General features: G+C 41.9%; 1 protein-coding gene and 1 pseudogene across 1 annotated transcript; one reads left to right on the top strand and one right to left on the bottom strand.

Annotated features, from left to right (window-relative positions):
* Nucleotides 1-24,837: 24,837 nt before the first annotated feature.
* On the top strand, nt 24,838-87,719 carry LOC135743858 (uncharacterized). The gene is made up of 21 exons (XM_065261719.2): nt 24,838-24,918; nt 33,489-33,543; nt 33,977-35,212; nt 36,581-38,110; nt 38,345-38,643; nt 39,996-40,057; nt 40,226-40,338; nt 47,528-47,590; nt 50,054-51,639; nt 53,665-55,236; nt 56,684-56,745; nt 56,918-57,030; nt 58,493-58,567; nt 60,725-60,919; nt 72,521-78,300; nt 85,124-85,188; nt 85,388-85,569; nt 85,677-85,789; nt 85,896-85,960; nt 86,165-86,352; nt 86,498-87,719. Exons 1-21 carry the CDS (start codon nt 24,838-24,840, stop codon nt 86,587-86,589), a joined length of 13,527 nt encoding a protein of 4,508 aa, XP_065117791.2. The 3' UTR covers nt 86,590-87,719.
* Nucleotides 87,720-89,074: 1,355 nt separating this feature from the next.
* Nucleotides 89,075-101,527, bottom strand: LOC141281581 (uncharacterized; annotated as a pseudogene).
* Nucleotides 101,528-144,179: the final 42,652 nt, after the last annotated feature.

The raw sequence follows: 144,179 nt of genomic DNA, 5'->3' as shown, positions 1-144,179 counted from the left end.
ACGTGGGGGCAAAAGACAAAACATTCACAAGACTAAGACTGAGGACACACTAAGACCAAACTTCACAGGACAGACTTGACTTGAATTGACTATGTCAAAGACACCAAACATCCAAAAGATACAAAACGATTCAGCACAGGACAAGAAACACTGGGGCCTTAAATAGGGAAAACTAAACAAGATAACGAGGGAAGTTCAGGTGCGGGGAGTTAACCAATAATGAATAACTAACAAGGAAACAAGGGGGCGGGGCCAGAGACAAGACACTGCAGCACACTACACAAAAGGCCATGTGCTACAACACAAAACATGGGTACCGCCACGATCCTGCCACATGACCATGAATAACTATGACAGACAGGCAGGATCATGACACCTCCTCCTCTTCTTCAGAGCACCAGATAAAGAATTTCACTTTAACAATAAGAATAATCGAAATAAATAATTCAACAAATAAGAAAACATGTCAATTATAGAGAGTGGGTCCTCTAATTTATCTGAAGGATTTTGTGAGATTCGGACCAGCTTGTAGAACCCTCTAACTGTATAGACCCCTTTACAGCTCACATGATCAAATAGCCTGCGCACGCATTTTGGCAATGGAAGTGGTGTTGTTCCCCAGTGGTTCTAACATGTTAGCAACTCAGAAAGTTTATTAAAACGGTTTCCCAGCATCAAAATGTCTGGTTGTTGCCTTTGGTTGCACTAATATACAGTGCTGGGCAAGCTACTTGGAAAATGTAGTGAGCTAAGCTACCAGTTACTTTAAATCAATTCAATTCAATTTTATTTATATAGCGCTTTTCACAAAAGTCAAATGTTTCAAAGCAGCTTTACATAAATAGAAACAGTGAAAAGCACAGAAAAACAACAGATAGCACAACAAAATACATGATAGCATGAGCAGTTAAATTTGCTGCGGCTATGACTCAATATTATAAGTGCACGTATTACTAAAGCAACGTATAGAAGAGGAAGCTAAGTAAAGCCCAAAAAGGCTGCCTCCCCGGGGTGAAAAACATTAAATGAAGCTTCACTACACTGAAGCTACCCCCCTGGGAAATGTAGCAAGCTAAGCTACATCAATAGTAGCTTGCTACATCCAAGCTACTTTTTTATTTTTAACCAGTTTTATTATGTTATTATTTATTCAGTTTCAATTTATCATTTTGGTAATTATAGGCTATACAAGCATAAGTAGGCCTAGGTACTTCACATTATGGGGCGGTTTGCTGGACAGGTCTTATCCCAGAATAAAATGCATCTTTGAGCTGCCTTAATTTAAAAACCCCTGGCCCTGACATATCTTAACACAGGGGTCTCCAAACGTGGTGCCCACGGGCAGCAGGTAGCCTGCACAGAGTCTGTGAGGTGCCTGCCAAAGCACACTATATTAATAGTTTCAATTGTAATATTTATTACATGTTTTTATATTAGCTTGGCTTGGTGACATAACCCAATCAGAGGTAGAGCACGAGTCTTCACAGAATGCGAGTGGTAATGTTTTGTATGAATGAAGGCTGCACAACTTGAAAAATATGGAACAAACGACGTCCTGTGTCGATTCAAAATGACGCGCTTATTCTCAAATTCAGGACGACTTCAGAAATGTTTGGAAAATTGTAGCTTGTGTGGAAGCTCACTCCTTGGTCAAAAAAAGAGCTTAGCTACTGAAAAGCTATTTGATTTAGAAAGCATCTAAGCTACCACCAAGCTACTGAAAAATGTAGTTAAACTACTAGCTTCGCTACTTATAGTGAAGCTACTGCCCAGCACTGCTAATATAATATACTAATATACGTATATATGTATCTGGCCACTTTATATTTGGCCATCTGCTAAAGTCTAAAGCTGTGTTGAAAAAGTTGATAAAGTCATTTTTTATAATAACTTTCTCTGTCTGTGTTGCTTCTCTGCTGATTCTTGCCATACTTCCGTTGCCAAAATGCATGCGCATACTCTGCCACGTCATCATTGTGTACAAACAGTAAAAGTGTCTATTTTCAACATAAGGAAGACGCAGTGGTAATAAAATGGAATTTATTAACAAAAGATAAACAAGAAAACTAAAACACTACTAAATGATACTAAAATACTAAAGAATAGAATCTAAAATGCAAAGAATAGAAAACTGAAGTTGAATTTATGGCAAAATGTTTTCTGTTTCTTATAAGATGAAAACCTTATTTCTATAAACCCAAATAATCAAAGAATTATCTAATAAAGAAATTAGTTTTGCAACATTTAGAAGCGTCTATGGTAAATAGTTACTAATAGAATAGACCAATGCCATGGTTTCATGAAAGATTTGGTTGTGTTATATTTACGTTCTGTGTGGTTATATGAGCAGTCCAGTGGTGGCCCATCAGCCACATTTCAGGCTTTTCTGTGCTACAATGGGAAAAGAGTCAGGTTCAGTGCTGTGAAAATGTTGATCTCCGGGAAGCACAAAGAGAATTCTAGCGATCTGGAACAGTCAGCACGATCCTGTAGTCGGTACAGAAGATCCTTAACAAATCTTAATTTCTCACTTTTAACTAGTGTCTTATTAGCTTACATATTAGCGGTTTATTAGTGCTTATAAAGGGCATATTAATGCCTTGTTCTGCATGACCATATTTTACATCCATTAACCCAATCCAATACCTAAACCTAACGTCTACAACAACTACCTTATTAGCTATTAATTAGCAGTAAATTGGGAGTTTACTAAGGCAAAAGTCATAATTAATAATCAATAAGTGTTCCCCATACTAAAGTGTTACCAATCTTTTTATGTAGGTTGAAGTAAAATGAAGTCAAACTGACATTTCCTGACAGCTGACAGTGTAAATCATTATTATAAGCTTATGGTTGTAATTCATGGTAAAGTTCAAAGACAGTTTAGGTTTTATTTACTTAATAGCAGATTGTTTAGATTTGCTGATTTTTAACAAAAACGTTATGGATTGCAGCTATAAGCAAAAGAAAAAGAAACATTTTAGTTTTGTAAATTAATTCATACATAGGCACACTTTATATCATTTATTAGCAAAAGTAATTTTAGACCATTTTTATTTTATTTAAGATCACACTTTAAGGACTGTTTTAAGATCCAATCATGGCTTTAAGAACAATAATGAGCTCAACTTGACTTAATTGTTTCTTCATAGTTTCTGTGTTTTATTTTGCAGCAATCTTTTATTTGTTATTTTCTACTGCCAGACTGCTTCTCCCTCAAGCTCTCAACAGTTTTTAACATCAGCTGTGACCTCAGAGCCTTCGCTTTTGACTGTTCAAACACCATCAAATCAAAATCAAGTCTCAGTTAGTAATATCTCTGAGACAACCAGTGGAGCATTAGACACACTAAGAACCACAGAATATTCTACAACATCTACTAAACAAGATGCTGGAACCAACAGAAGTGTCACTGTGATGTCATCAGCTGCCCCACCACAAACTGAAACATCATCAATTAACCCTTCACAAAATAAAACAATATTAACTACCCCATCACAAACTGAGACATCATCAGCTGCCCCATCACGAACTGAGACATCATCAGCTGCCCCATCACAAACTGAGACATCATCAGCTGCCCCATCACAAACTGAGACATCATCAGCTGCCCCATCACGAACTGAGACATCATCAGCTGCCCCATCACGAACTGAGACATCTTCAGCTGTCCCATCACGAACTGAGACATCATCAGCTTCCCCATCACAAACAAAGAATTCATCAGCTGCCCCATCACAAACTGAGACATCATCAGCTGCCCCATCACAAACTGAGACATCATCAGCTGCCCCATCACAAACTGAGACGACATCAGCTGCCCCATCACAAACTGAGACGACATCAGCTGCCCCATCACAAACTGAGACATCATCAGCTGCCCCATAACGAACTGAGACATCTTCAGCTGCCCCATCACGAACTGAGACATCATCAGCTGCCCCATCACAAACTGAGACATCATCAGCTGCCCCATCACAAACTGAGACGACATCAGCTGCCCCATCACAAACTGAGACGACATCAGCTGCCCCATCACAAACTGAGACATCATCAGCTGCCCCATAACGAACTGAGACATCTTCAGCTGCCCCATCACGAACTGAGACATCATCAGCTGCCTCATCACAAACTGAGACATCATCAGCTGCCCCATCACAAACTGAGACATCATCAAATGCCCCATCACAAACTGAGACATCATCAGCTGCCCCATCAAAAACTGAGACATCATCAGCTGCCCCATCAGAAACTGAGACATCATCAGCTGCCCCATCAAAAACTGAGACATCATCAGCTGCCCCATCAAAAACTGAGACATCATAAGCTGCCCCATCACAAACTGAGACTAACCCTAACCCTAACTTGCAGTGCGTGTGTTCACTATTCACTGGATGTGTTAAATGCAGAGGTCACATTCCAAGTATGGGTTACCATACATTGGCAAATACTCACTTCACTTCACATTCCAAATGACACTTTACGAGCACCACACAGTCGTTTCTTAAAGTAACACTATGTAGTTTTTCTACCTTTTAATAATGTCTCTAAAATTATTTCAGTGATAGAACAACTTTAAACTGGACAAATTGTACTGTTGCTGCAACCTGAGCAGCCTCCTAGCTTCTACAAGCACACTCTGAAAGTGGCGGTGGAGGGTAGAGCACACCGCCCCGCCCATCCCCCTGCCTGCAGAATAGTGTCTGATACCAGGCACTGTAGCGCTTTTCAACCACATGGGGGAGCTGTAAGTCATTTTTACATGGTAACTACATCGTGCTGCTTTAAACTTTGTCATTTCTTCCTCATAGTGTTTTTCAATCAGATTGCTTATCTTTGTTTTCTTTGGCACTGTCAGCTTTTTATCAAATGTTTCTATCATGAGAATAAAGTCCTCATCTTCTACTGTAGTGAGTGGTAACCCTGTTCTCCCAATCTATTTTGCTATAGCCTCCTCTTTTACTTGCTGTTCTCTGGCAGTGCTTTTGTACTTTGTAGTACGTAACAGTGCTTCTGCAATATTTTGATTGGATACTTTTGCCTTTTTTGTGCTTGGTGCACCGCCTTCATCAGGAGACTTCTGTAACTGTGAAATTAAAAAGGAAAAGAGTTTAAATAGGTTTATATTATTTATTCATTGCAATCACTTTATTTGCGCAAGTAAATATTAAAGCACTAAACGCAAATAAAAGAGTGAAAAAATTAAATATTTAATATGTTGGCAGCTAGGTGGATAAAAAAATGTAACACGATTTTATAAGGTATTCCTTTTTCTAACAATATTGTATGTTTAAATACCACAGCATTGCTAGATTAGTATGTATAATGATAGGATGTGAACAGTCACGTTTCACATAACTAATATAGAAATATTTTTTATATTGTCATCAAGTAGAACATTACGGAATATACCAAACATTAGCATTAATCAAATGTATGTAGCATAATTTTACGTATTCGTATTGTGCTCTCATCTAACTTGAAGAAGGGGCTATTTTACAGGACTTTTCAGTTCATAATATGTAATGCTACAACAATTGGTAAATTAAATTTTGTTTAGCTCAAAAACAAAAGCATATCACTGTGAATTTACCTTTGAGAAAATGTCTGGGTGGCTCGTCTGTAAATGCCTTTTCAAATTGGTTGTGTTCTTGCCACGAATGACCCTTCCGCATGCTTTATACTTTGTTTTGTGCCCACAAGTCTTCCCTTCTTTTTCTCCCAGCTGTGGACATTTTGTAGCTCTTCTAAACATCGTCTCTTCGAATGCCATCTTCCCGCCCGGGATTGAATACCTTCCCTCACGTCTCATTAAGTCAGGCTGTGATTGGTTCTCTTCTCATGCAGTCTAACCTGTTCCGTTTTTGCTGATTGGTTCTTTTGTTCATTCCTCACATCTCTCCCGTCTGCTGACTGGATTTTCGTCACAGTCTATTTTCGTCTTGTCCTTTACTCGTTGACAATGAAGGATCCTACCTTAGATCCTCACATGCAGAATGTTTTTATTATTGTGTTTTTTATCTTTAATCATTTATTTACATAATCATCATAATCATTTTATAATCATTCGTTTTATACATTTAATTATTGTATTTGATTGTTTAATATTATTTTATCATTATCAATGTCATTATTATCATTTCTATTATTACATTATTGTTTATTAATTCATTTATTCATTTTTGTTTTTATTCATTATTCATTTCTTTATTCATTCATTATTATATTTCTATATGTTATTATATCATTCATTCATTCATTCATTGTATTTCTATATTTTATATGTCTCTTGATGGTTAAGTTTCATAGAACTGTTCTGTCTGTGTGTAAACAAGATAGATAAAGAGAATGTTTATGGAAGCCCAAGGTCTAAGGGATGATGCAGCTGAGCAATTGTAATATAACAGTGCATGCTGTATTCCTGGGGTAGACGAGGTTTGAACATTGAGGCATATGCAACTGAAACTGCTGTCCATCAATAAAACTCTGTTCTATTTTTATCATCTACATTTACATTTACATTTAGTCATTTAGCAGACGCTTTTGTCCAAAGCGACTTACAAGTGAGGTAAACAATAGAAGCAATTATGGCAACATAAGAACAGCAATACATAAGTGCACTGGAAATAGTCTCATCAAGTCCAACACAATATACATAGCCAAGGGTTTGTTAGTAATTTTTTTTTAGATAAAGAGGAAGGTAAATAGAGAAAGAGATAAAGAGAAGGGTAACTAAAGAAAGATAGTAAATCTGTAATTAGGTGGAAGAGATGGGTTTTTAGCCGAGTCTTAAAGACAGCTACAGTGTCAGCTGATCGTGTCACGACCGGCAGATCATTCCACAGTTTGGGACAGTTTCTGAGAAGGTACGCGTTAGTGTTTTCTTCCCTTTTTGAGATGGTAACACAAGCCGTCGCTCGGTGGCAGAGCGCAGTGATCGAGAGGGTACATAAGGCTCTATAAGCAAGCGAAGGTAAGGGGGTGCTGACCCAGTGGTGGTTTTAAAGGCCAGGGGCCTCATTTATCAACATTGCGTAGAAAATGTTCTATTTTTGTACCTACGAATGAAATTTAGAATGTGCCTAAGTACAAAAAAATCGGGATTTATCAAACGTGCGGACGGTGTTCGTACGAACATCAGTAAGTAATCCTTGATGATAAATCTCACTTGTTCTTAAGCACAATGCTCGTGCCCGTTCATAGTCATTTGCATTCCGAAACGCCTCCAATGAACCATATATGGTGACAACACCTCCCGTTATATGTCACGTGGTTTTGCTTTTTCCCTCATCGCAATAATAACAAAGAGAGCGAAAAAGAGGAATTTTACAGACACAGAAATTGAGTTACTGGTGGATGAGGTTAAATCCTAATAACAGATCCTGTTTGGTTTACTTAGTGCGGGAGGAATGACTAACAAAAGAAAACAAATCTGCATGGGATGTTACCAGTGAGTTTAATTCCGTTGAATATGAGGAGAGAACACTTCCAGAAATAAAAAAGTGGTTTGACATTAAATTATCAGCAAAAAAACGCGTCACAGCACACCGACGTGAAACGAGTGCAACTGGAGGAGGACAGACAACTTTCCACCTTGGACAGCAGCATATATAATCAGCATCATTGGCGCGATCTTTGAAAACGCGCTACCGGCGGAATGGATTATTTGCCAAGTCTTCCAATAACGCAAGATAAGCCATTGCACTGTGTCAAGCATTTGTTGGAGACTTCATACAAATCACATGTAGAGCTTTTCCAGATACAGATACATATCACAAATAAATCATTATACTTATTTGCTGTTCCATACTGACATTAATCATTTTTAACACCTGCTTGTGGATAAAAAATAGACACTTCTTTACTCACTGGAACAGGGTCCTGTGTAATATCGCTATTCTACCACTAGATGCTCTGCGTACGCATACTCAGAGGTGTGCTTTGATAAATTCCACACTTTGCGTAAAACTGTTCCTACGCACACTTTACGCACACTTCTGTGCGTACGCACGTTTGATAAATGAGGCCCCAGGAGCAGAGCCTTAAATTTGATGCGGGCTGCTATAGGAAGCCAGTGTAACTTGACAAAGAGAGGAGTTACGTGCGCCCTCTTTGGCTCATTGAAGACCACTCTTGCTGCTGCGTTCTGAATCATCTGTAGGGGTTTGGTCGTGCAGGCTGGAAGTCCAATCTAAACCTCCGTCTCACGACTCTGTTTATGCTCTCCAGCAACGATTGATCAGCCTTGTATCTGACAGATACTTTAACAAAGTAAACTTATATTTTCTGACGTGATCTGGTGTCCGGGGCTGGATCGTTCTTTTTTTTTCTGTGGTGTGGAGTCCAGATCTAACAACAATAATGTCAATCAATTTAGTTATAGTTTTAGTCTCCATCAGTGACTTCTTTTTTAGTTTTTGTTTCGTTTTCGTCCGCAAAAATATATCTGTGACGAAATTAATGACGAAAATATTTAGTCAACGAAATTAACACTGGCTAGACGCATCTGCCAGCACTCAAGAATATCAGACATCTACTGACACCTCTTTAATTGCTAGATCTTCACTGTATGTTCTCACAACCATGAGAAATGAGTGACCCGTCCCCTAAACCTGTGACCACAACGCTGACTCAAGCACCCAGTAGCTTGACTTCTGGGATGTCCTCCTCGAAAAGTTCAACAGTGCTCAACAATATACAATCAGGACAATCTACCACCATAGACAATATCATATCCTCAATACCAACATATCTTAAAGACTCAACATCATCCAGCATCCCAATCACAGCTGAAAGTGTTGATAAACCTGTATAGTCAGAAAGGATTGTGTTTTTTACAAACAAGCCTGACGTACCAGTGATCAGAATCATCACAATTAATCATTCGCTGCTGTTTCAGGCCACCATTATTGCATAAAATTCAGGGCCATGAAATGCTTCTACAACAAAAAGATACAAAAGTTCTCATTGGCACAGTACAAAAGGTCCTAATATGTACCACATTTGAGGTTCAAAAGTGTACTTCCACCCCAGTAGGCCTTTTAAGACTGAAAAAAGTTAACCCTGGATTATTCTGAAGCCCAGGTTAACAGAATCCTGGGTTATTTGTTTCACACAAATAATTGTTTGTTATTTGTTTAAGGAGAGGTTAAGAGATAACCGTGGGTAAGCTGACGTTTCACACTGTGCATTCCTAAACCCTGGGATAACATTTTTATTTGCATATTTGTAGTGTCAACAGTCATGATTGGATAAAAAGCAATGTCAAACTGACTGAATTAAATTGGCACGCCGCCGCTTTAAATAACCGCTTGTGTCGCACTTTTGCATCAGTGACAAAAAAGGTCACAAAGTATATCTCTCTTGGTAAGTTTTAAGTCTCCTTGGATGTCATTTTTACTCTGATTCAGGTGTTTTCAGTACACAGATTGTGATATGAGGTATGTGCACTTTAGTTTCTGATTGGCTGTCCGTTGCTAAGCATTGAGTCATATCATTATAACCCTACTTTGTTTCACACTGCATGCGTTTGCCACCACAATGCGGGGTTAACCCTGCAAAGTGATGCTAACCCTGCTTCGGAGCAGGGTTTCATAACCCTGGGTTATTTTCAGGGACAACCCTGCTTCTAAATTACAAGTGTGAAACGATCATTAAAGCTCCACACTGTAAAAAATAAATTGTTGGCTCAATGAATTATTTTTTAGTAACTAGTTCCACAGAAATTTTACGTTCACTAAATTTCTGTCTCCAAAGTGTTACCTGGATTGTTGTTTGTTAGTTGGCCCAAACTTGACTCAAATATAAAAAAGTATGTTTGCTCAACTAGCTTTATAGTTTATTCAACTAAAATTTTTTAATCAGTTGAATCTTTAAAAACTTACAGCAAAGACTCTGTCAATTAAAATTTAAGTATTTACTCAATGTTTTATGTGTTACTTCAATTAATATTTATTATTTGGAATTTTTTTAATAAACTTTTAAAAATTATTTATCAAATAATTTATACTGGTGTTAACAAAATAATTAACTTCAGTCACATAAAAACAAAAGCTTTATTCACTTATCATACAGACTGAACATACAGAATTAAGTCTTCTCTAAATAGAAGGCATAAAACACTCCAAAAGCACTCCAAAGTCAGTCAGAACATCTGCAGGGTCATTTGGGAGAACTTCTTTCACCATGTATCCCTCTGGGCTGCCTCTCTCCACATCATCACCGCTCTGGTTTGATAAACAGAGGAATATAAATACACACACACACACACATACATAAATAAATACATGTTAAATATAATAAAGCTTGACGGTGAAAGACTTTATTCCCTAAAATTGCCAAATTTCCCTCAGACATCACACGTAATTGAATTAAACACTATTGGGCGATTTTCTCAGACAGGGCTTATCACTGACTAAAATACTGACATCTCTTAACATATGAGTGCTATTGTTTTGTCTCAAAATGCATGCCAGTATTGCATTTTATAAGATTTGTTTGTAAAAATGTCCAAATTATAATTAAGACCCTAAACCCTGTCCGGTAAACCAACCCTATATCCAGGCTATCTTAACTGAAATAGCTCCACTTTAACTCGGACACATAACATAACGGGCCCTATTTTAATGGTCTGAAACGCAAGTGCGAAGCGCAACGCGCAAGTGAGTTTGTGGGCGGATCTTGGGCGCTGTTGCTATTTTCCCGGCGTGAGAAATAACTCTTGCGCCGCACGCAAATCAATAAGGGGTTGGTCTGAAGTAGGTTCATTATTCATCGGTGTGGTTTGGGCGTAACGTCAAATAAACCAATCAGAACGCTAGCCAACATTCCCTTTAAACGCAAGGGCGCAAGTTCCATGGCGGGTTGCTATTATTATGACGGATTTACCAGGCGCACACCAGGAGCGGTTCACAGCCGAGGAGACCGACGTCCTTGTACAGGGGAATCCCAAGCTTGCCAGCATAAATCGGGCACGCCGTGTAACGGGAGGTGGATCTGCCTCAGGACCTGACGCCAGCAGAGGACATCGCTGCGTCCACCCTCACCGCTGAAAGGGTTTGGGGGCTTTGAAATCGGACCCAAGAAACGCAAGGAAGGTCCAACCCCAAAGTACTCTTACAAATCAAGTTCATATACATTAAAGCAACACTAAAGAGTTATTGCTCTTTGCTCCCCCTACAGGTTAGACGCGTAATTGTTCATTAGCACTGCCGTAAATACTGCAGCATAGCTGGCTCTGATTGGATTGTAGGTCTGCCGTAAAGCAAGTTTTTGTAGTTTTCACTCGAACTACAGGACCACTACCCGACGGTTGGAAACTTCTTTAGTGCGGTTTTGGCCGATAGAGGGCTGCAAAGCGAATGTGAAAGTGCCAGTCACCCTGTTTTGAGTGGATAACCCACTGAAACTTTTTTGGAAACGTTATTTTAAGGTAAAAAAAACTCTTTGGTGTTGCTTTAAGGTTTCTTATGAAAACATTTTAATTATTATTTACATAAAATAAACGTAATACAGCCACACAAAAAACTTATGAAAATATTTTAATCGTTATTTGCATGCAAATTTTTTAACGCAACCACACAATAAATAAAAACTATCACCACAATGCTCACCACTATGATTCCCCTTATCTCGTGTATTAATATTTTTAAGTGTAACAATTTATGATTTGCAAAAATAACTGTTGCATCTGTGTAGATTAGATGCAAAGTGTATGCGTGTTGAACACGCTATACATATGGTCAAGCATGCGCCCTTAAAATAGCATAATAAACAACGCGCAACGCGCCACTGACTTTAAAAAAAAAATTTCTGGTCAGTGGCACAATTGTTTTTTGAAACTGCAAAATAGCATCAGGGATGGTTTGCGCCGGAACACGCCTCCTTTTTTGCGCTGAACCGCCCAGGGAGCGCAAGTTCATTCCCTAGTTTGCCGACGTGCGTCTGTGGAGGGAAAAACCTGCTGTTCGCCGGTGCAAAATATGAATGATACATGCGTCACTGACAAAGTCAATTGCGCTGGGTGCAAGATAGGGCCCAACATAACATAACATACAGTAACATAACACACCTTTATATAACTTATATCTTTACAAAAACGTTGAGTATTTGCGTCTTTGCCAAATATATTAATCAGGGGCGTCGCTAGACCCCTTTTACTGGGGCACGTGCCCCAGTGTAAATCTTTTGTGCCCCTGTGTAAATCTCAAGTTTAAATTTTAGCAGTTAACTAGTGTTTTTCTTTACAAAGATAATCACGGCAAAACACATCTATATGCAATGTAGCTACGCAATTCACGTTTGAAAAAGCGACACAGCAGTCACACTAATGCGTGCACGCACCAATTCATGTCCGTGTCCACACACCACTTCATGTCCGTGCGCGTCTGTTTTGCCATGTGCAGCCGCATACAAAGTACAGGTGACGCCATGCAATTGAGTTGGTTTATAAAAACATGACAAGACTAAAGTAAGTTTCTAAATAATAATGATCTTATTTTCACCCGATCACTATTGGCGCATGTGATGGACATCAGAAATGTTTTGTGCAAAGCAGGGAAAGGGAAGCAAAAATGAGAGATGAGTTTAAGGGAGGTAAGAAAAACTACATCTTCACCCTGTCAGGTATCAAACATTAGAGAAAAAATCTCAGGAAAACCTGTCAATTGCATTGTTTAAATACAAAAACTGTGTTATAGGCCTTCTGTTCTGTATTTTTAGATATGAAATTATTATTTAGTTCACTAGCTCTGGGACATTACGTAAAGAGTAAGCAGTAACTAAGATAGATTTTTTTAGTAGCAGTCATAAAATGAAAAATATACTTAAAAATAAAAAATAAGTTATTAATCATTGTTATGTAAAATGCAAATGTACAAAAAAAAAAATTCTCTGCTGTCATTATTTCCAAACATTTTATGCCTCCAAACATGTTAATAATGTTAAGTAGATGAAGATGATACTTAAATATTTTTAAATACATGTTTGTCTTTCCCAGTACATGTTGCAATGTTGAAATAGTGGGTTAAGCAAAGAAATTTGTATTTTGCACACTGCAGGCTTTCAAGAAAAGAAAAAAAAATCATCACAAAAAAAAACATGGGGGGCCTGTGCCCCAATAGAGCTTTATGTCTAGCAACGCCCCTGATATTAATATATTGTAAAATTAACATTTATTTACAACCACTTACCTGACGTGAACTTGAGGAAACGCTGATGACTCGTGTCGTTGTGGGAAACAGTGAGTGATTCCGGCTGTTACGTGCGGATTGATCTCAGATGAAATGACCTGAGATCCAGATCCTTCCGAGGTAAGACATTTTAAATTCAAAACACACGTGCACAAACATACACACACACACACACACACACACACACACGCACGCACACACACACACACACACACACACACACACACACACACACACACACACGTGAGCGGGTCACGCGCATGCGCGCGCACATGGGTACACACACGGGTATATTTAGAAGTTTTATTTAAGATTGTTATGATATTGGGACTATTTCTCCACCCGCTCCTTCAGCTCTGAAGTTGAAATTCGCAGGCAGCCCAGTTAACAAATGTAAATGATACGAAACATCACTCAACAGCGATATCAATTAAGTGCAATTCTAAAATATGATTTTAAACATAACCCTTTCATTATTAAGTATGAGAAATTAAAATGAATTAAATCACGTTTAAACGCCACAGAGATATCAGAGCCAGCAGTCGATTTCTGTTGGGCTTGCTGAGGCGAGGCTGCGCTGGGCGGGGTGTGAGCGCTTGAGCGCCTGTCTTCTGGAGCTCATCTCCGTCCGAAAGTGTCCGAGCACATTTTTAAATAGACGCTATCATTATTAACCGACCGCATATTTGAACTTTAACTCATTCACCGCCATTGACGAGTTATCTCGTCAATTATGAGTTAATATTTAACTAATAAATATGCCTTTCTGGACGAATTTCAAAGTGAAAGTGTAATACCGCTTTTATCCACTAGATAAACCGAATTTATCAAAAACGGAAGTTAAAAAGATTTAATGATTTATTTTAACTGCCTTTCTGAGTCATTCTGAGTCTGATCTCTAACATAAATTCCTTTACAAAAACGCAATTTTTTAAGCTTTTTGCTCAAAATGTTGTATTTTTGAAGAGAAATATCCATATTTCAGTGGTTAAATTAAGTGGAAAAAGTAAATATATAATGAAACGTTTTTTCCCCATTTTGTTTGTTTGTTTGTTTATTGTTTGTTTGAAAGCAGAAGGTGTGTTCTATATTTGGATATAATTTGTATGTTTATATATTTATAGAAGATAATTTTTCCTGCAAGGAATTTTGTGAAACTTTTGTTAACTTTTCTCAAAAAGGCAGGCGGTGAATGAGTTAAGCACATACATTCACGCATGAACAACTCTTACAATTACATTTTGTGACCAAAAACAGTAATATTATGTCTTGTCTTGTCTCTGCATGTATACCTGTCTTTGGGTCTGTGTTTCAGGAGGAGACGATAGACTTAACTAATGTGCCTGCGGAGTACCACGACTTGAAGGGAGTGTTCAGTAAATCCAGGGCCGCTTCTCTACCTCCACACCGTCCCTATGACACTGCCATAGATTTACTGGCAGGTACGTCTCCGCCTAAAGGCAAACTTTACTCTCTTTCTGTTCCTGAGATGGAGGCCATGGAGAAATATTTTTCTGATTCTCTAGCACCGGGGTTCATTCGTCCTTCCTCTTCTCCAGCGGGGGCGGGGTTATTTTTTGTTGGTAAGAAGGATGGATCCTTGCGACCTTGCATTGATTACCGGGGGTTGAATAACATTACGGTAAAGAATACATATCCTTTGCTGTTAACTCTTTCCCCGCCAAGAGAAAACGCTTCCCCGCCAATGACGAGATTTTCCGTCTTTCCGCAATACCGCTATTATCCACCAGGTGGTTTTTAAACCGCAACTTTTTAAACCCGGAAGTATTGCCCTATGGCAAGCGGCTGCATGTCCGTGTCTGTTTTAAAGATCGCTCTGAATGGGATCTCTATGAAAAGTCCGTCACAAAAATTGAATTATCTCTGCTTTTTGCTCAAAATATGGTGTTTTTGCAAAAACCTACCCATATTCAAAAGCTGATTGCAAAAGAACCACTAAAGGTAGTGTAGCCCCTATCCTCCGCCCCTTTACACAAGACCAGAGTTTACGATAAGGACCTGGGTTCTTTTAATACTAAATGATCTTTTAATCCTGTCTTCTACTAATTAATTAGTCCTCCAGTGATTCACTTCAAAACTGCAAAAACACACACACTCACAAATCAACGTTTAAACACAGATATACTGTATTGAATGTCTTTTGAAATGAATAGTTTTTTTACTTGAAATTAAATATGAAATGGAATGAAATATGAATCAATATCAAAATCTGACAATGTAAATGAAATGTAAATAAACAAATAAAATAAATCAAACAAAATTCTGTGTGATTGTCTTTCTTTTAACTGCAACTAAACACTTTTTCACTGTATCACTGCAGGATTATCAATCTTAAATCACCGTAGTGGATTTAAGTCACAAAAGTTATCCACATAAACACCAAACAGACAGTTTAAAGCTTCAGTTACTCAAAGTTATACTTTACAAATGAACGTGTAACTCGTTTAACTTTCTGTAAGCCCAAATAACTCTTTACATCTTTAAACGTATCCAAAACACATTAGAATTAAAGAAAAGGAAAAGACCGGTCACCTTGTTATTAGTGCACTTGAATCTCTTTCACACGTGCACGCGCACACACATACACAGTAAACACATCCCACCCCGTTGCAGGCCTGATACGGAGCTTGAGTGCGTAGTGGCCGGGAAAACAAAACTGGCCCCTTCGCTCTGAAGAGCAAACAAAAAGACTTTTTGGTCGTTTACCTCAATCTGGAAGCTAGTGTGCGTTGAAACACATTCACGTTCATCACATTGAAATGGTCCTCAGTGTCACGTGCGTGCCGATGTCTCAGTGTGCAACAGGTTCAATGGCTGTTTAAGCACCAGATGCTCATAAAGTTACCAGACGATGCCCACTGACATCCCGATCCCGAGAAACGAAGGTCCGCGTAATTGTCATGAAAATCCGCTCGGTTAAAGCAGATAACAACAGCAGTTTCAGTCACAATAATACCATAAGTTATGCCGACGTGCACCGCGTTCAACTCTGACCGAGCCAAACATGCAGAGACTGCAAACTTACTTGAAACAGTACGAAGTAAAACGATCCACCTCCTCAATGTAGAAATACGAGCAGTACTTCTGTTTACAGCAAGATTCACGTTTTAAACACTCAAACAAATCACTATATATCACGTCTTTCCTCTCGGTCACTTTCTATCGTCTCTGCTCTCTTATCTCTCCAACTTTCTCTCAGCATCTCCCAAACAAAAACCCTCCCTTCCGACAATCTGATTGGCTCAAAAACATGTCAATCACTTTTTTGTCCAATGAACATCAAATGACAACCCAAACTGATGTTAGACACGTTTTTCTCATGTACAAATCAACCAAACTATAATATAGCAAAGTAAACAAAAACAATACATTTTAAACAAAATTCAGTTTCAAAATACATAGAAAATAAAACATTTTATAATACATTCACCCTCAGTAAATAAAGAAAATAACAAATTTATACATCAGGGTTACATTCTCCCCCTTCAAATGGTCTTCATGCCCCCATAAGACCAAACTTAAAACATATGCTCATACATATCAAGAGGGGACAGGTACACATTTACAACGTGTATGAAAGGAATCAACATGCCGGGTTTCGTAACTTATCCGAATGACAAGCCCACGATGTACTAAAGTAATAGGTCGATTTGTAGGTACTCCTGGCTCATCATAACTGAGTCGAATGACAGGTTCAACTTTGCGTCGGAGTCTGTAAGTATGCCCACTCTCTTCAGCTTTATCAGAATCATATGAAACAGGATGGTCTCCCCCTTCAGACTCCGACTCCACTGCTTCAGACACAACAGACTCAGCATTGTTCCCCACCAGTTCATCAGTTACAACAGGTGGTTCTTCTACATCACTCTGCTCACTAACAGACATGTTATCTTCCACTAACTCTACCGGATTGCTATCACCAGTTTTAGGCTCTTTTCTGAAGGAATCCAGTATCTCTTGGCAAATTTCTGAATCACCATAATACATTTCATCCTCAGAACTGGATAAGCTGGCTGAAAGATCTACAGATACATGAGGTAACTTAGCAGTCTCTGTTTTTGATGCTTTTCTGGATTCTCTCACTGCTCGCTCAGCCCTTGTCACAGGTTTACGAGAGACTTTTTCTTTCTCAACAGAATTGCCAAACCGAACAAACTCTCCGATCGGAAGCAAATGATCTCTGTGCAACGTTCTTTCTCGCCCAAACCCATCCTCGGGTTTCACACGATATACTGGCAAATTAGGCAATTGCTCCACTACAACGTGTGGAACGGAACTCCACCTATCTTGAAGTTTGTGTTTCCCTTTGAGTCCCAAATTTTTAACCAACACTCTGTCTCCTTTAGCTAAGACCTGATGCCGGACTCTACGGTCATAGTAAGTTTTGTTTTTCTGGTGGTTTCTCAAAGCTGCAGCGGAAGCTAGTTCATAGGCCTCCTGAAGATCAGCCTTCAACTTTTGAACATACTGTGTGTGAGTGGTATTTTCCTTCCCATAGGGAAAAAGTCCAAAACAAACATCAATGGGCAAACGAGCCTCTCGCCCAAACAACAAAAAATAGGGCGAGTAACCCGTTGCCTCATTGAAAGTGCAATTGTACGCGTGTACCAATGAGCTAACATATTGGCTCCACCTTTGTCTCTTTGCTGACTCCAGAGTGCCCAACATTGACAAAAGCGTCCTGTTGAAACGCTCTGGCTGTGGGTCACCCTGGGGATGGTAAGGCGTGGTCCTAGACTTTCGTATGCCTAGCATTCTGAGAAACTCTTGAATCAGTTGACACTCAAAATCTCGCCCCTGGTCAGAGTGTACCCGTGCAGGCAGACCATAGTGGACGAAAAAATTCTCAAACAGGACCTTTGCCACTGTTGTTGCTTTTTGATCACGAGTGGGATATGCCTGAGCGTAACGAGTATAATGGTCAGTAATTACCAACACATTTGCAAATCCCTTGCTGTCAGGCTCTATGGATAAAAAGTCTATACAGACTAAATCAAGGGGGCCACTACTGGTTAACTGATTCAACAGGGCAGCTTTCTGTGGGATAGTCTTACGGGTAATGTATCTACCACAGTTTTTCACATAGGACTCAATCTCACTACCCATTTTCGGCCAGTAAAACCTGTCCTTTATCAATTCAAGGGTCTTGTCAATACCTAAATGACCGGACTCATCATGAAGAGACCTTAGAACTGTCAGGCGATATTCTTCAGGCAAGACTAACTGTGTACATTCTTCACCCTTATCTGTCTGCGTTACTCGATACAAAACATCATCCAAAAGACGCAATTTTTGTTTCTGCCGCTGAAGTAGAGTAACAGCTGGGTTAGTGCCTTTCACCGTAGGCAGTACATTACCTGTCTCTAGTTCCCTCTTTACAACACCAATTACAGAGTCGTTATTCTGAGCCTCCTTTAAGTCAACCATAGATAAAAGTTCTAAGGCCTCACCACCTAACTGCACAGGACAAACGAATGCTGCAGGGAGGCCATCAGGAGGGACTCCTAACTGATCGGCTAACCTGTAAGGAGTACTGGAAGGGACATCAACTTGGGCAAGTTTGCATACCGCTTTAACACCAGAAGGGGAGATCTCAGCCCACTTAATGGGAGTCGTGTCATCATGTGGATTGCGAGACAATAAATATGCATCAGTGTTAATGCGACCTGGCTTATACTGAATGGTAAACTCATATGTGGCGAGAGCGGCCAACCATCGATGTCCAGTGGCGTTCAGTTTAGCACTGCTCAGTACGTAAGTGAGAGGATTGTTGTCTGTACGGACAGTAAACCTTGCCCCATACAAATAATCATGAAATTTATCGACAACAGCCCATTTAAGGGCAAGGAATTCAAGCTGATGGATGGTGTAACGCTGTTCTGTCTCACTCAACTTACGACTGGCGTATGCAACGGGGCGCAACCCGTCCGGGTTTTCTTGATTAAGAACCGCCCCAAGACCATTCATACTTGCATCCACATGCAAGACGTATGGCTTGGATGGATCTGCAAAGGCCAAAACTGGCGCGTGTGTCAGTCGGTAAATAATTTCGCTAAATGCTTCTGTACATTCAGGAGTCCAGCGGTCTCCAAACGGCTCCGACTCTTTAAAGTACCCCTGAATGCTGGCGGTCTTAGGTTTTGTTTTTCCCTTACCAGTGGGTGGAAACCCTTTAGTTAGGTCAGTGAGTGGTCGCACTACGGAAGAGTAACCTTTTATGAACCGGCGGTAGTAACCGCAAAAGCCGAGAAAAGACCGCAGTGATTTCAAGTCATACGGCTGCTTCCATTTTGCTACTGCCTCAATTTTTGCAGGGTCAGCCGCAATACCCTCTGCTGACACCATATGGCCAACATATTTGACCTCAGGCTGGCAAAATTGACATTTGTCAATAGAGACTTTAAGACCGCACTCTTCCAACCGATCGAGAACTTTGAGCAGACGCTCTTCATGCTGCTCTAATGTTCGTCCAAAGACAATGATATCATCAAGATAGACGATGGCTTCGAGGAGGTGCATGTCCCCAACGGCCCTTTCCATCAGCCGTTGGAAAGTAGCTGGGGCCCCAGTGATCCCTTGGGGCATGCGTTCGAATTGGAAAAACCCCAAAGGGCAGATGAACGCGGTTTTCTCTTTATCCTCCTCGGCCATCTCTATCTGATAATATCCGCTCCGGAGGTCCAGGACAGAAAACCATTGGCTACCAGCTAGGCAGTCCAATGCGTCATCTATCCTGGGGGTCGTATACTGGTCAGGTATCGTACGACTATTTAAAGTGCGGTAGTCCACACACATCCTCACATCACCATTCTTTTTTCGAGCAATGACGATGGGAGATGCATATGGGCTCCGCGACTCTTTAATGATTCCGGCAGTCATCAAATTTTTTAAATGCCGACGAACGTCTTCAACATCCGCAGGGGCGATACGACGTGAGCGCTCACGGAAAGGGGTGTCGTCCCTCAGCCTTATATGATGTTTGACCCCTTGTGCTAATCCCACATCAACCTCGGATAGCGAAAATACAAAAACACAGGGGAGTTACCAAAATCAAACGCTTCTGGATCAAGTAGTTGATGGTCTTTTGGTGCCTCACGCGCGTCTCTTACTGTGTCTGTAGCATAAACTCTGCCTAGCACTGTCCCGTTAGGTATAGACTTTTCCTTAAATGTGTCATTGCGTACCAAAACTCTGACTTGGCTTGTCTCCATGGCTGAAAAGGGAACCACTACAGGAGGAACTAAGACTCCAGCAGGAAGGACATCCTCTTCAGGACCCTCTACCAGATAAATATCTTTCTCCAGGGGAGACTGACAGTCGATGCGGCCAACTACACATTTCTCGGTCTGAGGAGGGAGTGTAAGAGGGCTATCTCCCACCCACTTCACCTCACCGACAGGCTTTTCTTCAAGAGCAGCAAGGTTACTTGTAGGGACTAACCTGTCTGTTACCCACTGAGGCTGTATCCGCATAACATGAGAGGTCTTGGGCCCTGTGCTACCAGTACAAATGTCAGCTAATCTCTGGAAAAAGCTGGCATTGGTACCAATAATCAACGGCGTTTGCTTAGGCCCTACTGGATCTGGACACACCAATGCAAGTACCGAAATCAACTCAGATGAGCCCATTAGCGCCTGTGGGAATTCCACATCCACGACAATATACCCCTGTAAGGGTAGCTGGATGAGCTCAAACCCCAGATAGCCAACCCATCAAGGTGATTTAATGGTACTTGGGGTAGGTGACTTAAGTACCATTTCTCAAAGACAATGGTCACCTGTGACCCGCTGTCTAACAAAGCCGAACAAGGCTGTCCATTAACCTTGACCTCAACTGTGGATGATGGCCCTACTAGACCAGCTGGTAGAAGACTAGGCTCAGGAACCTCAACTAGGCTTTTCTTGGAAAAACAATTACTCTTCTCTACATCAGTATCTTTCGGTGCTGAAGAGGGTTTTCTTTCTTTGGATTTGCGAAGTACTTGTAAAAGTTTCTGAATGACTAAAGCAGAATTTGTGGCATGCTCACATCTGTTGGCAATGTGGCCATCTCCACCACAATTGTAACAGAAAAAGCCATCACTGTTTTTACCTGCCGATCTTGACGGAGCAAATGAACCACGGCTCACCGGAAACTCTTGAGCACTCGGGCTACTCGCCCCCACACTAAGCACAGACAATTGTTTCTGTAGTTGTTCTACTTGAGCTTTTAGTGCTAGCACTTCTGCATTAAGCGGGTTATCTGAGGGCCTCACATCAGATTTGCTTTTAACCTCATCCCTTTCGGAGGGCCGTGACAGACCAGTGCTGCCCAGTTGGAGTCGTAACTCTTTAGCATCTACTTTCACATTGTCTCGATTTGACAGTGAGCCTTTCACTCTGTCTTTTACTGTCTTATCTTTCACACTGGCACCCAGCTTACGTCTAGCCGCTTCATTTTCTTCCTCTTCTCGAATCTCATTAAGAAGTTTAAGAAATGTGGGGGGGTTTTCTTTCCGTTCATGCAGCCGCAATTTCAAAAGCATCAGATCTGATTCAATCGCACCCCTTAACAACTGTTCTACTCGGGCTCGATCAGCTCTCTGAGGCATTAACCCTCCCCTTTTAATCACTAATGTTAGCGATTTTTCTTGTCTACGGAGAAAATCAGACAAGGCCTCTCCAGGCTCTTGTCGAAGCAAACGGAAAGCAAAATATAAGTCCTCACCTGACTCGGAGGTACTAAAAGCACTCTCTAAAGCCTCAATATACTCAAGTGCTGTAGCATCTGGGTTGTTGACTCTTACCGCTTTGATCACCTCTAAGGCTGGCCCTTTAAGGCTCTCCACAATGCGTTTGCGCTTCTCCTTGGTGGAGCAGTCTGTCTCAAAAATCATCAATCTAGCTTGCTCAAGCCAATTCTCACTATTCTCTTCACCTACTGGGGTAGGCTCGATACCTGAAAATATACGCAAGCGACGGTAGGCTTGACCATCGCTAGTAGGCTTAGTTTTCTCCAACAATTCCCCAATGGCACGAATAATTGTCTCAGGTGATGTAACATTTGAAGCCAAGGGGTTAATCAGACTCTGAAGGTCAGTGATGCTTTTGCCCTCCCTACTTAAGAACTGAGATAATTTGTCAGAAAAAGCATTCACATTAGGATCCTCATCTTTTACCACAACAATTTTCCAGGTGTCCCCAGAGGATGGCAACACCTCAGATGGCACCTGGGTGGGGCAGATTTTCTCTCTGCACTCACACAATACTAAAAATGTCCCAGGAACTGTGCCTTCTTTCGTTGCGCGAGCCCGCACTCGACCAAAGACTTTAACAGTTTGCACCGTGTCTTCGATAAACGCAACATCAGTGTCAGATGGCACACCGACAAGTAAAATAGCATGTTGGGGATCAATTTTCTCATTTGCGCACCAGCTGCGAAGTTCTTTTGAATGATCGTTCTCTGACATTTTGCTTTTACCTTTAGTTTAGAAGACAGGAAATCCCAGCGGAGCCTCCATTATGTAGCCCCTATCCTCCGCCCCTTTACACAAGACCAGAGTTTACGATAAGGACCTGGGTTCTTTTAATACTAAATGATCTTTTAATCCTGTCTTCTACTAATTAATTAGTCCTCCAGTGATTTACTTCAAAACTGCAAAAACACACACACTCACAAATCAACGTTTAAACACAGATATACTGTATTGAATGTCTTTTGAAATGAATAGTTTTTTTACTTGAAATTAAATATGAAATGGAATGAAATATGAATCAATATCAAAATCTGACAATGTAAATGAAATGTAAATAAACAAATAAAATAAATCAAACAAAATTCTGTGTGATTGTCTTTCTTTTAACTGCAACTAAACACTTTTTCACTGTATCACTGCAGGATTATCAATCTTAAATCACCGTAGTGGATTTAAGTCACAAAAGTTATCCACATAAACACCAAACAGACAGTTTAAAGCTTCAGTTACTCAAAGTTATACTTTACAAATGAACGTGTAACTCGTTTAACTTTCTGTAAGCCCAAATAACTCTTTACATCTTTAAACGTATCCAAAACACATTAGAATTAAAGAAAAGGAAAAGACCGGTCACCTTGTTATTAGTGCACTTGAATCTCTTTCACACGTGCACGCGCACACACATACACAGTAAACACATCCCACCCCGTTGCAGGCCTGATACGGAGCTTGAGTGCGTAGTGGCCGGGAAAACAAAACTGGCCCCTTCGCTCTGAAGAGCAAACAAAAAGACTTTTTGGTCGTTTACCTCAATCTGGAAGCTAGTGTGCGTTGAAACACATTCACGTTCATCACATTGAAATGGTCCTCAGTGTCACGTGCGTGCCGATGTCTCAGTGTGCAACAGGTTCAATGGCTGTTTAAGCACCAGATGCTCATAAAGTTACCAGACGATGCCCACTGACATCCCGATCCCGAGAAACGAAGGTCCGCGTAATTGTCATGAAAATCCGCTCGGTTAAAGCAGATAACAACAGCAGTTTCAGTCACAATAATACCGTAAGTTATGCCGACGTGCACCGCGTTCAACTCTGACCGAGCCAAACATGCAGAGACTGCAAACTTACTTGAAACAGTACGAAGTAAAACGATCCACCTCCTCAATGTAGAAATACGAGCAATACTTCTGTTTACAGCAAGATTCACGTTTTAAACACTCAAACAAATCACTATATATCACGTCTTTCCTCTCGGTCACTTTCTATCGTCTCTGCTCTCTTATCTCTCCAACTTTCTCTCAGCATCTCCCAAACAAAAACCCTCCCTTCCGACAATCTGATTGGCTCAAAAACATGTCAATCACTTTTTTGTCCAATGAACATCAAATGACAACCCAAACTGATGTTAGACACGTTTTTCTCATGTACAAATCAACCAAACTATAATATAGCAAAGTAAACAAAAACAATACATTTTAAACAAAATTCAGTTTCAAAATACATAGAAAATAAAACATTTTATAACACATTCACCCTCAGTAAATAAAGAAAATAACAAATTTATACATCAGGGTTACAGTAGGATGAAACGTTTTTTTTTTTTTTTGAAAGCAGAGGGTCTGTTCTTTCATTTGGTATATTGTATGTTTATATATTTAAAGAAGAACATTTTCTGGAAGGCATTAAACTTTGGTGAAAATCATGAAAAACGCTGGCGCTGGCTGGCAACTTTTTTTTTAAAACGTTGGCGGTGAAAGAGTTAATGTATTCAGCTTTCGAGAGGTTGCAAAGAGCATCCGTCTTCACAAAATTGGATTTACGTAATGCTTATAATTTGGTCCGCATAAGGAAGGGGGATGAATGGAAAACTGCATTTAACACCCCTAGAGGCCATTTTGAGTACTGCGTGATGCCTTTCGGATTATCTAACTCGCCAGCGGTTTTCCAAGCACTCGTTAATGACGTGTTGCGAGACATGGTTGATCAGTTTCTGTATGTCTACCTGGATGACATACTGATTTTTTCTACATCTCTCCAGGAACATGTGCAATACGTACGACGAGTGCTTCTCAGGTTGCTAGAGAATGGGCTTTTTATCAAGGCAGAGAAATGCGAATTTCATGCACAGTCTGTTTCCTTTTTAGGGCACATCATTTCGACTGAGGGTGTCCGTATGGATCCGGAGAAAGTTAAGGCTGTGGTGGATTGGCCATCTCCAGAGTCTCGCAAGAGTCTAAACCTGATGCTTTATCCCGTATTTTTGAGCGTTCCGATCGTGTTTCCACTCCCAAGCCCATTTTACCAGAGACTCTATTCATCTCCGCGCTCTCATGGGAGATCGAATCGAAGGTAACCAAAGCCTTAGAAGGGGTAACGCCCCCGGCCCGTTGCCCACCGAACCGGTTATTTGTGTCAGAGGGACTGAGATCAGAGGTACTTAAATGGAGTCATAATTCCAGTATAGCTTGCCATCCAGGGGTCGGACCAAATTTTTGGTTAAGCAACGATTTTGGTGGCCAGGGATGGCTCGCGACACGCACAATTTTGTGTTGGCTTGTTCGGTTTGTGCTGTGGGTAAGTCGTCTAATCGTCCTCCCGACGGGTTACTTAGACCGCTGCCTGTCCCTTCGAGACCCTGGTCCCATATTTCGCTCGATTTTATTACCGCCCTCCCACCCTCCCAGGGCAATACGGTGATTTTAACCGTAGTGGACCGATTCTCGAAGGCGGCTCATTTTATTCCCTTGCCCAAATTCCCTTCAGCCAAGGAGACAGCGGTCGCTATCGTGGACCACGTATTCCGGTTACATGGCCTCCCAACAGACGTGGTCTCCAACCACCTTTATTTCCAAGTCTGGAATCCGAGGTCGCGGTCCCCTCAGCACACGCTTTTGTCCAGAGGTGCCGTCGCACTTGGAGTAGAGCACGTGAGGCTATACTCCAAGCGAGACAGCGCACCAAGGCTTAAGCTGATCGCCACCGGTCGAAGCCTCCCGTTTACGTCGTGGGTCAAAAAGTGTGGCTTTCTACTCTGAATATTCCGATGCGTTCCGTCTTGAATAAGTTGACTCCCAAATTCATTGGCCTGTTCTCTGTTGCTAAAATCATTAATCCAGTAACAGTCCGCCTTAACCTACACCTTGTGTACAGACGAATTCATCCAGTTTTTGACATTTTCAAGATTAAACCCGTATTTAGATCTCGTCTTAATCCACCTGTCCCGCCCCCACCCGCCTCGTCTCATAGATGGGGAACCTACTTATTCGATCAACCGTATTCTGGACTCTAGACGGAGGGGACGGGGATTTCAGTACTTGGTGGATTGGGAAGGTTACGGTCCGGAGGAGAGAAGTTGGGTTCCTGCCCGGGACATATTGGATCACTCCCTTATTGATGAATTCCATCAACAGGTCAAGGTACCCGAGAATGTCAGGTGACGTCCTTGGGGGAGGGCGTACTGTCACTGTAGGATAAGTCTATCGTGACTTTCTGTGTTTTGTTTGTCTGTGTGACTGAAGCATGAGTGTGTGCGTGTCTGGTCACTGATTAACTGAGTGAGTGCAAGTGTGCGTGATTGCTTCGCTCCAGGGGCCTCATTTATAAAATGCTGCGTAAAAACCATCCTAAATTTGATCTTACGATCATTTAACAAAAATGTGTACGTGTGATTCATAAACCGAACGTACGCGCAGAAAACGCGTGTACCCCTTTCAAATCTATAAATCAGAAATGAACTTGAACTTGTGCGCGCAGCCGAGCAGTTTCAGATCTCCGCCTTGAAACGATGCGTAATTAATGTCAGACATATAAAAAGCGCTTGTCAATGTTTAAACCCAATTTCAAACAGCAAGAATGGCTTATATTTCCAAAAACCTGCAGCAATCAGACAAGCAACAGTGCGTACGTCTGCTCAGACCCTGACGTGGCGCTAAGCACTTTTCCACGTCAAAGACGGTTTTTATAAATATGGACTTTGCCGTGGATTTTCGCCTACGCACACTTTACGATCAAATCTGTGCGTACGCACGCTTTATAAATGAGGTCACAGCTGGCGGTGGTTACCCAGTCTGCATATATACTCACCAGTTCTCTCCTCTCACTGCCAGATGATTTCACTACAAGCCTGTTCAAGCCGCTCTGTCTTCGTGTGTTCCAGTCGTCTCGTCTTCGTGTGGATTTCTGCCTGTTTGTGTATCCGGTTCATCTCCGTCACACAATATTCACCCACGAGCACCGGGATCTGCCACCGTAGCCTTTGTCTGTCTTTGGACTGCTTATCATATTATCTGTTTCAGTGTTTCAATAAACTGTTACTTTATCCTGCATTTGCCTCCTACTTTACATATCTTGTCGTCACAATAGCTGTCATAAGTCCACATATTTACCTGATTTTTCTTAATTAGTTCAGTCAACACTAGCTGATAGTTGACTGAATTTGAAAATAACCATTCATTTAATGTTTTAAACACAGATTTATGTAGACTTAAAATAATATGTCCTCTGAACTAATCTCAAACAAGAAAATTTTTCCAAAATTCCCCAGATCATGTACCCATGGAAATTATGCGGAATTGTATTGGAAAAAATTACAGAAAACCTTCCGCCCCTTTGCAACCCTAGCATTGACATTTAAACAATGAATCAAAATTAGTTTGCAGATTTCTAAGTGAAAGGGTTCAATAACAGTATTAACAGTAATCATCAGTGGCGGCCGATGACTTCTTTTTCGAGGGCGCTTGATGCAAAGTCCATCACAACATGTAGCCCGGCATGTGTGGTTCCGTTTTTAAAATATGTGTTCTGCGCTTTGAGAGATCCTATGTGCATCACATGTCTTGTCAAAATAAGTGCATGCTGATTAAGAAAAGTATTCAAGTTATTACCAGTGGCGGCTCGTGACTGCTCATCCGAGGGGCGCAAATTCAAAATAAGTTTTCGGAGTGTCGTGTTGTTTGAGTTTTCAAAATATGTGTTTGTAGCGTCATGTAAACCACGTGCATCACGTGTTTTGTCAAAATAAGTGCCTGCTGCACACGCGTCAAAACCGGTTATGATAAAGAGATGCGTATTTTGAAAACACATATTTTGAAAACCCAAGCAACACATATGACACTTATGTCATATGACACTCCGAACACTTATTTTGAATTTGTGCCCCTTGGATGAGCAGTCACGAGCCGCCACTGGTAATAACTTGAATCCTTTTCTTAATCATGTGACTAATAATCAGCTGAAGAGTACGTAGAACTTCTGCTGATGAACGTCATGAAATCACCATCATCACCTCACTGAGCTCAGGAATGCTGAATGTTCCCTCGAGGCAAATGGGGGTTGCAAAACAGAAATACATTCCTAAATTTTCAAACTTACAAACCAGTCAAAACAAAAACATCTGTTTTGGATTGTGGAAAAGCCGCGATGTTAACCGGATGTTAACTTGCATTTACCTAACCCTACTTTCCACACCCAATTAAACTTGGGTTAAAAATGACATGCTTCTGCTTCAGCGTGTATGCGTTATGTCTGTATTCAAACAGGTTTTCAGATCATTCCCACACACAACCCCAGGTCCCTTGCAAGACCCATCAGCCCATGCAACATTGTCTTATATAGAGATATTTTAAGAATCATTTATATAGAAACAGAAATGTACCGTAAACAGATGGGAGGAGAAAGAGCGAGAAACATCAATCGGATCACACGTAACTAAGCAGTTCAAACAAACAAAATGAAATGTTTTCAATAATAGATTCAATTTATAAAAATGTTTTATCTTAAACTTTCACAATTAATTTTATTAAAGAATTGTCAGCTCTACCGCCATATTTTATTTGAATAATTATTGTTCTGTTTCACAGCATTTACAGTCAGTATGTCAACATCAGATCTTTTCTTATTTCAATGTATTGTGGAATTTTTATAAAAAACTAAATCCATACCGACTGGCTGACAATATTTACGTCACTAACTTTTCTAGAACAGAGATGATTGTAATGTAGGTAAGTACATAATATAAGGGAAAGATTTTACATTGGCCTAACTATAGAGCACCTACTTGTCTAACAAGTCAAACCACAGAAAAACAATAACATATTGAAAAGATAACACGGCTATTATAGGAACATGCTGTCAAAATCACACGCTTGATGGTAAAGTGTGATCATGCGTATATGACAGGACTCAGATAAGGTTCAAAATCAAATCATTTCTACAGAAAGTCGAAATACTTTCATACACACTGTTGCGTAAATTCATAACCAATCAATCAAATGCTGCATAAATGTTATTCCTTTACAAATTTGTTCTTTAGCAAATATACAGTATATGCACATAAAAAAACAGGCTTTTCTCATTTTCATCAAGACATCAAAATGTAAAATATAATGTACAAATCCATGGATAGTTACAACCCATTTCATTGGTTTTTACTTTGCATAAAAAATTAGGCTGTATTGTGTAGGGTAGTCAATCAAGTTAAGTGTGTTCCTTCTAAACTGCATGTTCATCAAGTCAAACATTGGTATGTTACCATACCACTTGTCAAGCTGATGATCCAATAATAATTTTGGGGCTTTTCATGAGCTCTGAACACAAAGCATGAAATAGGTGACATGTCACATGACTCCTAAACAGACCTGATAAATAAAGCTGAATGTGAGCAGTGCATAACTTAAAGTTTTGGGACTTAACATGCCCAGCAAAGCCTGCGCAGCATCTGAAAAAAGGGACTTAAACACAGAGAACAGGTAAGTTTACAAGCTAATGTTTCATTATTTCTTTTCATACTTCATGATAATTCAAGTAAAAAAAAAAAGATCAATTGTAAATTTTCTTCTGTAAGGAAAAATGTGATTGTTAAATGTAAAGATGTCAGCAATGTTAATGGCTTATCAATACATATATTTCTGGTTTGCTCTGTTAGATGCTGTAATTAAATTGAACTCGTTGCTTGGAAGATGTACTTTTCCAATGGCTTTTTGTTGTATATGCGCATGCTTTTAGAACTTCCCAATCCTTGGTGCTATGGAGTAGGAGAGGTTTTTAAATAATTTGGACCTATACTTGTTCTCAATTTTGTTATAATTTTTTTCCTTAAAGTTGCTGTCAAATGAACAGAATTAAAATTTCAAAAATTCTAAAAAGAACAACAACAAAAAAACTTGTATAAATAACATTTTAAGGTTAGGATAACTTCATGGTTGTCAAAATCATAATATTTGTATAATTGTTTTTGGTTGCGTTATCTATGACATGCATTGTGTAGTCAAAAATTGAAATTTTGACCATTTACTGCCCAAGGATCAGTGTGGTAATGTGGAGTTTCACATTAATAATAATGATTAAGTGAGTCTGGTTTACTTTAGTAATATTTACTCTTCATAATTATAGAAAGCGTAGTTTTTTTTACATTTATTTTGGTTCAATAATATATCGAGGGGGTCACAAATATCATGTTATATAATAAAAAACTGTTGAAAAAATATTTTGTCTCAAAAACTTTTTTATGATGACTCCGGCTCTAAGTCTTTAGAGTTTGCTTTAGGATAAATGGACCCTGTTTAACCTATTGCATTTTTCTCCACAATAATGAGAATGCATGAAAAAAAGCAGTTTGGTGTGTTTTTCATTCAGTGATTTGGTATAGAGTCAGTCATGAAATCGTGTGCAATAGTATCATTATCCAGTACAATACCAAATAAGATAACTTAACAATTTATGCACAGTCTCCATAAATGTCAAGCTAAGTGAACTGAAATCTGCACAATACAAATGTAAGATTTTGAGACTCAGTTTATTGAAAACACGTTATACAATATGCATTCAGAAAGTATTTAGACCCCCTTGCTTTGTTGCAGTCTGATATAACAATCGTTTAAATTCATTTATTCTCATTAATCAGAATTTTAGAAATGACTGTAAAGGTATTAAGATATCACATGTACATAAGTATTCCCATGCTTTAAAACAATGCACATTTAGCTCTGCTGCCTCCAATTTCTCCTGATCATTACTGAGATGCTTCTACATCTTTTTGCACTTGGAGTTCACCTATGGTAAATGATTGGAAATTACTGAAAAGGCACACACATCTCTCTATAAAAGAGCAGTCTAGACATGGGACAACGTTTCAGAAGGACAACCATCATGGCAGCCCTCCACTGTGCAAAACACATGAAAGCCCACTTTGAGTTTTCACAAAAACACGTAATAGGCCCTTCGCCTGTGGGGAAAAAGACTCTCTGGTCTGATGAATCCTGTTATGTCTATAGTAAACCAACACAGCCCATCACCGGCCCGGTAACATATCAACAGTCAAGCATGGTGAAGGCAGCATCATACTGTACATGTGTTTTTCAGCGACACGGACTGGGAGACTGGTCAGGGTTGAGGGAAAGCTAAATAGAGCAAATTCCAGAGATATCCTCATTGAAAATCTGTTTCACAGCCCTCATGACCTTCTGAGATGACCATGACTAAGCACACAGCAAAGACAACACCGGAGTTGAATCTCTTATGCTGTGTTCTACTCCAAATTTGTATACCCTTCTCTCACAAACTTAGTCTCTAGTCTCTTAGTCTGGATGACTGAGTGTCATTGCTGACGTTGTATGAGTGGCCATTACTGAAGGAACACTTGAAATTGGTTTAAATGAAACACACGATTCCCTTGATCACTTGGAGTCATTTAACCCTCAGAAACCTAATCAATCATCGATGATTGAAAACGGCACCTCTGATTCATATTTAAATAATTTAATAACCGTAAAACCTAGCTTCTTTCCGTTTTTTTCTGCTAATAGCTGAGGAGTTAGCCATCATGGGGATATATTTGGTGTCTTTCTAGCTTTTACAGAAGGTTTTCTATCCAGCCTGAAACTTGTCCCTCTTTTCGGAGTTGTTCAGCAATGCATCCAAACTCTTACATCCTAGATTTATCCACTTGATGGCCATAATTTATCAAATTTTCTGTCGGGTTTGCCGCTAGCTCAATGCTACAATGTCCACTGATGCTTTCTGTTTGTGTGCGTCATCACGCATGTGTGCGTCATCACGCATGTGTGCGTCATCATGCATGTGGCTTAAGGCTTGGCATCAATAAATGTCATGAAAACGCCTGGACTTTTTTGTAAAAATTTAAATCGTTTTTGATCTGTATAATTTATAATGTTCATTTCTCCAGGACTCCAAAGACATGAGACAACTGTTTTACAGAGGAAAAATGCTTAGCTTTTATTCTTTTGTGTGTGATTACAATAAATATATAAGTGATTCAATTTCCGTTTTATTTTTTTATTTGTCTTTATGGTCCCATAACTTATTTTACATTCATGTGACATCAATACAACACAAACATTCTGACAGTCCAACTTGTCCTGAAAAAAAAAGATGTTTGTAGATTGTCTGTGCACAACAGGGTTGATGTTTTACAAGCTTTTTAAGAAAATAGAACCAGACGGACAATACATTGTAAAAATGACCTTAGGGCTCTTAGGGTTAAATGCAAGGAGCGCAGATGTTTGATTTCATGCGGTGCTGTGAAGACTGTTTGGTTTATGACATCAAAGTACTGCAAGATCAATTAGATAAAAACTACACATACCAGACGTGTTGCTGTTGTGACATTACAGTCGAGGTGCATTTTGGAGGGAACAAGGGTCTGTCCAAATAAATTTACCTTGTCCACTTCAAAAAGTGTAACGCAGTTCAACCTGCCGTCAGGGTTTCCTCAAAGGGAAAATGCTTAGGGGAGTGTGTTTCTAAAAGTGGAGTGGAGTCCTGACATGAACCCTATCAAGCATCACTGGAGAGAAATGAAAATGACTGTTCACCAACAGTTCTCATCCAACCTGACCGGGCTTGAGAGGATTTGAAAAGAAAAATGGCAGAAAATCTTCCAATCCATGTGTGCAAAGTTTGTCATACCCCAAATAAAACTTGAGGCTGTAATTGCAGACAAAGGTGCTTTAACTAAGTAACGGGTAAAGGGTTTGAATACGTATGTAAATTTGATATTTCAGGGTTTTTGTATAAATTTACAGACATTTCTAAAATTCTGTTTTCACTTTGTCATTATGGGCTACTGAGTTTAGATTAATATGAAAAGAATATTTAAACCACTGTAATATCAGAATGCTACATACTAAATACCAAAGGTGAATAAGGGAACTGAATATATACACAAAGCTTTACTTAGAAATGTTAAGGTAATCTGTTTCCTCACTTTTGTTAAAAAATGTCTCCAGATGTGTTGCACCCTTATACAACAGATGTAAGTATTTACTGTTTTAGTAACTTATATTAATATTATGAATAATTAAATTTTACTTAAAGGTGCCAAATAATGCATTGAAATTATGTTATATTGTTCTCTGAAATCTACAGAACTGCAACATAACACAGTTGGCGTTATGTTTAGATTGGTCTGTTTTCCAGCGGTATATTACATGCACAAGGTTTACATAAGAAGGAGGAAACAATCGTGTTTGAGGCTCTCGATATGTAATTTCCATAAACACAACTCTTTTTATTCATCTTTGCCCAGATAAATACAGTTTTAAATTCTATGACACCTTTAATGATTACAGTTATTAATTTAGTAAATACTTTTTTCCAGAGTGACTTATGAACAGTGCATTTAATATTTTGCCTTAAGAGCAAACAATAAGTTTTACAAAGTCTGATTGTGTTGTCATATTAAAATATACTAATGTATTGTTTTAGGCTATTAATGACACAACAATTATTGCAATGCAACATGACGTATTTGAAGTGTGTAATGTTAAGATACCATTGGTATTAGATTTTTTATCTTATGTGTTTTAGAAGATTATGAAGATGCTGCGGGGAGGAGTGTTTATTACAGTGTTTCTGTTAGCAGGTCAGTTCATTTCTGGAATTTTATATTTCTCTAATGTCATTCACAATATATTTTTACATATAATGTTGGTTAACAACTACAGCTACATTTGGGTACACAGCAATAACAACAAGCCAAACTACCACTTCAACCACGACAGTTGCACCAACAACAACAACACAAGCACCAACAACCACAACAGTTGCACCAACAACCACGACAGTTGCACCAACAACCACAACAGCTGCACCAACAACCACGACAGCTGCACCAACAACCACGACAGCTGCACCAACAACCACGACAGCTGCACCAACAACCACGACAGTTGCACCAACAACAACAACACAAGCACCAACAACAACAACACAAGCACCAACAACCACAACAGTTGCACCAACAACCATGACAGTTGCACCAACAACCACAACAGCTGCACCAACAACCACGACAGCTGCACCAACAACCACGACAGCTGCACCAACAACCACAACTGCTGCACCAACAACCACGACAGCTGCACCAACAACCACGACAGCTGCACCAACAACCACAACTGCTGCACCAACAACCACAACAGCTGCACCAACAACCACGACAGCTGCACCAACAACCACAACTGCTGCACCAACAACCACAACAGCTGCATCAACAACCACGACAGCTGCACCAACAACCACAACAAATCGACCAACAACCACGACAGCTGCACCAACAACCACAACAGCTGCACCAACAACCACGACAGCTGCACCAACAACCACGATAGCTGCACCAACAACCACGACAGCTGCACCAACAACCACGACAGCTGCACCAACAACCACGACAGCTGCACCAACAACCACAACTGCTGCACCAACAACCACGACAGCTGCACCAACAACCACGACAGCTGCACCAACAACCACAACAAATCTACCAACAACCACGACAGCTGCACCAACAACCACGACAGCTGCACCAACAACCACGACAGCTGCAGCAACAACCACGACAGCTGCACCAACAACCACGACAGCTGCTCCAACAACCACGACATTTGCACCAACAACCACGACAGCTGCACCAACAACCACAACAGCTGCACCAACAACCACGACAGCTGCACCAACAACCACAACTGCTGCACCAACAACCACAACAGCTGCACCAACAACCACGACAGCTGCACCAACAACCACAACAAATCGACCAACAACCACGACAGCTGCACCAACAACCACAACAGCTGCACCAACAACCACGACAGCTGCACCAACAACCACGACAGCTGCACCAACAACCACAACTGCTGCACCAACAACCACGACAGCTGCACCAACAACCACGACAGCTGCACCAACAACCACGACAGCTGCACCAACAACCAAAACTGCTGCACCAACAACCACGACAGCTGCACCAACAACCACAACAGCTGCACCAACAACCACGACAGCTGCACCAACAACCACAACTGCTGCACCAACAACCACAACAGCTGCACCAACAACCACGACAGCTGCACCAACAACCACAACAAATCGACCAACAACCACGACAGCTGCACCAACAACCACAACAGCTGCACCAACAACCACGACAGCTGCACCAACAACCACGACAGCTGCACCAACAACCACAACTGCTGCACCAACAACCACGACAGCTGCACCAACAACCACGACAGCTGCACCAACAACCACGACAGCTGCACCAACAACCACAACTGCTGCACCAACAACCACGACAGCTGCACCAACAACCACGACAGCTGCACCAACAACCACGACAGCTGCACCAACAACCACAACTGCTGCACCAACAACCACGACAGCTGCACCAACAACCACAACAGCTGCACCAACAACCACGACAGCTGCACCAACAACCACAACTGCTGCACCAACAACCACAACAGCTGCACCAACAACCACGACAGCTGCACCAACAACCACAACAAATCGACCAACAACCACGACAGCTGCACCAACAACCACAACAGCTGCACCAACAACCACGACAGCTGCACCAACAACCACGACAGCTGCACCAACAACCACAACTGCTGCACCAACAACCACGACAGCTGCACCAACAACCACGACAGCTGCACCAACAACCACGACAGCTGCACCAACAACCACAACTGCTGCACCAACAACCACGACAGCTGCACCAACAACCACGACAGCTGCACCAACAACCACAACAAATCTACCAACAACCACGACAGCTGCACCAACAACCACGACAGCTGCACCAACAACCACGACAGCTGCACCAACAACCACGACAGCTGCACCAACAACCACGACAGCTGCTCCAACAACCACGACATTTGCACCAACAACCACGACAGCTGCACCAACAACCACGACAGCTGCACCAACAACCACGACAGCTGCACCAACAACAACGACAGCTGCACCAACAACCACGACAGCTGCACCAACAACCACGACAGCTGCACCAACAACCACGACAGCTGCACTAACAACCACGACAGCTGCACCAACAACCACGACAGCTGCAATAACAACCACGACAGCTGCACCAACAACCACGACAGCTGCACCAACAACCACGACAGCTGCACCAACAACCACAACAAATCGACCAACAACCACGACAGCTGCACCAACATCCACGACAGCTGCACCAACATCCACGACAGCTGCACCAACATCCACGACAGCTGCACCAACAACCACGACAGCTGCACCAACAACCACGACAGCTGCACCAACAACCACGACAGCTGCACCAACAACCACGACAGCTGCACCAACAACCACGACAGCTGCACCAACAACCACGACAGCTGCAATAACAACCACGACAGCTGCACCAACAACCACGACAGCTGCACCAACAACCACGACAGCTGCACCAACAACCACGACAGCTGCTCCAACAACCACGACAGCTGCTCCAACAACCACGACATTTGCCCCAACAACCACGACAGCTGCACCAACAACCACGACAGCTGCACCAACAACCACGACAGCTGCACCAACAACCACGACAGCTGCACCAACAACCACGACAGCTGCACCAACAACCACGACAGCTGCTCCAACAACCACGACATTTGCACCAACAAACACGACAGCTGCACCAACAACCACGACAGCTGCACCAACAACCACGACAGCTGCACCAACAACCACGACAGCTGCACCAACAACCACGACAGCTGCACCAACAACCACGACAGCTGCAATAACAACCACGACAGCTGCACCAACAACCACGACAGCTGCACCAACAACCACGACAGCTGCACCAACAACCACGACAGCTGCACCAACAACCACTACAGCTGCACCAACAACCACGACAGCTGCACCAACAACCACGACAGCTGCACCAACAACCACGACAGCTGCAATAACAACCACGACAGCTGCACCAACAACCACGACAGCTGCAACAACAACCACGACAGTTGCACCAACAACAAGAACACAAGCACCAACAACCACGACAGTTGCACCAACAACCACAACTGCTGCACCAACAACCACGACAGCTGCACCAACAACCACGACAGCTGAACCAACAACCACGACAGCTGCACCAACAACCACGACAGCTGCACCAACAACCAAGACAGCTCCACCAACAACCACGACAGCTGCACCAACAACCACGACAGCTGCACCAACAACCACGACAGCTGCACCAACAACCACAACAGTTCGACCAACAACCACGACAGCTGCACCAACAACCACGACAGCTGCACCAACAACCACGACAGCTGCACCAACAACCACGACAGTTGCACCAACAACCACGACAGCTGCACCAACAACCACGACAGCTGCACCAACAACCACGACAGCTGCACCAACAACCACAACAGTTCGACCAACAACCACGACAGCTGCACCACCAACCACGACAGCTGCACCAACAACCACGACAGTTGCACCAACAACAACAACACAAGCACCAACAACCACGACAGTTGCACCAACAACCACAACAGCTGCACCAACAACCACGACAGCTGCACCAACAACCACAACAAATCGACCAACAACCACGACAGCTGCACCAACAACCACAACAGCTGCACCAACAACCACGACAGCTGCACCAACAACCACAACAGTTCGACCAACAACCACAACAGCTGCACCACCAACCACGACAGCTGCACCAACAACCACGACAGTTGCACCAACAACAACAACACAAGCACCAACAACCACGACAGTTGCACCAACAACCACGACAGTTGCACCAACAACCACAACTGCTGCACCAACAACCACAACAGCTGCACCAACAACCACGACAGCTGCACCAACAACCACGACAGCTGCATCAACAACCACGACAGCTGCACCAACAACCACGACAGCTGCACCAACAACCACGACAGTTGCACCAACAACCACGACAGCTGCACCAACAACCACAACAGTTCGACCAACATCCACGACAGCTGCACCAACAACCACGACAGCTGCACCAACAACCACGACAGCTGCACCAACAACCACAACAGTTCGACCAACATCCACGCCAGCTGCACCAACAACCACGCCAGCTGCACCAACAACCACGACAGCTGCACCAACAACCACGACAGCTGCACCAACAACCACGACAGCTGCACCAACAACCACGACAGCTGCACCAACAACCACAACAGTTCGACCAACATCCACGACAGCTGCACCAACAACCACGACAGCTGCACCAACAACCACGACAGCTGCACCAACAACCACAACAGTTCGACCAACAACCACGACAGCTGCACCAACAACCACGACAGCTGCACCAACAACCACGACAGCTGCACCAACAACCACGACAGCTGCACCAACAACCACTACAGCTGCACCAACAACCACGACAGCTGCACCAACAACCACGACAGCTGCACCAACAACCACGACAGCTGCACCAACAACCACGACAGCTGCATCAACAACCACTAAAGCTGCACCAACAACCACAACAGCTGCACCAACAACCACAACAAAAGCACCGGCACCCACACCAAAACCATACAAAGTCCGTATCAAAATGACTACACAAGAATCTTTTATCTCTGAACTGTCAGACCGATCTTCTGATGCTTATAAAAGTCGGGAAGAAAGAATGATAAAAGAGGTACAGTTCTACACAAACACTTAAAACAGTTTTAAAGAAGAAACACAGAGTTTAATACAAAATAATATAAAATACAGTAAACAGTAAAGCAATGAGAACCGGAATGTACATTATAATTTAGACATTGTTACTATTGAACTTTTTGTTTTATGGCCTGGTTTTACAAACAAGGTTGAGCTAAAGCCATGACTAGTTGTTAGTTAAATTAAAGCATTTAAACATCTTTTATAAACCTGTCTTAGATAAAGATAGCCTGGTAATACAATCCTCTGCTATTTTGCCTCGCTTCATAGACAGAGTCTGGCTGGGCATAATTGACAATCGTTTTCCGCCGGCTCAGCTGCATCAAATTTCTGCTGTAAAACACACGTATGATGTAAAAACAAACCCATCGAGCGAAATACTGGAGTTAACATGGCTATGAACGACTTTTGCAGTTATATTTTGCAGTATATAAAGTAAATCGGGCCAGAGCTAGTTAAACACTATCCTTACGGTGTCTTTCCACTCACGTCTAAGTGGAGGAACTCCCCTCTCTCCTCTCAAACTCTTCCACCAGACAGCCATAACCACATGTAAATTAAATCTTCCTACCTTATTTTCTGTTTAATCAGGAACGTCACCAGAGATGTTTGCCAACGCGTCCTCCACCATTAACTGTGAACAATGAAATTCCATGATTTCTCGATCGTTGTGCACGTCAAGCTGTGCTGCACACAGTTTCTCGCTGGCGATCGGTAATAGTTGATAAATTAAACTTTTCCCAAAACCTGTCGGGAGTAGGGCAACAACATAATCTCTATTCAAAATGTTTAATAAACACTCTTCTAGTTCGGGCTTAAGTTGGCAAGTGCCGGTTCTCCACAACAGAGCAAATAGCTTTCTGTGCCTCCATGTCCACTACAAACTACAACCGTACATTCGGCACTAAGCGTCTACGTCACTGCTCTCCGCCTGCCCTCTGTTCGTTGATTGGGCCGTCGGTCTTGAAGCCGGGGGAAAACGGTTAGAATTGGAAGTATCTCAGACTGAGTACAGAATCGTAATGAAATTTAGCGGAATAACAAAGTCTGACGTAGTCAGGCTAAGATAAAGATGTTACTGGTGTGTATCTTGAGACAAATCAAAGACACTGGCATATTTTAAGATCTGTCAGTTCAAGTTATTTTCAGATGAGACAGCTCCAACATGTGTCTTAGTCTAGGACAAACCTTAAGCCTTGTCTGTGAAACCGGAGTTATAACATACTGTAAAAAATCTGTCAGTTTATATTTCAGTAAATTCGTTTATTATAAAGTGTTTCTGTGGTACAGTTCACAGTTGAAACTGAATGTGTTTTGCTTTTTCTACAGTTTGAGGAAGTCTTGAGGAGTACATTTAAGTATTTCCTTAGACTGATAATTATTCGGTTCACGTAAGTTTTTTATTTTTCAACAACAATATTTATGTGTAATTCAAAGTTATTTCTACAGTAAATATTATTTTTGCATTAGAGTAAAGCATTTTTCACTGCAAACGACAGGATTCATCACACAGTTCATTGAAAAACATGAGCCCATTAGTCTTCTCTTTCTTGTTGTAGGAAAGGATCAATCATCACAGAGATGGATGTATTATTCTTCTCTATACCCAATGACACTGACGTTGAAGCTGTACTCTATAATGCTAATACAAGTTATGATGTTAGCAGTGTGGGTAAGTTTCACTCATACACCATTAAAGGAAAGTCATGTTAAAGATTTTCTCTATCACTAATTATAATCTTTTTGTAAACCTGTCCAAAAGTTGTGCAGTTAACATTATTTTGACTGAGGAAAGCAGACAAAACAGATTCTGGTGAAGCATTACTTATAAAGATCAATCACGTTTTGAATCTAAGTTTATTCTTTAATCTAGTTATTTAAAGATAAAAGGAGAAAAAAATGTTTAGAAACACAAATGAAAAGCATTTGAGAATGGCAATGGCAATTTATTTATATAGCACCATTTAAAACAACACAAGTTGACCAATGTGCTTCACAGTAAACAACTAATTGGAAAACATAACGTAATGCAATAATATAATACAACAATAATACTAAAAATACAACACATTAAAAACCCATACTAAAAGAACATATAATACATATACTTATCTTAAAAAAATTGCAACTCTTAAAAATAATAAAAAGCACGTAAAAATTTGGTGTCACATATTAAAAGTTAAAGAAAACAAATGTGTTTTTAATTTTGTTTTAAAAGCCTGCACTGTTGGTGCGTCTCGAATATTGTTAGGCAAACCGTTCCATAATTTTGGTGCTGCAACGGCAAAAACACGATCTCCTTTTTGGTTTAAATGTGTCCTCTGTATTTTTAGTAGGTTCTTATATGTTGATCTCAAAGTACGTCAGGGCTGATGTTCAACTAAAAGCTCAGAAATATAGGCCGGTGTCAGTCCATGCAAGGATTTATACACCAATAAAATAATTTTAAAATCAATTCTGTAATAGACTGGAAGCCAGTGTAAAGAGATCAGTGTGGGTGTAATATGCTCCCGTTTCTTCGTACCCGTTAAGAGTCTGGCAGCTGAATTTTTTACTTTTTGCAAACGCGAAATAGATGTCTGACTGATACCTTGATATAATGAATTACAATAATCAAGCCTTGACATAATCAGGGAATGAACTGCGATTTCAAGGCCTTTAAACGTCAGACATGATTTCATCTTTGCCAAGTTGCGCAAGTGAAAAAAGCTGGACTTCACCAACGAATTTATCTGTTTGTCAAGCTTAAGGGAGCTATCAAAGTATACGCCTAAATTACGGACGCACGTTCTAATATAAGGAGACAAGGATCCGAAGTCAGGCTGTACTGTACCCCTGGTTCCCCCAGTACCAAAGACTATAACCTCTGTTTTATTTTCATTTAAGTGCAAGAAATTTGAGGTCAACCATGTTTTCAATTCTGTAAGACAGGCCATAAGAGGCTCTAACCCATTATTATGTGACAATGGCAAGTATATTTGTAAATCATCAGCATAGCAGTGAAAGGTAATGTTGTGTTTCTTAAATATCTTGCCCACAGGAATCATGTAAAGCGAAAATAAGGTTGGGGCTAGAATTGATCCTTGAGGCACACCACACATAATTGGTGCTGTCCTAGATGAACAGCTCCCAATATGTACGGTCATGCTTCTACCATTATGGTAGGATGTAAACCAATTCAAAGCCTTCCCCTGAACTCCCACATCATCCCTCAAATGTGAGAGCAATACTGAATGATCTATTGTGTCAAATGCAGCAGTTAAATCTAATAAAATTAACACTGCAGAGTTTCCAGCATCAACAGTCATCAATAGATCATTCAAAACTTTAACTAAGGCCGTCTCAGTTGAATGATGTTTTTTAAAACCGGACTGGTAGATCTCACTAATCTTATTTTCCTCTAGGTAGCTTTAAAGTTGGTGAAAGACTAACTTTTCAATAATTTTAGATAGAAATGACAGATGTGAGACTGGCCTAAAGTTAGCCAAGACAGTCGTATCCAAGTTAGGTTTTTTAATAAGGGCTGCACAATAGCCTGTTTTAACATGTCTGGAAAACCCCACTCTCAAGGCTTTTATTTATAATTTGCAACACACTATGACCAACCACCTTAAAAATTATTTTAAAAAACCATGCCGGGACCATATCACCAACTGAGCTAGTGGGCTTCAACTTACTCACAACTTCCTGTAACCCCTGAAGTGAAATCATATCAAATTGTTTGAGACCTGCAGAGTGTTGTACAGTTCCTGGTGTTTTATAAGTTGTGAGTACAAAATCAGCCCTAATTGTCTCAAGAAAATTCTCACATAAAATTGAGGATGGAGCTAGCTTTGTCTTAACGACAGGGTTTGCTACAGAATTTATAATATGAAAAAGAGTTTTTGGGTTGTTGGAATTTTTCTCAATAATCTCTACCAAATATCTAGATTTAGCCGATTTTACAGTTCTTTGGAATGTTTTTAATGAGTCCTTAAAAATTTCATAAGATATTTGGAGTTTATCATTTTTCCATTTTCTTTTGGCCTGCCAGCATGCTTGTCTACAACGTAGTGTCTCATCATTCAACCAAGATTCAGACCTATTTTTGCAGCATTTACTTTGCAAAGGAGCCACTGCATCCAACACATCCTTACATTTTAAGTGTAATAGTTGCAAGTGTTCCTCCACTCCCATGTCCTGGAGAACACTGTCAGACATATTAAACCTCATTGAACATTGTGAAAACCTACGAACATACTTATGTTGTTTCACTGGGTTATTAACATGACCAAAAACAGGAATAGAAAACAGGACAGGTTTGTGTTCCGAGAGAATATAGTCACTTACTTCTATGTCCTCAATAGTAAAACTGTATGATAAAACCAAGTCCAATGTATGACCATGTATATGAGTTGGTTGATTGACAGCTTGATTAAGGCCCAAAGAGTCAATTAAACTTATAAAGTCTTTTGCCAGAGAATTTTCCATACAACAAACGTGAATATTAAAATCACCCAGGATAAGCAGTCAATCAAATTTAGATAGCACACCTCCCATAAAATCGCCAAAGTCATTTAGAAACTCCTTGTTATGTTTTGGTGGTCTATATATGACTGCTATTGCCATGGGAGTGTTTAGATCTAATACCAATAATTGCAGTTCAAACGACCCGTAAACTTCAGTCACTATTTGTCTGCAACTAAACTTCTCTTTAAAATAGCGGCCAATCCTCCTCCTTGCCCAGTTAAACGTGAGGTGTTATAAAACTTGCATTCCTATGGTAAAAGGTCAGAGAAAGCTGTTACAACCCTTGACTCAAGGGAAGCACAAACACAAGGGACACATGAAAACCAATTTTATCAACTCAAAGTAATATTTATTTAAGTACAAAGAAATAGGAGAATAAGTAACAAAAGTGAAATGATAAAATTTAAATAAGGGAATCCAAAAGAAACCCCAAAGCAAACAAACAAAAACAAAAGTCTCTCCAATCCAAAATCCAGGCCTCTCTGGTTCAGTGGTTGATCTTTTAAAGGAGTGTAAGCACAAGCACAGGTGTTTCCAATTGACTGCCAATTTAAGTAATCAGTGGCAAGAAGGATTCCAAACAGCAAAGAGGCCCAGCAGCAATTCCCAAACCCAACAGCAGAGGTTGTCACATCCCTCCCCATAAGACAGGGATTCCCACAAGATCCCTGTAACAAAGCAAAACTCAGTTAACGATCACCATATAGTACATACATGCTCAGGACCAAGGACAGCTCCTAAGAACACAAAAAAGAATACATAGGATTCTATATATTAACATGCATCGGGAGCGCGTGACAACGCATCAGCGACCACATTTTCTGATCCTCGAATGTGTCGAATATCCAGGCAGAAAGATTGTAGAAACAAAGACCACCGAACCAACCTCTGATTTGGTCATTTCTCCACCTGTGATCCATGTCTCCGTAATAAACATAAAATCCAAACCACACATATTAAAAAAATCATTTAATAAAAAAGTCTTGTTTCCCACTGACCTCGCGTTGATCAAGGCAATCTTCAATTTATCCATGCTCGGGTTGCTAGTTTGCAATACCCGTGTCAATGGTCTAATGTTTCCCAATCTCACACCACCGCAGTGCAGGCGAGGCGGACGGTATACTTGCTGTAGTCTCGCCAAATTTAGAAAAGTCTGTGTATTCCACGCATATGATGGTTCCAATGAGCATTGTCTAATAAAGATGCAACGCTCCATTTCGCCCATATATTGACTCAGTAAGGTGTGGTGATCCCTGTTTTTCGTCAGGGCAAGCTTGATTTTAACTGCAAAACCGCCTCTCTTTCCTCTTCCCCTCTGCCGTTTTCTTCCAACCGGCAGACAAGACTCGCGGCGCAGATGCCAAGGTACAGACGCCAATAGTGGCGGAGGAGTACTCCATGCGCCGAACTGCGTATGAGATTTTTCATCGAGCAGGTATCTGATATTCAATAAAGTTTGCCGATCATACGCTAATAAAGGTAATACACTATTACTTAAAGCAAAGCTAGTGTAGAAAATCCCAGGGCTAAAAAATGTCACAAAGCACGATAAAACAAATAAACTAGAGAAAGGTCTCAAAGACTGACGGCCTGCCAAACACAACGGCGCCATCTTGGATGGCGTATTTAAGAAGAGCGTACGATGAGAACAACATAAAAGAAAAACAGAGGAGAAATATCAAGATGACAAACAAGAAGATAATAGACTAATAAAACTTAGACAAGCAATAAAACAACATGAAAAGAAGGAAAAGAGAGATACAATGTGGAAAGTAACAAAGTAAAGGTTGATCAACAAGAGGAGAGAGAGGAAAAGGGGGGGGGGGGCGAAAAGGAAAATGTAAAGTCTGTATGAAGTCATTTCAGAAAATTGTTTCTAACACATTATAAAATGTAAGAAATGTATTACTGAAACATTACAAAGACTGAACTATGTAGCACTGAATTGTGGAGTTACACCATTAAACAGTTTGTCCACATTTCTGTGTTGAGGATTATTTGGGCAGGGCTAAAACAGAACCTTAATGACGCACTGAGCAACTGAGCATGGTGAATCTGTGTTTAAAAGAAAATATTTGAGAAGCTCAGCTGCAAAAGTTTCTAAATGGCACCTTAGTCAAAAATGAGAGAATGATATTAAAAGAATGCTCTTGGCACATATTATACGTTCATCAAATACTCTAGCTTCAAATTCGCTTAATCCCGCAACTGGCCATTCATAAATTCTTCCTTGTTGCCTTGATGACAACAGACGATGATCAGGTGTGAGGATTATAGGAGTCCAAAGGGAGATGACTGGGAAAACAAAAGGGATATGTACAGGCAAAAACAAACCAAACTATAACATCAGAAGCATTAGTTTTGCCTCTGAGCTCCTCTTAACTCTTTCCCTGCCATTGATGAGTTAACTTGTCAACCAAAAGAAAAAGCTGTCAAGTTTTTCCGGCAATCCATATTTCTGTTATTATCCGCCAGATGGCTCTTTTACCCAACTTATACAACCTGTAAGCAACCCTTTATGTCAAAGAGTTCAAACTCTGTGTATGTTTTGATCATGGCTCTGAATCGGATTTCTATCAAAAGTCTTTCACAAGAATGGAATTATCTCAGCTTTTTGCTTCCCATATTTGAGAGGTGATAAAAAGAGAACAGATAAAGGTAGGATGAAACAGGTTTTTTGTTTGTTTAAAAGCAGGGGGTCTGTTTTTTCATTTGAATTTTTCCTAAAATACATGTAAAAACATTAGCATTTTGTTATTGAGAAATGAATTTAAACTCGTTTTCTCAAGATCAGAAAACACTGCATCTTTTTTTGGACAATGTTTTACCCATTTCAATTTGAGTAAACAAATGCAAATGAAAGCATTATTTTTATTAGGAACTTGGCAGAAATGTTGTCGGTAGTTGGCAGCAGTTAACAAAAAGTTTCCATTAAGGTGTGATAAAGCAATAAGCCCCACAAAGCAGTGTGTTACCAGTGCATTTTATAACAGCTAAGAAGCGTTGTTATAAAATGCACTGTAACACCACTGCTTCGCGGGGCTTATTGCTTTTATAAAACAGTTACTTCATATGCATAGCAGGATTTTATCAAATAAAACACAGCAAATAAGATGTAATTATATTAGAACAAATATTACTCTTCCGCCAAACAAAGTAGTTTCTAAGAATCAAGTGTGTCTGAAACAGAGCGCAGTTCCCAGGCAACACAGACGCAGCAAAGACACAATGAAAATATGATTTAAAGACTGTGGTGTTTATTCTCATCAATAAACATTCATCTAATTTATACATTAACATCGTGCAACTGTTGAAGTGATGATCAAATATGCTTAACTCTTTCCCCGTCAGCGTTTTTTTTTTCTTTTCTTTAAGTTGCCACCCAGTTTAAGTTTAATCCCTTCCAAAATATAAACTCCTCAGGAAACGTTTTCTCTTTATTGACGAGATGACTCAACAATATTTATCGACATATATTTGGATATCGCCATTAATTGTGCAATTGTAGAAAAATATGATTAAAGACTGTGGTAATGCGGTCTGAATCATGGGGTTACGCGTTTCAACCAATCAGAATGAAGGACCAGAACGGGCCGTTTTATAATGTGTATTTTAGGGCCATCTAGCACTAAGATTGCGAATTGCAATCAACATCAATTTTGAAACGCAATGAGCAGCTACGGTAGCCGCAACAGGTCAAAACAAGTCGTCGTCTGAGACAACGTAGAGACGAAAGGCTCTCTGTTGAACGGTTTGTCCGTTTAGGGCAGGGGTGGGCACATTTTTCATATTCGAAGTCCACATAAGGTTTTGAAATAAAGATGAATGGCCGAATGCTATGAATGAAAAATGGGCGTTATTTATTTCAAATTAATATTTAGAAAAAAATTCTACTCCTGTGCATATCACTGGATACATACATTATATATAATTATAAACTACTTTGCGTACCGTATGAAAGTACCCAGGGGGCCCATGTCGCCAGCGGGCCCTAGTTTGGCAACCTCTAGTATAGGGTCAATGTGACATGACGTTGACTTCCATGGTAGAGGACCTGTGGTATGTAGATAAAAACGACAAATTTTAAGGTAATAAAAACAACACAATTAAGGTCTTTATACATTACTGATAATATATTTATGTAGATTATATTGCATTTCTGTTAAGAGATCCTTCTATAAGTTACAGAACTCACTTTAAACACATACCTATAAATAGTAAATTTAGAAAACGGAAAATAACCTTGAAGTGGTCTCTTAATTTTTTCTTAAAATTATGTGTGTGTGCGCACGCGTGCGTGTGTGTATGTAAAGAAAAGTAATATATATATATTTATGTTTTATGAATAACAGATATCATATCACCAACTCCAACTCCTACATCAATTACAAGCCAAGATACGACAACTAACTCTGGTAAGTCTCACTCATACACCACCACCAAAGCCATACTCAAGTCATTCTTTTAAACAATGTGTGACAACTATACATTTAGCATCACTAAGAATGAAGAAATTAACATCTAATAATATTGCTCTAGTTGTTCTCTTGTGCATTTTAAAGATACAATATTTATTTCAAAGTTACCAGAATTAAATCATCTGCTTACTGTAGTTAAATGAAGCCTGCTTCTTATACATATACGGTCTTTACTGGTAAATTATTGTTATGTGATCATGTGTGAACAGGACCTTTTAAAAAATACTGGTAAATCAGTCCTGGTAATGTGTGAAGTTGTAACCACATGTCGGAGGTCTGCCCACTACACCATTGGCTCTGACATTTTGAGTTACTTTTAACACAACTTGTGCTTTATTTGAACACAAAATCAATACAAAATGACACATAATCTGTTAAAATTACAAATAATGTGTTAAAATCTTAACACAAAGATGTGTTAAAAATTAACACATCCTTTCTAAGAGTGTGCATGATAGCAAGCACACTGTTGACTTCTATAGTATTTGCATGTCCTACTATGGAAGTCAATGGGTGCTGTCAACTATGTGCTTACCGTCATTTCTTCATTTGTGATCAGCAGAACAAAGAAATTCATACAGGTTTAGACCAAATATTGACAGGTTTTTCATTACCTCTTACCTCTTTCCATTTAAAGCACTGTGAAGATTAGTTGTTGAATGAAATTAAAGTACCACAAAAATGATTCAAAAGCATACAGAGTTGTCGGTAACACATTAGTACAGTATGGGGAATACTTATTGATTATTAACTATGACTTTGCCTCAGTAAACTCCCAATTTACTGCTAATTAAAATTAAACATGGCATTAATATGTCCTTTATAAGCACTAATAAACAGTCCAATATGTAAGCTAATAAGAAACTAGTTAAAAGTGAGAATTGGTTCCGTATACTAAAGTGTTACAGAGTTGTCTGTTCTCTCATTGCATCTGGTGGTGCTTTTGACATCATACACTGATCAAACTCCGCAGTTTAAAGTCAAACTAGTCTACAGCGAAAGGCAGCATCTCTTCTTAAAAGTTGTTTAAACTGTTTACCATCTATTCGTCTATAAAAACATCACTGTTCTTTTAGACATAGGTAGGCTATAGCACCTCTGCTGTATTTTTTCTGTACAGTTTAGTTTAAAGTCTAAAATGATGTTGTTGGGTCAAGAGCACCAGCGCAAGTGTCACAGAAATGAGAACAGCAAAAATATGTGCTGTTTATGTTTAGATATAAATTCATAATCCACTATTTTAATAGCACAACAACGACATCATCGTCCTGCAGTCTAAAGAAACTTTAGTTTTGTGATACAAGATAAAACTTTGCAATAAAATGTTGAATCAAAGACATTTTAATAAAAGCAATTTATTGGCAACTGTTTTAGAACATCACATGCATTGGCTGTGTCCTAGCTGCTTCGATCCAGGGCTGCCAATATATGATTCCTGCTTGCTCTGATCTTTATTGACGAATGAAGGGTGTTTTTCTTACTCCATTAACTGGACTCGTCACACTGGAGCTTGCACTTTGGCTTTTTGTGTCCTATAAAAAGTTAACTGCTGACTAAGGCAGACCAAATGAGATTAGTCTCAGCTTTGCATGAAAAACTAGATGTTTGAGGCATGAGAAAAAACTCAATTGTTTGAGCCTCACACTAACTCTGTGAGATTTGGCAGCATACTAATGCCAAACACTTTAACTAGAATAATGAACTGAAAGGTGAGCACTCTCAAAATGTCCATGGAAAGTTATTTCTCGTATGTAATGAAGAACAGTAAATAAATTAGATATCTTTGAAAAAGCTGCAGAGTAAAAAGATATTCGGAAACATAATTGAGGACATAAACCGAAAATTAGTTTCACTATACTGTATGTATGCCATGTTTAAATGTGCTTTGATATCACTGCATAAAGACCATCTTTTATTTTTTTTGCCATATTGTGAGATGAGAGACATGTCATAGTCGACTCAAGAACTTCACACTACAGTAAATTAAAAACTGCTTATTTAATGTAGCAAGCCTTTTTAATGTACATTTCCATGACAATAAAGTCCATAATAATGATATTGGTTGGCTGTAACTCATAAAGAGACCTGTAACTCATCAGAGACATCAATAAACATCTAAAGCTGAATTGGGAGATGACATTTACTTACTGCAAAGTCTGAGTAACTTCATGCATCAATCAAAATGTTACTACAGAACCTCACAACGGGTGTTTCCAGAACACCGTAAAAACACTCTACGATGCCAAAAAAGCTTTGTGATGAATTATTTTCAGTAGTTCCTCATATAAATGAATAAACAATTATAACAGACCTAAAAAATATATTGTTACATCTAAAGTGCATATAATATGATATATTTTACAGGATAGTAATATTCATTCATTTACACTTAAATCACAGTGTCAACTACAGCAGCACCAACAACCACAACGGCTACACCAACAACCACAACAGTTGCACCCACAACCACAACAGTTGCACCAACAACCACGACATTTGCACCAACAACCACAACACAAGCACCAACAACCACAACACAAGCACCAACAACCACAACACAAGCACCAACAACCACAACACAAGCACCAACAACCACGACAGCTGCACCAACAACCACAACAGTTGCCCCAACAACCACGACAGCTGCACCAACAACCACGACAGCTGCACCAACAACCACTACAGTTGCACCAACAACCACAACAGCTGCACCAACAACCACAACATCTGCACCAACAACCACAACAGCTGCACCAACAACCAAAACATCTGCACCAACAACCACAACAGCTGCACCAACAACCACAACAGCTGCACCAACAACCACAACACAAGCACCAACAACCACAACACAGGCACCAACAACCACAACACCGGCACCAACAACCACGACAGCTGCACCAACAACCACAACATCTGCACCAACAACCACAACAGCGGCACCAACAACCACAACAGCTGCACCAACAACCACGACAGCTACACCAACAACCACGACAGTTGCACCCACAACCACAACAGTTGCACCAACAACCATGACATTTGCACCAACAACCACAACACAAGCACCAACAACCACAACACAAGCACCAACAACCACGACAGCTGCACCAACAACCACAACAGTTGCCCCAACAACCACGACAGCTGCCCCAACAACCACGACAGCTGCACCAACAACCACGACAGCTGCACCAACAACCACTACAGTTGCACCAACAACCACAACATCTGCACCAACAACCACAACAGCTGCACCAACAACCACAACAGCTGCACCAACAACCACAACATCTGCACCAACAACCACAACACAGGCACCAACAACCACGACAGCTGCACCAACAACCACAACATCTGCACCAACAACCACAACAGCGGCACCAACAACCACAACAGCTGCACCAACAACCACGACAGCTGCACCAACAACCACAACAGCTGCACCAACCACCACAACAGTTGCACCAACCACCACAACAGTTGCACCAACAACCACAACAGCTGCACCAACAACCACAACACAATCACCAACAACCACGACAGTTGCACCCACAACCACGACAGTTGCACCAACAACTACAACAGCTGCACCAACAACCACAACAGCTGCAGTAACAACCACGACAGTTGCACCAACAACCACGACAGCTGCACCAACAACCACAACACAAGCACCAACAACCACAACAGTTGCACCAACCACCACAACATCTGCACCAACAACCACAACAGCTGCACCAACAACCACAACAGCTGCACCAACAACCACAACAGCTGCACCAACAACCACAACAGTTGCACCAACAACCACAACAGCTGCACCAACAACCACAACACAATCACCAACAACTACGACAGTTGCACCCACAACCACGACAGTTGCACCAACAACCACGACAGCTGCACCAACAACCACAACACAATCACCAACAACTACGACAGCTGCACCACCAACCACGACAGCTGCACCAACAACCACGACAGTTGCACCAACAACCACGACATCTGCACCAACAACCACGACAGCTGCACCAGCAACCACAACGGTTGCACCAACAACCACGACAGTTGCCCAACCAACCACAACAGCTGCACCAACAACCACAACAGTTGCACCAACAACCACAACAGCTGCACCAGCAACCACAACGGTTGCACCAACAACCACGACAGTTGCCCAACCAACCACAACAGCTGCACCAACAACCACAACAGTTGCACCAACAACCACAACAGCTGCACCAACAACCACAACAGATGCACCAACAACCACAACAGTTGCACTAACAACCACGACAGCTGCACCAACAACCACGACAGCTGCACCAACAACCACGACAGCTGCACCAACAACCACGACAGCTGCACCAACAAGCACGACAGCTGCACCAACAACCACGACAGTTGCACCCACAACCACGACAGTTGAACCAACAACCACGACAGTTGCACCAACAACCACGACAGTTGCACCAACAACCACGACAACTGCACCAACAACCATAACACAAGCACCAACAACCACAACACAAGCACCAACAACCACGACAGCTGCACCAACAACCACGACAGCTGCACCAACAACCACGACAGCTGCACCAAAAACCACGACAGCTGAACCAACAACCACGACAGTTGCACCAACAACCACAACAACTGCACCAACAACCACAACAACTGCACCAACAACCACAACACAAGCACCAACAACCCCAACACAAGCACCAACAACCACGACAGCTGCACCAACAACCACGACAGCTGCACTAACAACCACGACAGCTGCACCAACAACCACGACAGCTGCACCAACAACCACAACACAAGCACCAACAACCACAACAGCTGCACCAACAACCACAACAGCTGCACCAACAACCACAACAGCTGCACCAACAACCACGACAGTTGCACCAACAACCACAACAACTGCACCAACAACCACAACACAAGCACCAACAACCCCAACACAAGCACCAACAACCACGACAGCTGCACCAACAACCACGACAGCTGCACTAACAACCACGACAGCTGCACCAACAACCACGACAGCTGCACCAACAACCACAACACAAGCACCAACAACCACAACAGCTGCACCAACAACCACAACAGCTGCACCAACAACCACAACAGCTGCACCAACAACCACGACAGCTGCACCAGCAACCACAACGGTTGCACCAACAACCACGACAGTTGCCCCAACAACCACAACAGCTGCACCAACAACCACAACAGTTGCACCAACAACCACGACAGCTGCACCAACAACCACAACAGATGCACCAACAACCACAACAGTTGCACCAACAACCACGACAGCTGCACCAACAACCACGACAGCTGCACCAACAACCACGACAGCTGCACCAACAAGCACGACAGCTGCACCAACAAGCACGACAGCTGCACCAACAACCACGACAGTTGCACCCACAACCACGACAGTTGAACCAACAACCACGACAGTTGCACCAACAACCACGACAGTTGCACCAACAACCACGACAGCTGCACCAACAACCACGACAGCTGCACCAACAACCACAACAGCTGCACCAACAACCACGACAGCTGCACCAACAACCACGACAGCTGCACCAACAACCACGACAGCTGCACCAACAACCACGACAGCTGAACCAACAAGCACGACAGCTGCACCAACAAGCACGACAGCTGCACCAACAACCACGACAGCTGCACCAACAACCACGACAGTTGCAACCACAACCACGACAGTTGCACCAACAACCACGACAGTTGCACCAACAACCACAACAACTGCACCAACAACCACAACACAAGCACCAACAACCCCAACACAAGCACCAACAACCACGACAGCTGCACCAACAACCACGACAGCTGCACTAACAACCACGACAGCTGCACCAACAACCACGACAGCTGCACCAACAACCACAACACAAGCACCAACAACCACAGCAGCTGCATCAACAACCACAACAGCTGCACCAACAACCACAACAGCTGCACCAACAACCACGACAGTTGCACCAACAACCACGACAGCTGCACCAACAACCACAACAGCTGCACCAACAACCACGACAGCTGCACTAACAACCACGACAGCTGCACCAACAACTACAACAGCTGCACCAACAACCACAACACAAGCACCAACAACCACAACAGCTGCACCAACAACCACAACACCTGCACCAACAACCACAACACAAGCACCAACAACCACAACACAAGCACCAACAACCACAACAGCTGCACCAACAACCACAACAGCTGCACCAACAACCACAACAGCTGCACCAACAACCACAACAGCTGCACCAACAACCACAACAGCTGCACTAACAACCACGACAGTTGCACCCACAACCACAACAGCTGCATCAACAACCACTACAGCTGCACTAACAACCACTACAGCTGCACCAACAACCACGACAGCTGCACCAACAACCACGACAGTTGCACCAACAACCACGACACAGGCACCAACAACTACGACAGCTGCACCAACAACCACGACAGTTGCACCAACAACCACGACAGTTGCACCAACAACCACAACAACTGCACCAACAACCACAACACAAGCACCAACAACCACGACAGCTGCACCAACAACCACAACATCTGCACCAACAACCACAACAGCTGCACCAACAACCAGGACAGCTGCACCAACAACCACAACAGCTGCACCAACAACCACAACAGCTGCACCAACAACCAGGACAGCTTCACCAACAACCACAACAGCTGCACCAACAACCACGACAGCTGCACCAACAACCACGACAGCTGCACCTACAACCACGACAGCTGCAATAACAACCACGACAGCTGCACCAACAACCATGACAGTTGCACCAACAACCACAACGGCTGCACCAACAACCACAACAGTTGCCCCAACAACCACAACAGCTGCACCAACAACCACAACAGTTGCACCAACAACCACGACAGCTGCACCAACAACTACGACAGTTGCCCCAACAACCACAACAGCTGCACCAACAACCACAACAGTTGCACCAACAACTACGACAGCTGCACCAACAACCACAACAGCTGCACCAACAACCACAACAGCTGCACCAACAACCACAACAGTTGCACTAACAACTACTACAGCTGCACCAACAACCACGACAGCTGCGCTAACAACCACGACAGCTGCACCAACAACCACAACAGCTGCACCAACAACCACAACAGTTGCACTAACAACTACTACAGCTGCACCAACAACCACGACAGCTGCGCTAACAACCACAACAGCTGCACCAACAACTACGACAGCTGCACCAACAACCACGACAGCTGCGCTAACAACCACAACAGCTGCACCAACAACTACGACAGCTGCACCAACAACCACAACAGCTGCACCAACAACCACGACTGAAGGACCAACAACCACAACAGCTGCACCAACAACCACAACACAAGCACCAACAACCACACCAAAACCATACATAGTCCGTATTAAAATGGTTACAAAAGAAAATTTTATCCCTGACCTGTCAGAACGATCTTCTGATGCTTATAAAAGTCGGGAAAAAAACATGATACAAGAGGTACAGTGCGACACAAACACTTTAAACAGTTTACAGTTTTTCTCTGTCGCTTTGGTGCATTTCTCACATCACTATGTATATTTGCAAAACAGTTAGTGCAGTTCTCAAAAGCATGTCACTTGCTCAAAATGTACAGTTCAGTTCTCAAAAGCAAGTATTCATGTTAATGAAAGTGTCAGTGTCATCAAAATTAAAAGTCCTGACATCATTGTTTATGAACAAGATAGTCAAATGGCTTAGTCATGTTTTCATTAGGACAGTTTACTTTTTAAATGTTTTCCAATGCAAAACAGTCAGATCTTGATGACACTACCTGAAAATGCTCAAGACAGCACTATATATTATTTGCACAGCTATTTGAAAAATACAGTAAAGTTACACATCACTGTATTTTGTGAGGTAAGTGAGTACACAACATTTTTACTGCATATGCTCTTTGCAATTCTAATTTGTTCACTGCATTGTGCAAAAGAAAAAAAACACCCTTATTTACAACAAAAAGAAACCCCCTTTGGGTAGAGCTGTGCACAATTGTAAACAATATTGCATATTGAAACTAAACATACAACATACATAGTACTGTAATCATTCTTGCACATTCAGACATTCCTCTCTGTCTGGCCACATAATTTCAGAAAATGCTCAATTTAGGAGACATTTTCAGGGAAAAAAAAGATTTAAAAAATGATTTTGACAACTAGTTCAACATTTTTGTATCTAATGACTAAAGCAATGAAATGATGACTATTAGTTTTATATGGAATGACTATTCAGCATTCAAAAGTATAGTTAATTTTGACTGACATGACTTAAGCAAATAATAATGTTATAAAACAGCAGAGAATTGTATGAAAGCAATTGATGCATGTCCAAAAGCATTAGAAATTTGTTCGAAGGAATGAGAAACTTCTACTATGAAGTGCACAAATGACTAAATGTTGTGGAGGTTGAACTTACTGTTGTGCAAATGTAAATAGTGATGTGAGAAATGCACCAAAGCAACTGAGAAAAACTATAATACAAAATAATATAAAATACATTAAACAGTAGAGCAATGAGAACTGGAATGTGCACTATATTTTAGACATTGTTACTATTGAAACTTTTTGTTTTATGGCCTGGTTTTACAAACAAGGTTTAGCTAAAGCCAAGACTAGTTCTTAGTTAAATAAAGACGTTTAAACATCTTTTATAAAGCTGCCTTAGATAAAGATGTTACTGGTGTGTATCTTGAGACAAATCAAAGACACTGGCATATTTTAAAATCTGTAAGTTCAAGTTATTTTCAGATGAGACAGCGCCAACATGTTTCTTATTCTAGGCCTAACCTTCAGCCTTGTCTGTGAAATTTTTTTGTCAGTTTATATTTCAGTAATTAAGTTTATTATAAAGTGTTTCTGTTGTACAGTTCACAGTTGAAACTGAATGTGTTTTGCTTTTTCTACAGTTTGAGGCAGTCTTGAGGAGTAAATTTATGTATTTCCTTAGACTGATAATTATTAAGTTCACGTAAGTTTTTAAGCATTTTTAAACAACAATATTTATGTGTAATTCAAAGTTATTTCTACAGTAAATAATATTTGTGCATTAAAGTAAAGCATTATTTCACTGCAAATGACAGGATTCATCACACAGTTCATTGAAAAACATGAGCCCATTAGTCTTCTGTTTCTTGTTGTAGGAAAGGATCAATCATCACAGAGATGAATGGCACATTCTCTCAACCACCCAATAATAATGATGTTGAACAGGCACTCCTTAATGCTACTACAGGTTATGATGTCACCAGTGTGGGTAAGTTTCACTCATACACTATTACAGTTTTTCTGCATCGCTAAAAAACATTTTTTGAAACCTCCATCACTCATCTTCTCAAAACCTTAAACACAAATCCAGATTTACAAACTAAATTTACAGAAGTCCTGACTCTTCTAGCAAAATTTTTTAATGTTCAAAACTATTTCACCTGTACTTAAAATCAAACTAAACTTTCAAATCATACACACATAAGTCTATAATATCGAACACTACAAAGCATTCATTAGACACTAAATGGAAAACACAAAATTGTTTGTAACAACACACTTTACAAATACTGTTAGAAATCTGTATTACTCTAATCACAAGTTTAATTCAGTGAATCTAGTGAATATTTTACTGTAAATACTACAAGTAATAGTAAGTTTTCAATATTACTGTAAGCAGCACTTTCTGTGTTTTGTAAAAAGTCAGCAATCCAACTGCACATTTTGCCAATTGTATCGTCTCTGGTGTTAGGGTTAGGGTTAACTTTATTTTCTCTATCACTAGTTATAATCTTTGTGTAAAAAGCAGGCAATACAGATCCTGGTGAACCATTACTTATCAAAAGAAAGATACAATGTGGATATAAAACAAGATGACAGTCCAAGTAACAATGTAAGGGTTGATCAAGAAGAGTAGAAAAACATTTAATATTAAAGAAGAAACAACAGGAAGGCAGACAGACTAAAAGGCAAATGCAGACTAAAAGCGAACTAAAGCATTGGGAATCCATGTGTTTAAAATGTTGTGTACGATATGTATTAATTTATTAGATCTGTAACACTTTACAATAAGGTTGTAGTCGTAAACATTAGTAAATGCATCACCTTACATGAACAAACAACAAACTATATAGTTTTTCAACATTCATTCTTGTTATTGTTAGTTAATGTCAATACAGTTAAATCATGTTAGTTTATGGTGCATTAATTCATGTTACCAGTTAAAGCACTTGATTAAAGATTAATAATGAACTAAGATTAATAAATGCTGTAGGAGTATTGCTCATCGTTAGTTCATGTTAGCTAATGCATTAACTAATTGCCAACATATACAACGTTTTTGTAAAGTGTTATCATTATCCCTTATCATTCATTTAATGTTTTTGCTGTTCAATAAAATCATTCAAAAATGATATCCTGTGTTTGGGGTGGGGGGGTGTTGTTCTCAAGGGCTTAAGCCCCTTCCCGATCCACAAACATTTGCAATTAAACATAGGCAATGTGGGCTTTAATCTTAAATGTCAATTTGATTTGACATTTCTTTTCCTAACTGCTCATGTCAAATTGAAAGTTGCTGTGTTGGCTCTGAATAATACATTTCAAGAATTGTGGATAAAACTGCTGCTGATAAACAGAAAATAAATGTTTTTTTAACACTGAGGTGAAAATGTTTTAAATATATTAAATAAGGAAAATGAATACTGATTTTTTAAATGTTTTGTGAATAACAGAGGCAACATCAACATTCTTCTCTACAACTCCAACTCCTACATCAACTCCAAGTCTAGATACAACAACTAACTCGGGTAAGTCTCACTCATATCACCAAAATTTAAAAAATCATTATTTTTTTTCTTTTCTTCTAGAAATACAGGGGCATAGTCAGCCTAGTGGAAGGACCTTTTTGAAGTTTTTTTTTCTTTTGTGTTATTATTATTATATATGTTGTGTCTAGGTTTTACATATTCATTAAAGCAGAATCACAGAAGTGGTGTTTTTAAAAGGAGCAGGGCTTCAGTATTATTCATATCATTTTATTTTGGGATATTTTTTAATGCAGGGCTGAACGCTAAGGATTTTTTCTAGTGGCCCCATCACTTGCCCCACCATAAAAACGTACATAAAACAGCCTTTATTAGACTGTTATCATAGTTGTTTTGTCCTGTGTGACGATTATGATAAAAAACTAACATATAGTATAAAGTTTAAATATTGTTAAAACAAGTTACCAGTAAAATAATAACAAATAGGGGACATTTAAACATCTTGTCTTATATTAAAATCGAATGTAACCCCTAACAGAAGGTCAACATTTGTTAAAAATAAGAGAATAAAATATTTCAAATGAACATTTAACGTTTCTTACCTTACTTATGAGGTAAATAGCCATGTAATAAGCGGTATAATGTAATGTCAACAGATTGTTTTTGCGAAATAAACCTCTTCAGTCTGGTACAAGACCCTGCACTTTGTGTCCTGATCGCACTGTCTGGGCTTATTTCTGCGATAACAGCTTTCTGCATATACTTTACATGATCCCTCACATAAAAAAAACATCTTCTTAACTCTTTACCGTGTTGCGAAATGAGAGACGTGTGATGACCTTCACACTCCAGTGAATTAGAAGCTGCTTATTTTATGCAACAAGCCTCCTTATGAAAGTTTCCATGCCAAAGAATAAAGTCCAAAATGATACAAAACAGATTAGCTGTAACTTATAAAGAGACCTAATGAAATCAGTTATGTAGACATATAATTGGGAAACGATTATTAAAGTGTCCCTCTATGGGATTTTCTTAAATGACCTTTATCACAAGATGTCTGCAGCTGGCCAGTCAGGGCAGAATATGCTCAACTACTGCTTTGAATTTACTGTTGCAACATCTCTGATAAAGGAGGTGATATTAAATATCTGTTTGTGGTAGCCGTTATTTTCTCTTCCGAGGGAGAAGTGAATTCAAAATATGTGTTCAGAGTGTCTTGTGAACCTGTGTGCATGATGTATCATGTCAAAATACATGCCTGCAGCAGACGCTTCAAAGGGGTTCATGATAAAAGAGACGCTCATGTTCACAAAATACTCACAAGCCACAAACTTAACACTGAACTCCGATTACACATGAGATTAAGCGAGTATCTGGGAAATGTGAGTATCTTTTAAAAAAACCTTTGAAACTTCTGTGCACATAAGTTTACATGACACGCCAAACACATATTTTGACAAGACAAGCCACACACATGACGGGCTACACACGTTGTGACAATCTTCACATCGTGCACCCTCGAGAAATGGCAGTGTTTATTCCCCTTGTATACATTTAAACCTGAGATTTATGGTTCCCTAAGCAAGGTTGAAACACAGAGGAGATAGAGCTATCTTAGTGATGGGCTCTGGAAAAGCCTCCCAGTACACATGCTCAGTACACTGTTTAAAACCAATCCACTTTTATAAGAGTAAGGGTAAAAAAGCAGAATTTGTTTAAACTAAACATGAACTTACATGAACTGCAAATCAGAGATAATGATAAACATCGAGAGGTACATTAGGTGGACAAATGGAAATTTCCACACTGCAAAGTCAGAATAGTTTAATGCAACAACCAAAACATTACTTTTACAAACCAGAACATGTCTATGCGCTCTGTAAAGCAAGTTGCTTTAAGAAGCTTACAAAAAATGCAAACAACCACTATATTAACAATCTACAATGCTAGTAAAGCTTTGGGATTCATTATTTTTATTTTTTTAAACATTAATACAATGAGACATAATAGTACTTGAATGCATCAGTTATGGTTTCAAGGACAAAGCTTAACTAAAGCCAATACTACGCTTAGATGAATGACATGTTTACACAGATCTTTTACAAACATGCCTAAGAAAAACATGGTACTGGTGTGTGACTTGATGAATAATACATTTTAAAGTGTAGTAATGTTCATTTATTTACAATTGAATCACAGTGTCAACTACAGCACTAACAGCTATAGCTCCAACTACAACAACAGTTGTTCCAACCACCACTACAGTTGCTCCAACCACCACGACTGTTGCTCCAACTACAACAACAGTTGCTCCAACCACCACTACAGTTGCGCCAACAACCACAACTGTTGCTCCAACTACAACAACAGTTGCTCCAACCACCACTACAGTTGCTCCAACTACAACAACTGTTGCTCCAACCACCACTACAGTTGCTCCAACTACAACAACAGTTGCTCCAGCCACCACTACAGTTGCTCCAACTACAACAACAGTTGCTCCAATCACCACTACAGTTGCTCCAACTACAACAACAGTTGCTCCAGCCACCACTACAGTTGCTCCAACTACAACAACAGTTGCTCCAACCACCACTACAGTTGCTCTAACGACAACAACAGTTGCTCAAACCACCACTACAGTTGCTACAACCACCACTACACTTGCTCAAACTACAACAACTGTTGCTCCAACAACAACAACAGTTGCTCCAACCACCACGACTGTTGCTCCAACTACAACAACAGTTGCTCCAACCACCACTACAGTTGCTTCAACTACAACAACTGTTGCTCCAACCACCACTACAGTTGCTCCAACTACAACAACAGTTGCTCCAGCCACCACTACAGTTGCTCCAACTACAACAACAGTTGTTCCAACCACCACTACAGTTGCTCCAACCACCACTACAGTTGCTCCAACAACCACTACAGTTGCTCCAACCACCACTACAGTTGCTCCAACTACAACAGCGGTTGCTCCAACCACCACTACAGTTGTTCCAACAACCACAACTGTTGCTCCAACTATAACAACTGTTGCTCCAACCACCACTACAGTTGCTCCAACTACAACAACAGTTGCTCCAGCCACCACTACAGTTGCTCCAACTACAACAACAGTTGTTCCAACCACCACTACAGTTGCTCCAACCACCACTACAGTTGCTCCAACAACCACTACAGTTGCTCCAACCACCACTACAGTTGCTCCAACTACAACAGCGGTTGCTCCAACCACCACTACAGTTGTTCCAACAACCACAACTGTTGCTCCAACTATAACAACAGTTGCTCCAACCACCACCACAGTTGCTCCAACTACACTAACTGTTGCTCCAACCACCACGGCTGTTGCTCCAACTACACTAACTGTTGCTCCAACCACCACGGCTGTTGCTCCAACTACAACAACAGTTGCTCCAACCACCACGACTGTTGCTCCAACTACAACAACAGTTGCTCCAACTACACCAACTGTTGCTCCAACCACCACTACAGTTGCTCCAACAACCACAACTGTTGCTCCAACCACCACTACAGTTGCTCCAACAACCACAACTGTTGCTCCAACTACAACAACAGTTGCTCCAACCACCACCACAGTTGCTCCAACTACACTAACTGTTGCTCCAACCACCACGACTGTTGCTCCAACTACAACAACAGTTGCTCCAACCACCACTACAGTTGCTCCAACTACAACAACTGTTGCTCCAACCACCACTACAGTTGCTCCAACTACAACAACAGTTGCTCCAACCACCACGAATGTTGCTCCAACTACAACAACAGTTGCTTCAACCACCACTACAGTTGCTCCAACTACAAAGACAGTTGCTCCAACCACCACTACAGTTGCTCCAACTACACTAACTGTTGCTCCAACCACCACGAATGTTGCTCCAACTACAACAACAGTTGCTTCAACCACCACTACAGTTGCTCCAACTACAACAACAGTTGCTCCAACCACCACTACGGTTGCTCCAACTACAACAACAGTTGCTCCAACCACCACTACAGTTGCTCCAACGACAACAACAGTTGCTCAACCCACCACAACAGTTGCTCCAACCACCACTACAGTTGCTCCAACCACAACTACAGTTGCTCCAACCTCCACTACAGTTGCTCCAACTACAACAACTGTTGCTCCAACCACAACTACAGTTGCTCCAACCACAACTACAGTTGCTCCAACTACAACAACTGTTGCTCCAACCACAACTACAGTTGCTCCAATCACCACTACAGTTGCTCCAACTACAACAACAGTTGCTCCAACCACCACTACAGTTGCTCCAACTACAACAGCTGTTGCACCAACAACCACAACTGTTGCTCCAACAATGACAACTACAGTTGCTCCAACCTCCACTACAGTTGCTCCAACTACAACAACTGTTGCTCCAACCACAACTACAGTTGCTCCAACCACAACTACAGTTGCTCCAACTACAACAACTGTTGCTCCAACAACAACAACAGTTGCTCCAACCACCACGACTGTTGCTCCAACTACAACAACAGTTGCTCCAACCACCACTACAGTTGCACCAACAACCAAAACTGTTGCTAAAACTACAACAACAGTTGCTCCAACCACCACTACAGTTGCTCAAACCACCACTACAGTTGCTCCAGCCACCACTACAGTTGCTCCAACTACAACAACAGTTGCTCCAACCACAACTACAGTTGCTCCAACTACAACAACAGTTGCTCCAACCACCACTACAGTTGCTCCAACCACCACTACAGTTGCTCCAACAACAACAACAGTTGCTCCAACCACCACTACAGTTGCTCCAACTACAACAACTGTTGCTCCAACCACCACTACAGTTGCTCCAACAACAACAACAGTTGCTCCAACCACAACTACAGTTGCTCCAAATACAACAACAGTTGCTCCAACCACCACTACAGTTGCTCCAACAACAACAACAGTTGCTCCAACCACCACTACAGTTGCTCCAACTACAACAACAGTTGCTCCAACCACCACTACAGTTGCTCCAACTACAACAACAGTTCCTCCAACCACAACTACAGTTGCTCCAACAACAACAAAAGTTGCTCCAACCACCACTACAGTTGCTCTAACTACCACTACAGTTGCTCCAACCACCACTACAGTTGCTCCAACCACAACTACAGTTGCTCCAACCTCCACTACAGTTGCTCCAACTACAACAACAGTTGCTCCAACCACCATTACAGTTGCTATAACTACAACAGCTGTTGCACCAACAACCACAACTGTTGCTCCAACAATGACAACAACAGTTGCTCAAACCACCACTACACTTGCTCAATCTACAACAACTGTTGCTCCAACAACAACAACAGTTGCTCCAACCACCACGACTGTTGCTCCAACTACAACAACAGTTGCTCCAACCACCACTACAGTTGCACCAACAACCAAAACTGTTGCTCCAACTACAACAACAGTTGCTCCAACCACCACTACAGTTGCTCCAACTACAACAACTGTTGCTCCAACCACCACTACAGTTGCTCCAACAACAACAACAGTTGCTCCAACCACCACTACAGTTGCTCCAACTACAACAACAGTTGCTCCAACCACCACTACAGTTGCTCCAACCACCACTACAGTTGCTCCAACTACAACAACAGTTGCTCCAACCACAACTACAGTTGCTCCAACCACCACTACAGTTGCTCCAACTACAACAACTGTTGCTCCAACCACCACGACTGTTGCTCCAACTACAACAACAGTTGCTCCAACCACCACTACAGTTGCTCCAACCACCACTACAGTTGCTCCAACTACAACAACAGTTGCTCCAACCACCACTACAGTTGCTCCAACTACAACAACAGTTGCTCCAACCACAACTACAGTTGCTCCAACCACCACTACAGTTGCTCCAACTACAACAACTGTTGCTCCAACCACCACGACTGTTGCTCCAACTACAACAACAGTTGCTCCAACCACCACTACAGTTGCTCCAACTACAACAACTGCTGCTCCAACCACCACTACAGTTGCTCCAACTACAACAACAGTTCCTCCAACCACAACTACAGTTGCTCCAACAACAACAACAGTTGCTCCAACCACCACTACAGTTGCTCCAACTACAACAACTGTTGCTCCAACCACCACTACAGTTGCTCCAACAACAACAAAAACAGTTGCTCCAACCACCACTACAGTTGCTCCAACTACAACAACAGTTGCTCCAACCACCACTACAGTTGCTCCAACTACAACAACAGTTGCTCCAACCACAACTACAGTTGCTCCAACCACCACTACAGTTGCTCCAACTACAACAACAGTTGCTCCAACCACCACTACAGTTGCTCCAACTACAACAACAGTTGCTCCAACCACAACTACAGTTGCTCCAACCACCACTACAGTTGCTCCAACCACCACTACAGTTGCTCCAACCACAACAACTGTTGCTCCAACAACAACAACAGTTGCTCCAACCACAACTACAGTTGCTCCAACCACCACTACAGTTGCTCCAACCACAACTAAAGTTGCTCCAACCACCACTACAGTTGCTCCAACTACAACAACAGTTGCTCCAACCACCACTACAGTTGCTCCAACTACAACAACAGTTCCTCCAACCACAACTACAGTTGCTCCAACAACAACAACAGTTGCTCCAACCACCACTACAGTTGCTCCAACTACAACAACTGTTGCTCCAACCACCACTACAGTTGCTCCAACAACAACAACAACAGTTGCTCCAACCACCACTACAGTTGCTCCAACTACAACAACAGTTGCTCCAACCACCACTACAGTTGCTCCAACTACAACAACAGTTGCTCCAACCACAACTACAGTTGCTCCAACCACCACTACAGTTGCTCCAACTACAACAACAGTTGCTCCAACCACCACTACAGTTGCTCCAACTACAACAACAGTTGCTCCAACCACAACTACAGTTGCTCCAACCACCACTACAGTTGCTCCAACTACAACTACAGTTGCTCCAACCTCCACTACAGTTGCTCCAACTACAACAACAGTTGCTCCAACCACCATTACAGTTGCTATAACTACAACAGCTGTTGCACCAACAACCACAACTGTTGCTCCAACAATGACAACAACAGTTGCTCAAACCACCACTACACTTGCTCAATCTACAACAACTGTTGCTCCAACAACAACAACAGTTGCTCCAACCACCACGACTGTTGCTCCAACTACAACAACAGTTGCTCCAACCACCACTACAGTTGCACCAACAACCAAAACTGTTGCTCCAACTACAACAACAGTTGCTCCAACCACCACTACAGTTGCTCCAACGACAACAACAGTTGCTCAAACCACCACTACAGTTGCTCCAACCACCACTACACTTGCTCAAACTACAACAACTGTTGCTCCAACAACAACTACAGTTGCTCCAACCACCACTACAGTTGCTCCAACTACAACAACAGTTGCTCCAACCACCACTACAGTTGCTCCAACTACAACAACAGTTGCTCCAACCACTACTACAGTTGCTCCAACCACCACTACAGTTGCTCCAACTACAACAACTGTTGCTCCAACCACCACGACTGTTGCTCCAACTACAACAACAGTTGCTCCAACCACCACTACAGCTGCTCCAACCACCACTACAGTTGCACCAACAACCAAAACTGTTGCTCCAACTACAACAACAGTTGCTCCAACCACCACTACAGTTGCTCAAACCACCACTACAGTTGCTCCAGCCACCACTACAGTTGCTCCAACTACAACAACAGTTGCTCCAACCACCACTACAGGTGCCCCAACTACAACAACATTTGCCCCAACTACAACAACAGTTGCTCCAACCACCACTACAGTTACTCTAACCACCACTACACTTGCTCAAACTACAACAACTGTTGCTCCAACAACAACAACAGTTGCTCCAACCACCACTACAGTTGCTCCAACTACAACAACTGTTGCTCCAACCACCACTACAGTTGTTCCAACAACAACAACAGTTGCTCCAACCACCACTACAGTTGCTCCAACTACAACAACAGTTGCTCCAACCACAACTACAGTTGCTCCAACCACCACTACAGTGGCTCCATCTACAACAACAGTTGCTCCAACCACCACTACAGTTGCTCCAACCACCACTACAGTTGCTCCAACTACAACAGCTGTTGCGCCAACAACCACAACTGTTGCTCCAACAACGACAACAACAGTTGCTCAAACCACCACTACAGTTGCTCCAACCACCACTAAACTTGCTCAAACTACAACAACTGTTGCTCCAACAACAACTACAGTTGCTCCAACCACCACTACAGTTGCTCCAACCACAACTACAGTTGCTCCAACCTCCACTACAGTTGCTCCAACTACAACAACTGTTGCTCCAACCACAACTACAGTTGCTCCAACCACCACTACAGTTGCTCCAACCACCACAACAGTTGCTCCAACCACCACTACAGTTGCTCCAACTACAACAACTGTTGCTCCAACCACAACTACAGTTGCTCCAACCACAACAACAGTTGCTCCAACCACCACTACAGTTGCTCTAACTACATCAACTGTTGCTCAATCCACCACTACAGTTGCTCCAACTACAACAACAGTTGCTCCAACCACCACTACAGTTGCTCCAACTACAACAACTGTTGCTCCAACCACAACTACAGTTGCTCCAACCACAACTACAGTTGCTCCAACTACAACAACTGTTGCTCCAACCACCACTACAGTTGCTCCAACCACCACTACAGTTGCTCCAACCACAACTACAGTTGCTCCAACCACAACTACAGTTGCTCCAACTACAACAACTGTTGCTCCAACTACAACAACAGTTGCTCCAGCCACCACTACAGTTGCTCCAACTACAACAACTGTTGCTCCAACTACAACAACAGTTGCTCCAACTACAACAACAGTTGCTCCAACCACAACTACAGTTGCTCCAACCACCACTACAGTTGCTCCAACTGCAACAACTGTTGCTCCAACCACCACAACAGTTGCTCCAACCACCACTACAGTTGCTCCACCTACAAATACGGTTGCTCCAACCACCACTACAGTTGCGCCAACAACCACAACTGTTGTTCCAACTACAACAACTGTTGCTCCAACCACCACTACAGTTGCTCCAACCACCACTACAGTTGCTCCAACCACCAATACAGTTGCTCCAACTACAACAACAGTTGCTCCAACCACCACTACAGTTGCTCCAACCACCAATACAGTTGCTCCAACTACAACAACAGTTGCTCCAACCACCACTACAGTTGCTCCAACCACAACAACAGTTGCTCCAACCACCACTACACTTGCTCAAACTACAACAACTGTTGCTCCAACAACAACAACAGTTGCTCCAACCACCAATACAGTTGCTCCAACTACAACAACAGTTGCTCCAACCACCACTACACTTGCTCAAACTACAACAACTGTTGCTCCAACAACAACAACAGTTGCTCCGACCACCACTACAGTTGCTCCAACCACCACTACAGTTGCTCCACCTACAAATACTGTTGCTCCAACTACAACAACTGTTGCTCCAACCACCAATACAGTTGCTCCAACTACAACAACTGTTGCTCCAACCACCACTACAGTTGCTCCAACTACAACAACAGTTGCTCCAACCACCACTACAGTTGCGCCAACAACCACAACTGTTGCTCCAACTACAACAACAGTTGCTCCAACCACCACTACAGTTGCGCCAACAACCACAACTGTTGCTCCAACTACAACAACTGTTGCTCCAACTACAACAACAGTTGCTCCAACCACCACTACACTTGCTCAAACTACAACAACTGTTGCTCCAACAACAACAACAGTTGCTCCAGCCACCACTACAGTTGCTCCAACTACAACAACAGTTGCTGCAACCACCACTACAATTGCTCCAACTACAACAACTGTTGCTCCAACAACAATTACAGTTGCTCCAGCCACCACTACAGTTGCTCCAACTACAACAACAGTTGCTGCAACCACCACTACAGTTGCTCCAACTACAACAACTGTTGCTCCAACCACCACAACTGTTGCTCCAACTACAACAACAGTTGTTCAAACCACCACTACAGTTGCTCCAACAACAACAACTGTTGCTCCAACCACCACTACAGTTGCTCCAACTACAACAACAGTTGCTCCAACCACCACTACACTTGCTCAAACTACAACAACTGTTGCTCTAACAACAACAACAGTTGCTCCAGCCACCACTACAGTTGCTCCAACTACAACAACTGTTGCTCCAACTACAACAACAGTTGCTCCAACCACCACTACAGTTGCTCCAAGTACAACAACAGTTGCTCCAACCACCACTACAGTTGCTCCAACTACAACAACTGTTGCTCCAACTACAGCAACAGTTGCTCCAACCACCAATACAGTTGCTCCAAGTACAACAACAGTTGCTCCAACCACCACTACTGTTGCTCCAACTACAACAATGGTTGCTCCAACCACCACTACAGTTGCTCCAACTACAACAACAGTTGTTCAAACCACCACTACAGTTGCACCAAATACAAACACTGTTGCTCCAACTACAACAACAGTTGCTCCAACCACCACTACAGTTGCTCCAACTACAACAATGGATGCTCCAACCACCACTACAGTTGCTCCAACTACAACAACAGTTGCTCTAGCCACCACTACAGTTGCTCCAACTACAACAACTGTTGCTCCAACAACAACAACAGTTGCTCCAACCACCACTACAGTTGCGCCAACAACCACAACTGTTGCTCCAACTACAACAATGGTTGCTCCAACCACCACTACAGTTGCTCCAACTACAACAACAGTTGCTCCAACCACCACTACAATTGCTCCAACTACAACAACGGTTGCTCCAACTACAACAACTGTTGTTCCAACTACAACAACTGTTGTTCCAACTACAACAACAGTTGCTTCAACCACCACTACAGTTGCTCCAACTACAATTACAGTTGCTCCAACTACAACAACTGTTGCTCCAGACACCACTACAGTTGCTCCAACTACAACAACAGCTGCTCCAACCACCACTACAATTGCTCCAACTACAACAACAATTGTTCAAACCACCACTACAGTTGCACCAACCACCACAACTGTTGCTCCAACAATGACAACAACAGTTGCTCAACCCACCACTACAGTTGCTCCAACCACCACAACAGTTGCTCCAACTACAACAACAGTTGCTCCAACCACCAGAGTTGCTCCAACTACATCAACAGTTGCTCCAACCACCACTACAGTTGCTCCAACTACAACTGTTGCTCCAACTACAACAACTGTTGTTCAAACTACAACAACTGTTGCTCCAACCACCACAACTGTTGCTCCAACTACAACAACAGTTGCTCCAACCACCACTACAGTTGCTCCAACCACCACTACAGTTGCTCCACCTACAAATACTGTTGCTCCAACTACAACAACAGTTGCTCCAACCACAACTACAGTTGCTCCAAACACCACTACAGTTGCTCCATCTACAACAACAGTTGCTCCAACCACCACTACAGTTGCTCCAACTACAACAACAGTTGCTCCAACCACAACTACAGTTGCTCCAGCCACCACTACAGTTGCTCCAACTACAACAACAGTTGCTCCAACCACCACTACAGTTGCTCCAACTACAACAACAGTTGCTCCAACCACAACTACAGTTGCTCTAACCACCACTACAGTTGCTCCAACCACCACTACAGTTGCTCCAACCACCACGGCTGTTGCTCCAACTACAACAACAGTTGTTCCAACCACCACTACAGTTACTCCAACTACAACAACAGTTGCTCCAACCACAACTACAGTTGCTCCAACCACAACAACAGTTGCTCCAACCACGACTACAGTTGCTCCAACCACAACAACAGTTGCTCCAACCACGACTACAGTTGCTCCAACTACAACAACAGTTGCTCCAACCACCACTACAGTTGCTCCAACAACCACAACTGTTGCTCCAACAACCACAACTGTTGCTCCAACTACAACAACGGTTGCTCCAACCACCACTACAGTTGCTCCAACTACAACAACTGTTGCTCCAACCACCACTACAGTTGCTCCAAGTACAACAACAGTTGCTCCAACCACCACTACAGTTGCGCCAACAACCACAACTGTTGCTCCAACTACAACAACGGTTGCTCCAACCACCACTACAGTTGCTCCAACTACAACAACAGTTGCTCCAACCACCACTACAGTTGCTCCAACTACAACAACAGTTGCTCCAACCACCACTACAGTTGCTCCAACTACAACAACAGTTGCTCCAACCACCACTACAGTTGCTCCAACTACAACAACTGTTGCTCCAACAACAGCAACAGTTGCTCAATCCACCACAACAGTTGCTCCAACCACCACGACTGTTGCTCCAACTACAACAACGGATGCTCCAACCACCACTACAGTTGCTCCAACTACAACAACAGTTGCTCTAGCCACCACTACAGTTGCTCCAACTACAACAACTGTTGCTCCAACAACAACAACAGTTGCTCCAACCACCACTACAGTTGCGCCAACAACCACAACTGTTGCTCCAACTACAACAATGGTTGCTCCAACCACCACTACAGTTGCTCCAACTACAACAACAGTTGCTCCAACCACCACTACAATTGCTCCAACTACAACAACGGTTGCTCCAACTACAACAACTGTTGTTCCAACTACAACAACAGTTGCTTCAACCACCACTACAGTTGCTCCAACTACAATTACAGTTGCTCCAACTACAACAACTGTTGCTCCAGACACCACTACAGTTGCTCCAACTACAACAACAGCTGCTCCAACCACCACTACAATTGCTCCAACTACAACAACAATTGTTCAAACCACCACTACAGTTGCACCAACCACCACAACTGTTGCTCCAACAATGACAACAACAGTTGCTCAACCCACCACTACAGTTGCTCCAACCACCACAACAGTTGCTCCAACTACAACAACAGTTGCTCCAACCACCACAGTTGCTCCAACTACAACTGTTGCTCCAACTACAACAACTGTTGTTCAAACTACAACAACTGTTGCTCCAACCACCACAACTGTTGCTCCAACTACAACAACAGTTGCTCCAACCACCACTACAGTTGCTCCAACCACCACTACAGTTGCTCCACCTACAAATACTGTTGCTCCAACTACAACAACAGTTGCTCCAACCACAACTACAGTTGCTCCAAACACCACTACAGTTGCTCCATCTACAACAACAGTTGCTCCAACCACCACTACAGTTGCTCCAACTACAACAACAGTTGCTCCAACCACAACTACAGTTGCTCCAGCCACCACTACAGTTGCTCCAACTACAACAACAGTTGCTCCAACCACCACTACAGTTGCTCCAACTACAACAACAGTTGCTCCAACCACAACTACAGTTGCTCTAACCACCACTACAGTTGCTCCAACCACCACTACAGTTGCTCCAACCACCACGGCTGTTGCTCCAACTACAACAACAGTTGTTCCAACCACCACTACAGTTACTCCAACTACAACAACAGTTGCTCCAACCACAACTACAGTTGCTCCAACCACAACAACAGTTGCTCCAACCACAACAACAGTTGCTCCAACCACAACAACAGTTGCTCCAACCACGACTACAGTTGCTCCAACCACAACAACAGTTGCTCCAACCACGACTACAGTTGCTCCAACTACAACAACAGTTGCTCCAACCACCACTACAGTTGCTCCAACAACCACAACTGTTGCTCCAACAACCACAACTGTTGCTCCAACTACAACAACGGTTGCTCCAACCACCACTACATGTGCTCCAACTACAACAACTGTTGCTCCAACCACCACTACAGTTGCTCCAAGTACAACAACAGTTGCTCCAACCACCACTACAGTTGCGCCAACAACCACAACTGTTGCTCCAACTACAACAACGGTTGCTCCAACCACCACTACAGTTGCTCCAACTACAACAACAGTTGCTCCAACCACCACTACAGTTGCTCCAACTACAACAACAGTTGCTCCAACCACCACTACAGTTGCTCCAACTACAACAACTGTTGCTCCAACAACAGCAACAGTTGCTCAATCCACCACAACAGTTGCTCCAACCACCACGACTGTTGCTCCAACTACAACAACAGTTGCTCCAACCACCACTACAATTGCTCCAACTACAACAACAGTTGCTCCAACAACAACTCTTGCTCCAACCAAAACTACAGTTGCTACAACCACCACAACTGTTGCTTCAACGACATCGACAGTTGCGCCCACCACCACAACTGTTGCTCCAACAACAACAACAGTTGCGCCAACCACCAAAACTGTTGCTCCAACAACAACATCGTTTGCTCCAACCACCACTACAGTTGCTCCTTCAACAACATCATTTGCTCCAACCACCACTACAGTTGCTTTAACTACCACATCAGTTGCTCCAACAACCAAAGCTTTTCCTCCTACAATACCAGTTGTTCCGACCACCACAACTGTTGTTTCAACAACTACATCATTACTTGCTCCAACCACCACTACAGTTGCTCCAACAACAACAACAGTTGCTCCGACCACCACTACAGTTGCTCCAACAACAACAACAACAACAACAGTTGCTCAGACAACAACATCATTTGCTCCAACCACCACTACAGTTGCTCCAACAACAACATCATTTGCTCCAACTACCACTACTGTTGCTCCAACTACAACAACAGTTGCTCCAACCACCACTACAGTTGCTTTAACTACCACATCAGTTGCTCCAACCACAAATACAGTTGCTCCAACCACCACAACAGTTGCTCCAACAACTGTTGCTCCAACAACAACAACAGTTGCTTCAACCACCACTACAGTTGCTCCAACTACAACAACTGTTGCTCCAACTACAACAACAGCTGCTCCAACCACCACTACAGTTGCTCCAACTACAACAACTGTTGCTCCAACCACAACTACAGTTGCTCCAACTACAAAAACAGTTGCTCCAACCACCACTACAGTTGCTCCATCTACAACAACTGTTGCTCCAACCACAACAACAGTTGCTCCAACCACCACTACAGTTGCTCCAACTACAACAACAGTTGCTCCAACGACAACAACTGTTGCTCCACATACAACAACTGTTGCTCCAACTACAACAACTGTTGCTCCAACTACAACAACTGTTGCTCCAACTACAAAAACAGCTGCTCCAACCACCACTACAGTTGCTCTAACTACAACAACAGTTGCTCCAACCACCATTACAGTTGCTCCAACTACAACAACAGTTGCTCCAACTACAACAACTGTTGCTCCAACCACAACTACAGTTGCTCCAACTACAACAACAGTTGCTCCAACCACCACAACAGTGGCTCCACATACAACAACTGTTGCTCCAACTACAACAACTGTTGCTCCAACTACAAAAACAGCTGCTCCAACCACCACTACAGTTGCTCTAACTACAACAACAGTTGCTCCAACCACCACTACAGTTGCTCCAACAACAAATACAGTTGCTCCAACCACCACTACAGTTGCTCCAACCACCACTACAGTTGCTCCAACTACAACAACAGTTGCTCCAACTACAACAACAGTTGCTCCAACCACCACTACAGTTGCTCCATCTACAACAACAGTTGCTCCAACAACAAATACAGTTGCTCCAACCACCACTACAGTTGCTCCAACCACCACTACAGTTGCTCCAACTACAACAACAGTTGCTCCAACCAAAACTACAGTTGCTCCAACCACCACTACAGTTGCTCCAACTACAACAACAGTTGCTCCAACCACGACTACAGTTGCTCCAACTACAACAACAGTTGCTCCAACCACCACGACTGTTGCTCCAACTACAACAACAGTTGCTCCAACCACCACTACAGTTGCTCCAACTACAACAACAGTTGCTCCAACCACCACGACTGTTGCTCCAACTACAACAACAGTTGCTCCAACCACCACTACAGTTGCTCCAACTACAACAACAGTTGCTCCAACCACAACTACAGTTCCTCCAACCACCACAACAGTTGCTCCAACTACCACAACAGTTGCTCCAACTACAACAACAGTTGCTCCAACCACCACTACAGTTGCTCAAACTACAACAACTGTTGCTCCAACGACAACAACTGTTGCTCAACCCACCACTACAGTTGCTCCAACCACCACGACTGTTGCTCCAACTACAACAACAGTTGCTCCAACCACCACAACAGTTGCTCCAACTACAACAACAGTTGCTCCAACCACCACTACAGTTGCTACAACTACAACAACAGTTGCTCCAACCACCACTACAGTTGCTCCAACTACAACAACTGTTGCTACAACTACAACAACTGTTGCTCCAACTACAACATCAGTTGCTCCAACCACCACTACAGTTTCTCCAACCACCACTACAGTTGCTCCAACCACCACAACTGTTGCTCCAACAAAAACAACAGTTGCTAAAACCACCACTACAGTTGCTCCAACAACATCAGTTGCTCCAACCACCACTACAGTTTCTCCAACCACCACTACAGTTGCTCCAACCACCACAACTGTTGCTCCAACAAAAACAACAGTTGCTCCAACCACCACTACAGTTGCTACAACCACCACAACTGTTGCTTCAATGACATCGACAGTTGCGCCCACCACCACAACTGTTGCTCCAACAACAACAACAACAGTTGCGCCAACCACCACTACAGTTGCTCCTTCAACAACATCGTTAGCTCCAACTACCACATCAGTTGCTCCAACAACCAAAGCTTTTCCTCCTACAATACCAGTTGTTCCGACCACCACAACTGTTGTTTCAACAACTACAACATTACTTGCTCCAACCACCACTACAGTTGCTCCAACAACAACAACAGTTGCTCCGACCACCCCTACAGTTGCTCCAACAACAACAACAGTTGCTCAGACAACAACATCATTTGCTCCAACCACCACTACAGTTGCTCCAACAACAACATCATTTGCTCCAACCACCACTACTGTTGCTCCAACTACAACAACAGTTGCTCCAACCACCACTACAGTTGCTCCAACAACAACAACAACAGTTGCTCCAACCACCACTACAGTTGCTTTAACTACCACATCAGTTGCTCCAACAACCAAAGGTTTTCCTCCTACAATACCAGTTGTCCTGACCACCACAAGTGTTGTTTCAAAAACTACAACATCAGTTGCTCCAACCACCACTACAGTTGCTCCAACAACAACAACAGTTGCTCCAACAGCAACAACAGTTGCTCCAACCACCACTACAGTTGCTCTAACTACAACACCAGTTGCTCCGACCACCACTACAGTTGCTCCAACAACAACAACAACAATTGCTCCAACCACCCCTACAGTTGCTCCAACAACAACAACAGTTGCTCAGACAACAACATCATTTGCTCCAACCACCACTACAGTTGCTCCAACAACAACATCATTTGCTCCAACCACCACTACTGTTGCTCCAACCACCACAACTGTTGCTCCAACAAAAACAACAGTTGCTCCAACCACCACTACAGTTGCTACAACCACCACAACTGTTGCTTCAATGACATCGACAGTTGCGCCCACCACCACAACTGTTGCTCCAACCACCACTACAGTTGCTCCTTCAACAACATCGTTAGCTCCAACTACCACATCAGTTTCTCCAACAACCAAAGCTTTTCCTCCTACAATACCAGTTGTTCCGACCACCACAACTGTTGTTTCAACAACTACAACATTACTTGCTCCAACCACCACTACAGTTGCTCCAACAACAACAACAGTTGCTCCGACCACCACTACAGTTGCTCCAACAACAACAACAACAATTGCTCCAACCACCCCTACAGTTGCTCCAACAACAACAACAGTTGCTCAGACAACAACATCATTTGCTCCAACCACCACTACAGTTGCTCCAACAACAACATCATTTGCTCCAACCACCACTACTGTTGCTCCAACTACAACAACAGTTGCTCCAACCACCACTACAGTTGCTCCAACAACAACAACAACAGTTGCTCCAACCACCACTACAGTTGCTTTAACTACCACATCAGTTGCTCCAACAACCAAAGCTTTTCCTCCTACAATACCAGTTGTCCTGACCACCACAAGTGTTGTTTCAAAAACTACAACATCAGTTGCTCCAACCACCACTACAGTTGCTCCAACAACAACAACAGTTGCTCCAACAACAACAACAGTTGCTCCAACAACAACAACTGTTGCTCCAACCACCACTACAGTTGCTCTAACTACAACAACAGTTGCTCCGACCACCACTACAGTTGCTCCAACAACAACAACAACAATTGCTCCAACCACCCCTACAGTTGCTCCAACAACAACAACAGTTGCTCAGACAACAACATCATTTGCTCCAACCACCACTACAGTTGCTCCAACAACAACATCATTTGCTCCAACCACCACTACTGTTGCTCCAACTACAACAACAGTTGCTCCAACCACCACTACAGTTGTTTTAACTACCACATCAGTTGCTCCAACAACCAAAGCTTTTCCTCCTACAATACCAGTTGTCCTGACCACCACAAGTGTTGTTTCAAAAACTACAACATCAGTTGCTCCAACCACCACTACAGTTGCTCCAACAACAACAACAGTTGCTCCAACAACAACAACAGTTGCTCCAACAACAACAACTGTTGCTCCAACCACCACTACAGTTGCTCCAACAACAACAACTGTTGCTCCAACAACAACAACTGTTGCTCCAACAACAACAACTGTTGCTCCAACTACAACAACAGTTGCTCCAACCACTACTACAATTGCTTCAACAACAACATCAGTTTCTGCAACCACCACTACAGTTGCTCCAACAACAACAACAGTTGCTCCAACAACAACAACAACAACAACAACAACAACAACAGTTGCTCCAACCACCACTACAGTTGCTCCAACAACAACAACAACAACAACAACAACAATTGCTCGAACCACCACTACAGTTGCTCCAACAACAACAACAACTCCAACCACCACTACTGTTTCTCCAACAACAACAGTTGCTCCAACCACCACTACAGTTGCTCCAAATACCACACTGATTCTTACAACCAGGACATCAACAAATACAACCACAAAACACCCAACAACCACAAAACTTCCAGCAACCACAAAAGGTCCAGCAACCACAAAACGTCCAGCAACCACAAAACATCCAGCAACCATAAAACGTCCAGCAACCACAAAACGTCCAGCAACCACAAAACTTCCAGCAACCACAAAACGTCCAGCAACCACAAAACATCCAGCAACCACAAAACATCCAGCAACCACAAAACATCCAGCAACCACAAAACTTCCAGCAACCACAAAAGGTCCAGCAACCACAAAACGTCCAGCAACCACAAAACATCCAGCAACCACAAAACGTCCAGCAACCACAAAACGTCCAGCAACCACAAAACTTCCAGCAACCACAAAACGTCCAGCAACCACAAAACATCCAGCAACCACAAAACGTCCAGCAACAGCAAAACGTCCAGCAACCACAAAACGCCCAGCAACCACAAAACGTCCAGCACCCACAAAACGTCCAGCAACCACAAAACGTCCAGCAACCACAACAACTCCAGTTCTAACACGCCCCCCACCAACAGTAACTATAACTGTTGTGATAGTACTTCCATTTGATCCACAATATGAAGACCAGCAAAGTACCAAATTTCAGGAAATGGCAAAACTTATCATGACGTGGGTAAGTTTACCTAATATATAAAAGCACATCGTTGTGCTTTGTTGCAATTATAAAATGTATATAAGCAGCCATTACTGCACACTTGACCCAAATATTGCTTCTTTATCATTTTAAAGGCAAGCTTATGAGTGTAGTGCCATTTCAAGATTACCAGTTGGCTAGGCTCTATCTATCAGTTTTACTGTAATAAATGTTAAAGTATTTTTTCTGTAGGGAAAATTGAGCAGCAATCTCATTTTCCATTTGTAAAACTAAACAAAAACACTATTTCTAACTTATTCTCTTTTTTGGGAAAGGATATCAAACAGGTAAAACATACATCTTAATGCTCATTTAAAACTTGCGTACAGAAGGTGAAACCTGAAGTGCGATTTGATCGTAGCCACCGCTGGTGGCCATAATGATAAATGCCAAGTCTTGCGTGGAAACAACTGTACGCCATTTTCTGTTATACACTTGTTTCATAATTTTTTTTTCAATTCAATTCAATTTTATTTATATAGCGCTTTTCACAAAAGTCAATTGTTTCAAAGCAGCTTTACATAAATAGAAGCAGGGAAAAGCACAGAAAAATGACAGATAGCACAACAAAATACATGATAGCATAAGCAGTTAAATTTGCTGCGGCTATGACTCAATATTATAAGCGAACATATTACTAAAGTAACGTCTAGAAGAGGAAGCTAAGTAAAGCCCAAAAAGGCTGCCTCCCCGGGGTGAAAAACCCCCTAGGAGAAAAAAAACCCGGGCTTATATCCGAGGAAAAATAAGTCTTAGGAGGGAAAAAGCCTTGGGAGAACGGATAAGGAGATTTAGCGGAGAATAAGCGGGTTCTGCCGGTGATCGTTGGTCAGGCATCAGCTGGGAATCAGGATGAAGGACGGCCAGTAGATCAGAGGTGTGCCGACTTTCACATCTACCGGGACTGGGTCTGTTTGTCTCGTTGTCCTCGGGGGCGAGGACGAGACAGGAAGAGAAAAACAAAATCGTATTAGCGTAGCGGCCGTTCATATGTATTGAAGTGTCACACAGTGATGTGGTTTAACTCAGCTTAGTTCCAGACAGACTAACTATTGCGGCATAATTATATTATCCACAGTTGAGGATTTAGCAATTTATAGTATATATGGTAAATAAGGGTCACCTTCCGATCTTTAAGAGAAAATGAAACCTGACGACCCGTTTGACTAAGGCCTAAAGCCCCACTGTTGTCGTTAATGCAGATTCAGTGGAAAACGGGTCTATATTGTATACCATTTACAAGACCACGAGAAAACGCAAAACATCGCAACCCGACCATACGTGCTAACCCGTTTGACTAAGGCCGGAAGCCCCACTGTCGTCGTTAATGCAGCTTCAGTGGCAAACAGGTATGTATGGCATACTATTCACAAGACACACGAAAACGCGAAAAATGCATCCCGACCGTACATGCCAACCCGTTTGACTAAGGCTGGAGGCCCCACTGTCGTCGTTAATGCAGGTTCAGTGGCAAACGGGTCGATATGGCATACTATTCACAAGACACACGAAAGCACCAAAATCGCAACCCAACCATACGTGCCAAACCGTTTGACTAAGGCCGGAAGCCCCACTGTCGTCGTTAATGCAGGTTCAGTGGCAAACGGTGGCAAACTATTTAATGCAATTCATTGTAAGTGTTCATGCAGAAAAGGTTTTTATTTATTTATTTGGTTGGTCTGTGTTATGACCGTGAGTGCTTTGTTCCGTGAAAATAACTATTGCGAGTTAAGTACCTTTACTAAACAAGTTATGCGAATGCTTTGTTGAAGAGAAAAGTTTTAAGTCTAGATTTAAAATGATCGACTGTGTCTGATTCTCGGACATCGGTTGGTAAATCATCCCAGAGCTTAGGGCCTAAGTAGGAAAAGGATCTTCCACTTTTAGACACTTTTGATAGTCTAGGGATAATCAATAGGCCAGAATTTTGCGACCGTAGTGTGCGTGATGGATTGTATTCTGATAGTAATTCTCTAAGATATGAGGGTGCTAAGCCATTTAAAGCTTTGTAGGTGATTAGTGATATTTTAAATTGTATGCGATATTTAACTGGTAGCCAGTGTAAAGATGCCAGAATTGGGCTTATGTGGTCATACTTCTTAGATCGAGTAAGTACCCTTGCAGAAGCGTTTTGAACTAGCTGAAGCTTGTTGACCTGATTTGAATGGCATCCCCTGAGTAGCGAGTTACAATAGTCTATTCTAGAGGTCATAAAAGCATGAATAAGCTTCTCTGCGTCAGATGTAGACAGTATATGGCGTATTTTTGAGATATTTCTAAGATGGAAGAATGCTGTGCGGCAGACGTTGGCGATATGACTATCAAAGGATAAGTTGCTGTCGAACATCACACCTAAGTTCCGTGGAACCGTGGAAGATGGCACCACAGTAAAGCCATCTATGTGCAATTTGTAATCTGACATATTATGTTTGTAGCGATTTGGTTCAATAATAAGTATCTCTGTCTTATTGGAGTTGAGCTTAAGAAAGTTATGTGCCATCCAGTCACTAACATCGCTAATGCAGTCTTTTAGCTTAGAAAACGTGTGTGTTTCGCTGGGATGCGAGGAGATGTAAAGCTGGGTATCATCCGCATAGCAGTGAAAACTTATGTTATGTTTCCTGATAATGTCTCCTAGGGGTAACATGTATAACGAGAACAGGATAGGACCTAAAACTGATCCCTGCGGTACACCGTATTTAACCAGGGAGTGATATGACTCTTCCTCATTTACATAAACAAAGTGATAGCGATTGGTTAGATATGACCTAAACCAGGCTAGCGCCTGACCACTGATACCAATATAGTTTTCTAGTCTATTGAGTAAGATTGTGTGATCTATTGTGTCAAAGGCTGCACTAAGGTCTAGTAATATAAGAATTGAGATTTCACCACGATCGGATGTTAATAGGAGGTCATTTGTAACTCTAAGCAACGCTGTCTCTGTGCTATGGTGGGGCCTGAATCCTGATTGGAACTTTTCATATGTACTATTATTTGTCAAGAATGTGCGTAACTGGCTTGCCACTACCTTTTCTAATATTTTCGAAAGAAAGGGGAGATTTGAGATTGGTCTAAAGCTATTAAGCTCTCCTTGATCAAGCTGTGTTTTTTTAATCAGCGGTTTAATAACTGCTAGTTTGAAAGCTGTTGGAACGTATCCTATTTCTAGCGATGAGTTAAAGATATTTAGAACCGGGGTTGACACTACAGGGAATACCTCTTTAAGTAGTTTTGTGAGAACGGGGTCTAATATACAGGAGGATGATTTGGATGATGTGACTAGTTTAGAGAGCTCATCTATTGTAGTAGGTTTAAATGAATCAAGATGTTCGTATGGTAGTCTAGTGTTAAGTGAACTAATGGGTAGAGTGGTGGCTGGCTGGGTAGCTACGATGTTTTCCCAAATAGACGAAATTTTGTTAGAAAAGAAGTTCATGAAGTCGTTACTATTGTGTTGAAGTTTACTATTGGTTTCTGTTTGTTCTTTGTTTCTAGTCAGTTTCGCAACTGTGCTGAAGAGGAAACGAGGGTTATTATGATTCTCATTTATAAGCTTGCTACGATATGTAGATCTGGCGGTTTTAATAGCCTGTCTTTAGTGTTTAACACTCTCTTTCCATGCTGCACGCCATACTTCTAACTTTGTGCTTCTATAATTTCTTTCCATTTTTCTAGCTGCCTTTTTAAGGGCTGCGGTGTGATGGTCATACCATGGAGCTGGCGGTTTTTCTTTGAATCTCTTTTTTCGAATGGGAGCAACGGCATCCAATGTGTTAGAACAGACATTGTTTAGGTTTTCTATTACAATATCTAGATTGTCACAGTTATCTGCTACATGGTAAATGGACTGCATTTATATAGCGCTTTTAACAGACCTATGGCCATCCAAAGCACTTTACAATTAGCCTCACATTCACCCATTCACTCACACATTCATACACCGAAGGCGGTTTCAGCCATGCAAGGCGCCAGCCAGCTCATCGGGAGCAGCTGGGGTTAGGTGTCTTGCTCAAGGACACCTCGACACTTGGTCCAGTGGAGCCGGGGATTGAACCACCAACCAACCTACATGAACCACTAGGCCACTGCCGCCCCAGTGGCCTACATGTTTCATTTGGGACAGGTCTGGAAGAGTGATAATAAAGCTATCTTTAGTGGTGGAAATTATTGTTCTGGCTAGTCAGTAGCATGTTGTGGATTGAGTGATCCTATCTAGAAGTACAGTGTATGACACAAGGTAATGGTCAGAAACTGCATCACTCTGAGGTGATATTTCGACGTCATTAATATTGAGTCCGAGTGACAGAATTAAGTCTAATGTGTGCTTACGAGTATGCGTTGGCCCTGTCACGTTTTGTCTAATATTGAGAGAATTTAGAACATCCATAAACGCACGTCCTAATGCATCTTTTTGGTTATCCACATGAATATTAAAATCACCAACGATAAGAGCTTTATCTACAGTGACTACAAGCTCAGATAGGAAATCTGCTATTTCTTTAAGGAAATCTGCATGGTGGCCCGGAGGTCTATAGATTGTCGCTAAGGCAAAAGAAAGCTGTTTGTGGTTACGATCAGTTATTTCCATATTTAACAACATTACTTCAAATGATTTAAATTTAAGTTCAGATTTTTGGTTTACTTTAAAAATTGTGTTGTATATTGTAGCTACACCACCCCCTCTCCCCTTTAATCGAGGTTCGTGTTTATAATAATAGTCTTGTGGGGTGGATTCATTTAAACTAATGTAGTCGTCTGCTTTAAGCCAGGTTTCTGTTAAACAGAGTACATCTAAGTTTTGGTCTGTAATTATTTCATTGACAATAGGTTCTTTATTGGTAAGCGATCTAATGTTAAGAAGGCCGAATTTTAACATTCAAGGTTCATCTGTTAATGTATTGTTTTCTAATTTTATATTAATCAGATTTGTACCAGATGTAACAAGCGGTGCTCTGTATTTATTTGTTCGGGGAACAGATACAGTTGAAATGTGCTGATATTTCGGTAAGATTGACTCGAAGTGCTGGGATATAAGTGGTCTTGACATATCACGGCAGCTAACAGACGGACGGTTAAGCCGATCCGTCTGTTTGCTGACCTGGGCCCTGGATAGTCAGACTATATCAGAAATAAGAATATTGATCAGATTTCTAGTGAGTATAGCACTTCCTTCCGATGACGGATGAAGGCCATCTCGGGTTAGGAGGAATGGTCTTCCCCAGAAATGCTTCCAATTGTCTATAAACCCTACATTATGCTGAGGGCACCACTTTGACATCCAGCCATTGAAAGAGACTAATCTACTATGTGTTTCATCTCCCCGGTAGGCAGGGAGGGGGCCAGAGCATATTACATTGTCTGACATTGTTTTTTCAATTTCACACATCTCCTTAATAGTATCTTTGGTGATTTCCGACTGTCGGAGTCTGGTGTCATTCGTGCCGGCGTGAATAACAATCTTAGAAAACTTCCGCTTAGCATTAGCCAGCACTTTAAGTTTGGATCTAATGTCAGACGTTCTGGCTCCCGGTATACAGTGGACTATGGTGTTTGGTGCCTCAATGTTATTGTCCTGAGTATAGAATCTCCAATGACCAGGGCACTTTTAAAAGGTGTTTCAGCTGGTATACTCCTTAGGGGATCAAATCTGTTAGAAACTACCGTAACGTTATGGGTCTTAGAAGGACGCCGTTTATGACTATGCCGCCTGACAGTCACCCAGTTAGACCGCCGACTTGACTCTGATGTTGGAACCGAGCCATGTGTATTTTGATAAACACTATGCGCGCTCGATACAGTATTTGTAATATTTACATTAGCATCTAATGTCGGAACCGAGCCATTAGTCTTTTTGCTCGATAGATTATTTGCAACAGTAACATTAGCGGTTTTGCTATCCTCAACTAGCGTTCGGATGCGCGATTCTAGTTCAGCAACCTTCTCAGTTAACCTTAATACTTCAATACACTTAGTGCATGTAAACCCCTCTATGCTAACAGCAGAAGCTAAACTATACATGTGGCAAGTAGTACATGTTACAATAACAAGCGGAGTCTTACCGCTTTCATGCTGGGCGATGGCGTCTTCGTTTACCCGAACGCGTTCCCCGGAGCTGCATCGCGTGGGGTGTTCGGTTGTGACGCGCCTCGGTCGCCTGCGAACGTCTGGGGCCAGGGTGATGTGGGGCATGCTGAATCTGCGAAAGCCGGGCAGCGGTTCCTCCACAGCTTCCCGATCGCTTTCATGTTGGGCGATGGCGTCTCCGTTCAGTCGTTTACGGTCTGTGAAGCTGCATCGCGTGGAATGCTCGTTTGTTGCACGCCTCTTTCGCTTGTGGACGTCCGAAGACACGGTGAAGTGGGCGCTATACCTTGCGTTGGATCTGCTAAAACCGGGTAACAACTCCTCCACAGCTTCTCGCTCAGGTGAGGACAGTTCAGAAAAGCACATATCAGATGAATCCGCCATTAGATCGGAAAGATGTTAGCTGGCTATATGCTAACACTGGGTGTTTATTAGTGATAAATAGGGTCACGTGGTAGTACTGCTCAATAATCGTCACAGTAAAGTATTCCTATGTAAAACTAATAAGTTATATTATATAAATAGGAATAAGACGTCACTCAAATCACATTTGTAGGAAGTGGCCAATGAGGCCCATTGTGTCCCATTAGCCTTGGAATAAAAATCTCTTTATTAATTAAAACCATTTCAATTTTCTGATGCATTAAAAGAATGTAAAGTATAACCTACTTACACAAAACATAATTATTGTTTTTCTGTCCTGTTTTTTTTTAAGTGTGAGCCAATTTACAGAAGCAAGTATGGATTACTTTTTGTCAGAATCATTGTGGTTTCACTCAGGTCAGTCAATGGTCTGCTTGATTATTTAAAAATTTCCCTTAATAATACAATTTAAACTTCATTGACATGCAATATTCAAGTTTTAGACAAAATATATTATTGAACATGTACGTGTCAACAGTTCATTTAGTTTTTGAATACTGTATATTTTGAGGTGGTTTTAAACTGTAAAGCACATGGTTATGATTTTTTATTGCAGAGGTGTTGTTAGAACCCGAATGACAGAAAGTGTGGAAGCAGAGATTCAGGTAGTGTTCAATGAAACCTCTCCTCAAACTATCCCAAGCGACGCTAAGGTTGCAGAAGACCTAAAGGCAGCAGCAGCAAATCCAACCTTCCAACTGAACCTGCCCATATATCCTAACTCCATTACTCTAACTAGTAAGTTGTTTTTACAGCTCTCTTAGTGCGACCTGTTTGATTTGACTTTAGAACGTCTTTCCATGTGTGGTTCATTTGCAATCATGTTTTTTTTTGTGCATCCTCAGAACAAATGCAGAGAATCCCTGTAACCTTCTTGACCAATGGCACGTACGTGCCGGCCCTCTTAGATTCGACATCCAATGATTTTCAAGACAGGTCATCAATGATAAAACAATGGGTAAGCTCAAAGTGTTAACTTGGCTATTTTCTGAAGTACACATAATGACATCATCTTATTTTGCATGAATAGATGGATAATGTTATTATTTTTGTTTTTGTTTTAGCTTGAACCTTTCTTCATCACAGATTATAAAGCATCATTCAGTGTTTTATATTTAACCAACTACAGGTATGCACACGTCTGTCTAGCCATCAATGCTGTGAAAATGATTCATTTTATATAAACCTCCTACTGTAAGATTTTATTAAAACTAACATACGGTAGAGACTGTAAAGGTGTTGTCAGGTCACCAACAACAAAACTGTTTGTTTCTTGTCTTGTTATTTTTATGTTGAAAATAATTCGTTTTGCTTGAATCTGGTTTGTCCCCAGTTCTTATTCCAAAAATACTGGTCTAAAAGTGAACATCCCCACAATCAAAAATGGAATGGATCTTACTTTTCCAGCAAACACAATTTTACCCAATGACACACAGATAGTGAACACTATGCTCCGAGCCGCCTACAATGAGACATTACCTTTTAAAATCTTCACTTATGAAATTGTGGTCAATGGCACAGGTATGTTATTCCTTTTTTGTTTTTACCATCTGTTAATATTAAGAGTATTTATCTATAGTATTTCCCCTACTGCTCTTTTGCTTCAGACAATATTCAAAATGCTAAATAAATAAATGTTGTTTTATTTCTTTTCTTTGTAACACAGCGTACTCCTCAGGTGAAGCGAGCAGTCGGACCAGCATGTTGACGGCTTCGCTCCTGGTTGTTTTGTCACTTCTGGTCACGCGGTTCGATTGATCGTAGTCTACTACATGTACGCTGTAATGATTCTTATTTATTTGCATGTTATTTCATCTTTCTTGTGCTTCTTGAAAAATTTTAATTGGGGAAAAGGCTGTGCCTCCCCAGGATATTTGTACCTCTCCAATGCAACACCAAAGCCCCACCCTTAAAACTGTACAGTCTTTAGGCAACAATGCCAAGCATTACAAAACATCTTACACTTGATGACATGAAGTGTCTGGCACAAACAATTTCCATCTTCATGAAACCTGCAGAACAGCTCAGATATACGACAAACTATGAAAGGACCCAATGTCAAAACCATCTGAGATAAAACTCCTGAGATTCACATTATCAACTGTACTCTCAGAATGTTGTGTCATAAATATTCATCTTGACCACACACTACACTAACACAAAATTAATTCTCAGTAAGCACTTACTCCTCTTGTATGGTAGTTAGTTATTTATGTATGTGTTGTTTGACTTCTCCTTGTAATCGTGTAATGGAAGTCTATAGAACTGATCCTTTCTGTGTTTATGAACTTTTAAAAAATATCTATTTACACTGAACTCTGAGGCCCAGGGAAATGCAATGAACCCAGGGATTTTACTTTCTGTTCATCTTTTTTCGCTGCTACCTCTGCAAATGCAGCTTTTAGCTTTGAGGGCGATCCTAATGAAAGTCTTGGACTTTCTTGTATTTGTATACATGTATGCATCTGTCTCTGATGTGCTGTTTAAGTCCACATTAAGTCATTGAGATACTTGAATTTGTCTAAATTCAACACAAAGTCTCAAATTAAATATCTCTCTGGTGTTAATTTTATTATAAAAATTTTATTTATCCAAACATATTCTTTGTTAAAAGTATTCACACTGGATGTTGTTTAAGAATGTAAAGGGGGTTCTAGAATAGAGACCCTCGTGTATTTATTCTTATTGTTTTAGCTTTAAACTACATTAACTTATGATTTATGTTGTAATTCTGTAAAATTTTAATTTATATAGTGACATATATATATATAAATATAGTAATATATAATAATTTTCTTTTAGGCATGTGTTAATGCAATCAGCAGTTTAAATAAATAAATCAAGCTGTAATTTACTGTTTTGTGCTAAATAAAGTATTATAGAACGCTTTACGTTGCTCACTTGATTGGATAGAGAAAATACACTATTGCAAGAGTCAGCAGTTAATAATATGTTATAATATGTGTTTCAGCAACACGCTTGTTGTTCAAAGCTTATCTGGTTTGAAAAACATGCTTAGGATATATGGGCAGCATGTTTGTTGGAAGGCTATTTTCCTTTAGGATCTTTTCATTTTAATAGGGGAGCAGTGCCGTAGTGGCAATCGGGAGATTCTGGACTTTTCCCGGTGGGCCGGTAGTGTTTTAAGGCTGCGAGGGCTGGTCTGATAATAGCCGTGCTTTCAGTCTTTAGTCATGCACTCCGGCCACACTAAAACCTATTTATCATATATTTAACATGCTTCAGCGCTCAAAATGTATCTGGCCGCACTGCTCTCTCTATCAAGCCCGTCTCCCCTGGAGTTCTATCAGCCAATCAAAAAATAAAGAAAGAGGCTACACAATAGCCAATCAGAGAATAGGACTGTTGTATCTGGGTAAGATTTAACACAACAACCAATAAAAAAGCATAGCCTCGCACACCCACAGAGGAATGGAGCTCCGAGCATCACTTTGAGCAGCACAGAGTAAGTCTGATCTCTGTTTTAATGTTACAACAAATGCACAACTTTGACACAAACAATGACAACTTGACTGCTGTTAGAAAATGTTTCCCAGATAATCAGCATCAGTTTTTCACGAGTGTCTGTAACTTAGCCAACAGTTTACAGCCTGTTCACTGACAACACCTGCTCAGAACACGTAAGTTAGTTTAAGCCTCGTTATATTTTCGTTATCACACGATGACTGACATTTTGTCACATAAAAAATCTCTCTCCAAACAGGCTTAATAATTTTATAAGCAACTGCTTTGCAACCAAAGTTCATTCAATTCAATTTTATTTATATAGCGCTTTTCACAATTGTTAATTGTTGGAAAGCAGCTTTACATGAGTAGATGTAGAGGAGAACATTGAAAATCAATACATAGTATAAGAAGTAGAATAAAGCGGCTATGGATAAACCGTGTAAGCGAGCGTATTAATAATGTCACGTATACAGTAAAGTGCTAAGTTAAGCCAAAGTTGGCTGACTCTCCCTGGGACCTTCACAGCAACAAGAACTGGGTCTGTTTGTCTCATTGTCCTCGGGGTCGAGGACGAGACAGGGAGACAAAAACAGAATTCTATTAGCGTAGGGGCCGTTCGCATGTAATGCAAGTGTCATACATTATAGTGGTTTAATTCAGCTCGGTTCCAGACAGGCTAACTATTGCGGCAAGAGTAAATTACCCATATGAGGTGTGTGAGTGCTTTGTTCTAGACAAAATAACTACTGCGGGAAAAGTACATTTACTGGACATTCTATGCGAATGCTTTGTTAATGAAGAATGTCTTAAGTTTAGATTTAAATTGCTCGACTGTGTCTGATGCTCGAAAATTTTTTGGTAAGTCATTCCAGAGCTTAGTGGCTAAGTAGGAAAAGGATCTACCCCTTTAGACACTTTTGATATTCTAGGGATAATTAAGTAACCAGAATTTTGTGATCGCAGTTTACGTGGTGGATTGTATTCTGATAGTAGTTCTTTAATATACGAGGGCGCTAGGCCATTTAATGCTTTGTAGGTGATTAGTAATATTTTAAATTGTATGCGATATTTAACTGGTAGCCAGTGTAAAGAATCCTGAATTGGACTAATGTGGTCAAACTTTTTAGATCGAGTAAGCACTCTTGCGGCGGCGTTTTGAACCAGCTGTAACTTGTTTACCTGATTTGCATTGCATCCCCCGAGTAACGTGTTACAATAGTCTAATCTAGAGGTCATAAAAGCATGAATAAGCTTTTCTGCATTTGATGCAGACAGCATATGGCGTATTTTTGAGATATTTCTAAGATGGAAGAATGCTGTGCGGCAGACGTTGGAGATATGGCTATCGAAAGATAGATTGCTGTCAAACATTACGCCTAAATTCTTAACCGTGGAAGATGGCAACACCGTGCAGCCATCTATGGGCAACTTGTAATCTGACATATTATGTTTGGAGCGATTTGGTTCAATAATAAGTATCTCAGTCTTATTGGAGTTTAGCATAAGAAAGTTATGTGACATCCAGTCCCTAATATCACTAATGCAGTCTGTTAGTTTAGCAAACTGGTGTGTTTCGCTCGGATGTGACGAGATGTAAAGCTGGGTATCATCCGCATAGCAGTGAAAACGTCTCGGTTACGGATGTAACCCTCGTTCCCTGAAGGAGGGAACGGAGACGTCACGTCGTGACCGACGAATTGGGAACTCGCTTAGAGAGACCAATCTGCTTCGTATACTACTAAAACGCCAATGAACTTGGCATTGAGATATTTGCATAATGCTGGCGCCGCCCCGCCAGGTGCCTTTATAAGCAGCAGGTGCAAATAGGAAAATTAGCTTCTTTTCGCTGAGAAAGCCGGGAAAATGAGACCGGCCGATAAACAGCAGGTGGCAGCACCTGTGGCGACGGGACGTGACGTCTCCGTTCCCTCCTTCAGGGAACGAGGGTTACATCCGTAACCGAGACGTTCCCTTTCAGTCGGTCACTACGACGTCACGTCGTGACCGACGAATTGGGAATCCCTATCAAAACGCCACTAGGGGCTGACCTCTTCCAGTGTCTGCGTAAAGCCCTCCGGTTCCACTTAAGGAGGAGGAGAATTAGGTTTTAAGGCAGAAGGCCGGGCACTAGATGTTCCTTTAACCCCACAGAAGTGCCAGCGACTGGGAAGCGCCCTACCTGAGCGGGATAGGAACGCTGCGGAAGCCACCACCCGTCTTAAGGGTTAATGGTGGGCGAAAGTCAACCGTAGTTGAGGTAAAAATGACAGCCGTGGCTGTGTAAGCAAAGCAGTGCTCTGCTAAGGGAAACGTGGGCTAGTAGGATTAACCCCACGGAAAAATACTCACAAAGGAACCCGGTGGGACACAATGTGGAGCCCGAGCCAACACGTAGGTTCGCGAGGATGCAGCTAGTGAAGGCTGACAGCCAATGCTCCGCAACAAAGGCTGCCAAGGCAGCGGAGGAAGAACAATTCAAACCATTACGCATTTTTGTTCTGAAGGCCTTCCATACTGACACAGTTATGAAGCATCAGATGGAGGCTGCAAGCCGACCTGTGAGACTGTTCTCCGTGCTCCCCCTGGTGAGGAAAGAACACGAGAGGATACAGGCTCAATACGAACACTGTAAAATCTAATGAACGTATTAGGTGTCGCCCAACCAGCAGCTCTACAGATGTCTGTTAGCGAGGAACCACGAGCTAGAGCCCAAGATGAGGCAACGCTCCGTGTGGAGTGCGCTCTCAAATTAAAGGGGCAAGGAATACCCTGAAGATTATAAGCCAGGGCGATAGTATCAACTATCCAATGAGACATCCTCTGCTTAGTGACAGCTTTCCCTTTCTGCTGGCCACCATAACAAACAAAGAGCTGGTCTGAGGTCCTGAGGCTTTGCGTGCGAACCACGTAGAGTCGCAGTGCGCGTACGGGGCACAACAAAAGCCATGGTTGGGTCTGCGTCCTCCGGGGGCAGCGCTTGCAAGCTCACCACCTTATCTCTGAAGGGAGTGGTGGGAACTTTGGGCACGTAGCCTGGTCTGGGTCTCAGTGAGACAGCAGGACCAAACTAAAAGCACGAATCGTCAACAGAGAATGCATGTAAATCCCCTACTCTTTTCATGGAGGCCAATGCTATCAGGGTCAGAGTTTTCATTGATAAAAACATCAGACTCGTAGACTGCAAAGGCTCAAAAGGGAGACCTGAAGGCTTCAGCACCATGGACAGGTCTCAGGCGAAAGAGGGAGGGCGCGAGGGGTTTAGCCTGCGAGCGCCTCTTAAAATGTAATAATTAAATCATGCTGGCCAACTGATCTGCCGTTGATAAGTGAGTGATAAGCAGAAATAGCGGCGATATCAACTTTAATGGTGGAGGGACAGCCTACCATCTAACCTATGTTAAAGATATAAAAGCACAATGTTAATGGGCATTCTCTGGGGTCCTCGCGTTTGCGAAGAGCACCGGGTGACGAAAAAGGTTTCATTAAGCGCGTAAGCCCGTCTTGTGGACGGTGCTCGAACCGCGTCGATGGTGTTAGATACCGCTTGCGATAAATCACCTAAACCTTGCGCGCGCTCAACGACCATACATGGAATCCCACAGGTCGGGGCGCGGGTGCCATAATGTGCCCCTTCCTTGAGAAAGAAAGTCTTTCCTCAGGGGAAATCGTCAGGGAGGGGCTGTCGCGAGGAGCATTAACTCTGAAACCCAATTCCTGGAAGTCCAGTACGGGCGACTAATAAAAGGCTCTCCTCGTCCTGCCTGACTTTGCACAGTGTCTGCGCAATAAAGCTCACTGGAAGGAATGCGTATTTACGCACCCCCCGCGGCCAGCTGTGTGCCAACGCATCCACGCCGAGGCTGCCCTCGGTTAGTGAATAAAATAGGCGACAGTGGGTATCGTCCGGCGACGCAAACAGATCTATCTACGCACAACCGAACTTCTTCCAAATTAGCTGGACCGTCTGGAGGTGGAGTCGCCATTCGCCGGGGGCGCAGCTCGGGAAGCGCGTCTGCCGCTGTATTGAGCGAACCCGGGATGTAAATGGCACGAAGGGACCTCAGATGCTTCTGACTCCAAAGGAGGAGATGACGAGCGAGATGCGACAGGTGACGAGAGCGCAAAACCGCCTTAACGGTAAATAACGCAACAGTCGCAATGTTATTGGTGTCGGCTAATACATCCTTCCCTCGCATCTCCATAGCGGAGCGTACAAGTCCCAGATATACAGCGCACCGCTCGCGGCAGTTGGGGTGCTATGCACACCCCTGAGACTGCAAGCCCGTCATACGTGGCTGATCATCCCGTGCTGAGGGCATTGCAATATACAGAATGCCAGGAGACCCCTCAGGGGCATATCTTCTTTCGGAAATGCCGGGTCTACCACAGGGAAAAATTTAAATGACACGCAGGTGCAATGTTTACACGGTGTATGTCGGTGTGCCACGCTCTCCTCGAGACTCGATCGTAAGCCAATGCTGAAGCGGTCTCATATGAAGCAGCTAGGGCGGCGTCACAGCCGCAGCATGCTGTCATATGTCCAGGAGCTTCTGAAATTGTTTCAGAGGGACCGCGTACTTCCCTCGAATTAAACCGAGGCAAGTCAGAACTGACTAGGTTGCGCGCTCTTATAAAACACGCCAATTAGTCGATCGAGTCTTATTTCCATACTGAGAAAAAGGATCCTCTGCACGGGGCAAAGTTGCTCTTTCCCAGTCGACCTGAAGACTTAAACGAGCGAGATGCCAAAGCATTAACTCTCTGTGTTCGCGCACGTCTGCCAAGAACGGGCTATTATAAGTCGACGTAGAAAAAAGCAGAATGCGAACAACGCTCTCTCTCTGACATTTAAATGCCGTGACTAGCACATGGAGACACGGAGAGAGAGAGACAGCTCGAATGGTGTACTTCGTATTAATATGCCCACCCCACGACGCAGAGCGAAAAACGGTCTAAAGCGAGGGGAGATGGACACATAAAGTACACGTCTACAGGTCTAAGGCTGCAAACCGATCTGAATATTGAAATACGAGCCTCGGCGTTATCATCCAAAAAGAACACCTTCGTAGAGCCGGTGCGTAAATCAAATCGATCGTAACCCGCCGCGTATTTTGGGTACTATGAGATAAAGGCTGGAAAAACCCTATCATCATCATCATCTCGGTAAGAGGGACCGGCTCGAACATCCTTCGCCAACAGGATATCGACTTTTGCACGCAGTACATGTGCATCGGACGCTTTCACTACAGTGAAACGAAAGCCCGAAATTTTGGGGTGTGCCGGATTCGTAACCGAGGCGGATCGTGCGTAAAACCCAACGAAACGGGCTGGGAACTGAAGCCAAGCACCCAGGCACCGTACGAGGAGAAATAACGACACTACCGAAGTACCCGCGGTGGGGCAGCGAAGCGAGACAGGTGGGACTGCCGGTGCGTCTGCTGTGACAGCATAAACATCTACAGTATGTGTGTGTGACACTGACCTGAGCCCGCTGAGGGTGACGGTCGTCTGGTCTCCTCTGCGGAGAGCGCAGACTCCGATAAGGGTGCTGGTGGTCCGGTCTCCTCAGCGGAGAGCTCGGACTCCTCAGGTCACCCGCTGGCGATAGAGGAGAGGTAGGGTGAGCTGGTGTGTGCCCGCTCACGGCTCTCTCGATCCTCTGGAGACCTGGAGAGGGAAGAGGAATGCACTCTATGTGTGGTTAGTGGGTACCGGCTAAACAGCCGGTGGAACATATGCAAACCAAGGATTTTCCACCCGACCCTCTATCGGGGGAAGGAGCTCTATCTCCTGAAGAGTGATCCTCTGCCAATCCGGGTCGCCCTTCACTGGCCACTTAAACTCCCGATTTTCACGGGAAGCGGCTAAGCGGGCGGGGCGAGCTGCTGACGACCGGTTCCCCTGCGCTGCCGAGATGGGGTCCGAGGAGGGGAACGGAGGTGGTCGCCGCAGGACGCCGACGGCGAGAGGCAGACTGAGGAGCCGGCGTGGTGGACCAAGGGCAGCTCTGTTCCGCCGGGGCATGACCTAGGAGATCGCCTCAGTCTGTGCAGCGGAGCTGTACGACTCCCCTGGCTCGCCGAAGAGGCCGGTCTGTGAGACAGGAGCATTCAAGTTGTTCTCGTCTGCGTCCGTCATGTCAGCCAGACACAGCCAAAGGTGGCGATCTTGAACCACTGAGGTGGACATTGCACGACTGAAGGTCGCGGCCTCCCTGGTAAATCCTTTGTGAGCCTGCAGCAACGTTATTACGTGCAGGGCTGAAGCCGCCTCTCCGGCATGCCTGATGGGCAGCGTCCGTAACCGGACGACTGTCTACAAACACGGGAGGGAAGGGTTGGGTGGTCCCTCCAGGAACGCATCCCGCTCCACTGAAGGGGTCCCCGCCCTCAGCGGCTCCGTTGGTGAGGGAGGTGAGGGGTGAAAGCTGAACGGCCGGACGGCCGCAAATCACGTCAGCTCTTCGTGCCGTCGGGGAAGAAAGGCACAGGAGGAGAGGACCGAGAGGCCCGAGCAGCTCCGAAGTACCAATCATGTGGGCGGGACGGTTCGGGCGGAGAGGGGTTAACCTTTCCAAATCTACCGTCTCCGCCGCTCGCGGGCACGGCCGCCATCTCCGGAACGACTCTGCCTCGGAGGAAAAATGGACACCCCTCTGATGCTGCAGAAGTGACGGGACCAGCAGGAGGTCCAATGGATTCGGCAGACATCGTAGAACACGACTCTGCAGTCTCCACCGGAGCCTCAACCGGCTGAGGATGAGAAGGCCGGTAGGTGGAGGACGCATCCTCCGTCCTACTCAGCGTAGTGACGCGAAGGGCGCCCTGCGAGCGCTTGACAGCCGCACCATGGCGGCGTCAGCACTGCAAAGGCGCGGACAGCGTTCCCGTAGAAACGACAGTCGTCTCCGCAATCCAAGAGGGTTATGCTCTCACAGAGAGAACAGAAACTCTCCACGAACGCAGCCCCGGAGTGCTCGATGCCTGAGCACGAAGACAGCGCTCGTGACCGTCACTGGAACCCTTATACTTCTCGCATCCAAGATCGCACGGGCGAAAAGCTATCCTGAAAAGGACGCTGATCCCCGCATATACGAGAGAGTGGCTGCCTTTAACAAGGCACAAAGCTCTCTCGTATCACTCTTTTAGGGAAATTCACTCAGATGCTTAGTTGATGAGCGCACAGGAAGGCAACGCACACACTAAACTCAAAACAATAAACAGATGTAGAGCCGTGGAATAAGCGAAGCGTCCGCTGTGATACTGCTAGTTCAACCAACTTCAGCAATCAAATCCCAACAGAGTAAAGTAGCTTCTCAGTAGCAGATAAAGCCGGCTTTCGAAGCGAAAAAGCTAATTTTCCTATTTGCACCTGCTGCTTATAAAGGCACCTGGCGGGGCGGCGCCAGCATTATGCAAATATCTCAATGCCAAGTTCATTGGCGTTTTAGTAGTATACGAAGCAGATTGGTCTCTCTAAGCGAGTTCCCAATTCGTCGGTCACGACGTGACGTCGTAGTGACCGACTGAAAGGGAACTTATGTTATCTTTCCTGATAATGTCTCCTAGAGGTAACATATATAGCGAGAATAGGATAGGGCCTAGAACTGATCCCTGAGGTACGTCGCATTTAACAGGGGAGTGATAGGACTCTTCCTCATTTACATAAACAAAGTGATATCGATTGGTTAGATACGATCTAAACCAGGCTAACGCCTGACCACTGATGCCAACATAGTTTTCTAGTCTATTGAGTAAGATTGTGTGATCTATTGTGTCAAAGGCTGCACTAAGGTCTAGTAATATAAGGATTGAGATTTCACCACGATCGGATGTTAATAGGTCATTTGTAACTCTAAGCAGTGCTGTTTCTGTGCTATGGTGGGGCCTGAATCCTGATTGGAACTTTTCATATGTATTATTATTCGCTATGAATGTGCGTAGCTGGCTTGCCACTAGGGATGGCTCCCGCGAAACTGACGTTTCGACACTGTGTCGAGATCCCGAAGCGTAAATGTTTCGAAACACTGCTCCGAAATGTGATTCGAAACACCCATGTCACGTGATGAAGTGATTCGAAACACCAAGCGGTGCATTTCACAAGTATTTCGAAAGGTGGCGTACCTGTCGAATCTGCTTCGAATCTTAAACTGACAGGGTAGGAAACAAAACTGACAATACCTCATAGATGCGTTTTTGGCAAGATCAAATACTATAAATTACTGAAAAGAAGTAATTTTTCCTCATAGGTATGTAACACTTAGGCTACTTACAAAAAATGCATGCCAGCAAGTGTCCCTTGTGTGAGAATGTTTTCAAAGGCTGGAGAAATGATATGTAAAAAAGTAGCTGGTTGAGTTTATCAACACAGAACAATTTATATATTTGAATAAAGATCTTTATATGTAAACAATGTGGCATATTATGGCTTGGTATATTTTATGAATCTCTTATTATTTATTTGGTATATCTCTATTCAATTTTTTTTCATTAAATAGACCCGAATAGCCTATAGTTATCGACAATTGTGAGCCTAAAAGCTCATGTAGTTGTCAAACAGATGTTAAAACAACAACAAAACTATTTTATTATGATGACGTAGCACATACATTTCCCAGGTTCGATCCTAAGATCTACGAATGAGAGTCGAAAGCACTATCCACTCTCCCATTCTATCACTTGTGTGCCAATCAAACAACATGTGGGATACAATTTGTCAGGGCTCGTCTAAAATCTTGTCAAGGCTGCTTCATGTAAAGACATGCAAACGACCGCTAGGTGTCACTGTGGAGGCGGTTTCGGATTGATGTTTCGAAGCCTCGAAACATACGGCACAATTGATTCAACTGTTTCAGTGTTTCACGAAGCCTCGCTCTGCCCACCACTACTTGCCACTACTTTTTCTAATATTTTAAAAAGAAAAGGTAGATTTGAGATTGGGCTAAAGTTATTAAGATCTCCCTGGTCAAGGTTTGGTTTTTTAATGAACGGTCTAATAACTGCTAGTTTGAAAGCTGTTGGAACGTATCCTTATTCTAGCGATGAGTTAAAGATATTTAGTACCCTGTCGGACACTACATGAAATACCTATTTTAGTAATTTTGTGGGAACGGGGTCTAATATACAGGAAGATGATTTAGATGATGTTACTAATTTAGAGAGCTCTTCTATTGTAGTAGGTTAAAATGACTCAAGATGTTCGTATGATAATCTAGTGGTAAATGTACTATTGGGTAGAGTGGTGGCTGCTTGCGTAGTTTCTATGTTTTTCCCTAATAAGCATAATTTTGTTAGTAAAGAAGTTCATGAAGTCATTACTATTGTGTTGGAGTTTACTATTGGTTTCTGTTTGTTCTTTGTTTCTAGTCAGTTTCGCAACTGTGCTAAAGAGGAAACGAGGGTTGTTATGATTTTCTTTAATAAGCGTACTGAGATAGGTAGATCTGGCAGTTTTAATAGCCTGTCTGTAGTGTTGAACACTCTCTTTCCATGCTGAACGCCATACCTCTAACTTTGTGTTTCAGTAGTTTCTTTCCATTTTTCTAGCTACTTTTTTAAGGGCTGCAGTATGATGGTCATACCATGGAGCTGGCGTTTTTTCTTTGATTCTCTTTTTTCGAATGGGAGCAACGGCATCCATCGTGTTAGAGCAAACGTTTTTCAGGTTTTCTATTATAATATCCAGATCTTCACGGTTATCTGCTACATGTTTCATTTGAGACAGGTCTGGAAGAGTGCTAATGAAGCTATCTTTAGTGGTGGAAATTATTGTTCTGGCTAATATTTAGCATGTTGTAGACTGAGCGGTCCTATCTAGAAGTATTGTGTATGACACAAGGCAATGGTCTGAAATGGCATCGCTCTGGGGTGATATTTCGATGTCATTAATATTGAGTCCGAGTGACAGAATTAAGTCTTATGTGTGCTTACGAGTATGGGTGGGCCCTGACACGTTTTGTTTAGTACCGAGATAATTTAGAACATCCATAAACGCACGTCCTAATGCATCTTTTGAGTTATCCACATGGATATTAAAATCACCAACGATAAGAGCTTTATCTACAGTGACTGTAAGCTCAGATAGGAAGTCTGCTATTTCTTTAAGAAAATCTGTGTGGTGGCCCGGAGGCCTATATATGGTAGCTAAAATGAACAAAAGCTGTTTGTTGTTACGATCACTTATTTCCATGTTTAACAGTATTATTTCAAACAAATTAAATTTTAGTTCTGATTTATGGTTTACTTTGAACATTTTGTTGTATATTGTAGCTACACCACCCCCTCTCCCTTTTAGACGAGGAACGTGTTTATAAAAATAGTCTTCTGGGGTGGATTCGTTTAAACTGATGTAATCGTCTGCTTTAAGCCAGGTCTCTGTTAAACAGAGTGCATCTAAGTTTTGGTCAGTAATTATTTCATTGATAATAGGTTCTTTATTGGTAAGCGATCTAATGATAAGAAGGCCGAATATTAACATTTGAGTTTCATCTGTTAATGTATTGTGTTCTAATTTTATGTTAAAGGGACACAAGGCAGCATTTTTATGTTAATAAATCATCTTCGTAAGTCTGTATATGGTTAAATGACTCATTACATGACGAATGAAGACTCTCTCGCCCGCCCCTACCGTCTGTAGGAAGAATACCCCACTTGCAAGTTCGCTGTATCCGACCCGGTGTCCTTCAGTCTCGTATAGTCTTAGATATAGAACGCATTTACTCCCAGACACTAGGGGGAGCTAGTAGAGAAATAATACTCAGACTTGCCTTGTGTGCCTTTAATAAGATTTGTTCGAGACTAGGTAAATGGTGCTCTGTATTTATTTGTTCGAGGAACAGACACAGTCGAGATGTGTTGGTACTCTGGTAAAAAAGGCTCTATGTGCTGGGATATATGTGATCTTGACATGTCAAGGCAGCTAACAGACGGATGGGTAAGCCGATCTGTCTGTTTCCTGACCTGGGCCCTGGATAGTCAGACAATATCAAAAGTAAGACAATTGGTCAGATTTCTAGAGAGTATAGCACTTCCTTCCGGAGACATCTCTCTTTAGCAGGTCAGGTCTTCCCTGGAAATGCTTCCAATTGTCTATAAACCCTACGTTATGCTGAGGGCACCACTTTGACATCCAGCCATGAAGAGACACTAATCTACTGTAAGTTTCATCCCCCCGGTGTTATGTGGATGAAGGAATGAACCCAAATGCAGACAGAGATCATGAACACTAAAGACTTTAATGAAGACAAAAACAGAAAATAAAACCCACGAGGGGGCAAAACAACATAAACTGGTTACTTGGTGAACACTAAACTAGACAGGACTAAACTGTGACACTAAACTGGATACATATAACAATAAACTAGACAAAACACTTGATATATAAACACTTGACTTGACTTGACTTTTAAACAGAGTACTCACAGGTATTGGGAAAACAATGCACAAGCACAGGACACTGAATACAAGAGGATTAAATAGGGTAACAAATCAAGAGGGGAACAGGTGATAGAAATCAAACAATAATGAGGAGGATGACAAGGGAGCGGGGTTAAAGAGACAAGACACAGGGAACACGTGGTCCAGTAAACCAATACTAAGACCACGTGAACCCACACAAAACATGGGTCTGTCATGATTCTGCCACAAGACTAGATTAAACAAAGGACAAGATGGCAGAACCATGACAGAATCCCCCCCTAAAGGAGCGGCTACCAGACGCTCCCCAGGGGAACACTAGACACGGGACAAGACAGACTGACAGATAGACAGACACCAAGAAAACATAACAAATATACACAGGGGCAGACAAGATAAAATTACAAGAGGGTTAGGGTGACATAATAAAAACAACAAACAAGGGAGGGGGGGCGGAGGCAAAACAGAGTTCACAAAAGAGAGTCCAGGTAGGGTGGAGCTGGGTGGGCAAGGGGTCTTGGGTTCAGGGGTAGTGGAGGACTTGGGACGAGGAGTCCGGGCAGGCTTGGTGGGGATCTTGGAGGGAACAGGCTTGGTTGGGGATGCAGACTTGGTAAGAGGTACAAAAGGAGGCAAGCCAGGGTTCCAGGGCGTGGTAGGGGTAGACAAGGGAGCAGATGGGGGCGAGCCAGGACTCACAGGGTAGGAGAGAGAGTCAAGGGAGGACATGGAGACAGTAGCGGGGGACCAGGCAGACGAACAGGATGACAGTGCTGGGGAGGAAGCAACAGAAAGAGCTGGAGAGACAGGGGGCGCTGCGTCCGGCAGCGGAGACGAGACAGTGACAGGGGGCGCTGCGTCCTGCAGCGGAGACGAGACAGTGACAGGGGGCGCTGCGTCCGGCAGCGGAGACGAGACAGTGACAAGGGGCGCTGCGTCCGGCAGCGGAGACGAGACAGTGACAGGGGGCGCTGCGTCCGGCAGCGGAGACGAGACAGTGACAGGGGGCGCTGCGTCCGGCAGCGGAGACGAGACAGGGACAGTGTCAGTGACAGGGGGCGCTGCGTCCGGCAGCGGAGACGAGACAGGGACAGTGTCAGTGACAGGGGGTGCTGCGTCCGACAGCGGAGACGAGACAGGGACAGTGTCAGTGACAGGGGGGCGCTGCGTCCGGCAGCGGAGACGAGACAGGGACAGTGACAGGGGGCGCTGCGTCTGGCAGCGGAGACGAGACAGGGGGAGCTGCGTCCGGCAGCGGAGACGAGACAGGGGGGCGCTGCGTCCGGCAGCGGAGACAAGACAGGGGGCGCTGCGTCCGGCAGCGGAGATGAGACAGGGGGCGCTGCGTCCGGCAGCGGAGACGAGACAGTGACAGGAGGCGCTGCGTCCTGCAGCGGTGGCCGCGCAGTCGGCAGGGACTGCAGCGGTGGCTGCGCAGATGGCAGGGGTGGCAAGACAGGGGAGGCTGCGGCTGGCTCGAGAGCCGAGACAGGGGGTTCTGTGGCTAGCAGTGACGCCGATGCTCCCTTTCTCCCCTTCTTCCTCCGTGGCCGAGGAGCCGAGAGAGAGGCAGTAGAGATGGGCACTGCGGAGGAGGCGACAGGCTCCGTGGAGGATCCTTCGGATGTCGACTTCCACAAGCTCCTCCTCTCGCGTTTCCTTTGGAGGTCGACAGGCTGGGTAGAGCTCTTGGAAGCAGAGGTGGTGAGAACAGGGTCCACAGGCGTAGCAACAGCCAGGACTCGACCCTCCGGGATGGAAGGAAGAGGGGCATGACTGGAAGCTCCAATAGGATCCCTGGACTCCCGGTTCATTAAGAACTCCAACGTGTCGGAGAAGCCCAGGGGTTTAACAATCTGCTGCTCACACTTGGTGAGGGCTCATCCAGGCAACTGTTAAAAATGAGCTTTAGCTCTGGCTCGCGAAACCCAGAGCCGCTCGCTGCTCTCAGGAAGTCGAAGGCAAAGTCCTTGACATCTCTGCCCCTCTGGCGAAAACCAAATAATACATGAGCCTGGTGGGCTCTTCTGAAAGAAAGGTTGGAGTCCATAGTCTGCTGGGTTCAGTTATGGCTTGTGCATTCTGTTATGTGGATGAAGGAATGTACCCAAATGCAGACAAAGATCATGACCACTAAAGACTTTAATGAAGACAAAAACAGAAAATAAAACCCACGAGGGGGCAAAACAACATAAACTGGTTACTTGGTGAACACTAAACTAGACAGGACTAAACTGTGACACTAAACTGGATACATATAACAATAAACTAGACAAAACACTTGATATATAAACACTTGACTTGACTTGACTTTTAAACAGAGTACTCACAGGTATTGGGAAAACAATGCACAAGCACAGGACACTGAATACCAGAGGATTAAATAGGGTAACAAATCAAGAGGGGAACAGGTGATAGAAATCAAACAATAATGAGGAGGATGACAAGGGAGCGGGGTAAAAGAGACAAGACACAGGGAACACGTGGTCCAGTAAACCAATACTAAGACCACGTGAACCCACACAAAACATGGGTCTGTCATGATTCTGCCACAAGACTAGATTAAACAAAGGACAAGATGGCAGAACCATGACACCCGGTAGGCGGGGAGGGGACCAGAGCAAATTACATTGACATTGTTTTTGCAATTTCACACACCTCTTTAATAGTATATTTGGTGATCTCCGACTGGCGGAGCCTGGTGTCATTCGTGCCGGCGTGAATAACAATCTTAGAAAACTTACGTTTAGCATTAGCCAGCACTTTAAGTTTTGATCTAATCTAAGACGCTCTGGCTCCCGGTATACAATTGACTATGGTAGCTGGTGCCTCAATGTCAACGTTCCTGAGTATAGAATTTCCAATAACCAGGGCACTTTTAACAGACGTCTCAGCCGGTGTATTGCTGAGTGGAGAAAATCTGTTTGATATTAAAACAGGATCGTGATTTGGGTGCCGAATGTGACTATGCCGCCTGACAGTCACCCAGTTAGTCAGCCGCCTTGACTCTGAAAAATCAATAATATCAGAAAGGTGATCAGCACATCCTTGAGCTGCGCCGGGGTCAGACAAGTCAGACGACAACATCAGAAAGTAGTCACGATGTCTGATTTCGAAGCAGTTGATGGTAAAATTCTGGAAGAAACAGTACAGCATCTTAAAACATCAACCTGCGCCCTTGACACACTCCCAACATCTTTTTTCAAAAGTGTCTTTAACTGTTAAGAAGCAGATCTCCTAGAAGTGGTAAATTCATCACTTATCTCTGGGACTTTGCCAAAGTCCCTTAAAACTGCAGTTGTTAAGCCCCTCCTGAAAAAGAGCAACCTGGATAACACTGTGTTGAGCAACTACAGACCAATCTCAAATCTTCCTTTCATAGGCAAGATCATTGAAAAAGTTGTTTTCAATCAGCTGAACAAATTCTTAATTTCTAATGGTTACTTTGACATTTTTCAATCTGGTTTCCGACCGCACCACAGTACAGAGACAGCATTCATAAAGATAATAAATGATATTCGCCTCAATACAGACACAGGCAAACTATCAGTGCTGGTGCTACCCGACCTCAGTGCTGCTTTTGACACTGTCGATCACAACATACTTCTTGACCGGCTGGAAAACTGGGTCGGGCTTTCTGGGATGGTCCTAAAATGGTTCAGGTTATACTTAGAAGGGAGAGGTTATTATGTAAGTATAGGTGGCCATAAATCTGAGTGGACATCCATGACATGCGGAGTCCCGAAAGGCTCAATTCTAGCGCCACTCCTGTTAAACCTGTATATGCTCCCATTAAGCCAAATAATGAGAGAGAACCAAATTGCCTATCACAGTTATGCAGATGACACTCAGATCTACTTAGCTCTATCCCCTAACGACTACAGCCCCATTGACTCCCTGTGCAAATGCATTGATGAAGTTAACAGTTGGATGTGCCAAAACTTTCTCCAGTTAAACAAAGAGAAAACTGAAGTCATTGCGTTTGGAAACAAAGATGAAGTGGTCAAGGTGAATGCATACCTTGACGCTAGGGGTCAAACAACTAAAAATCAAGTCAGGAATCTTGGTGTGATTCTGGAGTCTGACCTTAGTTTCAGTAGTCATGTCAAAGCAATAACTAAATCAGCATATTATCATCTCAAAAATATTGCAAGAATTAGATGCTTTGTTTCCAGACAAGACTTAGAGAAACTTGTGCATGCTTTCATCACCAGCAGGGTGGATTATTGTAATGGCCTCCTCACTGGCCTCCCCAAAAAGACCATTAGACAGCTCCAGCTCATTCAGAACGCTGCTGCCAGGATTCTGAGCAGAACCAGAAAATATGAACATATCACACCAGTCCTCAGGTCTCTACACTGGCTACCAGTTACATTTAGGATTGATTTTAAAGTATTATTAATAGTATATAAATCACTCAATGGACTAGGACCTCAATACATTGCTGATATGCTCATTGACTATAAACCCATCAGATCACTCAGATCATTAGGATCACATCAGCTAGAAATACCAAGGGTTCACTCAAAGCAAGGAGAGTCAGCTTTTAGCTATTATGCCAGTCACAGCTAGAACCAGCTTTCAGAAGAGATCAGATGTGCTCCAACAGCAGTCACATTCAAATCCAGACTCAAAACACATCTGTTTAGCTATGCGTTTACTGAATGAGCACTATGCTGCGTCCAAACTGATTGCACTATATTTTAAATGCACTATTTTAATTATTTTTATTTCTCTTGATTTTATTCTTATTTTTAACTGTTTTATACTTTTATTCCTGTTTTATTCTTTTTCACACATTTAAACAATTTTTATTAAAATCACATTCATTCCTCCGGGATGGAAGGAAGAGGGGCATGACTGGAAGCTCCAATAGGATCCCTGGACTCCCGGTTCATTAAGAACTCCAACGTGTCGGAGAAGCCCAGGGGTTTAACAATCTGCTGCTCACACTTGGTGAGGGCTCATCCAGGCAACTGTTAAAAATGAGCTTTAGCTCTGGCTCGCGAAACCCAGAGCCGCTCGCTGCTCTCAGGAAGTCGAAGGCAAAGTCCTTGACATCTCTGCCCCTCTGGCGAAAACCAAATAATACATGAGCCTGGTGGGCTCTTCTGAAAGAAAGGTTGGAGTCCATAGTCTGCTGGGTTCAGTTATGGCTTGTGCATTCTGTTATGTGGATGAAGGAATGTACCCAAATGCAGACAAAGATCATGACCACTAAAGACTTTAATGAAGACAAAAACAGAAAATAAAACCCACGAGGGGGCAAAACAACATAAACTGGTTACTTGGTGAACACTAAACTAGACAGGACTAAACTGTGACACTAAACTGGATACATATAACAATAAACTAGACAAAACACTTGATATATAAACACTTGACTTGACTTGACTTTTAAACAGAGTACTCACAGGTATTGGGAAAACAATGCACAAGCACAGGACACTGAATACCAGAGGATTAAATAGGGTAACAAATCAAGAGGGGAACAGGTGATAGAAATCAAACAATAATGAGGAGGATGACAAGGGAGCGGGGTAAAAGAGACAAGACACAGGGAACACGTGGTCCAGTAAACCAATACTAAGACCACGTGAACCCACACAAAACATGGGTCTGTCATGATTCTGCCACAAGACTAGATTAAACAAAGGACAAGATGGCAGAACCATGTCACCCGGTAGGCGGGGAGGGGACCAGAGCAAATTACATTGTCTGACATTGTTTTTGCAATTTCACACACCTCTTTAATAGTATATTTGGTGATCTCCGACTGGCGGAGCCTGGTGTCATTCGTGCCGGCGTGAATAACAATCTTAGAAAACTTACGTTTAGCATTAGCCAGCACTTTAAGTTTTGATCTAATCTAAGACGCTCTGGCTCCCGGTATACAATTGACTATGGTAGCTGGTGCCTCAATGTCAACGTTCCTGAGTATAGAATTTCCAATAACCAGGGCACTTTTAACAGACGTCTCAGCCGGTGTATTGCTGAGTGGAGAAAATCTGTTTGATATTAAAACAGGATCGTGATTTGGGTGCCGAATGTGACTATGCCGCCTGACAGTCACCCAGTTAGTCAGCCGCCTTGACTCTGAAAAATCAATAATATCAGAAAGGTGATCAGCACATCCTTGAGCTGCGCCGGGGTCAGACAAGTCAGACGACAACATCAGAAAGTAGTCACGATGTCTGATTTCGAAGCAGTTGATGGTAAAATTCTGGAAGAAACAGTACAGCATCTTAAAACATCAACCTGCGCCCTTGACACACTCCCAACATCTTTTTTCAAAAGTGTCTTTAACTGTTAAGAAGCAGATCTCCTAGAAGTGGTAAATTCATCACTTATCTCTGGGACTTTGCCAAAGTCCCTTAAAACTGCAGTTGTTAAGCCCCTCCTGAAAAAGAGCAACCTGGATAACACTGTGTTGAGCAACTACAGACCAATCTCAAATCTTCCTTTCATAGGCAAGATCATTGAAAAAGTTGTTTTCAATCAGCTGAACAAATTCTTAATTTCTAATGGTTACTTTGACATTTTTCAATCTGGTTTCCGACCGCACCACAGTACAGAGACAGCATTCATAAAGATAATAAATGATATTCGCCTCAATACAGACACAGGCAAACTATCAGTGCTGGTGCTACCCGACCTCAGTGCTGCTTTTGACACTGTCGATCACAACATACTTCTTGACCGGCTGGAAAACTGGGTCGGGCTTTCTGGGATGGTCCTAAAATGGTTCAGGTTATACTTAGAAGGGAGAGGTTATTATGTAAGTATAGGTGGCCATAAATCTGAGTGGACATCCATGACATGCGGAGTCCCGAAAGGCTCAATTCTAGCGCCACTCCTGTTAAACCTGTATATGCTCCCACTGAGCCAAATAATGAGAGAGAACCAAATTGCCTATCACAGTTATGCAGATGACACTCAGATCTACTTAGCTCTATCCCCTAACGACTACAGCCCCATTGACTCCCTGTGCAAATGCATTGATGAAGTTAACAGTTGGATGTGCCAAAACTTTCTCCAGTTAAACAAAGAGAAAACTGAAGTCATTGCGTTTGGAAACAAAGATGAAGTGGTCAAGGTGAATGCATACCTTGACGCTAGGGGTCAAACAACTAAAAATCAAGTCAGGAATCTTGGTGTGATTCTGGAGTCTGACCTTAGTTTCAGTAGTCATGTCAAAGCAATAACTAAATCAGCATATTATCATCTCAAAAATATTGCAAGAATTAGATGCTTTGTTTCCAGACAAGACTTAGAGAAACTTGTGCATGCTTTCATCACCAGCAGGGTGGATTATTGTAATGGCCTCCTCACTGGCCTCCCCAAAAAGACCATTAGACAGCTCCAGCTCATTCAGAACGCTGCTGCCAGGATTCTGAGCAGAACCAGAAAATATGAACATATCACACCAGTCCTCAGGTCTCTACACTGGCTACCAGTTACATTTATGATTGATTTTAAAGTATTATTAATAGTATATAAATCACTCAATGGACTAGGACCTCAATACATTGCTGATATGCTCATTGACTATAAACCCATCAGATCACTCAGATCATTAGGATCACATCAGCTAGAAATACCAAGGGTTCACTCAAAGCAAGGAGAGTCAGCTTTTAGCTATTATGCCAGTCACAGCTAGAACCAGCTTTCAGAAGAGATCAGATGTGCTCCAACAGCAGTCACATTCAAATCCAGACTCAAAACACATCTGTTTAGCTATGCGTTTACTGAATGAGCACTATGCTGCGTCCAAACTGATTGCACTATATTTTAAATGCACTATTTTAATTATTTTTATTTCTCTTGATTTTATTCTTATTTTTAACTGTTTTATACTTTTATTCCTGTTTTATTCTTTTTCACACATTTAAACAATTTTTATTAAAATCACATTTATTTTATTTTAATTGATATTTTAAATTCATGTATCTTTGATTTTTTGTTTTCTCATTTCTATGTAAGGCACTTTGAATGACCTCTGTGTATGAAATGTGCTGTACAAATAAACTTGCCTTGCCTTGCCTTGAAGTCGGAACCGAGCCATGTGTATCACGCTTAACATTAGGCGCACCCGAAACAGTGTTTGTAACATTAACATTAGTGGTCTTACTCTCCTCAACTAGCGTTCGGATGCGCGCTTCTAGTTCTGCAACCTTCTCCGTCAGCCTTACTACTTCAATACACTTAGCACATGTAAACCCCTCTATGCTGACGGAAGAAGCTAAACTGTACATGTGGCAAGTAGTGCAGGTTACAATGACAAGCGGAGTCTTACCGTTTTCATGCTGGGCGATGGCGTCTCCGTTTGCCCGAACGCGGTCCGTGAAGCTGCATCGAGACGGGTGCTGGCTCGCAGCACGCCTCGGCCACCTACGAGCGTCTGTGGTCAGGGTGATGTGAGGCACGCTGACTCTGCGAAGGCCGGGCAGCACCTCCTTCACAGCTTCCCGATCTGGTGTGGACAGGTCAGAAAAGCATACATCGGATTAATCCGCCATTAGATCGCCAACAAAGGCAGGTTTAAGTAAACAGACGGTAAGAAATGCTAGCTTTAGCCGGCACCGACTGGTGATGCTAGGGGGCTATATGCTAACACTGGGTGTTACTAGTGATAAAATCGTTTCGCTTAGTAATACAATTCAGTAATCGTCAAGGTAAAGTATTTCTAAGATAAACTTATAAGTTATATTATATAGATAGGAATAAATGGTGAAAAAATAGGATTTAGCTGATAAGCTCAACGGAGCTTCGGGCTTGCGACTCCTCTCCTTGTCTCTCTCTCCTTGTCTCTCTCTGATGACGTCGGCGTCTCTCTCTCTCTCTCGTAAAGTGAACAAACCACCTACACCTCACAGGAAACACAAGAAACCCTAACATCCAATACAAGAAACAGGAACAGACAGGGAAGCAATGACAATGATCCAGCCAGGGTTTAACAGGTTGTCCTCATACCTACTCTCACGCCATACAACCATAGACTGTAAAAAAGATGGACGACGCCTGTTCGCTCTCTTCCATTGGTGAAAAGTGAAGCTGCCAGTGTCTCGACATGGCGCTGACATCTTGGGTCTTGAGTCTGCGCAGTAGCGATTTCGGGACCAGTCATGCGCAGTAGTGAGCAGGAAGTGAAGCCGCGAACTCAAAACCCCGCCCTCGCTCTCGTAGAATGCGCATATCAGACGATATCACAGCTGTCAATCATGACGTGACACCACCATTTTTATATCATTAAATAACTAACTAAACACAAACCTATTTTAAAAACAAACATTTGAATGAATATCAGCGTGATAAAAACTACAGTAAATGACAGAAACCAGCTTTGGGAAAAAGATAATTGAAGTGTAATTAATTGTTTTAGTTGGTCTCAAGTCCCATTGAATAACTTGGGGAGGCTGGGTTTATGACCTATACTGGGACCAGTCACTGGGGGGCGATCGAGACGTTTTGGCTTCACTTTTCAGGGCTTGTGCGGCACGCTTGCATACAACACACCGATTAACCCGGTGTGAATGCTGATGGAAAGACATGATGTCTTACACACGATTTAAGAGCAATCAATAAACTGATAATTCCTCTGTTTCCAATTGTTCCAGATGTGCCGACTGTCACAAATTCTATACCATGCACACATAAGTATTTCTGTCATTGATTTGTGTGCTGCTTTTGTTTCTCTGTTCCAGTGCATCCAGACACACAGCCACTGCTAGCCTTTACCTATAGGGGGCGCAAATACTAAGAAGGGTATGTTGACTCACCATCCGTCCTCTCCGCTGCAGAGAAAAAGACACTGAAAAAAGACTTGCTGTCTTCGGTTTGCATTCTGCAGTACGCCGATGACATCATGGTCTCTCCTCTGACCGAAAAGAACTGTGAGAAAGTCTCCATTATCGTCTGCAATGTGCTGGCAGACGCTGGTTTCAAAGCATCAAAAGAAAAGCTCCATTGGGTCAAGCAAAAGGTCTTTTACCTGGGTCACGTCATCGTGCCAGGTCTTCGAAAAATCCCTTGAAAGATCAGATTGAACTGTTTCGGAAGATGAAATTCCCACGAACTGTGTAACAGCTCCAAGTTTTCTAGGGTTAATAAACTGTTGTCGCTCATGGAAACCTGAGTGTGCTGCCCATGACGGACATTTGCGGAGCCTGGTTGGTCACAAGGTACCACCTGCATCACTAATATGCTGGAATGATGCAGCTGAGACTCATTTTTTGGCACTGAAACACGCCATTACTACGGCCCCAGCTCTGGGCCCTTCAAACTATGCAAAGACTTTTCATCTGCATGCGCAGGAGGCGGAGAGTGTGGATCTGGGTGTCCTTTAGCAACAACAAGGTTGCACTTATAGGCCAGTGGCATATCTGTCTAGAAAACTAGATAATGTAGTTACAGGTATGCCTGAATATCTTCACGCAGTGGCTGCTGCTGCTCTGGTTGTACAGATGGCTGAGAGAAAGGTGCTTTCACATCCAATGACTCTACACATCACATCGAGTAGGTGCATTTTCACATAATATGCAAACACAATCGTACAGTGTCTACCTGTGTGGTTATGCTGTGGTGTTGGATACTGGTGAGGTTATTGAAGCCTTTGAGGCTATTAAAGCCTTTGCTCCAAATTACAACTCAGCACAAGCTGCAGAATTAGCTATAATACGAGCTTGTGAGCTAATGAAAGGAGAAAAGAGCCATAAATCTAAATATGGTTGGGCATAGTGCATAATTTTGTAAAAACATGGAAAGCCCAAGATTTAGAGACAGCAGATGGTAAGCCTATAGCTCATTAAAATTTGATAGGAAGGTTGACAAAAGCACAGTTACCATCTGAAATGGCAATAGTAAAAGTAAAAGGTCAAGGATCAGGAAATTATAAACAAGCTGTGGGAAAAGAGCAAATGAAGCTGCCAGAGAAGCAGCTCAAGCTCAAATTAAATCACCATTTGAGTATGATGTCAAAACAGACCTTGCTATGGCTGTGCAAGTGACTAACATATATGATATTGACAGATGTCACGGAGTGACTGAGGGCGGAGCCAAAAATGGAGAGGAGAGGTTCCGCCCGGACCAAATTTTTCAAACACCCCTTTACTTCCTGGTTCTCCATGGCAACTAAATTAAGGTTTAATTCATCACAGGTGCACAAATGAGGGAGCGATCATTGACTGGGCGGTCCCTATGATCGATGGGGAGATAAAAGGTGAGCTGAAGAAGCAGTATGGGGGCGATTTCGGACGAGTCAACTTCTGCCTTAGGCAGCACAAACAACCACCAGCCGCTGAAGAGAATGCAGGCCCCGCTGATCCGGGAACCACGAGGAAGCGGGCGGAAAGAGTGCGGGGCTGGTCTGGGAGAAAGGACGGCGTGGTTGGTTGAAGGAAGTTGACGTGTTCGTTTGCGTGGAAGGAGATCGCTGGGAGTAGTCACGGGCCGAGTCGTTGTGTGAAGAGACCACAGTAGGCGAGTGTTGCAGACCTGTAAACAGGAAAACATTGTCAGAGAGGATAACGGGGTGAGCATTACAATCAGTTAAGCTGTTGATGTACGCTGGATTATCGCTACATGTGGACAACGTTGGACAGACTACATCCTTTGTGTTGACAATCATCCAGGTGGATGCTGCACATTGGTGGTGGTTGAGGAGATTCCCCCATTCATATGTAAAGCGCTTTGAGTACTGAGAAAAGCGCTATATGTGACCCGTCACGGAAACCAGGGGCACAAGTCGGCAGCACAAGTTTCGAGAAAATGAGAATCAAAGTTTTTTTTTTCAAAATTTGTGAATTTCGTTTTATTGCAGAATCTGTTAGTTGAGATCATGAAGAAGCTTCTCCATGTTTGAGATAGCAGTTTATGTATATTTAAAAGCGTAAATTTTGCGGTTGAAATAGGCTTGTTTTTCCAGAGATTCTAGCGTGCAGCGGGGGGCGTCATTGTCTGTGTGTATATTTACATACTGGATAAGCTTGTGTTTTCGCCTCCGCCCCCACAGGGAACAGCGTGACTACTGAATAAGGATAATTCTACCAGAAAATAATGTCATTAATGACTTACCCGTATGCCGTTCTATACTCGGAAGACCTCCGTTCATCTTCGGAACACAGTTTAAGATGTTTTAACTTTAGATTTAGTCCGAGAGCTTTCTGTTTCCTCCATTGAAAATCTATGTACGGTTTCCATGTCCAGAAAAGTAATAAAAACATCATCAAAGTAGTCCATGTGACATCAGTGGGTCAATGAGATGGTGAAGCATCGAAAATACAGTTTGGTCCAAAAATAGCAAGAATTACGACTTTATTCAGCATTGTCTTCTCTTCCGGCTCGAGCGTGAAGTCACGTGAATGTAGTGACGCGGCTGCCCTGTTCCTCAGACATGTTTGCTTAGTTTTATTTATTTTTTTCAAACTTATAGTGTGCGTATCCCCAGACTGTAAATGAAGCTCTGGCGCACAAAACAAAAGAAAGATAAAAAAAGCTGGGGCGGAACAGTCAGCCGCATCGTACGTCAGCCGCGTCACTGACTTTATGGGGCGCCGCAGTCAGATGACGTCAAAGTACCGCGAGAGCGAGACGAAATTAAACTACTCCGTAAGATTTCTTGAAGAGCTCTCGCGGTACTTTGACGTCTTGCAGCGCAGCATGAAGTCAAACTTAGTTACACAGAGACCCTATTTTAAATACAAAATTTGAAGGCGGGTTCATGTGTTTAACGGAACGCAAATACCGGAGTGTAATCTGATATACCTTACATGTAAATAGTCCTCAGAATGTATATTATATTGTATTACCAGACGTTCATGTGAAATCTGATGTAAACAATAGCCTATATATCTATATTTCACGGATTATACGCATTTGTGGACAAAAATCATTGGATGATTCACACATCTGAAACAGACTGATTCGACTTGTGATCCCCACAAAGGTAAAAGTCCTGTTTATTTTTGCATGTTGTTCATTCGGACTTCTGTAATAAAATACTACATATGATGCTTAGAACATCTGTACCTCAAAACGGCTTTACAGGGGGTATGTCTTAGCTAAATGAGATGTAAATGAGCCCTATTGTCTCTCCAGCCAGGGAAAAGGGAAAGTGTTAACTTTTTTCTTTCTCAAATTTCTCAGCATTCTCCTTCTTGAATGTGTTACATTCAAATGGCCACAACTTCTCCAAATCTTATCAGATTTCCATGTGTTACACATCGTTAGAAAGCTTAGAAACTGAATTTTTTGAATCAATGAATAACTCAAAATGCCCCAGATCCGACTTGTGTCCCTACTATCCGTGACTGGTCACATATAAATGTAACTAATAATAATAATAATAACATTGGAAACCTCCTAGAGGAGAGCGAGAAGGCGTTCGGCGACCCCGGAACCGTGAGTAACCGCTGTTAAGTGTGCAGGACGATTGTACTATTAAAGGAGTGTGTGTTCTTCGTCTTTCGTGTGTCCTCATCAAATGTCCAGCTCAGTAGAACTCAGCCACGTTCTCATCTCAGGTCCCACATCGAAGAGGCCGGCCTCCAAGGGTGGTTTATACAATGGACAGATGGTGATTATGTGCTCAGCGGTCTGCTCTGGATAGACCTGAGCAGATCTTTTGCCGCCTTGTTGTACGGGTTGCGGGACTTCAGTCTATGAGGTGGCAATGCTGTTATGGTGGTATTGTGCAGGATATGCCAATTGTATCTTTGGGCTTTCCTTGCAAGAGCGAGGGTAGCAGCCCCTCGTCGGAGGCCGGCCGGGGCAATTCCCGCTAGTATTGGCAGATGGTAAACAGGGGTAGATTTCAGACAACCAGTTATGATCCGAAGAGCGGTGTTTATTAGCCTGACGTTGTCATACTCAATTCTAGTCAGAATTTGAGTCTGATACCGCTCCATTGAGCTATAATTATGAGGCGTGTCTCAACCGAAAAATGCCTCTGCACTCAATTGGATAGACCTACGACCAATCAGAGCAACGGGGTGTGAGACGTATGTTGAAATGACGTATTTGCAGCTTGACCGAACTGCTAGTTATTTCGCTACGACACACACTACAAGTCTGAGTTTGCGAACGTACATCAACACCTACTATGTTTACAACATTTCATTTATATCACATTAAGTCATACAGTAAGACTATCTCTTACCATTTGTACATTAGTTGAACTTCATCCACGACGATACCCATTACGTTTGCTTGTTATATCCATCTCGTCGTGCACACCGAGTTGCATCGCCGTGATACCCATTTTAGTTGCTTCTTTAACTTGATCTTTCATAAGTGCGACAACTTTTGTCGAATCCCGTAGGACGGCAAAAACATCAACAAATGCCTTGCTCGCGTTTCTCTGTTCCTCTTTTAAAATCAATGCTCTGTCGATATCTTTTAGAACAGACTCAATGTCAGAGTCCACACATCTGATTTCTACCGCGGCAGCCATTTCGTTGTAAACAACAGATTCAACACACGCGCTCTTTGGTGACGTGGTTGATTTACGTTACTGATCATCTGTCCATCATCATATAAAGCCCGCCCTGACAATTTGATTGGTTCGACCAGCTTTGGGTCGAGCATAGTAGCAACTCAACGGTGAAACTCCAGACCGATCTTCCCGTTCCTCAAAATGTTGTGGGCGGGGCTAAGATCGGCTGGCACCCAGGCTAGGTGTTTATGGCAGTGTCGACTTTCCTGACGTGTGGGCTTCTGCACCAGGCTGGAGCACAGTATTCAGCTGTGGAGAAAACGAGAGCTACTGTTGATATTCGAAGCACCTTGGCAGTTGCACCCCAACTAGTACCAACGAGGCGGTAGAATTATTGCGACCCTTGATGACACTTTGGCTGTCACTTCTTCAAGGTGTTGTTTGAATGTTAAAGATCTATCCAGGCGTACGCCAAGGTAACGTGGGGCTTGCTGGAACTCAAGGCGCTTGTTATTCACGAATATGTCCAGTTCCCGTCTGGCCTCACTGTTGTTCAAGTGGTAAGCTGCTGCAACTGTCTTGCCGATGCTGAGCTGTAAACGCCACTCACGCAGGTAGGCTGCCAAGGTGTCCATGTCCTGGTTTAGGCTGGCCTGCATCTGCTCCCATGTTTGTCGTCTTGTCATAATGGCCAGGTCGTCAGCGTAACCATATTTCCGAGATGTTGTTTCTGGTAAGTCGTGGATGTATACAGGCCAGCTGACAGTCTTGCCTGGGCCCGGGACAAGATAATCTTAGAGGGCCCCCCACCCCTTACTTTTTACTGGTAACAAGACATTTGGCATTATCAGATTCAGGACCCACAAATATTGCATATTATACATTGTATAAAACATTTAGTTAAAGGTGCAGTTTGTAATTTTTAGAAGGATCTCTTGACAGAAATGCAAAATAATATACAAAACTATATTATCAGGGGTGTATAAAGACCTTTTTATAATGAACCGTTATGTTTTTATTACATTCGAATGAGACGTTTTTCTCTACATACACAGAGGGTCCCCTTACGTGGAGGTCGCCATTTTGTGCCACCATGTTTCTACAGAAACCTTTAATGGACAAACTTTTTTTACTAAGTTGTCTCTGACGATGACATGTTTTACTGTAGCTTCTCTATGCGTTTCAAAAGCGAGGGGTGAGCAGTGGATTAGGCCGTTGGATGCAATTTGCAACTTCACCACTAGATGCTTCTAAAATTTGCTTCACACTGCACCTTTAAATGTAGTACACTGAAAAAAATGATTTATTGAATTTAATAAACTTTTTAAGGTAAGTGGTTGCAATCAATTTATTTAAGCTACATTTAAACAAAAAGATTAGTAAAATAAAGTAAAATATAAAACTTTTGTTTAAATGTAGCTTAAATAAATTGATTGCAACCACTTACCTTAAAAAAAAAACTGATTAAATTCAATGAATCATTTTTTTTCAGTGACGCTGTATACTGACACAAAATATCATAATCACGTATGAATTATGAACAGACTATTGGAAATATCAGTAAAACAACTTCAGCTAATATTATGCCGTGTTTGGACTAAAAATTGAATAAATATTACTCCTCTCTTTAGAAAATTGAAGTAAACATATAAACTCAATCAATATTTCTCCAAACATGCACGCCTTTGAACCAAAAGCCCAGAGGGATATTATTTTGTAAAGAGCTTTCATGATGAGCATGCATTACATTTTTCTCAATGAATGCGACTGAGGGTGGAGCCCTGCATTTCAGCCCAAGCCCGACCCGACCTTTTTACACCCCTCAGGTCGGGTTTCGGCCAATTTTAACGTCACAGCTGATACGCGGGCGGACCTCGGGCTTATTTAGGCTTCTCCATCTTTTTATATTTTTAAATTTAATTAAAATAACATTTTGACAGACGATGATTGCAAAACAAACGTAGTAAGACTTTTAACCTATAGCACGAGTCCGCTATAAGCACACATAGCCACACATTTACAATGCAGCTGTTGCGTATTTAACAGCAGGACCTTCAGTGCACCTGGAAAAATATTAATAGAGGACTAGATTAAAACCTTGGATACTGCGCATAATCTATGCAAACAGCATCCAAGACCAAGACATAATCTATAATACATATATATATGCATAGCGAAGTTGTAAGATAAGGCAGGTTGCATGTTTAATCGTTTCATGTTTATTTCGTTTCGTTTTGTAGCTATAGCCCTTTTCATTTTTTTATTTCTGCAACCGTTGCAGCTGCGAGCAGCAGAGCAATCTGCATCCGCTTTTTAAAAATAGTGTGTGTTGATAATAAACGTTTAAACTAACACTGTGATATGCTGAAAATATATATTTTATATAGTTGTTATTATAGGCAAGTGAAGTGTTGATTTGAGAGTTAAATTCATCAAACATGTCGTCAACTTGCTGTCGGCTGCGAACCGCTTTGTTGGAACAAACAAAAATACTCTAAAATGTAAATCAAAAAAGAAATATAACTATTTTGCCATTTAAAACAAATCTGAACTGCTTTAATTGCTGCAAGAGTTGTACAGCTCTGTAAGGAATCTGTGTAAGGAGTTATTTTTTGCTATTTCTGCGGATTTCTTTTGCAAAATCTATGCGGAATTTTGCAGAATAATTAAAAATGTTTTAAAACGATCTGAGAGAATGTGCGCTGTGAATATTACAAAACAATAACATATTTTATAATTACATTTTATTAAAGGATTACCCTGAATTAAACTGGACCAACATGAACCAACAGATAATGGACAATGTGCTGTCACGACCATAGAGTTTTATATAAATTACATATATTACTGTCTACAGTGTAACAGTAAAAAGAAAAGGCTTCTCATAATGAATGTAGCCTATATCAAGATAATTTCATCTGTTTAACAACACCATGTATATTTATCTTGTAAACGGATTTGAAATAATAAATAATTGTCGCGTCACTTAGCAATAGAGACGATAGCGAATTCATTATCTTCTCCGCGGTAAGTTTTATTTCAAAATCAAGTTTTACAAATTAATATTAAATAGTTTGTGCTTTCTCTCATAAAAACCTCACAGCAAACAGCACAATCTTCTAAACACACGCGATGCAGTGATTATATCTGCGGTCACAGATTCCTAATGGGGATAATTAGAAATTCTATTTTACTCTATAAGGCCTATATTTTCTTCTTTTCTTTTATTTTCTGAGCACCGGACTTGTGCTGAGTCTGACAGGACATTTTGAGCGTACTGAACTTCAAATCGAATGAATCAAATATTTTCTTTATTTTTTATCAATTATTCCATAGGTTCCAGTTCTGGGCCCCCCTCTGGGCCCCCTCCCCCACCCTGGGCCCGGGACAACAGACCCGTTTGTCCCCCCCTGTCGGCGGGCGTGGATGTATATATTGAATAACATCGGTGCGAGGACAGAACCCTGCGGAACACCATTCCTAAGCCTTCTAAGCCTGCTGCATTGACCGTCACTGGTCTTTAAGGTGAAGCTGCGGTTCGTCACCATCTCAATGATGAACTTCACCATGTGCCGGTCAGGAATGATCTTTAATAGCTTTAGGTGGAGTCCGCGGTGCCAAACAGTATCATAAGCAGCTGTGAGATCAAGCAACACTACTCCAGCCTTCTGTTTTTCTTGAAAGCTGTCCTCAATGTCTTGGGTGAGCAGTGTCACCTGGTCAACCGTTGACCGACCACGCCGGAAGCCGGCTTGTTCCCGTGGGAGGTGAGGGTCCACTATTGGCTCGATAAGATTATAGATCAGCCTCTCCATGATTTTGAATGGGACGCAGAGCAGTGAGATGGGTCGGTAGGATTTTGGGTCTTCAGCAGGCTTGTCTGGTTTTGGAAGGGCTATGACAGCAGCGCGGCACCATATCCTCGGGAGCTTGGACCTCCGAAGGCATGTCGAGTAAAATGAGCAGAGCCATACAGATGTTCTTGCACTCTGGTGGATCACAAACTCAGGGTGGATGTAATCATGGCCTGGTGCTTTCCCTTGTTTGGTCTTACTCAAGGCAGTCTGGAGTTCAGCTATTGTGAATTCCCCTGACAAGTTGGCGTCCACACTAGCTGCTCTACACAGGGAAGTCACCTGTTGTGAGGTTGTGCGGGAAAAGTTATTTTCGGCATCAGGAAAACAGCTGTTCTTAAGGAGCTGGGATGCGATGGCATTTGCTGTTATAGGGCACCGGGAGGTAGATGGTGTTCTACCTGTCAGCTGATTTATTGTCCGCCACGCCTTACGGCTGGAGTGGGTGAAGTCAATTGACTGAACTACTTCTGTCCACCTTGACCTTCGGGTGGCATCTAGCTTCTGCAGAAGTACCGTTGCAGATTCTTCAACTTCCTCCCTGGAGCTTGCCTGCTGATGGACATGCAGGAGGTGGCTACATTCTCCATCCCAGCCCGGAATGTAGTTTGTGTTAAAGCCACGGGGGATGGTTTTCCTTGCTGCCCCAAGGAGTACTCTACAGTAGGCTGCATACCCAGCGTCCACATCGGCATTGTCTGGTTCTGGGAGACAGGATGATATCTTTTCTGTCTCCTCAGTGAATAACTGCCAGTTTGCCTTACGAAAGTTCCATCTCCTGACGGGTTTCCCAGCAACTAGCTGCACCAGGGATGGGACCTTTATGATGGACGGTCGGTGGTGTGAGCGGGGGAACCTATCAAGGACACGTCTCTCTGGCTTTTGAGCTGTGTGCCACACAGCGAAAGCCAAGTCCGGGTTGGTGTAGGTGTTCCAGCGTGCTGAAAAGAAGCTTGGAGGTTCTTTGGGGTCAAACAGCAGCAACGCATTGGCACTTGAGGCCCATTGGCTTAATGTCTTTCCATTTGGTGTAGTATGACTGTAACCCCAGTCTATGTGTTGGCAGTTAAAGTCCCTGCATAGATGGCGGGTGCAGGTGCCGGTGGAAGTGATGCCATGGTCAGCATTGATGGTGGGGGCTTGTAGACATTGACAACCGTTGTGGTCTGCACCTTAGTGGACAGCCATTCGATACTCGAGCCTGGTGGAGATTGGCCAGTGGCTGTCCAACTAAGGTTGTTCCTTACAAAGGTTGCAAGTCCATGCTGTTTGCTGTAGGTAGACCCAGCAAGCTGGAAACCAGGCAGTTTGAGGATGTTATCACTGTCACGGTGTGTCTCCTGGAGAAGGATGGCTGCTACTTTGTGGGAGTCAACGAGATGGTAGATGACTTCCATTTTGGCGGTGGTAAGGCCCTCTACATTAAGTTGGAACACCGACAGACCTTGGTACTCGATGATCGGGATGGTCACTCGTCCTGACCTGGACGCACCATGTCCCTTTGGTCTCTTGCACCTCGGCCTGCCAGCTAGATGATGATGATGATGATGATGACTGGTTGGCGACATTAGTTTCGCAAGCTGGTCTTGCACAATTTCTTGCTACTTACGGAGGAGGCCACGTGAAGGCTGTCGTCATCTCCTCCGGAGTGTGTGTTGTATCCTCCAGTAGCGGCCCCACTGAGTGAAGCCGGTGGGCGAGCCGGGAATTGCACGTGACGATCGGAGACAACGAAAGTGTGAGTAACCCCAGCATTTGTATACGATAACTCGTAATGTATTAAAGGAGTGTGTGTTGTATCATCCGTTAGCGGCCCCACTGAGGAAGCAGGTGGGCGAGCCGGGAATTGCACGTGGCGATCTGAGACAACGAAAGTGTGAGTAAAGCCAGCATTGTATACGATAATTCGTAATATATTAAAGGAGTGTGTGTTGTATCATCCTTTAGTGGCCCCACTGAGTAAAGCAGGTGGGCGAGCCGGGAAGTGCAAGTGGTGATCTGGAACAACAGGAGTGTGAGTAACCTCAGATTTGTGTGTACGATAATCCGAATATATTAAAGGACTGTGTGCTTTACTATCTTATCGGCCCCACCAAGTGGGAAGTAGGTGGGTGAGCCGGGAACAGAGTGTGTTCGTAGGCGAAGGCCAGCGGAGCATCCGAGCTCGTCTGGGACCTCGTCGGCATCAGTAGTAAGATCTTTCTTCCTTTCCTTCAGCACTGGTTTGCACCCACGGAAGAGTACAGACCCTATTCATTCACCAGAGTGTGTGCTGTGTAGTGCCTGAGTGATCATCTGACGTGAGTACACTAAGTTTGCAGTGTGGTGTCGTGTCCTTGATGTCTGTAACCTTCTAGGAAAAGGACCAGTGTCTGTAGACTTCATCGGGAGTGGTTACGCCGTCGTAGGCCCCAACTCAAAAGTCCAATTTGCCACTGGCTTTGCTTTGTGTACACCACCACGATTAGGGATGGGTATTGTTTGGGTTTTTTTCGATACTGGTGCCAAATCGATACTTTTAAAACGGTTCCGGTGCCTAAACGGTGCCTAAAGCGGTACTTTGAAAAAAGAGTCACAGAAAGATGGTAGATGAAAGTACAGCATAAAACACTATGAAAATTCTTCTCTGTTTGTCATTTGTTTATTAATGATTTGCCTAAAGCACCATCATCTTTTAAGACCTGCATTCTTGATTTCTTTTTTATGAAATTTTTGATTTGTGAATTAAATAAATTCTTCTCACCACTCCACTTTGAGCTCAGAAAAATGTTCTATGATTGGTTGTTAATAATCTGTTCAATGATTGGTTAAAGCCTACGCGGCTGCCGCTCACAAAAAGATAAAGGGCGAGTTCTAATCGAAAGTTATCCTCCCTATGTCCTATTCCCTTCCAAGATCAGATCTCTTGAACTCTAGAGAAAGTTGCGCAATTGTGTCTCATAGTGTGGCTAATTAAACACACTTGGCAAATAGAGCAATAAAATACAGTGTCTTTTTCTCTTCATTTGGATCGACTATTCATGCGACATCCTCTTCGTGAAGTGCCCTTCAATGGCGCAAAACGGCATTTGGAATTCACCCAAAATATTTTCTTATCAGCTTGTAAAACCATTCACGTTTTGACACTTTCTGCTCGTCTCCGATGAACTTGACACTCGTGACTGCCGCGGCCCATCTCAGGCCAATATCAGCCGAAGTACATTAGTGAGGTAATGCGTTTTTAGCAAATTCTCTGAAGGAATGTTACCATATAAAATATTTAATAGAAGGACAATGTCACACACCTGTTAGTTCCGGTTAGGTGCGTTGGATGAAGAGACAATGAAGTCCACCAAACATTTATAAAAAAAAGGGAATATCCCGCACACTATTAACTTGCAAAATTATGGTTTTTGCAAGTTAATAGTGTGCAGGTTAATAGTGTGCGGGATATTCCCTTTTTTTATAAACCATATAAAATATAAAATAAGCTGCCGTCAGATCAATTGCGGCATTCACGCGCTCCTCTGAGGATCTCATTTTCCAAATTGTTCTTTTAAGTCAGAATATAAAATAACCTGGACATATATTCTTACCAAATTTGTTCGATTTGTATTATTAGGGATATGCAGATGAGGATTTTTTCACATTTTAAACTTATTAAACACAGCGCATTTTAAATGAAAATATATTTGGCAAAGAAGTTTAAAAGTTGGCTATTTAATCTTTAACATTAGATTATTTAATATTTCCATTTATTACTAAAATTTATTTTTAAAATGTTTGTTCATTATTACTCTTAACGAAAAACTCAACTCCAATAAAATAGTAGCTCCAATGACAAACTTGCTTATATTGCTTGTTTATTAATAAAACGAATTCGACGGATGGTATCTGCGTTAAAACACAAACAAATGAAAGATTTAATTGACATAATTTTCATCACTACGAAATGCTTATTTGTTCATTTTTTTTTTATTAAAACAGAACAACAATAAAAATGTAAAATGACTCGCTTATATTAAACAAAACGTTTAACAAAAACGAATAGACGGTAAACATTTTATTCGCCCTATAACATAAATAATTCTAAGATCCTTAGATTTTTCAAAACAAATGATTGGTTTCCGTTTTTTTATCAATATAAAACTACAATAATGTAAAATATGAACAAACTCACCTAAGTTAAGCGAAGAAATTAAACTTGAATCCTCTGTATTATCAAATCTTTCCGACTTTCACATTCACGTGAATTTTGTAAGTGAGGAAATTATTTACACCATATGAGTGCAGAATAATTTAACTAGCGATTGTGCTGTGCTATTGTGATTATGCTTTTTGGGCTACAGAGAGCAAAATACTTCAGTCAACCGTTCATGCATTAAGAGGCACCGAAATGAGGCACCGAAATCTGTGTTCTGATTCGGTCCGGTAGGTACCGCCCATATAGGCTTCGGTGCCATAATGGCACCGCGTTTCGGTACCCAACCCTAACCACGATCCTGACTAAGGTATTGAGGGGGGGAAGTAAGAGGTCATTTGGGGCGCCTGCTGGTAGAAGAGCTGTAAGGGGGAAGCGGAGGGCCTGGCGCTGTGTGGGCATTGTGTGCGACCTGACTATAGTCACGCAGGCTATTTCTGTCTAGATCTTCGCCTGCCCTAGGAGAACGGGAAGAGGACGTGTGGACCATTAGGTGGATTTCACCGATAGCAAGGTGTCATCGCGACCCCAGCGACTGGAGAGGCCCCGCCCCTGTGTTGCGCTGCGTTGCGTAGGAGTGGTGACGTATGACCTCAGCCCATACCCCCCTGGTACCTAGTAACATTACCTGTGACACGATCCAAGCCATCACTTACCTAGCGCCACTCATGAAGCCAGACACCCCGCAAAGCAACATACCCATTGCTATACGAGCTAATACTGCCTTCACGTGCTATGGGAAAGATGATATTTTCCATTTGTGAACTGGTATTTACCAGCGTGTTGTGTTCAAGTGCATTTTCCATTTGTGAACTAGAATTTACCAGTTTGCTGCGTTCAAGTGCATTTTCCATTTGTGAACTGGTATTTACCATTGCTTTTGTTGTCATCAACCATTCACGACGTTGCTGCTGCTCTCCGCCATTTTGAAAAGGTCAAAGGTAATCTCATCTCGGCAACTCGGGCATCAAAATATTTTACGAGTTGCCCAGTGGAAAATACCCCATGAGGGGTGTTCATGTGCATTTTCCAAGTGGGATTTTGGTATTTACCATAATTACGATAGCACGTGAAGGCAGCATAAGAGCTACCACTCCCCTAACCGACTCGAAGCCCAGACATCCTGTAAAGCAAGAAGCTCACCCTTGTACAAGTTAAACTTATCTCTCCTAACGCCAAGCGGAACACCTGAAAAGGAAGATACTTACCGTCACGTCAGTCCGATCCATCGTCGAGGGGGAAGAAAGCTAATTCAGGAACTACAGAGTTGATTGGAAGTTTACGCATTACTTACATCTGTTTGCTTTACCCTCAGGAGAAACCAAGGAGCCCCGGGAAGTCTTCCTTTGCAGGAGGTGGGCCTAGGGTGAAGGAGCTCCGCCCGGCCCTTGCCCTGTCCCTTTCCCGGATCCCCTGGAACTAGACTCCTCTCCCTCCAACGCCCCCTGGCACGTAGTTCCCCCTGAGGGAAAGAGAGAGAGAAATTTTAGATTCCCTTTTCCATTCCCCTTTTTCTATTTTAAACTAACTTATAATAAAGATTATTTTTCTATTTTACTTAACTCTGTCTGCTTGGTCATTGGGGTGCTTCGGGGACCTCCTCAAGGTGAAATGTTTGAAGGAGCGTGACTCACGTAGTTTGTGGTCCGCTCAGGCCGTGACACATACATTTTTGCAGAGCCAACCGACGCAGGCTGACCTCGAATATTGGAGCAAGCATGGATGTGCACCAGCTGAAAAGGGAGTCATGAGAGACGAGAAAGGGAGAGTAGTACTTCCAAAACTGTGACTGGTAATTTTAAAAAGATATTGCCATGGTCTATCACATACCAGTATACAAAGGTGACACAAGCAATAAATCAATTGTATTATATTGCAGATGTAAACAAAAACCACCAAATTGATTTTGGACTCACATCTAACCTGTGCAAAAGTGGACCGCATCAACAAACCAAACATGATGCGTTGCCACACCCCGAGGCACCTGTTCAACATGATCAGATTGATTTCACACGCATGCTGCCGAAAACCCAAAGAGGATGCGCAAACTGTAGTTAAAATTTTGACAAAAGGAAATTATTCCTCGTTTTGGCATACCGAAAAACAACTGAATCTGACAACGGGACACCTTTTGTGTCCAGAGTAACGTAGCTCTTAGCTAAAGCGTTGTCTATCGGTTGGCATATTAATAACCCGTATCACCCACAATTAGCAGCTGTCATAGAGAGAACAGATGCAAAAATTACACAGAGAATAACCAAAGCTGCGTTAGAAACGGGAAATAAATATTTAGAGTTGCTACCTGCTGTACACTCAAAAAAATAAAAAGTTGGATTTACTTAAAAAAACTTTGTCAAGTGGGTTCAACATAGCTTTGTTAAGTAATGTCAACAAATAAAATGTACGTTGTATTTACTAAAAAAGTTTGTGTAAAATTGACAATTTAAATGTTGCATGGACTAAAGAAATCCTAGTAAAGTCACTATTATGAAACTTTTAATTGATGAAAACAAAATTAAAAATAATGATTTAATAACTCCATAACAACGAATCAATCAATCACAGTGCAGCTGCTCTATACAACCGTTATTTGATTACAGTTTATCAAACATATCACAAACTTATTTGAAATGCAATGTAACATTTCAAACCGTTTGTTGGTTGGTTTTGTTCTAAAATATATAAGAACAAGTTAATTAACTTAAACTTGGCCACTTATTACTCAGGTACCTATCTAATCGTGCTACAATTTTGCAAGAGGGTACAACAATTCTGCCAGAACAACAATTTACCCATAATACACTGCAGCATAATCAGCCAATGAGATGCAAGTCTGTATTAGTTTTATTAATCTGTTACTTTTACGCAACAATGTTATATTGGCTGAACAAATAATTTTGAAGTAAAGCTGACAAGACACAGTCTTTTGTTGAAATTACTAAGTTAAATTCATAATATGCCGTTACTTGTGTTCGTTAAGTAAAGTGAACAAGAAATTATTTAGTAAAACTGACTCCAACCAAGTTCATTTTTTGAGTGTATTATCAGAAAAAGGAATGACTCCATCTTCAAAATCAAATGCCCCACAGGCGTTTCTTCCCCAGGTGACCTGAAGGTGATACAAGAAGACTACGTGGTGTCCATAATTGAGAAATTGAACTCTATCTGTGCTAATGTTTCTTTGTCTCTCCCCTCAGAAAAGACAACTTACATTTTTGCTCCAGGACAGGTTGTTCTAATTAGGAGCCTGAAGTCCCTGAGGGTAGGAGAGCCAAAATACCTCAGCCCAGACACGGTTATGGCTGTGACAAAGATGGGAGTTCTGATTGAAAACCAGCTACAGTGGATTCATGCCTCAAGGTTGAAGCACCACTCTGCCACAGATCAGGACACCGGAGACGAACCCAACCATTGACTGCTAGTCACGGAGAACAACGAGTGAGAGATCTTGATGGAAGCTCCACTGCCAGAAGGATTTGAACCGTGTACAGTGACCGAAGCTTTCGTCATCTTCAGCGAGCACATTGTGAAAGCAGAGCAAAGAGTATTGGAAGACAAAGAACACATCACACAACCAACCCTGCAAAAGTGATTCGTAGATCAAATGCTGTGGTATATGTTTATTTTGAATGATAGTGATCTGAAAGTTTATAGAAAAATAAATAAATAAAGGTCTTATTTAGGAAATTTCTATTTAATAAACTATTTGTAGCAATTTGATTTCTACAATTGGGAAAAGTATTTTCTTAAAGTATATGAAACCAGTGCTTTCCAGATGTGTACCCATAACCCTGTTATATGCTGTAAGATTATCTAATGTTCTAATGTTCATTATCTACTGATGAACATTATCTAATGTTCATCAGGTGACTAGTGCTTCCTTTCTGTACCGTATATAATGTGAAGTCTGTCTTATAAACTTTGGTCTATGTTTGAACGGCATTAGGTTTCAGTTTATTTCATGGCCCCTGATATATATCAGAAATCTCTGCTGCTCAGCTCATACCTCCAGACTACGAAACATATTCCTAGACCTGATTAGAAGTTACATTCTAAAAAGTTCATACGCGCTTACAGAAACGCATTAAACATTGTTAAAAACAGAAGCTAGACGATCAGTCATCTGAAAACAGCTTTTTATAAAACTAATCACTGCAGATGTTTATCTGAGATGTTCTAAATTTAGTTTATGTACATGATTGTTTATCTGAATGTAGTGCTATCAGTGATATTTACCCATCAGTTATGTATTTAAGGGTACTTCTGGGGACAATTTATGCTAACAGCTGTTTATAACTTTCATACAGATCAATATCCCTCTCATCAGTACAAAACTATGAATTAGAAAAACACATTTCACACTTTTTGAACATAAAGTTATATGGTTACATGAACCACATGTTGTGTATCAGTTTCTTAGTTTATACAAGTTAAGTTTTTGAATAGGGTTTGTTTCCAAATAAACTGAAAATGTCCCACTGGCCTTCATTTCTATATTAATTATATTGTTAACCTCTTCTTAATAAACCACAAACAAACATGTATACATTTCTCTTGTTCTCATTTCTTTACTGTAGTTCCCTCTCACATTCCTGCCTAAAGGCGCATTATGCAGATCATTATGTAAGTCTTTTGTTTCATCAGCTGTCAATCAATCCTTCTCGCATACGGCCCCTCTAAACAAAAAGTGTCTTACAATTTCTAAATCAATATATTGTTTTCTGTGAATGAGTAGGCAGAATGATTTTGACATAATTTTAAAGAAAAAACTCTAGACTACTAGATTCTGTTTAGAAAAGTCTTGTGAAAACATGTTTAGTATGGGTTTTGTGGACTTAAATCAGTGACTTAAAATATTTGCTTTTTAAACCCATTTGCGCCTGATGCTGCGGGCCGAAACATTACAAATACCGCCGGTTACTTTAATTTCATGTTTCTAAGTGCTACAGATGCTTAGATATTACGTTTTTGGTAGACGTTGACAATTCTTAGTATTTTTTCTGAAAACCCTCAGGAGATAAGGGTATTTATCCTAGAATAACATAGGTTTTAGGGGTTTTAGGAATAAATGGGTTAAAAACCACGCATAAACATTTTACTCTCAAAAATACAAACATGTACATACATGTAGCTCATACTGTCTAATATTGTAGCCCAGTTTGTGCTGAACGCAGTGTTATGAGACACTGGCCATTAATATGTTTAAAGCAACTGAAAAAAGACCAAATGTAAGAGCATGTCACAACATCTGCCAGTGTCCCAAAATGGTCGAACCCCAGAGGGTTAATCACTCACTGCTGTTTCAGACCACCATTATTGCATCAAAAGTTTCAGGACCGTGAAGTGCTTCTACAACAAAAAGGTTCTCACTGGGACGGTACCGTTAAAAAAGGTCCTAATATGTACCACCTTTGAGGTACAAAATTGTACTTCCACGCCAGTAGAGCTTTTTACATTGGAAAAAGTTAACCCTTAGTTATTCTAAACCCCAGGTTAAAAGAATCCTGGGTTATCTGTTTCATGTTTCAGCAGAGTTGATGCCAGACCATAACTTACAGGGGGGCACACAGCTTCCAACGGGGGCATGCAATCAGCAACAATAACTTGCAAAAACAAGGCATAAAAACATAAAATACAGTGCAAGCACACACTCATACAACTGGTACAAACTGTCAGCTCATTTCCCGTATAAAGTGCAGAAGATCACAAACTAATCAGTATTACCATAATCATGTCGCAATTTCTGTTAACTTCAATTGCCACACTTCATATTTAAGCTTATGTAAATTAAAACAACACTAACTTACCTTTAAAAAAGCTGAAGCCGGCGTGTGCAAACAGCAAACAGTGCCCTGTAGATTTGAAAATTCCGCCTCGACCTCTAATATCTGAGTTTGAGCCAAACGATGTTTGCATGAAGTCAGATGGAGCAGGTGGTGCTGGTTAATTTAAAATGTTCTAATATCCATATTTTACACGGGCATAAAATGCCGAAAAAAACACATTGCTAGTATCAAGTCACATTAATATGCTAAAGACGTAATGACGCATGATATCCACTATATTTTCCTCATTTGATTACATTAAAAGTCATTAAACATTCAATGTTTATTTTATTATTCTTGATGTATATTAAATTAATAAAAAACTGTGTAGGGGCACAACAACCTCTTTGGGGGGCACGGTCCACGAAAGGCCCCACCCCCTGACGCCGGTCCTGTGTTTCACCTTGTTCATACTAAATCAGAAGTTAAGCTGAGGTTTAACACTGTGCATTCCTAAACCCTGGGTTAACGTTTTTATTTGCATATTTGTAGTGTCAACAGTCCTGATTGGATAAAAAGCGATGTCAAACTGACTGAATTAAATTAGCACACAGCCGCTTTAAATAACCGCTTGTGTCACACCTTTGCATCAGTGACAGAACAGGTCGCAAAGCAAATCTCTCTTGGCTGGTTTAATTCTCCTGGGATGTCATTTTTACTCTGATTCAGGTGTTTTCAGTACACAGATGGTGATATCAGGTACATGCACTTTAGTTTCTGATTGGCTGTCAGTTGCTAAGCATTAAGTCATAACATTGTAACCCTGCTTCGTTTCACACTGCATGCGTTTGGCACCACAATGCAGAGTTAACCCTGCAAAAGTGATGCTTACCCTGCTTAGGAGCAGGGTTTAATAACCCTGGGTTAATTTCAGGGACAGCATAGCTTATAGACACTTTCATCAGATGCAAGTGCATTGCTTCCAAAAGACGAGGGGAGACGGCTATCATGGATCAGCGCTACGTGAAGGAAGGTTTGACAGTCGATCTGTAGTTAAGATTTTATAAATCAGTGGTTCTCAAACTGGGGGCCCAGGAAATTGGCATTATATTATAAAAAAACATTAATTTATTATAAATTCTGTGTAATTAAACCTCGGAATTAAAGGCTACTTACCAACAGCACTACAATGTATAATTTGATATGTTTTGTTTAAGTCAAATTTAAGTTTACCTTTTAAACAAAGTAATATTGAGCTAATTTATGTGTTTGAACGATTGAAAATGTCCAAACTAAAATTAGGACCATGTTGTTCAGTGGTTGGCTGCTCTCTTAAGGCCGGAAGCAACTTACTTTCAGAATTTTGCGTGTTTAGGTTTCCAAAAAGCAAAACTCAATCCAAAACGCCTGGATTGCAACCGTGAAGCGAGAATGCTGGATGACAACTTGCACCTCAAGGATATGTAGCAAACATTTTATTTCTGGTAAGTAAATTATATTTACATCACTGAATTATGTGTATTTCTATACGTTTACCTTATGTAGTTAAGTGTAATTAATCATATTTTGCGCTAGCCTTGTGACTCATTGTTTTCATATGTAGATAGCTTGCGTTTTATTTGTGTTTAATTTCTAAATCTTCTATGGGCTCTTATTAGGAAAGTAGCAGTTTACATTAGCTGTCTAGCCATCTTTTCAGCAGACAGACACAATGAATAACTTAACACTTTGCAATAGAGTTTTTATTGTTTTACATTAGCTAACTGCATTTGATCTCAAACGTAAAATCCCTTAATAAGCTTGATTGATGGTCCAACATTCATATGATGCATTAAACAATAACAGTATTTAGTTTTGAGCATTGCTCAGTAAACTAGTTCATTTTAATATTAATACAATAAATACAGTTAAATTCTTTATAATATTCTAAAGAATGCTGTAATATTCTTTAATTACTGTATGGTTTAATGTTTAACCTGTCTAACCTGATTTTGCCAAGGTGGAATGTTGGTAAACCACAAACAAGAAGCACTGTGCTTTATGAAGTTGTGAAGCATTGTATATTTATAAATTAACATTAATAAACATTCTTAAAGTGTTATTTGTTTGTTTATGATACCTAAAATATTGACACTTTCTACTTTTGTCTTTAGACAAGCCATCAGATGACCCCTTCAGTCCAGACTACATCCCATCAAAGCTTCCTCACAGACCTGACTCCTCCAAAAATAGTGTTTAGTGTTTTTCTTGACTGTTTGATCTGTAATTTATTTTATATTCGAACTATCTACAGTTGTAAACATGTCTTTCCTAATACAAACAATTTATGTCCTTCAATTTATTGAATTTATTTCACAATGAACATAAAATTTTAACAGATAACCAAGAAGGCTGAGTATGATTTCGCATTTCTATGGATTATTGTGAACAAACTGAACATAACCATTCCTCACCAGGATGTCTTTTTATGCCTACACATTTCAGATGAAACACCTTGTGACAATAAGAACACTGTGTGACAGATATTTTAGACATACTTTTAAACAAACAAGGAAGTCTCTGGAATTAAAACTTGTTTCCTCAGTTTGTGTGTGAAGATTTCTGCCAGAATGTGCTGTCTGTAGAAGAGATCCAGTTTTGGTCTGGTCTTAGCCCAGTACTCCTTCTGTGTGTGACAGTCCTCTATTGTCCAAATTACAGAAATCATTGCTCGTCACAGCACCACTTATAGACATATTTGCAAGGGGCATTTTATTTCAAGTGTAGCAGGTGGGCAGCACTTACAATGGACTACTCCATCTGGGCTGCATGGCTCCTAAATGAGGAAACTTTGGATTGACTTCCAGCCCAACTTCTGGTTCATTTGTGTATATACTGTATGTATATATTACAATGTATACAAAAAACATGAAGTATGTGACTATATGGTTGGCATGGATATATTCACACACAACAATACAGTCACACATATGCATGTGATTATATGCATGCATGAATGTGACTGTATCATGAAAACCATCTAGGAACATATTTCATGTGTTATGCATATACTGTATGTTCATATAAACCTTATATTTTCTTTCTTACCTTCAAGGACCTAAAAAACTTGCTTGGTGACACTGGTGTGACTACAGTGGATGTGATATTATTCTTCCTACTCTGAACTGCTCTTTGCCTGACTGGTTTGGAAAAGTCAGTGTCTGCCACTGGTTTTTGATCAATCTAAAACAAAGTAGAGTTATAGTTTACTTATTTGCAAATACTTTCCCCCCCCCTAAAAGCGAAACATATTAAGAACATAGAATTTCAAAAGTAAAACACTTGTAGGCAGCACTGAATTGCATGCACCTTCTTATTTATTTGCCACCACATGCAGGCCTCAGATGTCACAGATGTAGTATTTAAACCCTCTCTCACACATTGGTCCACAGCAACAAGGCTCGCAGCAACATGATTGCACACTTCACTTAACCTAACCACAAATTTTGTATTTATATTTATTCATGCAATAGGTAATAATAAAACACAACAATTAATTTACTGGTATACAGTTAGCAATGTGATTTATTATTAGTAAAGACATACAGACCGACCCAGCCATGCAAGTGCAATGTCCACTAATAACCTCCCCGGTAACCTTAGCGACGAACCACGCAGAGTACGTTTTTGACAGCGTTTGACCTGCTCCAACTTCACCAAACACAAGATAAACATCGTCCACATTGTACGAACAAATGTTTCCAACCTTTCTGCTAAGGAAGCAATTGTAAGCATCCAGACTGCGATATGTCTTGTAAGGAGTCCAAATATGACCCCATCCATCCGTTTGGCCCAACGACGGAATCCAAACGGCATGGGCGGTTTATAGCGCATTCGGTCTTTTCCGGTGCTTCCGGTTTTAACATTACGCAACTTATTATCTGACTCCAAAGATATGAAACGTATTGTAATATGAATCAAATTGATGTAATTTTGGAATTTGGATAAACATTTGACCATTCTATTTACTCATGTTAACATTGGACTCATTCATTCGATTACCAATATCATATCAGCCCACACCGGCCGTTGTGCGGGTTCTGAAACATAAACTCAACCACACCAGAGGTCCTGACTTATATAGCCCTCGAATAATCATTACAATTACCCTCAACTTAGTTAGGGTTAAATAATTAAACTTAACCGCACCAGAGGTCCTGACTTATATAGTCCTCGAATAATCATTACAATTACCCACAACTTAGTTAGGGTTAAATAATTAGTCTATCCGTGTAACCAGAGGAAATGGTTGAAGCAACTGCCCCATGCTGGCGTGCCCTTAATTATCATTAGAAAATATTATGTAACCCAGCCAACTATATCCAACTTAATACAGAACTCAAAACTATAATTATAGTAGAGATACTGATCAGAGGTCCTGACTTATCATCTGATAGTCCACATATAGTAAAGTAATGGCTGAACCTCTAAGTTCATCGGTATAGACAATTAGCATGAATTTATACCCCGGTCGTAGATTTATGGTGATAAAGGATCTCGTAATACCTGTAGTAACTTAGAATAGTTAATGAAACAGAGAAGATAGAATGAATTCAAATGTAACAATTTATTAACCAGGTAGGTAAAACATAATTCAGAAGCCAATTTACATTCCAATTCGAATACGAAAATCAAACGAAAACCCATTGCATACCTGGTAATGAGATGAAGATCTGGTTACAGATTCCTCAAAGTAAAATAAAAATACATGATGCTGTGCCAGGACAGCATCATGGGGGTGCATTTCTCGATATTGAAAGTCCCGCCTAAATCTTCTACACATCTCCTTAAATAACCAGAGAACAAAGCATATAGGAATTTGGTAATGATTGGTTGTTGTAAAAACTAAGGGCTGTCCTTAATCTGTATACAGTGGGTGATTGGTTTATGCTTAGAAAGGGAGGTGTCTATCAACATTGAATGAAGTTTCACATATACTTTAACATTGAATTCTGTTGTTATAAGAGTGAGACCATTGTAACCACTTGCAATGAGACATTCCAATAGAAAACAAATAAGATACAGATTTTAGATTCTTTGTGCATGTAGCATTTCATATACAGTTTGCTTTTAGAGAAAAGAATACAAATGTATGACACCCTAAAGGTGTGTCTTTGAAACCCAAATGTGTCTCAGTGGGAAGTCCACTGTGAATCGTGGAGAGAGGCTTTTCCCGCGCACTCACTTTGCCCCCATGCAGTGTCCTTTGGGGAGGTGCTATCTTATTTAGGAAATTATCTTACAGTCTCCACCGCTTCTCTCGTGTAGATGCACTCGGTCTCAACCAGATACGTTATTTCAGGTAAACGTTTAATGTTCTGAGTGAAAAGTTCTCGCCTCAATGTCTGATTTAATGGGTCCGGTAACTCCACATTATCATCTATTTTTAGTTTTTGTAAATACCGTAACTGCTCCTCTTTTGCTAGACTTAAAAATATGTGCTAGTCATTTTGTTTTGACAGCTCTGTTATTTTAAAAATGGCGCTACAGGAAATGCTTTAGGACCAGACATGCGCTTCAACGCGTTTGTTATTGCTTACTTCCTTGAAATTGTCTATATTCCACAACAAATGTACATATTAATTACGGTTTTCATTCATTTTAAAAAGTTACTTTGCAAGATAATTTGTAAAACAATTGTTTATCTGTTAATTATATGTGTATTTATTAAAACGTGGTGCTCAGTAACATCACTTTAGTGTTTCCGCTGTATGCATTCTGCCCGCCACGCCTGCGGTTATGGCTAGAAGGGATACAGCAAACAAAATCTCACTGGATGAGCACTTTCATTCTAATCCTTCTCTGATAACTTTACACTAAACACAACATTTTTTGGGAATTAGGCTGTAGCTGTACCTCATCTAGCAGGACCGCTGCTAATACTACCTCCAAATCTAATCCTAAACATTTCTGCGTTTCCTATATGCCTTCTGGACAAATCCCACAGCTGCAGCTGGCAAACTCAGGCTACCTAATGTCCACCCTGTCAGGCTGGCTTAAATAGAGAAAAAAAGTCCTTCCTTGATTCGCATTGTTCACTCATTTATAAATAAATAAAATATAATTTTCCTCAGGGGTTTAGTTTCCTGCGCAAACAGCATTAAATCAACAGAACATGATGATTATGTCTCTGTTTGCAGAAAAAAAGAATAAAATAAATAAGCATACACAAAATATGTTTCACCTGAATAATTATCAGATTAACAAAACAAATTAAAAAGTAGCCTAACCTAAATGATTTTCTTTTTTTCTTATTGTGAGTGTACACAAATAAAGTACACCATTTACAATTACGATTGTTGTTTTACTTTTATCTTTATGAGCACAATTTAAGGTGCAAGTTGTGGTGCAAGCTAATCATCGTATATGTTCACTGGCATGTCGGCTACAGGGGCGCAGCGCAGGGCGGCAAGAAAAGCAATTCATCTTTTTATTTAACATATAACATACATAATTTTTTTTTATTTAACATATTACTTAAGTTTTTTTGGACATCCTTTTGGAATCACTGCACTCATATCATCAATTTATCAGGCCATTAGTTAATCTAAATATATGCTAAACGCTGCACACTGCTGCACCTCAAATCGACACTCAAAACGTTTCACATTAAATAAAGAGAATTGTCCAAAACCAAAAGGTAGGAATACTACTTACCCGTGACTGCAAGACATTAATATCTAGTTGGCGGTACAAATCATAGCACATGTTCCAGTATAGATTCTATGATATACCAGTCTGGCCCGCCCAAATGTCAAAATCTCAAGCTACGCCTATGATTATTTGGTACACATTTTACACGTTAACGTTAGCTCAGTGTAGTTTTTGATTCATTTTAGCTATGATTTGAACCAGAGGTGGAAAGAGTAATAAAATATTGTACTCAAGTAAAAGTAAAGTTACTTTAATGATATTTTACTTAAAAGTAAAGTTACTGGTCTAAAAATCTACTCAAGTAAAAGTAAAAAGTAAGTTATTTTAACTTTACTCAGAGTAAAAGTTACTTTTTTACAGTGGGGTGAGGTGGGTGATTCTAGTATAGTTTAAAAAAGGACAAGGGAATATAAATCACAAACTAGTTGTTTTTAATTTAAGGAACACCTTAACAATTACAGAGCAATAACAAAAAGTAAAAAGAAACCTGGAGATTTGACGCCATTGACTGAACTTTTACCCCAGGATTATCTATTTTTTAAACTCCCCTCGGACTCAGGACAGGGTGGAGGATTAGTTTCAGTTTTTAAAAACAAACTTTCTTGTTAGTCTTTGTCTACCAATATATTAAAAAGCTTTGGATTACAGCTATTCAGAAATCCACAAGAGATTTTATTGGTGAATTCGCTGAACTTTTAAGCGAACTTGTAACACAATATGATAGATTGTTAATACTTGGTGATTTAAATATTCATACTTGCTGTGGTACTTATTCTCTGTCAAAGGAATTTGTAAATCTGATGGAATCTTTTGAACTCTCTCAATGGGTAGATGGCCCTTCTCTTGTACAGGGTCACACACTAGATCTGATTCTAACGCACGGACTCTCTGTTTTTTGACATAGCAATGAGTGAACTTAATTTTTCAGATCATAAGCCAATATTTTTTTCTATTCCTTTGGTCCCTGAGTCAATTCCAATGCATAAGCCAGTACATTGGTCTCAGACACTAAATCCAACTGCTATATCTAGCTTTTCTCAGATGTATAAAAACATTTATGATAATGAATCTTTAGACAGCTCTCTCCCTACTATTGATTTAGATGAACATTTGAACCATTTTAACTCTACATTTATAAGCGTCTTAGATTCTGTTGCTCCACTTGAACCCAAACGCTTAAGGAATAAAACTGAGCCTTGTTTGCATGAGACTCTTCATAGTTACAGACGGTTATGTAGACAGGCTGAAAGAAGATAGAGAAAGCATAGAATTCAGGTGTTTTATGAATTATTGAGAGATGCCTTATCTAATTTTTAAAATGCAGTTTAAAAGGCAAAATGTCAGCATTTTTCACAAATAACATAAACATATAGACAAAAACCAAAGTTACTTTTTTCGGCTGTGCTGTGCACAGTCGCTGCGGCGAGGAGCTCCTACAACGGTCATGTTTTTTTTTCCACTTTTTTGGTGGTATTATGTATTACATCACAAATTTTTAGTATAGTGGCACTTCAGTATAGCCGCTCTGAACTCTTGTAACTGAACACTGGAGTACATCACCTATCAGCCAGAGATCTCATTCCTCCTGAGATCACCAGACCATCTACCGGGCTCCCCGCAGGAGCAGACCGACGAAGGAAGCGCTGTGAGCGGCGGCAGAAGAGGGGTAAGCGGGCCGGGGTATGGACCAGGCTAAAGGCTAATCTGTTTAAACCACCGCTTCCTACAATCTTTCTCTCAAACGCCCGGTCAATCTGCAGCAAGATGGATGAGATTCGGTTACATATAGCAGCAAAAAAGATTATTAACAAATGTTGCTGCATGGTTTTTACAGAAACCCTGCTCAACAGCAACACTCCGGACGCTGCTATTGAACTAGCGGGATGTACCGCCTACCGAGGCGATAGGACCGCGGACTTTGGTAAGAAGATCGGCAGGGGACTTTGCATCTTCAATAACAACTTTTGGTGAACAAATGTTACTGTTGTGAATAGTTTGTGTAGTCCAGAGGTGGATCTTATGCTGTTGAAGTGCAGGCCGTTTTATCTTCCGAGGGAATTTACTGCTGTTTACATCTGTGCTGTTTACATTGCAACGAACGCTAATGCTAAGCTAGCGCTTGCAAAGGTTCATAACAGCATTAACAACAGCTTGATAGCACACACGGACAGTGAAATGTGAAATGTGCTACTAGAGGAAATAAAACACTGGACCAGGTGTATACTAATGTAACAGAGGCATACAGGGCCCAGGCCTACCCTCACCTGGGTCTGTCAGACCATCTTTCACTGCTGTTACACTCACGGTATACACCCGAGATTAAGAACGCTAGGATTATGACAAAGACTGTGAGAGTCTGGCCAGAGGACGCCATCCCTATGTTACAGGACTGTTTCCACCGCACAGACTGGGATGTTTTCAAGGGGCAGGGTACGGATACCTGCAAATTATTGGACGAGTATACCATCACTGTCCTGAGTTACATTAATTTCTGTGTGGATAATGTTACATCTTGGAAACATTTCCGGGTGCATCTAAACAGGAAACATTGGATCAGTGGTTCTTAACGTTATTCCTGAAGGCCTACTGCTCTGCACATTAATGTCTCCCTTATTTAACACACCTGTTATCACCTTCAAATCATCAGCTCATTAGAAGAGATCTCTATAAACTGAACTGAGTCTGTCAGATAAAAGAGACATACAAAATGTGCAAAGCATTGGGCCTCTAGGAACGGATTTGAGAAACACTGCATTGGATGACACACAGAGTTGGACAACGAGCTAGGGATAGAGCGCTGAGTTCTAAGGACCCTGATTTATATAGCAAAGCCAAGGCTGCATTAAGGAAAGGACTCAATACCGCCAAACAACAGTATCGGAGGCGCATTGAAGCCTGTTTTAATAATTCCACAAATCCCAGGCAGGTATGGAAAGGCATCAGGGCCATCACAGATTATAAGATCAATATCTCCCTCAGCTAATTACATCTTGGCTGAGGACTTCAACATCTTCTATGCCCGCTATGACAGGGAGAACACAGATCCTGTTTTGCCCCCCCTCCCCTCCACTGATCCTGCCCCAGTCCTGAGTACTCGACGTGTCCTCTGCGGCATTAACACCAAGAAAGCAACGGACCGGGCGGAGTGCTGGGTTGAGTGTTGAGAGACTGTGCTGCAGAGTTAACTCACGTTGTTTGTGCCATCTACAATACATCTCTTTCCACTTCATGGGTCCCTGCCTGCTTTAAGGCAGCTACAATAGTTCCAGTCCACAAGCAGTCTAATGGCACTCATCTGAACGATTACAGACCGGTGGCACTCACTGGTATTCCTGCTAAGTGCTTTGAGAGGTTGGTTACCACTTACATCAAGAGTTTCATACCACTGTCACTAGACCCACATCAATTTGCATATAGATGGAACCGGTCGACTGAGGATGGCATCGCTATTGTACTGCACACGCTATTAGAACATCTCGAGCACAAGAACACCTACGTGAGACTCCTCTTTGTCGACTTTAGCTCGGCCTTTAATACAATCAGGCCATTTAAACTCTGTGTCATACTACACCATCTTGGCTTTAGCAACTCACTGTGCAATTGGATTGAAGACTTTCTGACAAACCGAACACAGAGTGTTAGAGTAGGCAAGCACTCCTCCTCTACCCTTTTACTAAACACCGGGGCCCCCCAGGGATGTGTGCTTAGCCCCTTGCTCTACACTCTATTCAAACATGATTGCTCTGCTATTTTCCATTCCAATCTTATTGTTAAATTTGCAGACGGCACAACAGTGCTTGGACTAATCAATAACAACAATGAGGAGGATTACAGGACTTGAGTGCAACACCTAGCATTATGGTGTGCTAATAATAACCTGGATTTGTATTATAAAAAGACCAAAGAGATTATAGTGGACTTCCGCAAGAGCAGACCCAATCACTCTCCTCTCTCTATTGACAATGGAAATGTAGAGAGGGTGCCACATTACAAATTTCTAGGAGTAATAGTGACCGAGGACCTGTTTTGGGGAACTAACACAGTCACAGTGGTAGGAAAGGCCCAGCAGCGCCTCTACTACCTGAGGCAGTTGAGGAACACAAGGATTCCAAGACAGCTGATGGTCAACTTTTACAATTGTATCATCAGCAGTGTCTCGACATATGATTTCTTGGTGTGGTAGTCCAGCTGCACCAAGGCCCATCAGCAAGTGCTCCAACGAGTGGTAAAAACAGCAGGCAGAATCATTGGAATCACTCTCCCAGAGATCAGCACCATGTTTGATACTCACTGTCTGAATAGAGTACACAACATTTTGCAGGACCGGCACCATCCAACCCATCATCAGCTAACAGCCTGTATCCTTATGCAGTGAGGCTGCTTAATGGGCGCTCTCACCCTCCCCCATTGGACTTTGCATTGTTGTATTAACTGTATTAATTAAATCACTATATTAACTGTATTACTTTCTGTCCCGGTGTTAGTGCACTTTAATATACCATGAACGGTTTGTTGTATGCTCCTACGTAATTTCGTTGCTGTTCTTTGCAATGACAATGACAATAAAGTGAATTGCTTTAAATCCATCTATTAAAGCATATCCGGTACCTTCCCACCTAAATGGTTAATTTTTTTCTAATAAGATCGAAAATCATAGGCCAGGTACTGATAAAATTCAGAATAAATCTGATTCTGAAAACCCTCAGTTTATGCTACCTTCATGCTCCTCAGTCTGTCATGAATTTGATTCTATTTCTATTTCATATTTACAATATATTATTACCCACCTCAGGCCTACAATTTGTTCACTAGATATTATCCCACCTCGTAATTTAATACAACTTTTTGACACATTAGGACCAAGTTTACTTACCATTATTAATAAATCACTTAGTTTATGGATTTTCCCAGTTTATCTCAAAAATGCTTTGGTACTTCCATCAATCAAAAAACCAAACCTTGACCCTGCTGTTTTGAATAACTATAGGCCTATTTCTAATTAACTTTTATTTAAAAAAAAAATAGAAAAAGTTGTATCAAATCAATTACACTCCTATTAAATTTACATTCTATATATGAGAAGTTTCAATCTGGCTTTCGGCCACTCCACAGTACCCAATCAGCACTACCGAAGGTTTTTAATGATATCTATCTGACAACAGATGCTGGAGATTCTATAATCTTAATGCTCTTGGATCTAAGTTCTGCCTTTAATATGGTGGATCATGATATCCTTCTGTCAAAACTAGAATATGATGTGGGGCAGAAAGGAACTGTATTAAACTGGTTTCGCTCATATCTGACCGATCGAAAATTATCTGTCCGTTTTGGCTCCTCTATGTCCTCTGTTGCTCACCTTAGTTGGGGGGTCCCTCAGGGCTCAATTCTGACTCCGATGCTCTTTTCCCTTTATATGCTCCCTTTGGGATCCATTTTCAAAAAATATGATGTGTCATTTCACTGCTATGCAGATGACATCCAGATTTATTTTCCTATTAAACGAGCAGGGAAAAATTCACCTGAGCACCTGTTGGCGTGCCTAGATGAAATAAAGAAGTGGATGTCTGCAAACTACCTAAAATTAAATGAAAATAAAACGGAACTTATGCTTTTCGGTCCTACTAAAAGTAGTTTAAACCAGCTCCCTGACGCATATACACTTTCTCTGCCAGTAAATACTTGTGTGAAAAATCTAGGCGTTTCACTAGATAATTCTCTGAAACTGGATAAGCAAGTAAATTCTGTTGTCAGATCTTGCTTCTTTCATGTACGTATGCTGACTAAAGTGAAGCTTTTTTATGCCTCCAAGCTTTTGAATGGGTGATACACGCATTCTAATCATCTAGACTGGACTATTGCAATTCTTTATATAATAATTTGTGACCTGTCTCTTAATTTTACTTTGTTTAATCTATTGTGTGATATTTTATTGTTTTGTAAAGCACATTGGGCAGCTTGCCTGTATAAATGGTGCTATATAAATAAATTTTGACTTTGACTAAATCAGATAAAAAGCTTTTTTTGCCTTTTGAGGCAACAATATGAGGTCAGCGGCTAATAAATACAATAGCTATAGTTAGGTTGTTAATTTATTAAACATTATATATATATATAATTGGCATATTGAGCATATAATGAGATAAGTGCCATATACATTTATCTTTTACATGTTTATCGTCTTCTATATTATTTTCCTGACCTAGGTACTTGATGTCTAAGATCTATAAAAAGGCGATTTCCCTGGTATTGTTGCCTCCGGGGTGGTGTAGTTGGGTAATTTTAGGTTTCTATCCGCCTTTCGGCACGAGTTGCCAGTGAATTCAGATTAGTTTAGTCTAAATCTGTTAAAAACTTAGGATCAAAATGTCACGTCGCCACAAAAGGTAATCTACTTGTTGTTTATTTAGCTTATTATCAGAAATAAAGTTGTCAGGAGCAAGAGACGGAAGAACCCAATTGCAGACGGCGTCGGGGTAAACAGAAAACACTTTAATAAGTACACCGAAAAATAAAGCCCACGTAGGGACAAAATCACACTGAACAAGACACTTTACTAATGGACTACACTACCTATCGTAGTGATGGGTCGTTCGCGAACGAGCCGCTCTAAGAGCTGATTCTTTGTAGCGAACGAGCAAAGCCGAATCTTCAGACGCAGGCAGGGGTGGCACCGTAAGAGCCGGCTCTTCTAAGGGAGCCAAGCCAGAAGAGCCGAATCTATGAAAAGAGCCGGACTGCCATCACTAAAATGTAGACCCGGAGCTTGAGCCGAAAGAGCCGAATCTATGGAAAGGGCCAACCGGATTTTACCTTAATTAACCAGGCTTGATGACTTATGCAGCCTGCATATTTGACCTCCGGAGGCTGCAGCCTTCCAATTGAGAAACGACCAGAAGTATTTCCTTGCCTTTTTCGAAACAAATATTGTTGCATCGACTCTCTCTCCCTCGCCACCAGGATTTTCCTAGTTTTTTCGCTTGTTTTTCCTCTCTTTTGTGTGGAAACTGTCGCTCCAAATCCAAGTAAACCGATGTGTTTAGGTCTGCCGCTTTGTAATACGTCACGCGAGTGACAGCGGAACGTAGCAAATGAGGAAGAGAGAAATGCTCAGATCTGATTGGTGAATGAATAGGGATTAGTGAATGAATAGGGTTTGGTTTTACACTGTGTGAGTTTGAGCAAGTTTGACTGCTATAGCATCCTGGATTGTAATGTAAATACCATAGACAGTAAAAGAAAGGTAAATACGTGAACACGTGAATGCAGCATCTGAATACAGGGAACTATATGCAAGATAATCGCCGTCATTTAAAAAGAAGATCGCATTTATGTATGAATCAAGATTGTGAGTTTATATAAAAAATTGCCTTAAAGGGTAATCAAACCCAGGTTGCCCGTGTCATAGGTCCGTGACACTAACACGGTGCCACAGAGTCACATAGTAGAAGATGCTCTCTACACTCCTTAAGTAGCCTCCAGCAAAATTCACGTAAAAAAAATGTGTGGAGGAAGTGACGTATGCCGTAAAGCAAATCGAATTTTGTAGTTTTTTTTGTGCTCTGGTTACTACCCGAAACCCTAAGTTTTAAAGTACGAGTAAAAGCGATACAGACCCCGTCAGGCTATGGTAGACATGTCATTCAACCTATTTAAAGTCGATGTACTATCACAAGGGTCTTGAAAATTTATTATGAAGGTTGACAAATTACATGGTGTCGCTTTAAATGATTTCTGAAGAATTTTTGATCTAATAAATCTAGGCTTGATGAGAGTACGTATCAGGATTCTTCAACATTTGTATAACCTTGCAGGCATGGCTGCTCAAGTTCAAGTTCAAGTTATTTATTTTTTTGTACCCTTAGGTAAATTAGGTTTCAGTGGCAAGTTCACAGTTCCTCACACATATAACAGACAAATAAAAAACAACAATAAAGCAACACTAAAAGGACATCATAAGAACAGTAACATAAAGTTACAGCATACAATATATAAAAAAATAACAATTAAAAAGTAAATAAAAACTAAAATAAAAACCCTTATTATGCCTTAAAATTATTCATGTGATTAATCACAGCTGGGACTTTGTTGTGCAATGTGGTACTCTAAACCGTCAATTTGATGGGAGAAATTGAAACTCATTATACAGGGGGTGATGAATCTCCTGAATTTGAAACACCAATTCGCTGTACCTGCCTGGTATACAGTAAAACAGGGGTAAGTAAAGGCTCCCCAATCAATTTACAAGCCCATTTCACAATCTGGTTCGTCGAGTTGCGTTTTTTCACTGATAGATTTCCATACCAGGAAATCCATACTGCTTATGACCAAACTACTATTCCAATTTGGAATATTTCCAAAAATCCCCAGATTAAGTTCTCACTGAAAATTTAATACAAATTAACCGGAAACATTCCATCCCTAGCATTGACATTTAAAAAATAAATCAAAAGTAGTTTGCAGATTTATAAGTGAAAGGGTTTAATAACAGTATTAACAGTAATAACTTGAATCCACATGTATGAAATGAACTACAAGGTGTACTACATAAGAAATCCATACCATCTCTTGATTCAGTAAGAAACTTTTATGGAACAGTGTACATGTTTAATAAGATTATAGAGTGGAATTATTACATATTTTGTATTTTTCAAAGTGTTGTTTTTGTATTTTGTATTGTATTATGTCCTGCATTTTTGTCTTCTGCTGCCTATCTTGACCAAGACTCTTTGGTAGAAGAGATATTGTTATATCTCAATGGGAACTTCCTAAAAAAAAATAAAAAACCTTTTCTTAAACACATGTTTAAACATCAGCTGAAGAGCACATTGAACTTTTACTCTGCTGTCATGAAATACCATCATCACCTCAGTGAGCTCAGGAATGCTGAATGCAAATTTCCCTTATAGGCAAATGGGGGTTGTGACGCAGAAATACATTCCTAAATTTTCAAACTTACACAAACCACTCAAAATAAAAACATCTGTTTTTGATTGTGAAAAAGACGCAATGTCAACAGGAGGTGAACTCGCATTTACCTAACCCTAATAATGGGGATAATAATGACATCCCTGCTGAAAAAAACAATTAAATCATTACAGAAAATTCTAATGTTTTATTGGGAATTGTATTGGTTCTAATGGAATATGGCCCAAAACACACTACAGTATAGTGGTTTTAATGGTAAAAGCTAATGGTTCCTATTGGTATTTTAATGAAAACCATTAGAATTTTCTGTAATGGTTTTATTGTTTTTTTTAGCAGGGATGGTTCAGTCTTTAATATGCTTAATAAACAGATAACACGTGGGTTCATTATGCCAATTTCGCGTGAAATGTAAACACTTTAACACTTTATTATAAAATTTTCTGCTCGACTAAAGCAGTTGGCAGAGAAACTGCAAAGCTAAAAGCTAATGTATTATATATTAACAGGTTCTGCAGACATGAGAAGAGATAAAACAGTAAAGCTTAAGACAGATATGCCGTATTGTTTTGTAGGCGTTGATGTCACTACCTGCGAGAAACCTGACAAATCTCCAAGTCC

Source organism: Paramisgurnus dabryanus, chromosome 2, assembly GCF_030506205.2.
Source record: "Paramisgurnus dabryanus chromosome 2, PD_genome_1.1, whole genome shotgun sequence".
NCBI lineage: Eukaryota > Metazoa > Chordata > Actinopteri > Cypriniformes > Cobitidae > Paramisgurnus > Paramisgurnus dabryanus.
The sequence above is the reverse complement of the archived record's forward strand: the minus strand, read 5'-3'. Positions and strand labels throughout refer to the sequence as shown.

What these genes read in the sequence shown, in the direction of transcription:
- LOC135743858 (XM_065261719.2), top strand. Translation starts at nt 24,838, where the DNA reads ATGGATCCGGAGAAAGTTAAGGCTGTGGTGGATTGGCCATCTCCAGAG. An exon ending in TTATGATGTTAGCAGTGTGG is followed by an intron (nt 40,339 to 47,527) that starts GTAAGTTTCACT and finishes TATGAATAACAG; the next exon opens with ATATCATATCACCAACTCCA. An exon ending in AATTGTGGTCAATGGCACAG is followed by an intron (nt 86,353 to 86,497) that starts GTATGTTATTCC and finishes TTTGTAACACAG; the next exon opens with CGTACTCCTCAGGTGAAGCG.